The sequence below is a fragment of the Muntiacus reevesi genome, chromosome 21 (assembly GCF_963930625.1).
Source record: "Muntiacus reevesi chromosome 21, mMunRee1.1, whole genome shotgun sequence".
In the NCBI taxonomy this organism is placed as follows: domain Eukaryota; kingdom Metazoa; phylum Chordata; class Mammalia; order Artiodactyla; family Cervidae; genus Muntiacus; species Muntiacus reevesi.
In genome coordinates, this window is record NC_089269.1 from 13,259,942 (window position 1) to 13,404,120 (window position 144,179).

Genomic DNA, 144,179 nt, shown 5'->3' on the forward strand with positions numbered 1-144,179 from the left:
TGCTCTGCTTCATGGATCACAGCCTTACTGTGGCAAAGAGGCTGTGGAATCTCAATGAAGCTATGAACCATGCCATGTAGGGCCACCCAGGATGGACGGATTATAGCAGAGAGTTCTCATAAAACATGATTCACTGCAGGAGAGACTGGCAAACCACGCCAGATTTCTTGCTACAAGAAACCCATGAACAGTATGAAAAGGAAAAATGATATGATATTTTTTGGGGGTGACAAAGATGACACTTGCCCCAAGCTCAGAAGGTGTTCAATATGCTACTGGGGAAGAGTGGAGGGCAATTACCAATAGCTCCAGAAAGAATGAAGAGACTGGGCCACAGCAGAAATGATGCTCAGTTGTGGATGTGTCTGGTGGTGAAAGTAAAGTCTGATGCTATAAAGAACAGTATTGCATAGGAACCTGGAATATTAGATCCATGAATCAAGGTAAACTGGATGTGGTCAAATAGGAGATGGCAAGAGTTACATCAACATCTTAGGAATCAGTGAACTAAAATGGAAGAGAATGGGCGAATTTAATTAAGATGACCATTATATCTACTACTGTGGGCAAAAACCCCTTAGACAAAAGGGAGTAGCCCTTATAGTCAACAAGAGTCTGAAATGCAGTACTTGGGCAGGCAATCCCAAAGAAGGAATGTCAAAGAATGTTCAAACTATCATGCAATTGCTTTCATTTCACATGTTAGCAAGGTTATGCTCAAAATCCTTCAAGCTATGTGTGAATCCACCAGCAGTATGTGAAGTGAGAAGTTCCAGATATACAAGCTGGGTTTAGAAGAGCAGAGGAACCAGAGGTCAAGTTGCCAACATTTGTTGGATCATAGAGAAAGAAAGGGAATTCCAGAAAAACTTCTGTTTCATTGACTACATTAAAGCCTTTGACTGTGTGGATCACAACAAACTGTGGAAACTTCTTAAAGAGATGGGAACATCAGACCATCTTACATGTCTCCTGAGAAACCTGTATGCAGATCAAGAAGCAGCAGTTAGGACTGGACATGAAACAATGGACTGGTTCCTAATTGGAAAAGGAGTGTGTCAAAGTTGTATACTGTCACCCTGCTTATTTAACTTATATGCGGAGTACATCATGTGACATGCTGGGCTGGATGACTCACGAACTGGAATCAAGAGTGCCAGGGGAAATATCAACAACCTCAGATATGCAGATGATACCACTCTAAGGGCAGAAAGTGCAAAGAGGAACTGAAGAGCCTCTTGATGAGGGTGAAAAAGGTGAAAGAGGAGGCGTGAAGCTCAAGATTAATAAAACTGAGAACATGGCATCCCATCCCATCCCATCATGGAAAATAGAAGGGAAAAAAGTGGAAGCAGTGACAGATTCTATTTTCTTGGGCTTCAGAATCACTGAGAATGTTTACTGCAGCCATGAAATTAAAAGATGCTTACTCCTTGGAAGGAAAGCCATGAGAAACCTAGGCAGCTTATCAAAAAAACAAAGATATCCGTTTGCCAACAAAGGTCCATATAGTCAAAGCTATGGCTTTTCCAGTAGTTATGTACAGATGTGAGAGTTGAACCATAAAGAAGGCTGAGTGCTGAAAAACTGATGCTTTCATATTTTGGTGCTGGAGAAGATTTGAGAGTCCCTGGTACAACAAAGATGTCAAACCAGTCAACCCTAAAGGAGATCAATTCTGAATATTCATTGGAATGACTGATGCTGAAACTGAAGCTCCAGTATTTTGTCCACCTGATACAACGAGCTGACTCGTTGAAATAAACCCTGATGCTGGGAAAAAATTGAAGGCAGTCTTTCCTTCCCTGCCAGAGAAGGAGGTGGCAGAGGATGAGATGGTTGGTTGGCATCACTGACTCAGCAGACATAAATTTGACCAAACTGCAGGAGACAGAGGACAGAGCTGGTGTGCTGCATTCCATGGAGTCGCAAAGAGTGGAACATGACTTCACAATCGAACCGCAACACAACAGCAGTTCACAACTCAGGCTGAGAAATATGGTTCTAGGTTTAGTAGAGTTTGTTTTTACTTAACTTGTGATTGTGTTGATTTTTTGAACACTGTAAAGGATAATGTTGTCAGCAACTTATCAATATCTCAAGGTGTTGTAAAATGAGGAGAAAAAAGTGTTTATCCATGTACATAAGAGAGAGGAGCTATAAATTCTCTAAAATCTCAAGATTAAATAATTGATATATCTTCATAATAAAGAGTATTTCTGTTGTATTGTTTCCAAGTAGTGTTTTCATCTGATATCGTCAGTATTTCAGACAACTGGATGAATGTAGCCTGATAGCTTTTACATCTCACTAACATTAAATAGTACATTTGTCATTTCATAGTTTCTTTTTTTAAAGATATCTGGACAATACTTCTAAAATGTAAGCTTTGTAAGGGTTTATATTTTACATCTTTCCCAACATTCCACTGCAATGACTTATATGATATACAAAATGAAAAAAAAAAACACTTTAACAGAAATAAAAATGGGAACACATCAGTGAAGCGATTTTAGTGAATTTTGGAAGGCATAATTTAGTATGGATTTTTCTGAAACATACATCAGAGCACTAGAATCTATAGATTAGACATATTCAAGAGAAGGCTCCATAGGAAGTCTGACATCTGACAGGCCTCCAGCGCCTATTTCATACCTACCCAACCTAAAGAAGAACTTGGCAGGTGATACATTGTGCTCAACCTTTTCATTCAAACAAAAGGCCAGTTATAGAATCAAACTTTTGTGGTTATCAAAGAAATATACACCAGTTGCCTATATTAGAAATATAGGCTTTGAGTCATAACAGTTTGTGAACCACCAGAAATTTAGATAACCCACAGGAAAAAAATAATCAGAGCAATGAGGATATTATACAGCAACAAAAAATAACAATCCAGGGCAATATGCAATAACATGGATCCTATAGTGAAAAATAATAAAAGTATCTGGACTGTGATTTATTCACTCCATTTCTGAGGCTTAGGGATGTACCCTAGGGAACAAAAACAAGATAAATGACTTGGTCTGATCTTGTGACCTTCACTTTTGGATATATGTAATAATTATATTTTTACTTATACTGTTTAATTGTTAATCCAAACATCTACCTAAAGAGTTTCTCCTAATATCTAGCAGGAGATAATCCTCCTGCTAAGTAGAGCAGGATTAATCACTTTAGGGATGTGATACTTGTAATTGTCATGAAAGAAACCTAAGATTGGTGTGCTGCAGTTCACGGGGTCGCAAAGAGCTGGATACGACTGACCGACTGAACAACAGGAAGGTGACCTGACATTCAGTGACCGTTGTCATCCTAGTAATCTCCATGCGCTCATCACAAGATTGATAATCACCCTTGCAATTTTGCTTCATTTTAAGTATTCATTTCAGTTCTCTCTCGATTATTTATAGACACAAATTCCTGTGACTGTCCTCCATTCACTCAAAAACAATCCTAACTTTACTATAGAATTAAATGTAATGTAAATCTCTAGACTACACAGCGCTTTTGCTATCAAAGACATTATATTCCATTTTCTTCAGTGATTATACCATTGTATTGCTTAATGCATTTATGAAGCCACACTGAGACTATATGTGTGAACTCTGATAATTTCTCTCCTCTTTAATTATTCTAATATTACATGAACACCTGATTAAAATTTATCTATATTCTTGGTTTTGAGTTACATATCCACATATTTTAAGGTGTTTACTAGAAATCCCACCTTAGTGAGTCATTAAAATTCTAGGATAGTTATAAGAGGAACAAACTTATACACAAAACTACAAATAGCAGCATCAGATGTACACAATTATATGACTATTTTAACAAGAGGACAGATATTAATATGAGTTTTAAGCATTTCTCTTCAACATTTTTGCCAGTGAATTTATGACTTTCTTATTTCTGAGGCTGTAGATAATTGGATTTAAGAAAGGAATGATAACAGTGTAAAACAGGGAGTCCATCATATCTTGATCATTTTCTTGTAAAGATCCAGGGAGCACATACATGAAGAGAAGAGGCCCGTAGTACAAACAGACAGACAGGAGGTGGGCTCCACAGGTGGAGAAGGCCTTCCTTATACCTTGAACAGACTTCTTTTTCAAAACTGTACAGAGAACTAATGCATAAGAGGTAAGAACAATGGAAATGGTGAATGCCTGTATTGACCCAGCAAAAATGAATACTATCAGCATGTTAATGGAAGGGTCAGTACAAGAAATCTTTAACAGTGGTATAATGTCACAGTAAAAGTGATGTACTATGTTGGAATTGCAGAAGGTTAATCTGAGTAAAAAAACGTTATGAAGTGTGGCATGAAGGAGGCCACCAAAATATGACAAAACCAACAGCCAAATGCATAGTCTGTTGGTCATGATCATTGGATAAATTAGCGGTTTGCATATGGCCACATAACGATCATATGCCATAGTTGCCAACAGAAAGCACTCTGTAGTTACACAGATTACAAAGGAAAAAAATTGTATCTTGCATTCAGAAAGAGAGATCATTTTGCTCATGGCAAAGAAGTTGAGCAGCATCTTGGGTGTCACTGTGGAGGAGAACCAAGTATCCACAAAGGCCAGATTCCCAAGGAATAAGTACATGGGGATGTGAAGGTGAGGGTCATTGCAGATGAGAGCAATTAGACCAAGGTTTCCCACAATGGTGATGAGGTATATCATCAAGAACAGAAGGAACAGGGGGATCTGCCACTCTGGTTGATGTGTAAGTCCTGTGAGAATGAACTCTGTCAGCTCTGTTGTATTTTTTGTTTCCATATCATTAATAGATTGCATCTGAAATACAATGCAGTAAATGGAGAAAACATTTCTCAAGAATTTTAAAGAGTAAATTTGGTTAGGGTAATGTGAATAAAGCCATATACCAAGCCTGAATGCCCTTTATTTTATTTACTCTTACCAAATACTTGAAAAGTATTTGCAGAAATCATTTTATTGGAATAATATAATTATTTCAGTTCAAAATATGTACAGGTATGAATGGACGTAGAAGAAGAGAAAGAGAAAAAAGGTAAAAAAAAAAAAAAAAAAAAAAGAAGAAAAGAAAGACATTCTGAACATGATCAAATTTATGGGGGATTATTAAATGAGATGGAGGAAACGTGTTTAGGGCATGGATATAGTGTCAAAATTAAGATGTTAGAAGGGCCTGATTATAAAATAAATTGAATACTGATGAAACTTTATTGAATTTTATTCTTTAAGGAATAGACAAACTGAACATTTTTTAAACATGGAGATGCATCCTCAGTTATTTTTAAAGTTAAATAACTGGTTGAATAAAGTAGACTTCAGGGGATGTAGCCTGGTGTCAGAAGTACTAATCTGGAAGCTGTGACTATTGACCAGTGATTCTTACAACAGTTACCCATTAGAAGTACCCATTAGGGAGTGGTACAAAATAGATTCTGAGGTATTATTATCAGAGTTGATTCTCTAGGCCATGAATGTTACCTAGTCATTGTATTAATGTTTCCTAGGTGATGAAAATATATGCAGAAATCTTATTCCATGTGTGCTTTGATATTGGGGTGATGAGGAATTCCAACAGATAGTTCAAAGTAAATCAGGATATAGAACCACTCGCACTTGCAGACATATTGGATGTAAAGGGGTGGTTAATAATAAAAGAGAGAAAATCATAAGAGTCACTTGATTACCAGGTAGAAAGTCATCAAATATTGAGATTGAAAACTCAGATGTGATGGCAAGTGTTTGCAAGGAGCAACCTCTGACCATCCAGGTGATATATACTAAGCATTATGATTCCATAGGAGCATAATAGAAATAATGATTTGGGAATCATTAATGTAGCTAATAATAAAATGGGAAAGACTAGTGATCTCTTCAAGAAAATTAGAGATACCAAGGGAAAATTTCATGCAAGATGGGCTCAATAAAGGACAGAAATGGTATGGACCTAACAGAAGCAGGAGATATTAAGAGTACAAAAAAGATCTTCATGACCCAGATAATCATGATGGTGTGATCACTCACCTAGAGCCAGACCTCCTGGATGAGATGGTTGGATGGCATCACCAACACAATGGACATGGGTTTGGATGGGCTTTGGGAGCTGGTGATGGACAGGGAGACCTGGCGTGTTGCGGTTCATGGGGTCGCAAAGAGTCAGACACAACTGAGCGACTGAACTGAATAGTAATGAGAAGTATTCATATATTTCACAATCATTTGAATCAGATTATGTAGCTAGTTATAAACATGTCAAACCAGAAATATATTAGTTCACTTATTTGACAAGAAAATTTACTTTGTAAATTTCTATTTTTAATAAATATGCTAACTCTACTTAGAGTCTCTGTTGTCACAGAGAGCTGACATTCTCTAGAAATCCTGCTGGATTTAATTGAGAGCATTTATTCCCCTACCAGTTTTATAGAAAAAAAATTTAACCCCCAGCCTGGAATATTAATACAGGCAATGTAAATAAACAGTGGCAACAGCTGCGATTGCTAAATGTATATTTGTTTGAATGCGCTTCCTTCTATAAAATTTTAAACAATTCAACAAACAAAATATTTCAATTTAATGTGTGGGTACTTATGTCATAAATTTGAAAGAGCGCTTAGGAAACACTTTCTGCATGCAGTCTTATATACATATATATACATATACATGCACACAAATATATATATATATATATATATATATATATATATACACATACATACACACACATAACTATAACCTTTGTGAGTGTGTATATATATGTATACAATCAGTTTCATATATATGTATGAAATTATATTTCAATGAAATTATTTTAATTTCCAAAGAAATTGCTGACAGAATTGGGTTAAAGGAGAGAGAGGTTACTATTTCAGTGATTTAACTTAAAAATCAATCAGAGAATGTAGTTAATGGAATATATATTTTGAGCAAAATTATCAGAAGGATTTCTTACAGAGGAAGCATTATGATGTAACTCTGTAAACTCACACCTATTTGTTTAATGTTCTAGTTCACCAAAACATATCCTATGGAATCATTATAATTAATCATATAATTATGTATCATTAAAGAGTACAGTATAGTCTTAGATCTATTTTGCTCATCTAGATTTTACTTATAATAATAAAATAGATTATTCAGTATTTGTTTTCCATTTTCAACTGTCTATGTTGGCATTTTGCAAACCACATCAAATTAGTATAAAATTTAACAGTATTTTGGCATTAGTTTTAAAAATAAATGTTATAGAAATCATTCTGTCTTACCAATAGCTACCAAAGTTGATATCCTTTTAGTGTTTGACTTTTCAAAGTAGAAAATAATGCAAAAGTACTGCATTGACAAGAACACCAGCAGCAATATTTTGCACTTTGATTCATTTTGGAGGTTTCATTATCCAAGCTCAGGAAAATGCTTTTTATTTGAATTTGTTTTGAACACAAGACTCAAGCAGTTTTATAACTGTGTGCTTTTGCCAAAAAGGTGTGATTGAAGAACTGTTAATAAAATTCCCCTGATAGAGCCCATGGACTCCTATCAGGACAAACCTAAGATGTTCTCCTGGGCACTGTGAGCTTGGACATTTATGAAAAATTCAGGTTGTTCCACGGGGCATTACAGACTTTGAAATCATAAGATGCAGTCCTTATAGAGAGTTCAGTTTTTTGTTTTTTGTTTTTTATTGGAGTTGCTTTAGAATGTTGTATTAGCTTCTACTGTACAGCAAAATGAATCAGTCATACATGCACATTTACCCCCTCCCTTCTGGACTTCCTTCCCATTCAGGCACCACAGTGTGTTGAAATTAGTACACTCTCTAACACCATACACACAAATGGACTCAAAATAGATTAACCTGAATGTCAGGTCAGACACAATGGAACTCTTAGAGGAAAACATAGGCAGAACTATGACGTAAATTGCAGCAAGATCGTTTCTGACCCACCTCTTAGAGTCATGAAAATAAAAACAAAAATAAACAAATGGAATCTAATGAAACTCAAAAGCTTTTTCACAGCAAAGTGAACTATAAACAAGTTAAAAAGGCAACCCTCAGAATGGTAGAAAATATTTGCAAGCAAAGCAATGGACAAAGGATTAATCTCCAAAATATACAAGCAGCTTATACAGCTCAATATCAAAAAGCAAGCAACCCAATCAAAAATGGGCAGAGACCTAATTGACATTTATGTCTAAATAGATATTTAGGTGAAGAAGACATACAGATGGCCAACAAACAAGTGAAAAGATGTTCAACATCACTAATTATTAGAGAAATGCAAATCAAAAATATTAATACAATGAGGCATCACTTCACACAGGTCAGAGTGGCCATCATCAAACAATCTACAAAGAATAAATGCTGGGGAGGGTATGGAGAAAAGGGAACCCTCATACCCTATTCTTTTGAGTGTAAAAGTAGGCAACCACTCTGGAAAACAGTATGGATGTTTCTTAAAAAATGAAATATTCAGTTACCATATGCTCCAGCAATCCTACTCCTGGGTGTATACCCAAGAAAATCACAGTTCGAATAATACATGCAGCCCAATGTTCATAGCTGCACTATTTACAGTAGCCAGGACATGGAAGCCATCTAAAACCTGACAGCATCAGAAAGTGAATAGCTGTAGTACTAAAATTCCTCTCTCTGACATCCCTGAAGGACACTGGTAATGGAGAAACAGTCCAGTGAGCAGAACTTTGACCACTGCACCCGATTGTCCACTTTATTCGGGAGAAATGGACAGATGTGTGAATATACACCAGTTCATTGGTTTGGCCAGTGGTTTGGTGGGATGTTCAGAGCCTTTGAAGGAAAATGACTGGAAATTGATGACAAGGAGATCTGTAAAAGAGTTATGTTAATAATTTCTCTGAATGGGCACAAAACATGAAGATATTTGTGTCCCATGTGAATATTCACATCCACACACAAAAGTGATCTCAGCAGAATAGGATATTATCATTAAGTGATGAAGATGACCCAATGACTGGACACTAGTTACTCTTTCTCAAGTAACCTTGTCATCATTCAATTGTTGTTCAGTTGCTCAGCCATGTCCAACGTTTTGCACTCCAAACAGAAACACGCCAAACTCCCCTGTCCTTCACAATCTCCCAGAGCTTGCTTAAACTCATGTCCACTGAGTTGATGATGCCATCCATCCATCTTGTCCTCTGATGTTCCCATCTCCTCCTGTCATCTGTCTTTCCCAGCATCGGGTCTTTTCAATCAGTCAGCTCTTCAAATCAGGTGGCCAAAATATTGGTGATTCCTTCTCAACATAATTTCCTCCAACGAATTTTCAGGATTGATTTTCTTTAGAATTGAATGGTTTGATCTCCTCGCAGTCCAAGGAACGCTCAAGAGTCTTCTCCAACACCACAGTTCAAAAGCATCACTTCTTTGGTGCTCAGCCTTCTTTATGGTCCAACTCTCACATCCATACATGACTACTGGAAAAATCATAGCCTTGCTTAGACGAACCTTTGTTGGCAAAGTAATGTCTCTGCTTTTTAATATGCTGTCTAGGTTTATCTTTTCTTCCAAGGAACAAGTGTCTTTTAATTTCATGACTGCAGTCACCATCTGCAGTGACTTTGGATCCCAAGAAACTAAAGTCTGTCACTGTTTCCATTGTTTCCTCGTCTATTCACCACAAAGTGATGGGATTGGATGCCATGATCCTAGTTTTTTCAATGTTGAGTTTTAAGCCAGCTTTTTCACACTCTTCTTTCACCTTCATCAAGGGGCTTTTTAGTTCTTCTTCCCTCTTTGCCATAAGGGTGTTGTCATCTGCATATCTGAGGTTATTGCTATTTCTCCTGGCAATCTTGATTCCAACTTGTGCTTCATCCACCCTGACATTTCCACGTGATGTAATCTGCATATAAGTTAAATAAACAGGGTGACAATATACAGCCTTTATATATTCCTTCCCCAATTTGGAACCAGTTCATTGTTCCATGTCCAGTTCTAACTGTTGCTTCTTGACCTGCATGCCGGTTTCACAGGAGGTGGGTAAGGTGGTCTGGTATCCCCATCTCTTTATGAATTTTCCAGTTTGTTGTGATTCACACAGCCAGAGACTTCAGCATAGTCCATGAAGCAGAAGTAGGTGTTTTTTCTGGAATTCTCTTATGTTTTCTATGATCCAACAGATGCTAGCAATTTTATCTCTGGTGCCTCTGCTTTTTCCTAATCCAGCTTTAACATCTGGAAGTTGTCAGCTTGGAGAATTTGGGGCATTACTTTGCTAGCATGTGAAATGAATACAGTTGTGTGGTAGTTTGGACATTCTTTGGCACTGCCCTTCTTTGAGATTAGGATGAAAACTGACCTTTTCCAGTCCTGTGACCACTGCTGAGTTTTCTAAATTTGCTGGCATAGTGAGTGTAGCTCTTTAACAGCACCATCTTTTAGGATTTGAAATAGCTCAACTGGAATTCCATCACCTCCACTAGCTTTGTTTTTAGTGATGCTTCCTAAGGCCCACTTGACTTCACATTCCAAGATGTCTGACTGTAGGAGAGTGATCACACCATCATGGTTATCTGTGTCATGAAGATCTTTTTTATATAGTTCTTCTGTGTATTCTTGCCATCTCTTCTTAATATCCTCTGCTTCTGTTAGGTCCATACTGTTTCTGTCCTTTATTATGCTCATGTTTGCATGAAATGTTCCCTTGGTATCTCTAATCTTCTTGAAGAGATTTCTAGTCTTTCCCATTCTATTGCCTTTCTCTATTTCTTTGCATTGTTCACTTAGGAAGGCTTTCTTATCTCTCTTTGCTGTTCTTTGGAACTCTACATTCAAATAGGTATAGCTTTCCTTTTCTTTGCCTTTCACTTCTCTTCTTTTCTCAGCTACTTGTAAGGCCTCCTCAGACAACCATTTTGCCTATTTGCATTTCTTTTTCTTGGGGATGGTCTTGATCACTGTCTCCTGTACAATGTCATAAACTTCTGTCCATAGTTCTTCAGGCACTCTATTAGATCTATTCCCTTGAATCTATTCGTCACTTGGCTATATAATCATATGGGGTTTGATTTAGGCCATACCTGATTGGTCTAGTGGTTTTCCCTACTTTCTTCAATTTAAGTCTAAATTTTGCATTAAGGAGTTCATGTTCTGAGCCACAGTCAGCTCCCAGTGTTGTTTTTGCTGACTGTATAGACCGTCTCCATTTTCGGCTGCAAAGAATATAATCAATCTCACTTCAGGATTAAGCATCTGGTGATGTCCATGTGTAGAGTCATCTTGTGATGTTGGAAGAGGGTGTTTGCTATGATCAGCTCATTCTCTTGAGAAAACTGTGTTAGCCTTTGCCCTGCTTCATTTTGTACTCCAAGGCCAAACTTGCCTGTTACTCCAGGTATCTCTTGACTTCCTACTTTTACATTCCAGTCCCCTATAATGAAAAAGACATGTTTTTTTGGTGTTAGTTGTAGAAGGCCTTGTAGGGGAATCTTAGAAGCTATCCTTAATTCTCCAGGCAAGAATACTGGGGTGGATTGCCACACCCTCCTCCAGAGGATCTTCCTTATCCAGGGATTGAACCCACGTCTCCTGCGGCTCCTGACTTTCAGGCAGATTCTTTACCGCTGAGGCGCCAGGGAAGCCCCATCATTTAATGGGCTCCTAGACAAAGTGGCCTTGGGGGCATGGATTGAGATTATCGATTGGCTCAACGCTATTGACTTTCCCTCCCTAAGTCCCTAAGCTTGACTCTGTCCTCTGCTGGGTGCGCGGCCGCAGCTGAGACCAATATTACATCCTTCATGTGGCACCATCATTCACTAGAGTGATCAGTTGTGTATTTGGTGGCAGCATGATTACATTGGAAGTGGAAGTGGAAAAGGAAATGGAAATGAAAGGGATCTGTTCTACTGGAATAGATACTTACTCTAGACACAGATGTGTCTAGATATGTGACTTTCCTGTAGTCAATGCTTCTGCCAAAATTATCAGCCTATTCTAACAGAATTCCTATTCCAATGTCATAATGTTCTTAACAGTACTGATTATGGTCAAGGAACTCACTTCAGAGCAAAATAAGTGTGGCAGTGTGCCCATGCTTGTGGAATTCATTGGCCTTCCCTGTGCACCATGAAGCATATGGTTTGATAGAATGGTAAATGACCATTGTAAAGCTTCAGTTATAGCAGAACTATCTGGCAATATCTCACAAAGTTAGGACAAGTATCTTCAGAAGGCTGAAATTTCTGAACCAAACACCAGTGTATGATACTGTTCCATGGGTCTAGGAATCAAGGGGCAGAATGGGAGTGGCAGCAGTGACTACTGTCCCTAGTGACCACTGCAAAATATTTATTTCTTGTTCCTATGTTTTTCTGCCCTTCTGGCGTTGCACTCTCACTTCCAAATGGAGGATTCTTTCTACCCAGACACATTGACCTAAAAGTAAACTACCAATCACTACCTTTGAATCTGCATTCCTCTGTGTTATCAAACAAGCGAAGGAGTTACAGTGCTGATTGAGGTGATAGATGGCAACTACCAAGAGGAAACAGGACTACTCCACAAGGAGAGTAAGGAAGAGTAGGTCTGGAATACAAATGATACACTAGGGTGAAGCGTTCAGACTATTTTTATAGTGCTACTTAAGTGGAAACTAGTGGATCTGTAGAAATTCTTTTTGTTCTCTAAATATCTTAATATTGTAAAATGTTTTTCCACTGATTGTTTCAAAATAGTGGGTTTTTTTTTAAGTCACACTGCTATAATCAAATATCATAGATTTTTGGCCTTATAACACAGATGTTAATTTTTTTCATTCTGGAGGTTGGGAAGTCTGAGTCCAAGGGTCCAACAAACACTGTACTGGTGAGAACTTGCTTTCTGGCTGGCAAACAGCTGCCTTCTCATATGGCCTTTCCTAGCTGAGTACCCCTGCAGAGAAAGCTAGCTCGCTTGTCTCTCTCTCTTCTTATAAGGGGACTAATCCTATCATGAAAAGCCTTACCCTTTTGACCTCAGTCAGTCAGTTCAGTCGCTCAGTCCTGTTCGACTCTTTGCAACCCCATGAATTGCAGTGCACCAGGCTCCCTGTCCAGAACTAAATCCCAGAGCTTGCTCAAACTCATGTCCATCAAGTCGGTGATGCCATCAAACCATGTCATTATCTGTCATCCCCTTCTCCTCCTGCCTTCAATCTTTCCCAGCATCAGGTCTTTTCCAATGAATCAGTTCTTCGGATTAGGTGGCCAAAGTATTGGAGTTCAGGTTCAGCATCAGTCCTTCCAATGAATATTCAAGACTGATTTGCTTTAGGATTGACAGGTTGGATCTCCTTGCAGTCCAAGGGACTCTCAAGAGTCTTCTCCAACATCACAGTTCAAAAGCATCCGTTCTTTGATGTTCAGCTTTCTTTATAGTGCAACTGTCACATTCATACATGACTAATGGAAAACCATAGTTTCACTAGATGGACCTTTGTTGGCAAAGTAATATCTCTGCTTTTCAATATGTTGTCTAGATTTGTCATAGTTTTTCTTCCATGGAGCAAGGATCTTTTAATTTCGTGGTTGCACTCACTATCTGCAGTGATTTTGAAGCCCCCCCAAAATAAAGTCTGTCACTGTTTCCACTGTCTCCCCATCTATTTGCCATGAAGTGATGGAACCAGATGCCATAATCTTAGTTTTCTGAATGTTGAGTTTTAAGTCAGCTTTTTCAATCTTCTCTTTCACTTTCATCAAGAAGCTCTTTAGTTCTCCTTCGTTTTCTGCCATAAGGGTGGTGTCATCTGCATATCTAAGGTTATAGATATTTCTTCCAGCAATCTTGATTCCAGCTTGTGCTTCCTCCAGTCCAGCGTTTCTCATGATGTACTCTGCATATAGGCTAAATAAGCAGGGTGACAATATACAGCCTTGACTTACTCCTGGAACCAGCCTGTTGTTCCATGTCCAGTTCTAACTGTTGCTTCTTGACCTGCATGCAGCTTTCTCAGGAGGCAGGTAGGGTGGTCTGGTATTCCCATCTCTTTGAGAATTTTCCACAGTTTGTTGTAATCCATATATAGTCAAAGGCTTCAGCATAGTCAATGAAGCAGAAGTAGATGTTTTTCTGGAATTCGCTTACTTTTTCTGTGATCCAAAAGATGTTGGTAATTTGATCTCTGATTCCTCTGCCTTTTCTAAATCCAGCTTGAACATCTGGAAGTTCATGGTTCATGTACTGTTGAAGCCCAGCTTGGAGAATTTTGAGCATTACTTTCCTAGCATGTGAGATGAGTGTAATTGTACGGTAGTCTGAACAGTTTTTGGCATTGCCCATCTTTGGGATTGGAATGAAATGTAACCTTTTCCAGTCCTGTGGCCACTGCTGAGTTTTCCAAATTTACTGGCATATTGAGTGCAACATTTTAACAGCATCATTGTTTACTATTTGAAGTAGCTTAACTGGAATTCCATCGCCTCCACTAGCTTTGTTCATAGTCTGGGTCGTGAAGATCTTTTTTGTATAGTTCTTCTGTGTATTCTTGCTACCTCTTCTTAATATCTTCTGCTTCTGTTAGGCCCATATCATTTCTGTCCTTTATTGAGCCCATCTTTGCATGAAATATTCCCTTGGTGTTTCTAATTTTCTTGAAGAGATCTGTGGTCTTTCCCATTCTGGTGTTTTCCTCTATTTCTTTCCATTGATCACTGAGGAAGGCTTTCTTATCTCTCCTTGCTTTTCTTTGGAACTCTGCAATCAAATGGGTATATCTTTCCTTTTCTCCTTTGCCTTTCACTTCTCTTCTTTTCTCAGCTATTTGTAAGGCCTCCTCAAACAACCATTTTGCCTTTTTGCATTTCTTTTTCTTGGGGATGGTCTTGATCACTGCTTCCTGTACGATGTAATGAACCTTCGTCCATATTTTTTCACACACTCTGTCTATCAAATCTAACCCCTTGAATCTGTTTCTCACTTCCACTCTATAATCATAAGGGATTTGATTTACGTCATACCTGATTGGTTTAGTGGTTTCCCCTACTTTCTTCAATTTAAGTCTGAATTTTGAAACAAGGAGTTTATGATCTGAGCCTCATGATCTCATGACCTCATCTAAGACTAATTACCTGCCAAAGAGTCTGCTCTAATACCACCATATTAAGGGGTTGGTGCTTCAACATACGAATTTGGGGGAAACTGACATTCAGTCTCTACGGTAGTTTGCACTTGTGTGCTCATGTGCTCATTTTTTCTGATTCTTTGCGACCCTGTGGACTGTTCCACCTGGCTCCTCTGTTCATGGAATTTTCCAGGTAGGGATACTGGAGGGAGTTGCCATTTCCTCCTCTAGGGGATCTCCCGGCCCAGGGATCGAACCCGCATGTCCTGTGCCTCCTGCATTGGCAGGCAGATTCTTTACCACTGTGCCAATTGGCAGATTTCAAAGATTGAGAACATTTCCTTCCTATTCTGCCACTTGTTTCTTCCCCACGCCCATTTCAAATTAGGCCCTCAAGCTAAACTGTTAGCTTTCTGACACAGTGAAGCTTTTCAGACTACCCAACAACAAGCATAGATGGAAGGGGCCTTAGAAAGCATTATGGGCAGTGAGAGGCAACTCACTCCTTTCTGGTCCTCATAGAAGCTGGCTGAGTTAAGAGAATCCTTCAACGGTGAAGGTCAGGTCAAAATCTTTGAGTCCTTTCCCATGCTTTCTTCATTGCTTTCCTATTGTGTTTATTCTTCTGTGTCAAATGAGAGTTGAATACACAAGAAGTGAGCTCACCATGTCCTAAATAAAGTGGAATAGAAGACCTTTTGATGGTCAGCAGCATTCCTAGGATCTGCCTCTGATCTGCCTCTCAAACACAACATGTTTACTATGTGGAGTTATATGTAATATGAGTCTCCAGGCTATATGGCTGATTACGATCAAAGGCCTCATATTTGAGTTCTTTTCAGAGGTACAGCACAATTTTAGTGCATAATATATGTTTAGTAAATGGACTTATAAAACCACAATGAAGAATATACAGGCATGTAAAATATTTTCATTTCTGCTTATTTTAGTATGATATGAATACTTGATTAAAATTTCCTGTGTGTTTAAATAATATATACAAATATTTAAAATCATTTATTAGGTACTAAAATCTTATGTCATTAAAATAATAGAACAGTTATGGATGCAAAAAACTTTGAACATTAAACACAATTAAACATTTAATCTACATAATTGTATGTTGCTTTCATATACAAGAACACATATTAGTATTAAATCTTACTGTTTCTTTTTAATATTTTTAGCAGTGAATTTATGACTTTTTTATTTCTCAGGCTGTAGATAATTGGATTTAGGAAAGGAATTATGACAGTGTAAAACAGAGAGTCCATCATATCCTGATCACCTGCTTGCGTGGATCCGGGACGCACGTACATAAAAAGAAGAGGGCCATAGTATAAAGAGACAGAGAGGAGGTGGGCCCCACAGGTGGAGAAGGCCTTCCTTATGCCTTGTGCAGACTTCTTTTTCAAAATTGTGAAGAGAACTAGCGTATAAGAGATAAGGACAATAAGAATGGTGAACACCTGTATTGAGCCAGAGAAAATAAATATCATCAGAACATTAATAGAAGGGTCAGTGCAAGAAATTTTAAACAACGGCATGATGTCACAATAAAAGTGGTGTATTATGTTGTCATTACAGAAGGTTAATCTGAATAAAAAACCTGTATGAATTAAGGCATGAAAAAGACCACCAACAAATGATGAGACTAACATTCCCATGCATAGTCTATGAGTCATAACCGCTGAATAAAGTAGTGGGTTGCATATGGCTAGATAACGATCATACGACATCATTGCCAGCAGAAAACATTCCGTAGTTGCACTGACTGCAAATGAAAAAAATTGCACCAGGCATTCAGAGAGAGATATCCTCTTATTCTGGGTGATAATGTTGACCAGCATCTTGGGAGTCACTGTGGAGGATAGCCAGATATCCACTAAGGCCAAATTCCCAAGGAATAAGTACATGGGGGTTTGAAGGTGAGGGTCATTCCAGATGAGAGCAATCAGACCAAGGTTTCCCATGATAGTGAGGAGGTATATCATCAAGAACAGCAGGAACAGGGGGACTTGCCATACTGGTTCATATGTAAGTCCTGTGAGAACAAACTCTGTCAACTCTGTTGCATTTTTTGTTTCCATATCCTTAATAGATGGTCTCTGAAATACAGTGCAGTAGATGGAAAAAGGACAGTCATCAGTCATTTAAAAAGAAAATTTCAGGAAGATAATAGAAATAAAAGCATACACTAGAGTGCTCTTTGTTTTATTTACTCTTACTGAAATAAATGAAAAGTATTTTTGGGAAATTATTGTGCTGGAAAAAACCAACTATTATGTTGGCTAAAAATTTTGTTCAGTTTTTCTGTATGGTCTTATGGAAAAACCCAAACAAACTTTTTGACCAACCGCATATTGTATCTCAAAATGTATGTGGGGATGAACAGATGTAGAATAGAGGAAAGATATTCTGAACATGGGCAAATTTATGGGAAAACTACTAAGGTAGAGAAATCCCATGTTTTAGTTATAGATGCAGCATCAGAAGTAAAAATATTACAAGGGCCTGGTTTAACAGATGAATTCACTGCCATGTACGTCATAAATGGCATCTAATAGTATGCACTTTATAAATGCTCCCCAAGTGATGTAAATGTATCTGAAGTTTTTAGTTCATATGTGATATGACATTGGGAGTTTTGAGACCGCAAAGAAACAGATCAAAATAAATCACAATGTAGAGTTACTGGGACTTGGTGACACATGAGATATGAAGAGTGTGTTAGTGAAAGTTGCTCAGTCGTGTCCAACTCTTTGCCACCCCATGGACTATACGGTCCATGGAGTTCTCCAGGCCAGAATACTGGAGTGGGTAGCCTTTCCCTTCTCCAGGGGGATCTTCCCGATCCAGGAATTGAACCAGGGTCACCTGCATTGCAGCAGATTCTTTACAAGCTAAGCCACAAGGGAAGCCCAAGAATACTGGAGTGGGTAGCCTATCCCTTCTCCAGCGGATCTTCCTGACCCAGGAATCAAACCAGGGTCTCCTGCATTGCAGGCAGATTCTTTACCAACTAAGCTATCAGGGAAGCTGGACGAGTGGGTTAGTAAAGATGGAAGTCACTTGGTGTCTTACTAGGTGATCATGGAAAATTAAGGAAAATTCAGATGCAGAGGCCAGTTTTTGCAAGAAACTTCTTCTGAATATCAAAGTGACATATATTTAGCAATAATAATCTATAAGAGCGTAAAAGAAATAATGACTTAGGAGACATTGAGGTGGCTGAAAGCATAGTATGTATGGCCTATCCAGAAGACAGCGGACAGTGTGGATAAGGTAAAAGAAAATACATGTGGAGGTGTTACATTAAAATAGATACTCATCATGTATTAGTTAATAATGTTTGATTCTCTTTTCTGCCATATGACTCTTGGTATTAGACAAAAATTAGCATTCACTCTAGAAGTCAAAATTCTAAAAACTGACCTTCTCTACCCCCTGAACCTAGAGTGAGGGAACCAGATCTACCATTAGCCACTCAAACTCATCTACACTGAATTTGGATATGAAGAAGGGAGAAAGAGGTCAAATGTTGAGAAAAGAGATTTTTCAAGTCAACGAAGTTGCAATATCATGACGCAAAATGCATCCTGCACCCACAACAATGGCATTTTCATTGTGAATTTAGCATTCAAATTCAGCAAATGGCAACAGGTCTCCCTGAGCTAGAGCTGCAGTATGATTTTGGCGGTTAACTGTTCAACTGCTTTTTTGTGTGTGTTCCTGCCCATTTGTCCAGTGGATTTATGTAACTTCCCTAGCATTTTCTTGTTAGAGCCAATTTCCATTGAATTAACTCATTTCACGTTGCAACCAGGAACACTGGCTCACACAAGGAGGGAAAAGAAAAGACCAGAAAAGGCTACTGAACAGTGACTAGAGAAGCAGGAGGGAATTAGAACGGTAGTTTTATGACCCTAAGGAGTGGAAAGCCCAAGAAAGACAAAGGAAAGTACAGTTTATTTGGTAAAAAAAAAGTAAACTGAAATCACTGAGTTGGATTTAAGAGATTTGTAATGGCTTTAGTGAGATGAGTTTCCATTTGTGACAGAACAGATGTCAGATAATAATGAGTAATGAGTGGGAAGCAAGTGGCAGAGCAGTGAGGAATGAGGGAGAGTATCTGAGATGTGGAGACAGATGCAGATTATTTTTTGTCTTGAGAAACCATGTCATTAAATTTTCAAAAGAAAGAGAGGCAGGCATTGAGAAGAAAGAGGATAAAGGGATAGAATGGGAAATTTGGAGGGGGAGATGAAAAGGAAATAAGAAGCAGGAAGAGGAGAAGGGATATAGATGGATAAGTGTAGGACAGACAAGGCATTGAAGAGGGAATGAGGAGGTATCAGAGAAAAGCTTAGATGAAATAAGGAGAGGCTAGAGGTATGGCTCAAATATTTGTCTTAAATTTGATTTTTGTTAAAAGCTACCACTACTATATATCCTTTTTCTTTTATTCAAAACCCTGTTTATTTCCTATGGAAGTTGTATATGGAACAGAGACTTTCATTTTAATTTTACTTTATAAATTTGCATTGTTGGTAAATATTCTACCACTGCACAGTATCTTTGTTATTATTATGATTACAGCTGACTTTCCCTAGAAATCCTGATGGGTTTACCTGACAGATTCTGTTTTTCTACCAGTTTGATAGCAGAAAAAATTGAGGCAAGTACTGGAACTTAATACAGGCAACGTAAATAACCGCTCCAAAAATTTGAATTTGTTAAATGTATATTTGGAATGGGTTTTGTTCCATGCAGTCCCAATAACTAATGAAAATCAAATTTTCAATTCAATGTGTGGGTGATTATTGAGTCATAAGGCTGAAAAGAGCGCTGGGAAACATCTTCTGAATTTTTCCAGATATATATACTTTTTTCAATGAAATTATTGTCAGAAGTTGGTGAAAGGAAAGAGAGGTTATGGTTTAAGCAAATTAACTTAAAATTTAATTTGTTAATGTGGTTAATTAAATGAATCCTCATTGGAAGGGCTGATGCTGAAGCTGAAACTCCAATACTTTGGCCACCTGATGCGAAGAGCGAACTCATTGGAAAAGACCCTGATGCTGGGAAAGATTGAGGGCAAAAAGACAAAGGGGTGGCAAAAGATGAGATGATTAGGTAGCATCACCGACTTAATGGACTTGAATTTGAGCAAACGCCAGAAGATAGTGGAAGACAGGGCAGCCTGGAGTGCTGCAGTCCCTGGCATCGCAAAGAGTTGGACATGACTCAGTGACTGAACAACAATAGCAACAAAATGAAATGAGTGTTTTGAATACAATTATCAGAAGGATTTCTTATACAGGAAACATTATGACTTAAATCCCCAAACTCACTTTCAATTTTTTTGACATTCTACTTCACCAAAACTTATCCTACAGAGTCATTGTAATTATTCTAAGTAAATAATTGTATATCATTAAGGAATACAATGTAGTCTTAGAGCTATTTTGCTCATCCAGATTTTACTCACAATAATAAAAGTTACAGATTATTCACTGTTCACTTTTCATTTTCAGTTGGCTATGCATTGGCTTCAATTGGCTTATGAATGAAATCAAAGTTGTTATAAGTTTAGTAGTATTTTAACTTTGTATAAAAAATAATGAGAATTATAGAAATCATTCACTCTTACCAATATCTCTTAAGAAACTGTGGAGATCCTTTCAGTTTTTTGCTTTCTGAAGTAGAAAATAGTAGAGAAACACTGCAGTGATTCTACATAGGCAGCATCAGTTTGCACACTGGTTCCAAGTTCAGGAAAATGTTGTTTATATGAATTTGTTTTGAACAACATCAACCAATTACATAACTCTGTGCTTTTGCCAGAGGAGGAAGTGAAAAACCCATATTCCCCTGATAGCACCCAAGGATTCTCTTTACAACAGTCCTAAGCATTTCCACTGGGTGTTATTGACATGGACATTTATGAAGAATCCAGGCAATCTGCAGGGCATTACAGACTCTGAAATAAAAATCAAATCAGTTTTGACAGTTCCAGATTTTTTAAAAATTGGAATTGCACTACTTATATCACAGATGACATTTCTAGCATGTTTATAGAAACTCCAGTTTATCTGTGAATTTTGATACTGTGTGTGCTTTTGTCAGTATGGTCTGATTTAACTAGTCACACTTGGTTTTCATGAAGCCAAAGTTTTAAATTCCCATTATGAGCCAACCCCAAGTAAATTGTCCTCTTCATGAAGACTATAACTCATATTCCATGCCTATTTCTAACTTTCCACTTTACAATGAAATTTGATGAGAAATCTTCCTAGGCATGGGTCAGGGAGAGGCGCAAAACAAAAATGAAAAGAAAGAATGCATGGGAAGTAGCCTAGATCAGTACTCCTCGGACTTCAGGTCCTGTGAATCTCCTGGTGAGTTTCTTAAAATGCACATTCTGATTCAATAGGTTAGAACTGGTCCTGAGTGTCTTCATTTCTAACAAGGTTATACCTCTGAACGTTTGCACTCTTCAAGGTCTTCCTTCATTTGCAGGTCTAACTTTTTAGGGAGCTAGACCATTATAGAAAGAAAAAAAATGCAAATGGGGTTGACATTCATAGAGAGCAAAGAGGAGCTTTTTTGGAAGGCCAGCACAGGTGGGATCATGGAAGATCTGGAGTCTGGGTCGGGGACTTTGTTCTTTATCTCAATCGAAAGGGAAACTATTGAGGGATTTTGAACATGAGGGTTACATATTCAGACTTGCCTTTAATTATTAACAGACATTGCTGTTGAACATTTATTTATAAATATAGTGACATTATTTATGTCAAAGTAGTGTAATATGAAAATGATAATATTTAGTTTTGATATCTGAAAAATAGAAAAAATGTTTAACCTCCACTTGGGACCAACTTAGTAGCTAGGAAAAAAAAAAACAAAGGGCGTAGACTTTGGTAGACTCACTAATCAGTTATCCTGTGTTCTCAAAAGTATGCTAGTGAAAGCAGAAAAAGGCATGGGAAAAAAAAAACAAAACATCGTAGACCAAATAGAAGTCAGTATGAAAACAGCGAAGGATGGAGTAAGCAGTATACTGTTCATTAGTAGCTTCAGCGTAACTCAAACGCAACAATTTACTGCCCCTTCAGCTGTGTGTGTGTGCAGTCACAGTCATATCTGACTCTTGGCGGCCCCGTGAACTGTAGTCCGCCAGGCTCCTCTGCCCTTGGGATTTTCCAGGCAAGAATACTGGACTGGGTTCCCATCTACTTCTCCATCAGTTTTGTATAATTATCTTTTAACTCATCTTTTTGTCCATGAATGAGTACAAAGGTCTGCATTGCTGCTCTTAATATGAGTAGTCTTTCCAATTTTAGTCATTTTAATAGGTGAAGGATAAGTTGTTGCATCTGGCACCTCCTACAAAAAAAAAAAAAAAAGGACACAACACCTAGTGGGACCCTGTGGATTTTAGAAACAACACCATCGTCATTTGGGTGTGTTATTCCAGTCCATTCCAGCCAGAGCTGCTAGCTTTGAGTGTGGCTCAGAATGCGAGAACGTTTACAAAAGGTCCAGGCTGCTGTGTAAACTGCTCAGCCAATTGAACCACATGATCTCACAGAAACTGTGGTGCTTGGAGTGGCAGTGGCAGATAAGGATGCAGTTGGGAGTCTTTGGCAGGCCTTTTGGGCATCCCTGGTAGCTCAGATGGTAAAGAATCTGCCTGCAGTGTAGGAGAACCACGTTCGATCCCTGGGTCTGGAAGATCCCCTGGAGAAGGGAATGACTCCCCACTCCAGTATTCTTGCCTGGAGAATTCCATGGACAGAGGAACCTGGCAATCTATAGTCCATGGGATTGCAAAAAACTGGACATGACTGAGTGACTAGCACACACTAGCACACACAAAAAGTAGAGCAGAACCTTGATTCTGGAGCAAAGGCCTGCATCCACTGCAAATAACTACTCTCCTTGTGACAAATAGCTGTTGGCCTGGGTCTAGGCATTTTTAGAGGCTGAATGCTTAAACATTTAAAATGCTGGTTAAAATGCCAGTTTTCCATGAGACCAGAGCAGATTTTCATAAACTTGGTGTTATATAACCCACCAAGCCATAAAATTGGCAGTACACTGCCATAATTTTGTCAAATGGAAGAGAAATGTACCGCCTGAGCAAGCCCTCAGGACACCAGTATCTTTCTTGAAAAAACATGATCCCCATACCTGCTGCAATGACTTCTCTAGTCCAGCCTGCACTATGGCCTTGTGGGTTGGTCTCTATAATCCATGGAAAGAGGAAGAGATTACCTGGAGCTGATTTAACAATGATTCTGTGCCACATGAAGACACCATCTGAGGGTGGACAACTGCATCACTACTGACTCTCTCTGTGACATACCTGTAGGACAGTAGTGATGGAATATCCTCCCATTGGGCAAAACTTTGAGCAGTCTACCTGCTTGGTTTCCTGGAAGGAGAAGTGGCCAGATTTATCATGATATGGGCTTCCCAGGTGGTGCTAGTGGTAAAGAACCCACCTGCCAATGCAGGAGACATAAGAGACACAGGTTCAATTCCTGGTTCAGGAAACTCCCTGGGAGAGGAAATGGCAACTGATTCCAGTATTCTTGCCTAGAGAATCCCATGGATAGAGGAGCCTAGAGGGCTACAGTTCGTAGGGTCTCAAAGAATGAGACATGACTGAAGAAACCTGGCACTCACACACATGATGATATATAATATGTTAGTTCTAATCCCTGAGTTGGAAGATCCCTTGGAGAAGGGAATGGCTACCCATTCCAATATTCTGGCCTGGAGAATTCCGTGGATTATATAATCATGGGGTCGCAAAGAGTTGGACAAGTCTGAGTGACTTTCTCTTTCACATATGAGTTTCAGGTATACAACATAGTGACTCAAAATTCTTATAGATTAGCATATTAAAAAGCAGAGACATTACTTTGCCAACAAAGGTCAATCGAGTCAAGGCTATGGTTTTTCCAGTGGTCATGTATGAATGTGAGAGTTGAACTGTGAAGAAAGCTGAGCGCTGAAGAATTGATGCTTTTAAACTGTGGTGTTGGAGAAGATTCTTGAGAGTCCCTTGGACTGCAAGGAGGTCCAACCAATCCATCCTAAAGGAGATCAGTCCTGGGTGTTCATTGGAAGGACTGATGTTGAAGCTGAAACTCCAATACTTTGGCCACCTGATGTGAAGAGCTGACTCATTGGAAAAGACCCTGATGCTGGGAAAGATTGAAGGCAGGAGGACAAGGGGATGACAGAGGATGTGATGGCTGGATGGCATCACCGACTCAATGGACGTGGATTTGGGTGGACTCCAGGAGTTGGTGATGGACAGGGAGGCCTGGCATGCTGCGGTTCATGAAGTTGCAAAGAGTCAGACGTAAAAAAAAAAAAAAAAAAAGAGTCGGACGTGACTGAGTGACTGAACTGAACTGTCATATGGCACCATCTGATCTGTGTTATTATATGACTGTATTAGTGAAGGAGGACTGATACTAGTATACATTCTAAGCATTTTGCTATTTTTGCCAGTGAGTCTGCAACTCTCTTATTTCTTAGACTGTAGATAACTGGATTTAACAAAGGGATTATGACAATGTAAAACAGAGAGTCCATCATATCCTCGTCATCTGCTTGTGCAGATCCAGGGTGCACATACATGAATAGAAGAGCCCCATAGTATAAAGAGGCAGATAGCAGGTGGGCTGCACAGATGGAGAAGGCCCTCCTTATGCATTGTAAAGACTTCTTTTTCAAAACTGTAAAGAGAACAAGTGTATAAGAGGCAAGAACAATCAGAATAGTTAACACCTGTATAGACCCAGAGAAAATAAATATCACCAGAAATTTAATGGAAGGGTCAGTGCAGGAAATCTTAAACAATAGTATTATATCACAGTGAAATTGATGTAATATGTTGGAATTGCAAAAAGTTAATTTGAACTAAAAAAACATTATGAATTATAGCATGGAAAAGGCCACGTAAAAATGACAAAACTAACAGCCAGATGCATAGTCTATTGGTCATGATCATTGGCTAAATTAATGGTTTGCAAATGACCATATAGTGATCATATGCCATTGTTGCCAGCAGAAAACATTCTGTGGTTACACTGACTGCAAAGGGGGAAAAAATGTATTTTGCATTCAGTGAGAGAGGTCATTTTGCTCTTGCACAGAAGTTGACCAGCATCTTGGGAGTCACTGTGGAGGATATCAAGGCATCCATAAAGGCCAATTTTCCAAAGAATAAGTATATGGGAATGTGAAGGTGAGGGTCATTGCAGCTGAGAGCAGTCAGACCAAGGTTTCCCTCAATGGTGATGAGGCATAGCACCAAGAACAAGAGGGTTTGCCACTGTGGTTGATACTTAAGTCCTGTGAGAACAAACTCTGTCAGCAATGTTGTTGCTCTTCCATGTCATCACTGGATATTTCCTGAAATCATTGGAATAAATATTTATTACTATTTAACATGGATTTTCTTGGGTAAATGGAAATAAATTCTTACTTAAATTCAAAAAATGTGAAGCAATGAACAGATTTAGAAATATGGAAGACATTCTAAACATGTGTGAAATTTGTGGAAGTAGGGTGGAGTGTGATAGGGAATTGTGTCTAGGGCATGGATATAGGGTCTAGGGAAAGGAAGTTCGAAAGACTTAGATAATGAAATAAATTGAATGATTTGCAAAGTATCTTGAACATTACTCATCAGCTAGTAAGTATACACTGAAAATAAGAGATACAAGTGGCACTGTAAGATGTTTTTTAAAATTTGTATGAGGTAGTATAGAAAATAAACTGTAGGGAGTGGAAATTATAGTCAAGAATATTAGCCAGGACGCTGTTACATTGTTCAGTGGTTTCCAAACCAAATTACACATTAAAATTGGCTAAGGAACATTTTGTGCAAAATATAGATCATGAGGTTTAATGTACATATTGATTTAGTGGGTTAATAATAAAGTCTAATAATCTGTATTTTTAAATTGTTCCTGAAGTAATTAAAACAACTCAAGTAATTAAAACTCTTGGCTTAAAACTCAGCATTCAAAAAACTAAGGTCATAGTCCCATCACTTCTTGGCAAATAAATGAGGGGAAAATGGAAACAGTGGCAGATTTCTTTTCTAGGGCTCCAAAATCACTGTGAACCATGAATGCAATCATGAAATTTAAAGGCACTTTCTCCTTGGAAAAAAAGCTATGACAAAACTAGATAGCATATTAAAAGGCAGAGTCATCACTTTGCTGACAAAGGTCTATATAGTCAAAGCTATGGTTTTTCCAGTAGTCATGTACAAATGTGAGAGTTGGACCATAAAGAAAACTGAGCACTGAAGAAGTGATGCTTTCGAGTTGTGGTGCTGGAGAAGACTTTTCAGAGTCCCTTGGACTGCAAGGAGATCAGGCCAGTCAATCCTAAAGGAAATCAAGTCTGAATATTCATTGGAAGGACTGAGGCTGAAGCTAAAGCTCCAATACTTTGGCCACCTGATGTGAAGAGCCAGTTCATTGGAAAAGACCCTGATGCTGGGAAAGATTGAGGGTCTGAAGAAAAGGGGATGACAGAGGATGAGACGGTTGGATGGCATCATCAACTCAATGGACATGAGTTTGAGCAAATGGCAGGAGATAGTAAAGGACAGGGGAACCTGGTGTGCTGCAGTCCATGGAATTGCAAAGAGTCAGACACGACTGAGTAACTGAACAACAACTTTGTACTCCCAGGCCAAACTTGCCTGCTATTCCGGGTATCTCTTGACTTTTTGCTTTTGCATTTCAATCCCTTATGCTGAAAAGAACATCTTTTTTTGCTGTTAGTTCTAGAAAGTCTTGTAGGTCTTCATAGAACCATTTGACATCAGCTTCTTCAGCATTAGTTGCTGGGACATAGACTTGGATGATTCTGATGTTGAATGCTTTGCCTTGGCAATGAACTGAGATCATCCTGCTCTTTTTGAGATTTCACCCAACTTCTGCGTTTCAAACTCTTTTGTTGACCATGAGAGCCACTCCATTTCTTCTAAGGGAGTCTTGCCCACAGTACTAGATATAATGGTCATCTGAATATATATTTTTCATTCTGTTATTCTGGAAAATTATTCTATACTAATATAAAAATGCACTGTTCTTTTAATGAGTTTTTGCTTTATTTTGAAAAACTGAAGGGAGATATGATAGCAGAAGGCAAGCTGCATGCAGTAACCGTCTCAACCCAAGGAATCTTCTTGTGCTTTGTACAAGATTCAAAAAGAGTGATGCACTCTTACTGCATTCTATGTGTTGGTACTGTGATTTTTTTTTAGTTTCATAAATATTTCACAAATACTTGTTTACAAATTCATATGTGCAAGCTATTCTGCCATTCACTGCAAAAAATACAAAGTGTTAAGACTTCTAAGTTGTAATCTAAAAGAGTTTTTAGGCCCAAAATAAGTAATATCCAAGTCCAAGGGTGGTCTAAGAAGAGTAAATAAAAGAGTTTTAAATGAGTGTGCATTGCCATCCTCTTTAGGGCAATCTGAAAGTAGATCATCTACACTCTAAGATACAAGATAGACCTTGAAGAAAGACACCATGGAAATTATGAAGGATCGGTTGCGGGCTGGGGAGGTGGATTCTCTGTGGGGAGACCAGTAAGAGCAAAAGGACATAACTGAGAAGGGAAGTGTATCCAGAGTCTTTCAGTGACTTATTGTTGATATAAAAGAGAGTTCACAGGAGAATTGTGAAAGAAAGGACTTGGAGTTCAACCATAGTATAATTGAAAGGACCTCAACTTATACCACAGTGAACAAATGCAGAGCAAGGAAGATAGAGAAAGAAAAATATATAAATATATATATAGATGTACATATATATAGAAACACCATATAGTCTGAACATCCACATGCATAAATAGATATATGCTAAAGTTTGTGTGTTGTGTGTATACACACACAAACACCACACAAAAAACGGGCTAATGGCAATTCATTATAGATCCTTGAAGAGTAATATGATTTAATCTGAGTTCTTTTTACAAAGAAATATCTGGCAGATATGTTTGGAAAATGAGAGAATGGGCAGAATGAAGTGGATAAGTAACTAGAATTTTGTAAATCACAGAGGTAAGTGGTTATGAAAGTGAGTGTCACAGTGGTATCAGTAAGAATGTGCCTAGTATGAGTGATGAGAGGGAAAGAAGGGGTGGACCTGAAGGTGAATCACTCTTTATTCTTAGAGCATGGAGTGTGATGAAAATGAATATTTAAGGACTTTGGGGCACAAACATGCAAACTCTTGTTCATTTTCATTTCTTTCACAGCCACCCCACAGGCATCAAAATAGCATATCTTAACATTTGAACTTTGATGAGATGCATTTAGATCTCCTCATTGTCCACCACACATCCTGATAAGCTGATATCCTTTACATGTTTCTAGTTTCTCACTAGGTTTACTTTCTAAAAATTCAAAGAATATTAATCCATTTTTTCTAGCCTACCCCTTCATTCTTCTTCTTTTAGGCTATACAGCATAAATCTTCAATATAATCTGCTAGCTTTCTTAGTGAAGCTTTTCAAATTGATCAATAAAATACAGACACAAAAAGGACTGTAGAAGTCATAGACAATGAAAGAAAACATGCCTCTTTGCCTTTTCCTAAGCATCACTCTAAGCTAAGATCATCTCTTGCAGTGTAGTTCTGTTTTCACTGTCTTACTTCCATGCCATTTTTTTCCTCCTTGCTTTTCCTTTCTTTGTGTGATATGACAGGTGATTACCAAAGAAGTTCAGTTCAGTTCAGTTGCTCATTCATGTCCAACTCCTTGCGACCCCATGAACCGTAGCACGGAGTCCACCGAAACCCATGTCCATTGAGTAGGTGATGCCAACCAAACATCACATCCTCTGTCGTCCCCTTCTCCTCTTGCCCTCAATCTTTCCCAGCATCAGGGTCTTTTCCAATGAGTCAGCTCTTCACATCAGGTGGCCAAAGTATTGGAGTTTCAGCTTCAGCATCTGTCCTTCCAATGAACACCCTGGACTGATCTCCTTTAGGATGGATGGGTTGGATCTCCTTACAGTCCAAGGGACTCTCAAGAATCTTCTCCAACACCACAGTTCAAAAGTATCAATTCTTCAGTGCTCAGCTTTCTTTATAGTCCAACTCTCACATCCATACATGACACTGGAAAAACCATAGTCTTGACTAAACAGACCTTTGTTGGCAAAGTAATGTCTCTGCTTTTTAATATGCTGCCTAGGTTGGTCATAGCTTTTCTTTCAAGGAGTAAGCATCTTTTAATTTAATGGCTGCAGTCACCATCTGCAGTGATTTTTGAGCCCCCCAAAATAAAGTCGGTCACTGTTTCCCCATCTATTTGCTGTGAAGTGATGGAACCAGATGCCATGATCTTAGTTTTCTAAATGTTGAGCTTTAAGCCAACTTTTTCACTCTCTTTTTCACTTTCATCAAGAGGCTTTTTAGTTCCTCTTCACTTTCTGCCATAAGGGTGGTGTCATCTGCATATCTGAGGTTATTGATATTTCTCCCAGCAATCTTGATTCCAGCTTGTGCTTCCTCCAGCCCAGCATTTCTCATGATGAAAGTTACCATAGCCTAAATAAAGTGGAATATGGGACCTTTGACAGCAGATGAAATTCCTGGGATTTGCCTCTGTTCAATCAAATTCCAACTTGCCTCCACTGTGGAGTTAAAAGTATTAAGAGTCTCTGTCTCTAGGTCTATGGTTTATAAGAATCAAAGATACCATAAACAATTCCCCCTTAGAGTAACTTCACTATTTTAGTACTTTATGCATTTTTAGTCACGTTCTAGAAAATAAAAGCATATAAAATGATTGTTTGCGTTTGTTTTTTGCTTTATTTTGGTATTCTATAAACAGTTTAATAAAAATTTTGTATTAAGAAGTACGAAGTATTTAGGGAATTTATTACATACTAACATAAGTCCCAAAATTATAGGACATTATAAGTACAAAAAAATTTGAATACTAATCATTACATAGCAAGATCAAAACTATACAATTTAATTAATGCTTTATTGAAAATAGATGTTACTATGAGATCTAAGAATATCTCTTTAACACTTTTGTCAGTGAATCTATGACTTTCTTATTTCTCAGGCTGTAGATAAGTGGATTTAAGAAAGGAATTATGACAGTGTAAAATAGAGAGTCTGTCATATCTTGATCATCTGCTTGTTCAGATCCAGGGTGCACATACATGAAGAGAAGAGGCCCATAGTATAAAGAGACAGACAGAAGGTGGGCTCCACAGGTAGAGAAGGCTTTCCTTATTCCTTGTATAGACTTCTTTTTTAATATTGTAAAGAGAATAAGTATATAAGAGATAAGAACAATGAGAATGGTAAACACCTGAATTGAACCAGAGAAAATAAATACCATCAGAACATTAATAGAGGGATCAGTACAAGAAATTTTAATCAGTGGCATAATGTCACAATAAAAGTGATGTATTATATTAGAGTTACAAAATGTTACTCTGAATAACAAACCTGTATGAATTATGGAATGTATAAGGCCACCTAAAAATGATAAGACAACTAGTTGCATGCATAGCCTATTGGTCATAATCACTGAATAAAGTAATGGTTTGCAAATAGCTACATAGCGATCATATGCCATTGTTGACAGCAGAAAACATTCTGTGGTTACACTGATTACAAAGGAAAAGAATTGTACCATGCATTCAGAGAGAGATATCATCTTACTCTTGCCTAGGAAATTGGCTAGCATTTTGGGGGTCACTGTAGATGATACCCAGGCATCCACAAATGCTAAACTCCCAAGGAATAAGTACATGGGGATGTGAAGGTGAGGGTCATTGCAGATGAGAGCAATCAGACCAAGGTTCCCCATGATGGTGATGAGATATATCATCAAGAACAGAAGGAACAGGGGGATTCGCCACTCTGGTTGATGTGTAAGACCTGTGAGAATGAACTCCGTCAGCTCTGTTGCATTTTTTGTTTCCATATCCTTGATAGATAGCCTCTGTCTGAAACAAGTGCAGTAAATGGGGAAAAAAAGTTATCAAGAATTTTAAAACTAATATTTGTTGAAGGTAATTGAAATAAAACCATATATTATCTAAATGCTCTTTATTAATCTTACTATAGTACATACAATTACTTGTATAAGTTATGTTAAAACAGTTCAATTACAACATTTAAAAATTTGTACAGAAATGAGCAGATTTAGAAGAGAAGAAAGACTTTTGGAGATGAGCAAAATTAGGGGATACTATAGAATGAGGTCAAGAAATTCTATGTGTAGGACATGGATGCAGCATCTAAATACAGATATTAGAAGGACCCAGTTTTTAAAATGAATTGAATGCCATGTGAGTGATCTTGAGCTATATTCTTCAAGAAATAAGCAAGAAATGAAAACATAAAACAGGAAGTGGCAACATCAGTTAGTTTTGAAATTAAATATTTGATTGCAGAAAATAGACTGCAAGGAGAAAAACTTGTGTCATAAATACTAATCAGGAAGTTGTGACTGTTGTCCAGTGACTCCCAAACTAGATTAGACATCAGAATTGTCTGAGGGAAATTTTGTGCAAATTATAGATTCTGAAGTATTACTGTAGACATCAGATCAGTAGATCTTGAATGGAGTCTGATAATATGTATTGTAGAAATATTCCCCAGGTGATTTAAATGTGTGTGAAGTTCTTAATTCATGTGTGATATGACATTAGGAGTGACAAAGAAGACAAAGTGAGAGGTCAAAATATATCAAAATGAAGACTCATTTGTGTTGCTGAATGCAAGTTTGTGTCTCCGATGTACTGTGAGGTCAAACAAACCAAAAGTCTGAGTTTGGAGTAGAGAAAGGTATAATGCAGGGACTAGCAAGGAGAATGGGTGGCTTCAGCTCAAAAAATCCTAACTCACCAACGGTTTTCAAAAACTGATGTTGAAAGCTCAGATGAAACGGCCAGTTTTTGCAAGGAGCATCCTCTGAACACCCAGGTATATAATTCTACAAAAGTTTAATAAAAATAAAAAGTAATGACTTGGGAGTCATAGAAGTGGCTAAAATATAGTATGATCTATCCATTGAAAAATGTATACAAGGTAAAGGGAAATAAAGCATGAAAATAAATTTGAGGAAATTTAAAGAGATTTAAAAGTGGATATGTGTGTGTGTGTGTGTGTGTGTGTGTGTGTGTGTATGTGTATATACATAATTTTAGATACATAGCACCTGATCCTAATTTCTACCTAATAAGTCTAGAAACCAAACTTCTAGAAACTGACTTTTCCTTGAACCTAATGTAAGGGGGCTTGATCTACTGCTAGAAACGCTACTGCACATACACTGAGTTTGGAATATATAGAGAGAATGACAAAGATTTGATGTGTGCAGAAGAGAATTTTGGTTGCCAACTCAAAGAAGGCGACAGTATCATGTCCCCAGAAAATGAATCCTGTGCCAATCACAATGGCATTTTCAGTGTGAATTGTGGTTTTTAAGGTCAGCAACAGTGATAACAGGGCTATTGAGCTAGAGCTAGAACATTTCTCCAGTGGGTTTCTCCAACTTTCCTAGCATTTCTTTGTTGGACTCAGTTTTCATTCAGTTAACTGTTTTCCTCTTGGAACCAAGAGTACTGGCTCACCCAAAAAAGAGAAAAGGAAAGACCAGAAAAGGCTACTGAGCAGACTGATCAGAAAAGAGGGAAGGAGTTGGAAAGCTGAGTGTAGGGAACTTAGAGAGAGGAAAATACTTTAAAAGCACAAAGGAATGTAGAGTGCCAAAAGTGAAATCACTGCTCTTGTTAAGATAAGGAGTGAACAGAGATAATTGAGTGTGGAAATCAAGAGGTTTTTAGTGGCTCTAGTGAGAGCCATTTCCATTTTGTCATAGAACTGAATCAAAGAACACTGGAAAGTGAATGGAAGCAAATGGCGCAGCAGTGAGGAGAATGAAATGGAGTATCTGAGATGTGAAGAACAGATGAGATTTTTTTTTTTTTCCTTGTAGAAAAATGTCACGAGAGTTTTCAAAAGAGATAGAGGCAGGCATAGAGATGAGAGTGGGTAGGGAAGTAGAATGAGGCGTGTAGGTGGGTGGGGAGAAAACATGAAACCACAAAAAGCAGGAAGAAAACATGAAACCACAAAAAGCAGGAAGAGCGTAAGGAATGTAGATGGATAAGTGTAGAAAAGAGAAGGAAATGAAGAGGGAGAGGAAGTATCAGAGAAAGGCTGAAGATGAAATAAGGGGAAAGTCTCAATGGTTTGGGGGCCTTATGTTTATATTAACCCTGGTTTTCCTTGAAATTTTTCAACACTGGGAAGCTTTCCTTTTTCTTTCCTTCAAATATCCAACTTTTTATTCCTATGGAATTTGTGTATGACAGTGTTTAATTTAAATAAATTTACTTCAGAAATGTATATTGTCTATAAATAAACTAACACTGCATCAAACTTCATGTTTGAAAGATCCTTTACCTTTGCTTTTACTGAGATTAGAGCTGACTTTCTCTAGAAATCCTTCTGGTTTTCCGTCACAGCATTTGTTTATCCACAGTTTTTATTAGCAGAATAAAATTGAGCCAAAGACTGGAACTGAATAAAGGTCATATAAATAACCAGTGCCAGTAACTGCAGCTGTTAACTGTGTATTTATTTGAAACACACTTTCCTTCCATTCAATCCCAAATCAGTAAATAATGAAAAATTGTCAATTCAGTGTATGGATACTTATGAAATAATAAAGGTCAAAATGATTGAGGGCCATTTCCAGCACTTTTGCATATATATGTACACAGATATACTCAAAGAAATAATTAAGGAGTGGATGAAAGGATAGAAGGGTTACTATTTAGGTGATATAACTTAAAATTTCATCCACCAGTGTGGTTAATTAAATGGAATAAATATTTTGAACACAATTATCAGAAAGATTACTTACACAGGAAGCATTGTGATCTAAATATTTAAATCAACTTTTAATTTAACGTTCTAGTTTACCAACTCTTATCCTGTGGAGTCTTGTGATTATGTTAAGCAGATAATTAAGTATGATTAAATGGTAAAATGTAGCCTTAGAGCTATTCTGCTTATTCATATTTACTCACAATAGTAAAATAAACAGATTATTCACTATTTACTTTCAATTTTCAAATGCCTGTTCAGGTATCTTGTAAATCAAATCAAAATTATTATAAATTTAAAAGTATTTTAAATTTCTATTAAAAGTGAATATTATTGAGTCATCCTCTCTTACCTATAGCTGTTAAGAAATTGTTGAGATTGAGAGTTTGGCTTTCAGAAGCAAAAAATAATACAAGAGCCCCAGAATGACAGTAACAGGGGTGATAGTTCTTCCCACGGATTAACTTTGAAAGCTTAATTTTCCAGGCTCAGGAAAATGCTGCTTATATACATTTTAACTATGTGCATTTGCCAGAAGAGGAAAGAATAATAAAATAAAATTCCCCTGATAGCACCATTGATTCCCTTAATGACAACCTAATATGATGTTAAAGTGCTACACTCAGTATGTCAGCAAATTTGGAAAACTCAGCAATAATGAGAGTCCATTAAAAATCTTTGAATAGTTATATGATTTATTCTCAGTTCTTTTTACAAAGAAAAATCTGGCAGATATGTTTGGGACATAAGAGAGAATCAGCAGATTGGAGGCAATAAGTAATTAGAGTTTTAGAGGTAGGTGGTTATGAAGGTGAGGGCCACAGTGGTATCAGCAAGAATGTACCTAGAATCAATAGTGAGAGGAAGACAAGGGGTGGACCTGACGGTGAATCACTCATTAGTCTTAGAGTATGGAGTGAAAATGAACATCTGGAGCACACACATCCAAACCCTTGTTCGTGTCTTTCCTAGCCTCTCACTGGGCAGTATGGTATCATATCTTGACATTATTTGAACTTTGTTAGTATGCATGTTAGTATGCAAAGCTTCTCATTGTCATCCACACATTCCAATAACCTTTACATATGACTATTTCTTTTTCTAATTAGTTTCACTTTGAAAAAAGAATTCTAGGAATATTGACCATTATTTTCCTACCCTGCTTCTTCATTCGTACCCATCCTAAACTTTCAGTTTATCTATTAACCTTCTTAGAAAAGTTTTCCAGATTGACCTACAAATACATACACAGCCAGAAAGGACTTTAGAAATCATCATAGATAGTGAGCGATAACTTGCCTTTTGTCTCTCTTGGAGCCCAGGAAGGTAAAAGCATCTCTCATAGTGTAGCTCTTTGTCTTCATTATCTTAGATCCCCTGTTATTTTTTTTTTTTCTCATTGCTTTCCCATTTCTTTCTGTGATATGAGAGTTGATTCCCATGAGAAGTGAAATTTACCATGCACCAAATAAAGTGGAATGTAAGACCTTTTGATGGCCAGCAGAATTCCTAGGGCTTGCCTCTCTTCATTCAAATACCAACACGCCTCCACTTTGAAGTTAAATGTGATTGACTTGTAAGTGTCAAAGACATCATAAACAAGTCTCCTTCAGAGGAACGGCTCTGTTTTAATATTTAATGCATTTTAAAACCACATTGAAGAACATACAGGCATGGAAAATACTTGGGGTTTTTTGCTTTATTTTAGTATTCTATAAAGAGGATTAAAATTTTTATATGTTTTTGAATAAGAACATGAATCTATTTTATGGGACTTATTAGTTACTAATGTCTTAAGTCTTAAGTAATAGAACAATTATACATCCAAAAAAAACTGAACACTATCACATAGCAACATCTAAACTATATAATATTGTTAATATTTAAATGAAAAGAGTACCGATAATACTATGAGATGCAACTATCTCTCTTTAACATTTTTGTCAGGGAATCTATAACTTTCTTATTTCTCAGGCTGTAAATAATTGGATTTAAGAAAGGAATTATGACAGTGTAAAATAAAGAGTCCATCATATCTTGATCATTTGCTCGTGTGGTTCCAGGTCGCACATACATGAAGAGAAGAGGCCCATAGTATAAAGAGACAGACAGGAGGTGGGCCCCACAGGTGGAGAAGGCCTTCCTTATGCCTTGCAAAGATTTCCTTTTTAATATTGTAAAGAGAACAAGTGTGTATGAGACAATAATTATCAGAATGGTGAACACCTGTATTGAGCCAGAGAAAATAGATAACATCAGAACATTAATAGAAGAATCAGTACAAGAAATTTTAATCAGTGGCATGACATCACAGTAAAAATGAAGTATTATGTTAGAGTTACAGAAGGTTAATCTGAATAAAAAACCTGTATGAATTAAGGCATGAAGAAGGCCACCTACAAATGATGAGACTAGCAGCTGCATGCATAGTCTGTTGGTCATAATCACTGGATAAAGTAATGGTTTGCAAATGGCTACATAGCGATCATATGCCATTGTTGCCAGCAAAAAACATTCTGTGGTTACACTGATTGCAAAGGAAAAGAATTGTACCATGCATTCAGAGAGAGATATCATCTTACTCTTGCCTAGGAAGTTGACTAGCATCTTGGGGGTAACTGTGGATGATAACCAAGTATCCACAAAGGCCAAGTTCCCAAGAAAAAAATACATCGGGATATGAAGCTGAGGGTCATTGTAGATGAGTGCAGTCAGACCAGTGTTTCCCATGATGGTGATGAGATATATCATAAAGAACAGCAGAAATAGGGGAATTTGCCACTCTGGTTGATGTCTAAGTCCTGTAAGAATGAACTCTCTCAGCTCTGTTGCATTTTTAGTTTCCATATCCTTAATAGATGGCATCTGAAATGCAATGTAGTAAATGGAAAAAGGACATCATTTATTTTTAAAAGTGAGTATGCTGAGGGCAATTGAAATAAAAGCATATACTAACCTGAATATTTTTTATTTACTCTTACTATGATACATGAAAATTAGTAGTAGAAAAGTTATATTCGAATAATGCAATTACATCACGTAAAATTTTTTTCAGAAGTGAGCAGATTTAGAACACAGAAAAACATTATGTCATTTAAAACTTTGCACAGAAATGAGAAGATTTAGAAAAGAAGAAAGACATTCTGAAAATGAGCAAACTTAGTGAATACTACATAACCTCAGATATACAGATGACACCACCCTTATGGCAGAAAGCAAAGAGAAACTAAAGAACCTCTTGATGAAAGTGAAAGAGGAGAGTGAAAAAGTTGGCTTAAAGCTCAACATTCAGAAAACTAAGATCATGGCATCTGGTCCCATCACTTCATGGCAAATAGATGGGGGAACAATGGAAATAGTGATAGACTTTATTTTTGGGGGCTCCAAAATCACTGCAGATGGTGACTTCAACCATGAAATTAAAAGACACTTGCTCCTTGAAAGAAAAGCCATGACCAACCTAGGCAGCATATTAAAAAGCAGAGACATTATTTTGTCAACAAAGGTCCATCTAGTCAAAGCTATGGTTTTTCCAGTAGTCAAGTGTGGATGTGAGAGTTGGAATATAAAGAAAGCTGAGCGCCGAAGAATTGATGCTTTTGAACTGTGGTGTTGAAGGAGACTCTTGAGAGTCCTTTGGACTGCAAGGAGATCAAACCAGTCAATCCTAAATGAAATCAATCCTGAATATTCATTGGAAGGACTGACATTGAAGCTGAAGCTTCAATACTTTGGCCACCTGATGCAAAGAACTGACTCATTGGAAAAGACCCTGGTGCTGGGAAAGATTGAAGGCAGAAGGAGAAGGGGACAACAGAGGATGAGATAGTCAGATGGCATCACCGACTCAGTGGACATGAGTTTGAACAAGCTCTGGGAGTTGGTGATGGACAGGGAAGCCTGGTGTGCTGCAGTCCATGGGGTCGCAAAGAGTTGGACACGACTAAGCGACTGAATTGACTGATAGAGTAAGGTCAAGAAATTCTTTGTGTAGAACATGGATGTAAGAACAAAGTAACAGTGTTAGAAGGGACCAGTTTATAAAATGAATGAAATGCCATGTGAAGATCTTGAACTCCCTTCTGCAAGCATTCGGCAAGAATCTTAAACTTATTAGACAAGGAGGGAGAACATCACTTATTTTTTGAAGTTAAATATTTGGCTATAGAAAATAGGGTGCAGGGAGAAGAAACTTGCATCATAAACAATAATTAGGAAGCTGTAGCTATTGTCCAATGATTCCTAAACCAGATTACACATCAGAATTGTCTGGGGGAGTTTTGTGCAAAATATTCTGAAGTATAACTGAAGAAATTGATTCAGTAGATCATGAATGGGCTCTGATAAAAGGCATTTTATAAATATTCACCAGGTGACCTAAATGTATGTGAAATTCTTAGTTCATGTGATATAACATTAGGAATGATTAGGGAGACAAAGAGATCAAAATAAAATTGAGAATGAAGATCACTTGTACTGCTGAACTCAAGTTTGTGTCCCCGATGCATAAAGAGACCACTTAAACCAAAAAGTTTGTTTGGGAGTTTGGAACAGAGAAAGGTCTAGTACAGGGCCATGCAAAGGGAATATGTGACTTATATTCTAAAATCCTAACTCATCCTTGGTTTTTGAAGAAGAGTTTTTAAAGGCAAAACTTGGGATGAGGGCTCCAGAATGTATGACTCTCTTCTGATTGGTTTGTGATGGGGTGACAGGGTGTGTTCCAGGAATCTTGTGCTCAGCCTGAAGTTACCATCCTCCACCTGGATAGAGGCCTTAAAGAGAAACTTAAAGTTATGTTGTTATGTATATTCCTTGAGGGAGAACAAGGACCCTGCTTCATCTCTGCAATATTGTTTGCTGACTATTCCTCTCTGCTTCTGTATTCCCCCCTTTTCCTAATTAGGAACTGTTTGAATCTGACCTTAGGAACTCAGGGAAGGTCTAGGAGCTAAAGTTTTTTTCCTACAAAGAAATGGGAAATACTGAAAGTCTTTTCTACTCATGAGGGCCCCCCAGGGTCCTGCTCAGTTTCATTGGAACTTGGTGACATGTAAGATATGAAGGAGTGATTAGTAAAGGAGAGAGCGTAACTAAGTGACTGGGCAGATGGACATCAAAAATTGACATAGAAGACTCAGATGCAGGAGCTAGTTATTGCAAGAACATCCTCTGGATATTCAAGTTAGATAAACTTCACAGTATGATTCTACAAAAGATTGATAGAAATAATGACTTGGGAGTCCTTGAGGTGGCTGAAATACATAGTATGTATGGCCTTTCCATTGGCCAGTGTGAGTAAGGTAAAAAGAGAGAAGGCATGAAAATAAACTTGAGGAAGTTATGTTAGAGAGAAATGGATGTATATCATTTATTAGATGGAAAAATCCTTATCCTCTTTTTTTTACCACACGAATTTTTTGGTGGCAAACAAAAACTGTCATCTACTCTAGAAGCCAAAATTCTAGAAAGTGACTTTGTCCTCCCCCTTGAACCTAGGATGGGGCAGGGAGGGGTGGGGGGGTTTGGTGAGGCATTTGATTTAGGGTTAGACACTCAAACTCTTCCCTTGTGACTCAGCTGGTAAAGAATCTGCCTGCAATGCGGGAGACCTGGGTTCGATCCCTGGTTTGGGAAGATCCCCTGGAGAAAGGAGAGGCTACCCTTCTCCAGTATTCTGGCCTAGAGAATTTCATGGACTATATAATCCACGGGGTCGCAAAGAGTCAGACATGACTCAGCAACTTTCACTTTCACTCAAACTCAGAGCTCCCTGGTAGCTCAGCTGGTAAGGAATCTGCCTGCAATGCAAGAGGCCTGGGTTCAGTCCCTGAGTTGGGAAGACCCCCTGGAGGAAGGCTTGGCAACCCACTCCAGTATTCTTGCCTGGAGAAATCCCCATGAACAGAGGAGCTTGGCGGGCTGCAGTTCATGGGGTTGCAAAGAGTGGGACACAACTGAGCGACTAAGCAAAGCACCCAAACTCACCACACTGCATTTAGAACATATATAAAGACAAAAATCATATGTGCACGAAAGGGATTTTGTTTGCCAGCTCAACCAAGGAATAAGTGTTGTGACCCCAGAAAATGAATCCTCTGTCCACAACAATGGCATTTTCAGTGTGCGTTGTGGCATTTAAGTTCAGTTACAATGATAACAGGTCTTACTGAACCAGAACTGAATCATGATTTGGGTGTCAGCTGTCTGATTTCTTTCTTTGTGTGCCTTCCCGTTTATCCAGTGGATTTCTTCAACTCACCCTAGCGTTTCATTATTGGAGCCAATTTTCGTTCAATTAACTTAATTCTTCTTGCAACCAAGAGCTCTGGGTCACCCAAAAGGAGAAAAAGAAAGACCAAAAAAGAAAAAAAAATGCTCCTGAGCAGAGTGAATAGAAGAAACAGGAGGGAATTGGAAAGCTGTGTTGGGAATTCAAACAGAAGAAAATACTCAAGAAGAACAAAGTCAAATACAGTCCTTAAAGCAAAATGAATATTCTGATAGGACAGAGTGAAAAGAAATCTTTGCATGTGGGAATTAAGCGACTTTTAGTGGCTTTAATGAGAGCAGTTTTCATATTGTAACAGAGTTGAGTTAGAGAACAATCAGAAGTGGCACAACAGTGAGAAGAATGAAAGAAAGTATCTAATATGTTGAGAACAGTTGACATTTCTCTACCACCGGAAGACAGATGTGATTTTTTTTTTCCTGTAGAACAATATCATGTAGTTTTTCAAAAGAGAAAGAGGAGAGTATTGAGATAAGAATGGGTAGAGAAGTGAAGTGGAAACTTTGATTGAGTGAAAAGAAAACAAAAAGGAACAAAAAACAGAAAGAGACTAAGGACCATGGATAAGCATAGGAAAGATCAGGAAATGGAGAGAGAGAGAAGTATTAGAAAGGCTGAAGATGAAATAAACGTCTCAGAGTTTGGGGGCTTAGTGGGGGCAAATATTTGTCTTAACTCTGCTTTCATCAAAAGTTGGCAGTGCTGGGAAACCTTTCTTTCACTTTTCTTCAAAATTCCAAGTTTATTTTTGTATGGAATTTATATATGAAGTAGTATTGCATTTTCAATTCATTTTAAAACTGTTCATAAATATACTAGCATGACCTCAAAGTTCTTTTCATATTTAAAAGATTCTTTATCATTGTTATTACTGTAATCAGAGCTGAATTTATCTAGAAATTCAGCTTTTCTTTATAGCATTTGCTTCTCCACAACTTTTAGTAGCAGAATCAAATTGAGCTAAATACTAAAACTGAATAAAGGCAATGTACCTATAATTGCAGTTCTTCCATGCAATCTCAAATTAATAAATAATCAGAAATTCTTAATTCAGTGTGTGGGTACTTAAGGCCTACCTTTTACTAAAGGTCAGAAGAGACTAGAGGGGTATTTTTACCATTTCAGAAGATACATAAATAGATTGATAGATGATATATTTACATATTCAGTGAAATAACCTAAGAAATACATAGAAAAGTAGTGAATGTAGGTTAACTAAGTAGAATAAATATTTTGAATACAGTTGTCAGGAAGACCTTGCATGGGAAACATTGTGGCCTAAATATTTCAACCCACTTTTAATTTATTTAATGTTCCAGTTTACCAAAGCTTATCTTATGGAATAATTATATAATAGTTGTATTAACCAAATAATTAAATATCACTAAGGATTACAATGTGGCCTTAGCGCTATCTTGCTTGACCATGTTTACTCACAATAATAAAATATACAGATTATTCACTATTTGTTTTTCATTTTCACCAGGCTATTTTGATATCTTGTAAACCAAATCAAAATTATTATAACTTTTATAGTATTTTAAACTTTCAGTTCAGTTCAGTTGCTCAATCATGTCCGACTCTTTGTTTTCAGTAAAAACATAATGTTATTATAGAAATCATTCTCTCTTACCAGTATCTACTAAGAAGTTTTCAAGATCCTTTTAGGGTTCAGCTTTCTGAAGTAGAAAATAATACAAGAGGACTGCAATGACAATAACACAGGCAATAGTTCTTTGTACACTGTTTCATTTTGAAGGCTTCATTTTCCAAGTTCAGGAAACTGTTGTTTATATGAATTTGTCTTTAACACAGAGTAAATAAGTTGTATAGTTGTGTGCTTTTGTCAGAAGAGGAAAGAGCGTAGAACTCAAATTCCCCTGATGATGCCCAAAGATTCCCTTTAGGACAAAGCTAAGCTGGTCTGCTGGGCATTTTAGACTTGGACATGTATGAGAAATCCAGGTTGTCTCATTGGGCATTACAGACTGAAATCATAAATATCAAGTCATCGTAGACAGTTCCAAGGTTTATCAATTGAAATTGCACTTCATACCACTTCTTTCCACCACAGGCACTTTTGAGATGTTATGCAAACTCCAGTTTATCTATAAATTTGATATTCTAAGTTCTTTGATGAGTACAGTATTGTCTGAGCTCATCACTCATGATTTCAGTGAGGCCAAAGTTACAGATTCTCTTTAGAAGTCAACTCCTAAATCTTTCCTTCTTGTGCAAACCGTGGCTCACATTCCACAACTACACCTGACTTCCTACTTTAAGCTGAAAACTAGTGAGAAATCTTACTAGGCAAAATTCACAGGAGGAGAAAAAGAAAAAGAAAACCAAGGAGCCTAAGTTAGTGATTCTCAAAAATTAATCCAGAGGTTTTTTTTTAAATGCAAATTCTGTTTAAGTAGTGATGACTCTGTATCTACATTTCTAATATGGTGTTGTCTCCAGACATTTGCCTTCTTCAGTTTCATCATCTGCAGGGCTACCTTATCAAAGAACTAGATCATTAGAGAAATAAACCAAAAAATTTTGCAAATGTAGCAGAAATATAAAGAGAAGCAAAGAGGAGTCAGAGTGGACAAGGGAAGTCAGCATTAGTGGGGTCACATCAGACTTCACAGTAGGTGAGGTTTTGTTCTATCAGTTCAGTTCAGTTCATTCGCTCAGTTGTGTCCGACTCTTTGCGACCCCATGAATTGCAGCACGCCAGGCCTCCCTGTCCATCACCAACTCCCGGAGTTTACCCAAACTCATGACCATCGAGTCAGTGATGCCATCCAGCCATCTCATCTTCTGTCGTCCCCCTCTCCTCCTGCCCCCAATCCCTCCCAGCATCAGGGTCTTTTCCAATGAGTCAACTCTTCACATGAGGTGGCCAAAGTATTGGAGTTTCAGCTTCAGCATCAGTCCTTCCAATGAACACCCAGGACTGATCTCCTTTAGGATGGACTGGTTGGATCTCCTTGCAGTCCAAGGGACTCTCAAGAGTCTTCCCCAACACCACAGTTCAAAATCATCAATTTTTCAGAGCTCAGCTTTCTTCACAGTCCAACTCTCACATCCATACATGACCACTGGAAAAACCATAGCCTTGACTAGACAGACCTTTGTTGGCAAAGTAATGTCTCTGCTTTTTAATAGCCTATCTAGGTTGGTCATAACTTTCTTCCAAGGAGCAAGTGTCTTTTAATTTCACGGCTGCAGTCACCATCTGCAGTGATTTGGGAGCTAAAAAAATAAAGTCTGACACTGTTTCCACTGTCTCCCCATCTATTTCCCATGAGGTGATGGGACCAGATGCCATGATCTTAGTTTTCTGAATGCTGAGCTTTAAGCCAACTTTTTCACTCTCCTCTTTCACTTTCATCAAGAGGCTTTTTAGTTCCTCTTCACTCTGCAATAAGGGTGGTGTCACCTACGTATCTGAGGTTATTGATATTTCTCCCAGCAATCTTAATTCCAGCTTGTGCTTCCTCCAGCCCAGCATTTCTCATGATGTACTCTGCATATAAGTTCAATAAGCAGGGTGACAATATACAGCCTTGACATACTCCTTTTCCTATTTGGAACCAGTCTGTTGTTCCATGTCCAGTTCTAACTGTTGCTTCCTGACCTGCATACAGATTTGTCAAGAGGCAGGTCAGATGGTCTGGCATTCCCATCTCTTTCAGAATTTTCCACAGTTACTGTGATCCACACAGTCGAAGCCTTTGGTGTAGTCAATAAAGCAGAAATAGATGTTTTTCTGGAACTGTCTTGCTTTTTCAATGATCCAGCAGATATTGACAATTTGATCTATACCCCAACTTAAATGAAAACTGTTGAGGGATTTCGCACATGGTGGGCGCATGTTCAGATTTGCCTTTAAGTATAAACAAAGTTGCCATTGAGCATTCACTGAAGAAAATAATGGTATTATTTACATCAAAATATTATAATATGACAATTGTGATATTGTGTTTTTATATCTGAAGTGTACAATGAATGTTTAACCTCCACTTGGGATTTGATTGGAAGTTAGAGGGAAAGCAAAGGACATATTTTCGGTCATTTTTCAATTCTTCTGTTTACTTAGAATTCTGCTAGTGAAAGATAAAAAGGAGGTGAAAAAGAAAACATAGATAATGAGAAGTCACTGTGGAAACTCAGCAGACAGATGAAGTAAGCAGTATAATGTGCATCAACACATGTAATATGTAGCTTACCTTAAACATACTGCCCACTTCAATATTGTGTAACTATCTTTTCAGTCTTTTTTTTTTTTCAATCTATCAGATTGTTGTTGTTTTTTTTAATCTAACAGGTGTCTACATTGTTGCTTCCAGTATAAGAAGTCTTTCCAATATTATCATTTCAGTAGATGGGTCATGACATCTCACTATGGTCTTAATTTGCATTTCCCCCAATGACAAATTATATTGAGAATGTTTATTCTGTCTATGAAACAAATCCAAAAAGATATTGCTATGATTTATGTCAAATAAAGTTCTAGTATGTTTTCTTATAAGGATTTGTGCGTGCTAAGTCACTTCAGTCGTGTCTGACTCTTTGCAACCCTATAGACGAGGGCCCACCAGGCTCTTCTGTTCATGGGATTCTCCAGGCAAGAATTGTGGAGTGGGTTCCCATTTCCTGCTCCAGGGGATCTTCTCAACCCAGGGATCAAACCTACATCTCTTATGTCTGCTGCATTAGCAGGTGAATTCTTTACCACCAGTGCTACCTGGGAAGCCACTTTAAGGATTTATGGTCTTGCATTTTGGTCTTTAAGCCATTTTGAGTTTATTTTTGTATATGATGTGAGAAAGTGTTCTAGTTTCATTCTTTTATATGTAGCATCCAGTTTTCCCAGCAGTACTTATTTTTTTATTTTTAATTGCTGGATAATTGCAATGTTGTGTTGGTTTCTGCCATACAATAACATGAATCGATCATAGGTATACACTTATCTACTCCCTCTTGAACCTCCCACCCCTCTAGGTCATCACAGAGCATGAGGCTGAGCTCCCCGTGTTATACGGCACTTCCCACTAGCTATCTGTTTTACAGATGATAATGTGTATGTTTCAATGCTGCCCTCTCCGTCTGCCCCACCCTCTTTTCCCTGCTGTGCCCCCAAGTCCACTCTCTATGTCTGCATCTCTATTCCTGCTGTACAAATAGGCTCATCGGTACCATTTTTCTAGATTCCATAAATCTGTGTTAATACATGATATTTGTTTTTCTCATCTTAACTTACTCCCCCCTGTGCAACAGGTTCTAAGTTCATCCACCTCAGTTCAGCTGACTCACATTCATTCCTGTTTATTGCCAGTAGCACTTACTGAAGAGTCTGAATTTTCTCACTGTATGTCATTCCTGTTTTATTGTAGATTAATTAATGATAAGTTTATGGGTTTTTATGTCTGGGCTCTCCTTTGTGTTCCATTAATCTGTACATCCATTTTTGTCTCAGTGCCATATTGTCTTGATTACTTTAATTTGTAGTATATTCTCAAATCAGGGAGTATATACCTCCAGCTCTATTATTTCTTCTCAGGATTGTTTTGGCTCTTTGAATTATTTTGTTTTTCAGTACAAATTTTAGTACTATTTGTTCTATCTTGAAAAATGTCACGACACTTTGACAGGGATTGAACTGAATCTGTAGATTACCCTGGGAAGTATGTCATTATAACAAGATTGATTCTTCCAATCAGAGAACACAGTGTATCTTTTCATCTATTTGTGTTGCCTTCATGTCTATTATCAGTGTCTTATAGTTTTCTTAGTTCTTCTATGTCCTTAGGTAGGTTTATTGCTAGGTAATTTATTTGTTTAATCTAATTATAAATGAGATGTCTGCTTAATATCTATTTCTGATAGTTCATTGTTAATGCATAGAAATGCATCAGATTTCTGTATATTAATTTTGTATCTTGCAACTTTATTAATGTTTAATTTTTTCAAAAGGTTTTTCTGCATGTATGGAAATGATTATATGATTTTTATTCTTCAACTTTTTGCTGTGGTGTATCACATTGATTGACTTGCAGAACTGTCTTTGCATAACTTGGTGTAAAACCCACTTAATCATGTGCGATCTTTTTAACATACTGTTGAAACTGGTTTGCTAATATTCATTTGGAGATTTTTTTTTCCTTGGTGTTCATCATATATATTGGCCTATAATTTTTTGTGAGATATGTATTTCTAGCTTTTATATCAGGGTAATCCTGGAGATGTAAAATGAGTTTGGAAGCTTTCCTCCCTCTGTAATTTTTAGAATATTTTGAGAAGAATGGGTGTTAACTTTTCTCTAAATGTTTGATAGAATTCACCTGTGAAGCTATCTTGTATTGGACTTTTGCTTGTTGGGAGTTTTTGTTATGTTCATTGTTGTTGTCACTTTACTGATTCAATTTCTCTGCTGATAATTGGTCTGTTCATATTTTCTATTTCTTTCTGGTTCTGTCTTGGGAGATTGTACATATCTTGGTATTTATCCTTTTCTTCTAGGTTGTCCATTTTATTGACATAGGGTTTGTTCATAGTAATCTCTTATGATCCTTTGTAATTCTGTAGTGCTGGTTGTCATTTATTCTTTTCCATTTCTTATTTTTTGATCCGTATCCTCTTTCTTTTGATGAGTCTGGCTAAAGGTTTAACAGTTTTGTTTATCTTTCAAAGAACCAGTTCTTAGTTTCATTAATCTTTTATATTTTTTTCTTTTAATCTCTCTCATTTATTTCTGCTTTGACCTGTAGGTTTTATTTCCTTTTTCTTAGGAATTAGATTTTTCTTATTTCTGAGGTAGACTTGTTTTGCTGTAAACTTTTGTCTAATAACTGCCTTTGCAGGATCATTGTGTTTTCATTTTCTTCCCCCTCTAAAAAAATTTCTTCTTTGATTTCTTCATTGATCCCTTGAATTTTAGTAGTGTGTTATTTAGCTTCCATATGTTTGTGTTTTCTGGAGGGATTTTTTTTCTCATTGTTGATTTCTAGTCTTAAAGCAGTGTGGTCAGAATGCTTGATCTGATTTTAATTTTCTTAAATTTCCTAAGGCTTGTTTTTGGGTGCTGCCATTCGTAATGTATCCTGGAGAGTGTTCCATGTGCATTTGAAACAATGTGCTTTTGCTGTTATGGGGTGGAATGTCCCGTATACATATCTATTAAGCCCATTTGATCTAAAGAATCCTTGAAGATCAGTTTCCTTACTGATTTTCTGTGTGGATGATCCGTCCACTGATGGAAGAGGAGTGTTAATGTCCCCTACGATGATTGTGTTATTGTCAATATCTTCGTTTATGTTCATCAATATTTGCTTTCTGTATTGTGTTTCTATGTGGAGTACAAACATATTTACAATGGTTATATCTTCTTGGATGATCCCTTGATCATTACGTAGTGTATTTCTATGTCTCTGTTCCTATCTTTGTTCTAAAGTCTATTTGATTTGATACAAGTATTGCTACCTTGTGGCTCAGCTGGTAAAGAATCTGCCTTCAGTGCCAGAGAAATGGGTTGGGACCCCTGGGTTGGGAAGATTCCCTGGAGAAGGGAAAGGCTACCCACTCCAGTATTCTGGCCTGGAGAATTCCATGGACATTTATATGGAATAACTTTCATCCCTCCATTTTTAGTCTCTGTGTGTCTTTAGATCTGAAGTGAGTATCTGTGGGATAAATATGGGTATTATTTTTGTATCCCTTCAGCCTTTCTGTATGTTTTGATTAAAGCATTTAATCTTTTTACATTTAAAATAATTATTGATAGTATGTACATATTGCCATTTTATTAGTTGTTTTGAGGTTGTTTTGTACTTCTTTTTTATGCTTTCTTCTTCTCTGATTTCTTCCCTTCCGACTTGATAACCTTATGGCTTGTATTTCTTTCTACTCTTTATATGTTGTATCTATTATGATTTTTGGTTTGTGGTTGCCATTAGGTTTATACATAGGAGTCTATATTGGGATATCAGTACAGTTGCTCAGTCGTGTCCAACTCTGCAACCCCATGGGCTGCAGCACACTGGTCTTCCCCATCCATCACCTACTCCCAGAGGTTGCTCAAACTCACATCCATCAAGTGGGTGATGCCATCCAACCATCTCATCCTCTGTCGTTTCATTCTTCTCCTGCCTTCAGTCTTTCCCAGAATCAGGGTCTTTTCTAATGAGTCAGTTCTTTGCATCAGGTGACCAAAGTATCAAAGCTTCCAATGAATATTCAGGATTGATTTTCTTTAGGATAATTGGTTTGATCTCCTTGCAGTCCAAGGAACTCTCAAGAGTCTTCCCCAACACCACAGTTCAGAAGCATCAATTTTTTGGTACTCAGCTTTCTTTATGGTCCAACTCTTACAAATCTACATGACTCCTGGAAAAACCATAGCTTTGACTATACAGACCTTTGTTGGCAGAGTAATGTCTCCTCTTTTTAATATGCTGTCTAATTTTGTCATAACTTTTCTTCCAAGGAGCAAATGTCTTTTAATATCATGGCTGCAATCACCTACTGCAGTGATTTGGGAGCCCAAAAAAATAGTCTGTCACTGTTTCCATTGTTTCCCCATCTCTCTGCCATGAAGTGATGGGACCAATGCCATGATCTTTTTTTTTCTTTTTCAATGTTGAGTTTTAAGCCAGCTTTTTCACTCTTCTCTTTCACTTTCATCAAGAGGCTCCCTAGTTCCTCTTTGCTTTCTGTCATAGGATGGTGTCATCTGCATATCTGAGGTTATTGGTATTTCTCCCGGCAATCTGGATTCCAGCTTGTGCTTCATCCAGCCTGGAATTTCTCATGATGTACTCTGCAAAGAAGTTAAATAAGCAGGGTGACAATATATGGCCTTGATGTACTCCTTTCCCAATTTGGAACCAGTCTGTTGTTCCATGTCCAGTTCTAACTGTTGCTTCCTGACCTGCATACAGGTTTCTCAGGAGGCAGGTCAGGTGGTCTGGCATTCCCATCTCTTTTAGAATTTTCCACAGTTTGCTGTGGGTTGCCATTTTTCCTCCAAGGAATCTTCTTAGTCTGCAGATCATGCCTGTTTCTCTTGCATCTTCTGCACGGGCAGTCGGATTCTTTACCACTATGTGTGGTAACTGAGCTGACAACAGGTGGACTTGTGGTGGTTCATATTTTGTGTTGCGTTGACATGGTCTAGATTGCCCAGATACCCAGCTCTCATTATTTTTGTGTGTGTCTGTGTTTCTAAAAGAGATCAGTATTGACTTAGTAGACTTAGTAAAGTGGATTATAGCACCCTTTGTATGTGAGTGTCATCTCCTCCATTCTGGGCCTGTTTGGAACAGAAAGGCAGAGGGAGGCTGACTGAATCCGATTCATGACAGAATGCGAATCTTATTTTGCCCTCCATGCTATTGGTTCTCACACCTGGGTTTTCACACCTGGGCTGGAATGTATACCATCAGTTCTTCGATTTCAAACCTGATAACTGCCTCAGCTTTCCTGGATCTCTACCAAGAGATAGCAGGTCACAGCTCTTCTCAGACTCCATAAGAAGGTGACCCAAATCTAATAATACATTCTTTAGATATAGATATATGTGTAGATATAGGTTTACAAAGAGAGTGATATAGGTTGAGTTCTATATTTGTCTTCATATATGTGTACCTCCCGTTAGTACTATCTTGAATAATTCTGATTGATATGAAGACTATATAGTGAACCTCTTTCTTTATACTGAAAAATAAATGGAAATATCATGATGCAGTTGTTAACTGTAACCCTCAAATGCGGCTGACTTACGTCCCTTCTCATCATATTATTACAGCATAAGAAATACCTTTTATATGAAATTCCTTTCAGTATTATGGTCCAAAAATCATATAATCCTGAGAACTAATTTTTTTCCAATGATAACCAATGTATCTCTCCTGGAATTTGACCTGGTCTAACTTTGTGAGTACCTCCAGAAATATGTAACAATAAGATTGTAAATATTTTAATCCAAACTTTTAACTTAAGAACTTCTCCTGATATACCCCAGGAAATAATCCTCATGATAAAAAGAAAAAGCTTTAATTCACTTTAGGTGTATGATACTTTTGATTGTCTTGAAAGAAACTTTGAGTGATAAACTGACATGCAGTGGTTATCCCAGGGCAAGTGATCCCCCTGAACTCATTACAAAATTGATATCAAGTAAAGCATTCTTACTTCATTTCAAGTATTTTAAAGACGATGCTGTGAAAGTGCTGCACTCAATATGTCAGCAAATTTGAAAACTCAGCAGTGGCCACAGGAGTGGAAAAGGTCAGTTTTCATTCCAATCCCAAAGAAAGGCAGTGTCAAAGAACGTTCAAACTACCACACAATTGCACTCATCTCACACACTAGTAAAGTAATGTTCAAAATTCTCCAAGCCAGGCTTCAGCAATACGTGAACCGTGAACTTCTAGATGTTCAAGCTGGTTTTAGAAAGGCAGAGGAACAAGAGATCAAATTGCCAACATCCTCTGGATCTTTGAAAAAACAAGACTTCCAGAAAACCATCTATTTCTGCTTTATTGACTATGCCAAAGCCTTTGACTGTGTGGATCACAATAAACTGTGGAAAATTCTGAAAGAGATGGGAATACCAGACCATCTGACCTGCCTCTTGAGAAACCTGTATGCAGGTCAGGAAGCAACAGATAGGACTGGACATGGAACAACAGACTGGTTCCAAATAGGAAAAGGAGTTCTTCAAGGCTGTATATTGTCACCCTACTTATTTAGCTTATAAGTTAAATACTCTATGATATGCAGAGTACATCATGAGAAACGATGGGCTGGATGAAGCACAAGCTGGAATCAAGATTACCGGGAGAAATACCAATAATCTCAGATATGCAGATGACACCACCCTTATGGCAGAAAGTGAAAAGGAACTAAAGAGCCTCTTGATGAAAGTGAAAGAGGAGAGTGAAAAAGTTGGCTTAAAGCTTAACATTCAGAAAACTAAGATCATGGCATCCGGTCCCATCACTGCATGGCAAATAGATGGGGAAACAGTGGAAATAGTGGCTGACTTTATTTTGGGAGGGCTCCAAAATCACTGCAGATGATGACTGCAGCCATGAAATTAAAAGACGCTTACTCCTTGGAAGGAAAGTTATGACCAACCTAGACAGCATATTAAAAAGCAGAGACATTACTTTGTCAACAAAGGTCTGTCTAGTCAAGGCTATGGTTTTTCCAGTGGTCATGTATGGATGTGAGAGTTGGACTATAAAGAAAGCTGAGCACTGAAGAATTGATGCTTTTGAACTGTGGTGTTGGGGAAGATTCTTGAGAGTCCCTTGGACTGCAAGGAGATCCAACCAGTCCATCCTAAAGGAGATCAGTCTTGGTTGTTAATTTTGAAGCTGAAATTCCAATACTTTGGGCACCTGATGTGAAGAGCTGACTCATTTGAAGACCCTGATGCTGGGAAGGATTGAGGGCAGGTGGAGAAGGGGACGACAGAGGATGAGATGGTTGGATGGCATCACCGACTCAATGGACATGGGTTTGGGTGGACTCTGAGAGTTGATGATGGACAGGGAGGCCTGGTGTGCTGAGGTTCTTGGGTCGTAAAGAGTCGGACTCGACTGAGCAACTGAACTGAGCTGAAAGTAATATTTATTTCAATATATTTCTTAAATGCTTATTTAGGACTTCATATATGTAAACAGTTGTGCTAATAAGCACCACAAAAGATTAAAGAATAGTGAGACTTGTAAAGTGTAATCTGAAAAAACATAAGCTAAAAATAAGTATTACACAAGATCATTTGTGGAAACAAAACTGTAGCATTTAAACTTTCAAGAAAGGACCATTTCAATTGGAGATGAAGATAGATACCTAGAGGGAGCATTCTCAGTGGAGAGACCTGTATGAAAAAAAATAATAAAAAACATGTACCAGAGAGAAAGTTTTGTCCAGAGCCTTTCAATAATTAATTTTTGTATAACATATGGTTCATTAGGAAAATTGTGGAAGCAGAGATCTCAGACTTAAGTTTGGAATAAAAGTGCTCAAATAATGTCAGCAAATGCAGAGTAATATGTGTGCATGTGTGTGTTTATTTATCATGGTATCTATACATAGATCTTAACAAATTGAACATATATATTCATATATGAAGTTCTTCATATGTATACCATATATACAAGCATAGTCTGGTGCAATGGCAATCCATCAAAAGTTATTGAAGAGGAATATTATTTAATCAGGATTCTGTTTATAAAGAATAATCTGACAGTAATGTTTGGGAAGTAAGAGAATATCAACATGACATAAAAGAAGTAACAAGACTATTACAAATGACAAATGTGAGTAATTTTAGGTCCTCAGTGGTGTCAGTAGGAATGAGTATGGATTCAGTGGTGAGATTGGAAGGTAAGAGATGGACCTGAAGATAAATCACATATTATCATAGAGTATAAAGTGGGACAAAGGATGACATTTAAGCACTTCAGGGCACAAATCATGCAAGCTTCTGGTTCATTTTATCTTTCCCAGCTACTCACTGAACTCTTTGATATTATATCATCTTACAATTATTTGAACTTTGGTAATATGCATTTGAAGCCTGTGTTACTCAACAACATATTCCAATAACTTTTCCATATTACTTCTTTTTTTTTTTTTATCAGTTTCGTCATTTCTAAACTATAGGAAGGTTGAGCCCATTTCCTTCCTATTCTGCCACTTCACTTTTCTTCTCTATGCCCATCCCAATTAAATCTGAAACCTCATCTCTTAGCTTTCTGAATTAGTGAAGTTTTCAGATTACTGTATAGCACACAAGTAAACTAGACAATGCCTTAAAGGCATCATGGACAATGAGAGGCAGCTCTCCTCTTATTATTCATAGACATCCACTATCCTCTTCTGATTTGTTCTGACTTTCATTTATTTAACTCCTTTCTCATTTTTTTCTTTTTATCTTCTCATCTCTGCTGATTTCTCTGTGTTAATATGAGAATTGAGTCTGCAAAAGAAATAAATTTCACCATGTCCCAGAGAGAATGTATGAAAGTCCTTTTAATAGTTAGCAAAACTCCTGTGATTGGCTAATTTACTCAAACTCAAAGTCGCCTACACTGTGGAGGTAACCATGATATGAGCTTCCAGGCTACACAGCTGTATTACTATCAAAAAATTTACATTCAATTTTTTCAGCGCAATTGTGCTATTATAGTGCATAATGCATTTATGGATCCACATTGAGAACGTATGTGTATAATATGTTGTTTTCCTGTTTCAGTTCAGTTCAGTTGCTCAGTCCTGTCCGACTCTTTGCGACCCCATGAACTGCAGCATGCCAGGCCTCCCTGTCCATCACCAACGCCCGGAGTCCACCCAAACCCATCCCCTCTAGGTTTTTACAGAGCCCCTGATTGAGTTTCCTGAGTCATATAGCAAGTTCCTGTTTACTATATGTCTGTCTATTTCGCATATGATAATGTAGGTTTCCATGTTACTGTCTCCATACATCTCACCCTCTGCTTTCTCCACCACCTCCATCCATAAGTCTGTTCTCTATGTCTGTGTCTCCACTGCTGCCCTGCAAATAATTCCATTAGTACCATCTTTCTAGATTCAATATATATGTGTTAGTACACAATATTTATTTTTATTTCTGACTTACTTCACTCTGTATAATAGGCTCTAGGTTCATCCACCTCATTAGAACTGACTCAGATGAGTTCCTCTTTATGGCTGAGTATCATTCTATTGTATATACGTACCACAGCTTCTTTATCCATTCAACTGTTGATGGACATCTAGGTTGCCTCCATGTTCTAGCTGTTGTAAATAGCGCTGCAGTGAACACTGGGGTACATGTGCTTTTTTCAGTTTTGATTTCCGCAGGGTATGTGCCGAGGAGTGGGATTGCGGTGACCCTGTTCCTGTAAATGTGTCTTTTCCCCTTCTCCCTGCACACTCAGCAGAGGGGATGTTAAAATAAGTGGGTCACATGCACAGAGTTTCAATGTTCTGCCTCTCTAGGGACCTGTGGCTCTGCTAAGAGATCTGGGAGCCCTCGGAGGTGGCACTTCAGTAAATGCCATCAGTGGCCACCACTGTCCCACCCAGGCTCCACCTTGGGACCTGGTGATCTCTAAACCCATGATCAAACTTTTCCCCCAGTTGTGGCCACCCCAAATCTAATCTATTTTCCTTAATTGTCTTGCAGAAAGATTTATCAATTTTAGAGGTATAACTGCTCTATTATACTCCCAACAAATTGGCTGTCATATCCTTTTAAATGTTTTCCAAACCAATAGCTCTTCTTTCCCCTCATACAATAGAAGTAAAATAAATAAAACCAAAAAAAAATTTAATTTCACTTATTTAAATTGAAATGTGAAATATATTTCTTAAGTTTATTAGATTTGCAATTTTTCTGTTAAATGTCCATTGCCCCTTCCTTCCACTCAGATGTTTGCATGTCTTTTATGAATTGTAGTAGTTTCTTATATGTGTGTTAACCAGTTTCTTTCTCTCATAAATGTCTTCAATTTTTTTTGTATTTTATGTGGCTATTAACTCTGCTGTTTTATTATTATGTAAAAGTTTTAAAAAAGTCAAACAGAATAGTAAGGCAGCTCAGATATTACTATTAGTGAGGAGTTTCTACAAGGGTGAGCAGTTAGTTAACATAATCTATGATTTCACATGCGTGAGCAACTTTCCTCCAGTAGGTGGACTCTGTGATTAGATGCAACTTGTGCTTGGAGACACTCCCTTTAGCAATGGGAGAGAGGAGGAACATTATGGGTTTCCCTCCAGTCTTTAGTTACACTGCTCCTCATTGTCCAAATGTAGACAGAGACATTTGAAAGGGAAGGAGTCTGAATTTGACAGTGGTCTTTAATTATAAAGCAAAACACAGGAAAGGAAGTAGGAAAATGGATTGAGGGCGAAAGGAAAATGATCAAAGAATCACTTGCATCAGTTAATCTGGTTATTATTTCTAGATTTGGTCTTTTGGTAATAAACCCTTTTCTTGACTTTTCAAAGTATGAGATTTTTACTGTGGAAAAGCATGAAAAACCTTGTCTAACTATTTAGAGGGTAATATATATGAAAGTTCTAGCTTAGTGCCTAGCAGTTGGTAGGTTCTCAGTAAATTATTTATTTCTTTCATAATTGTACATGTAAAGATCAATACATGTTTTTGTTTATAAATGTAGAATTGTTAATATTTTCTGTCTCAATTATGCTTGATCGACATCTCCAGGTTTTTCTTAATGCTATGCATGTATTAATACTCTTAATTGGAATCGGCCCATGATAGAGGTATTTCTAATAATAAGCAAGTCAAACAATAATATGAGAGGAAGAAATCTTTATTTAATTAGTATATATAGTAATTAGAGTGTCATATATGATGGACTGCCGATCAAAACCAAACAGCATGAAAATATCAAATACATAAGTGTATCAATATAAGTAGCAATGTATTCAACTACAGACTGATAAATCAATAATAACTTAAAATACTCTATTTCAAAAAACTTGATAGAAAATTGACTAACAATAAAGAGGAAAGTGTTGATTAGCAAATAAATATTTTATATGAATTCATATTCAAATATAATATCTTAAACTCAAAATTTATATTCAAATGGAAATATATAGCTTACTTCTGTCACACAGTATTGCCTAAGAAGGAATTAATTTTTGAGAACTTGAGGTATGAGGCATTTGTTAGATTATGGCTTCCAATTGCAGAAATTTGCCAGCAATATTAAATGAAGGCAACTGTGGTATATAACTTCTAGTTCTAAGATGTGTTGAAAATTGTAACTATTATACTCTGAAACTAATAGTAACTGTTGGAACTAACCATGCTGGAACACAGTTTTGACCTCAAGAGTAATTATTTAGTTTATCCCTATTGAAAACTAGTAGCTTATATTTTGGAGTACATTTTAGCAGAAAGTCTCTTTTCTGAACTTGTTTATTCGGCTCAGAAACTAATCATGTGCTAATAATTTAATATTTTATATTGAAAGTTGTCATTTCCCATTTTCTCAATATTCTTTGATTTTGAAAAAAGTTTTCTCAAATTGCAATCAGCAGCCCACATGGCATGGTAATTGTTTCAGAATGTTATGATCCGTTCATAATTTTTTTCATAACGTTTATTACTTCCTTATTTCTTAAACTATAAATAAAAGGGTTTAATAAAGGAATCACTAGAGTATAAAAAATAGCAACAGGTAAATCTTTATCTTCTTCATTAACTGAATTCGGTCGAATGTACGTGAAGAGAAGAGAACCATAGAAAACTGAGACAGAGAGGAAGTGGGATGCACAGGTAGATAAAGCTTTCTTTCTTCCTTCTTTAGATTTCATCTTGAAAATTGTGAAAATGATGTAAAGGTAAGAAATTACTACTATGGTAATAGTGAATACTTGAACTGATCCTCCAAAGATAAATATCATTAATTCATTGATATAAGGGTCCACACAGGAGAGTCTGTATAATGGAAGAACGTCACAAAAAAAGTGATTGATTTGGTGAGAACCACGGAAAGTTAACCTAAACAGAAACCCTATGTGAATCATGGAATGCAGATTTCCAGCCACATATGCCCCTGTGGTCATCTGAATGCAGAGTTTCTGTGGCATCATGATGTGGTACTGCAGTGGTCTGCAGATGGCCACAAAGCGATCATAAGCCATTGCTGCCAGGAGAAAGGAGTCTGCACTTTCAGCAAGACAGAGAAAATAAAATTGTGCCATGCATTCATAGAGAGAAATCATCTTGTCCTTAGAAAAGAAGTTCTCCAACATCTTGGGGGTAATGGCACAGGAACAACAGGAATCCATCAGAGCGAGGTTACCCAGGAAGATGTACATTGGTGTGTGAAGACGATGCTCTGTGACTATCAATGCCACCAGGCCAAGATTCCCCACCATGGTGATCACATAGATGGTGAGGAACACCAGGAACAGAAGAGTCCTCAGCTCCGGGTGATCTGTAAATCCTGTGAGGATAAATTCAGTTGCCAAGGAGCAGTTATCCTCAGCCATCTCTACCGTGTTTGTTAAGATAAGAATTATGGAGATATAAGATTCTAATTTAGAGCATGTATAATTTTACCTTCAAATTTTTCTTTTTACAACAAGGAGAGGAGCTTCTTTTTCAGATTCTCCCACTGTCTCTGTGATACAGGCACACAGACTTCTAAGGGACATTTTTTCCCTTAACATGTCAGCCTCTATGGACCTCAAATCTAAAACTCAAGTTCATGAGACTATTTTGATAATTCCAGGGAGGATGCTTACAGTGGGAAAGGTTTGTCTTTATGAAATTGTACAAGCACAGTGTACAAATTTAGGGTATCCATATTTGGTTCAATGTCCTCAAATAGGTTCAGTGTCAGTATTTAAAAATTTTCAGAATAAGTTTAAAATCAATTTTTCCTTACATATATTTTTTCATTGAGCAAAAGTTTCCATATAATCTCCCAGTGGAGTGCCTGTTTGAAAAAAAATACAGTAGACAGCTTAAAATTTTGCCTTAGGAGTTGCATGAAGATTACTAAGATTAAAGAGAGGGCTATTCCCTATTCAGTTTTAAAAATAGTGATCTTTGGTAGCTAAGGAATTAAATATCCATTCATTGGCATATCTTTTACTCCTTTTCCCAGTGTCATACCTATTTCCATAAATACTGACTCTGTCCATGATTATTTCTGGTGCTTTTGCCCATGTATCTAAATCACTTACTCTTTTCATATAAAGCATAATTTACATGTAAGGCTATTTAAGAAAGTTTTAACTAAATTCCCCAGACCACACTGATCTCCATTTTGCCTGCCCTCAAGCATGTTTTACATATGCAACACAATCTAGAATGCCTTATGTATAATCTACATTTTTATATTTGAAAGCATAATTTCCTTATTAAATTGTAGGCATTTTGAAGTTAACTGTGACTTGTACTGCTTATGACAGCTGTACTGTTCTAGGAGGAGAAAACAGTATTGATCCCAGCCCTACCTCCATCCCAGTGACCTGGAAGGGGTGAAGTTGTTTTCAGAATCCTATCAGTGATCCTTAGTGACCTCTCCTGCAAGGTGAGTCTATTAATTTTGAAGAAGAGTCTACAAAGAAAAATTTTCAAACCTCATCATTCAAAAATTGGGGATTAATATCCAAAATATATAAGGAACTCATACAACTCAATGGTAAAAGTAAATCTGATTTAAAAGTGGGCAGAGGAACTAAAAGGGTATTCTTCCAAAAGACATTCAAATAATCAACAGCACATGAAAGGGTATTTAGTAGCAATAATCATTAGGAAAATGCAAATCAAAAACACAAGCTGTTACCCTATACCTCTCAGAATGCTTGTCATCAAGAAGGCAAGAAATAACAAGTCTTGACAAAGATGTGAAGAAAAGAGAACTCTTATGCACTATTGGCGGGAATGTAAATTGGTTCAGCCATTACAAATAAGATTAATTTTCCTCAAAAAATTAAAAATAAAACCATCATATGATCCCTAAGTTCCACGTCCAGGTGTATAATCAAAAGGAAATGAAAACAAGTTATAAAAGGGTTATCTGCACTGTAATATTTATTGCAACATTATCCACAATAGACATCTAGTGTCCATCATAGGATGGGTGGATAAAGAAGACGAGGTGGATAGTGTGGTGTGTATGTATGTAGACATACATACATATATACATGCACACACACACACACACACACACACACACACACACACAATTGAATATTATTCAGCCATGAGGAAGAATGATACCCTGCCATTTGTGAAAACATGAATGGACCTGGAGGACGTTATGCTAAGTGGTTGAGAAAGACAAGTACTGTATGGTATAATTTATGTGTGGATCTAAAAAAGCAAAACTTATAAAAACAGAGTAAAATGGTATTACTAGGGGATAAGGAGTAAGAGAATAGGAGTAATGTTGTTTAAAGGTACAAACTTGCAACTAGTAGATAAATAAGTCCTGGAATCTAATGAACAGTATAGCTAATATAGACAAAAATATTTACTATAACCATCAAAAGTACTGAGACCAGATCTTAATTATTCTCACCACAGAGAAGAAATGACAATTATGTGACATGATAGACTCTTAAATGTTACAATGGCAATCATATTGCCATATACAAATGTATCAAATCAGCATGTTATATATGTTAAACAATGGTTTTAAGATAAAATACCATATGTATATTTAATTTAAAAATAAGTATCCTTTCATTTGAATCTACTCATCTACTATTTTTCCTACTCTAAAAAGCTATGTAAGACTTTCCAAAGTATATCACAGTGGATTAAAAGCTAACAAATAATAGTAAGCTTGCTTTTATACTTTAGTTTTTGCATAAACTTAGAAGAGAAAACCCTTTAAATCTTCATGCAATTTTTGAGGACAAATTTTGTTTTCTTCTTAAAAAGCTATCATTTAGTGATCCACTAGGACTGTTAACTGTTAGGTTTAATAATATAAATTCTTTGGTCAAAATAGTTTTATTTTTCCATAATCAAAATATCAGAGTAAAAATACCAACTGAAAATTTTGGTTATTTCTTTTAAAGTACTAAAAATAATCCAATTAATTATGCAGCTAAGTTAGAAAATGTTCATTGTAAGTGCCTGAATTATTTAATAGAGTTCCTTTTTGTCTTTACCTGTATATTTTGAAGTTCTACCTTAATCTGAAAAGGCTATTGTGAATAACAGTTTGAATCTCATCCTAATTTTCCACAGTCTTCAGTTTTGAAAAGAGCTAAAAAGATAATGGCATAGTTGAAACCTAGTAACAACCAAAAGATGCTTAATAATTGCAGATAAATATATATTAATGGATGTTAACGCTAAAAGTAAAAATAAATTAGAATATTCCCCTTACCTATATTTCACTGAGAATGTTTTATAGCAACTCATGTTTCCTTTTGGTCTTAGATCTTACAGAATTTCAGAATATAAACTTTTGTCTCTAAAACATTTGGGATTAAAAGAATGAAAATCTGGGAGACTGCAAATAGGTCAGAGTCAATAATTATGTTCCTTACGATGCAAAGTTAAAAATTTCCATCAAATCCTAAGGGATTTCCTTGCACAGGCATGAGAGTATTTCTGTGGGGAGATTCAATCCCCTACACATAAAAACATGCCTTGTAAGACTAAGGTTGATGATCACCTTGCTAATTATTATATATGTTCTTATTAAATGCTGTTTATTATCTGCATAAATTTTAAATGAGCAGAAAACAGTCTCATATTAATTTTACCTTTTACTGGAACAATTAATATGCCTTATGAAAGATTATTAGAATTTTGAAAGGAGACTAAAAGATGTGATAGGTTTAACCGGGGTCATTAACTTTACTCTGTGATTTACATTTGTCCCAATATCTTTTAAAAACCTCATTGGAAACTGTCATATCATTATTTATTCCTACATATGAATTACTGAAATGTTTCTCCTACCTTTGCAGTTTCCCTCAGCTACCATTATCTTTTTTACCTTATTTTTTCCCCTTCCTTCCACTCTACTGTTCAGTAACTGAATTGTGTCCGACTCTGCAACCCCATGGACTGCAGCATACCAGTCTTCCCTGTCCTTAACTATTTTCCAGAGTTTGCTCAAACTCATGTCCATTGAGTCGATGATGCCATCCAGCCATCTCATCCTCTCTCATCCCCTTCTCCTCCTGCCTTCAGTTTTTCTGGACATCAGGGTCTTTTCCAGTGAGTTGGTTCTTCACATCCGGTGGCCAAAGTATTGGAGCTTCAGCTTCAGCAGCAGTTCTACCAATGAGTATTCAGGGTTGATTCCCTTTAGGATTGACTTGTGTGACCTCCTTGCAGTCCAAGGGACCCTCAAGAACCTTCATTCCGTTAGTCACCTTCGATATGCTACGTATTTATTTGTTATTGTATCACAAGGAGTCAGTCGGTCACTCCTTTCACCCAATCACCATTAGCATATAGACTTAAGAGGAAAGGGATTTCTCTGTTATGTTCACCCCTGTATATTCCTACCACCTTAAACAATATGGGACATTTTGTAGTGCTCAACAAATATTTGTCCGATGAATGAAAAAATTATCCTCTCCTACTCAAGAGTTTGCAAGATCTTTCATTGGTTTTCCACACAAGTCCATTTTTTTTTTTATTTTGGTCTTTTCAGATGCTGCACAGTCTGTCTGAATTTTGCCTCCCACCTTTCTTTATTCCTCTCACCTAAGGGCACTTGGCCACGTGCATCCCGTCACTGTTCTTCTCTGCACCTGTTTAATTAATGTGCTTATGTTTCCCTCATCTAAAACACTGTCCTCCTCTCTTTACTCCAAGAACTACTCCATCCTCACCTCAAATCAGATCTCCTCCTTAAGGACTTTCCTAGGTTCTTCAATTTATGTTTTCATTTCCTAATATAAAAAAACTGTTGCTCTTCAGTCGCTCACTCATTTCCACTCTTTGCCACCCCATGGAGTGCAGCACGCCAGGCTTTCCTGTCTTTTGCCATCTCCCAGAGCTTGCTCAAACTGATGTCCACTGAGTTGGTGATGCCATCCAACCATCTCATCCTCTGTCACCTGCTTCTCTTCCTGCCTTCAGTCTTTCCCAGCATCCGAGTCTTTTCTAATGAGTTGGCTCTTCACATCAGGTGACCAAAGTATACATGATACTTGTTTTTATATTGCATTTGCTACTTGATGAAGTATGACTTTTGTGTGTCTTGATTTTAAGTCTTGATTATATATGCTTAAGTCAACAAGTCACTGACACTATCATATGTATTTGGAACCTGTGTTCACAAATGGAACGAGATCCTCAGTACGTGCTTTTTTTATTTTAAAAATTTCAGTTCAGTTTAACCTAAATCAAGTGCTTGCAATAGACATGGTGTTGGAAAAGACGGTGGGTAAAGTGCACACAGAATGTGAGCATGTGGGGATAAGACTTTCTCAAGTTTCACAAATACTTCTGAAAGGAATCTCCTAGTGAAGACAGAGACACTTACATTGCTAACTAGCAAGCAATTTAGGCTGTGATATAAAAAAGTATAACTAAGCTGTATTAAAATATAGTGAACAAAGTTAATTGTGACCTGGACGAATTAAAAAAAAAAGATTTCTAAGTGAAATTGTAATTCCTGATGAATCTTGAAGATAAATTAGGATTTTATAAGCAAAGCACATGAGGAAAGAATTAGCATGAGGGAATCATGTGATAAAAGCCTAGAAACTTGAAAGAGCAAGACCTAGTTAAAAGATTAATAGCAACCTAGGGTGGTAGAAGTTTACTTATACATAATGTAAAGAGAACAGGTAATATAAAGGGAATGGAGAATTAGATTGGAAGTTGTTCTGTGGGTTCCTTTCCATTGATTTTTTTCTGTCCTTCCCAATTTATCAAACCCTGTTTCTCAGTAAAGTCACAACTAACTCTGAATGCCTGCTCCAAAGAACATCTAATTATCTTTCTAACCAAACTGTAGGCTTTGACTCTATTGAAAATCTTTACTTTTGGCTTCTGTGATAACACTCACTGCTTCTATCTTCCTGATTGCTCCATCTGAGTCTTTTATGCTGAGTTGTGTTTCTTTCTTCTTCCTTAATTATACTAATGTTCCCCTGAGTTCTATACTTGATCTCATTCTTCTTTCATTCTAGAATTTCCCCCAGATTGTCTCATCTCCTTATGTATTTCACCTGTCTTCTGACTGCTGGTTGCTTCACAATATGAGAGATTCCAAACCATTTTTGGTGTACATTTGTGTCAGTAAAGTCATTTGGTATATTTCTAAATCTACACATTTTATTTATAAATTAGATAGATGTACCATAATGCTAAAATATTATGCATATTATAAAACATAAAAATGGAAATTAAAACAATAAGACTAAATGATAGAAATGATACTAGATTTTAAGATTTTAAGATTTTAGATTATATTAGATTATATTTAGATTATATTTAAAATTTCTTTTTAAATTATTATTGATCTTATAAAAAATTTTATAGCACCTCTCTTAGAGGTTCTTCCCTATGATTAAGGTCAGTGGCAAGCTTTAACAAACCAGTTGGACACTTTGGGTCATTAGATTTGTGTCACCCCAGCAGATAAATAGCAATAATTAGCTTCAGTACTTCCTGAAGTCAATGGGAATATGACTGGTAGTGGGAGAATGTAAAAATGTGTAAGGTTTTAAATGCCATGTCATCAGTTGCAGACGTGAAGACAATAACACTGCTGTATGTATTTTCTTCCTGTTTTGGTAAGAATACATTGTGTGTGTGTGTGTGTGTGTGTGTGTGTGTGTGTGTGTGTTTATAATATACAGATAATATATTTGTTTTCTTTCCACTATTATTCCCTATCTTTTGTCACATAACATAAGATGTATTGACTATATATCATTGTAATTAAGCATTGTTAATTATACCTCATAGTATTAAGCTCCCCGATATTGAGGAGAAGAGTAAATATCACTGAAGGATTTTACCTTCTCATCTGGGGAAAGGATTGGTGCATTTTCAGTTGTACACAGCATAGTCGTATCATGTTAGGCAAAATTATGACTTTGTTGTCTTTATTTGAAGATTAAATATGGTAAGGAATTATGTATAGGTGCCAAATTGATAACAGGTAAAGTTGTGATGGTTCACTTTATGTACCAGCTTCTCTGGGCCATGGGATATCCAGATATCTTGAAAAATATTACCTATGGATGTGTGTCTGTGTGGGTGGTTCCAGACCTGATTAGTTTGAAATTAGTAGACTGAGTAAAGCAAATGCCTCTCCCTAATTTAACAACAAAGAAAAAAGCAATGGATCACTGAATTGTCTCTCTGCTTGTCTCAGACATTGCTCTTCTCATGTCTTTGATGGTTTTGGTTCTTAAGATTTCAGACTCAGACAGAAATGTATACCATTGATTCTACTGTCTCAGGCCTTTGAACTATGAGCATCTATTACCTTGGGTCTCCTGCTTGCAGAGGGCGGATTCTCAGTCTCTATAATTCTATGTGCCAATATCTTATAATAAAGCTCTTTATATGATATACATTTAGATAGATATCTATATGTATATATAGATTATATATTTATATCATATTGGTTCTGTTAACCAGAAAAACCTATGTTAACATAAATACAGTACATTTAGCAAGTTTCTTGCTTTATATTTAAAAGTAGAAGGAAATATGACAATACTGTCAGTCATTTCATTCAAATAAGTGTCATTTAAATGGTATTAATATCTTCTCAAAAGTACAAAAGAATCATATTCTGACAGCATTTATAATGTCTAATATATTATTTGCTCTGAGTTCTTCATACAAAGAATAATTTGGTAGCTGTGTTTGGGAAGTAAGAGAGGATCCACAGAATGGGAGGAAAAGTAACTTGAGTTTTGTAAATCAAAAAGATATGCAGTTATGAAGGTGAGGCTCTCAGTGGTATCAGAAAGAATATATATAGAATCAGTGGTGAGATAAAGAGAAAGGTGGAGTTGAAGATGAATCACTTATTATTCTTAGAGTATGTAGTGTGACAAAATGGACATTTAAGGACTTGAAGTCACAAACATCCAAATTCTTGTTTATTTTCATGTCCTTCCTATCCACCCACTGAGCTATATAACCTTGTATCATCTCAAAGTTATTTGATCTTGGACATTCGTTGGATCATAGAGAAAGCAAGGAAATTCCAGAAAAAAACATCTACTTCTGCTTCATTGACTACATGAAAGGCTTTGACTGTGTGGATCACAACAAACTGTGGAAAATTCTTAAAGAGATGGGAATACCAAACCATCTTACCTGTATCCTGAGAAACCTGTATGCATGTCAAAAAGCAACGGTTAGAACCTTACATGGGACAACTGACTGATTGACAATTGGGGAAGAAGGGCAACAAGACCACATATTGTCACCCTGTTTATTTAACCTATACACAGAGTGTGTGTTAATTGCTCAGTCATGTCCAGCTGTTTGCGACCCTGCAGACTGTAGCCCACCAGGCTCCTCTGTCCATGGAATTCTGCAGGCAAGAATACTGGAGCCAGTAGCCATCTGCTTCTCCAGGGGATCTTCCCAACCCAGGGATAGAACATGGGTCTCCTGCACTGCAGGCAGTTTCTTTACCATCTGAGCCATGAGAGAAACCAGAGTACATCATGCAAAATGCGGGGCTGGATGACTCTTGATCTGGGATCAAGATTGCTGGGAGAAATATCAACAGCCTCAGATATGTAGATGATACCACTCTAATGGCAGCAACTAAAAGGGGACTAAAGAGACTCTTGATGAGGCTAAAAGAAAAGAGTGAAAAGCTGGCTTAAAACTCAAAATTCTGAAAACTAAGATAATTGCATCTGATACAATCACTTCATGGCAAATAGAAGGGAAGAAGTAAAAGCAGTGACAAATTTGATTTTCTTGGGCTAAAATCACTGCACGTGATTACTGAAGCCATGAAATTAAAAGATGCTCCTTGGAAGGAAAGCTATGACAAACCTGGACAGCATATTTAAAAGCAGAGACATCACTTTGCCGACAGAGGTCTATATAACCAAAGCTATGGTTTTTCCATAGTCATGTCTGGATGTGAGAGTTGGGCCATAAAGAAGCTGAGCACCAAAGAATTGATGCTTTTGAATTGTGGTGCTGGAGAAGACTCTTGAGAGTCCCTTGGACTGCATGGAGATCAAAGCAGTCAATCCGAAAGGAAATCAATCCTGAATATTCATTGGAAGGACTAATTCTGAAGCTGAAGTTCCAGTGTTTTGGCCAGTTGATGCGAAGACCCGACTCATCAGAAAAGATCCTGATGCTGGGAAAGATTGAAGGCAAAAGGAGAAGAGGGCAGCAGAGGATGAGATGATGTGATAGCATCACCAACTCAGTGAACGTGCCTGGGAGATAGTGAAGGACAGGGAAGCCTGGCGTGCTTCAGTCCATGGGGTCACGAAGATTCGGACACGACTTAGCGACTGAACAATGACAACAACAAATATACATTTAAAGCTCCTCATTGTCAACAACACACTCCCATAACAATTGCTGTTATTGTTAAATGTTAACAATATATTACTGTTTTTAAAATCTTAATATTTTGGCCTGTTTTTAATTCTATAAAAATTGACCATTTTCTTTCTATTCTGCAATTTCTTCTACTTTTCTGTGCCTATCCAACTTAAATCATCATTGTAATCTGTTAGTTTTCTAAATTAGTGAAGTTTTTCAGATTGACCTTCAAATACAAACAGAGCTAGAACAGTCCTTAGAAAGCATCATAGACAGTGAGCGACAACTTGCCTCTTTGCCTTTCTCTAAAAGGCATACTCGCTAAGGGCATCTTTTACACTGTAGCTCTGACTTAATTTCTTACCTCTAGTGCCATTTTTCCCCATTATTTTCTAATTTCTGTGTATTTCTCAATGTGATATGAGAGTTCATCCCTACTAAAGATTTATAATGAGTCAGATAAAGTAGAAAGTAATACCTTTTGATGGCAGGCAGAATTCTGGGAACACTTCTGTTCATTCAAACACAAACCTGCCTCCTTGTGGAGTTACATGTGATACAGGGCTCTACAGTTGTGTGAGTATCAAACATGTGATAAACTATTCAGAGGAACTCCACTACTTTTGTACTTAATGCATTTATAAAGTCACACATTGAAGAACATGCAAACATATGAAATATTTCCATTTGTTTTCAAGTTTAATTACTTTTCTATGACATTAACATTTGATTAAATACCTTATGTATTTTTAGAATAAGATAAGCAAATATTTTAAAGAATTTGTTAGGCACTAACATCTTAAGTCATTAAAATAATAGGATAATTAAAAATATAAAAAACTTTGGACACTAATCAGCATGTCGCAACATCTCACCTGTAAAATTTTGTGTTGTTTTAATGAAAAAAGGACATTTATTAGTATTATATCTACTCATTTCTTTTTAACATTTTTGTCAGTGAATCTATGACTTTTTTACTTCTCAAGCTGTAGATAATTGGATTTAACAAAGGAATTATGACAATGTAAAATAGAGAGTCCATCATATCCTGATCATCTGCTTGTGCAGATCCACGGCACACATACATGAAAAAAAGAGGCACATAATATAAAGAGACAGATAGCAGGTGGGCACCACAGGTGGAGGTCTTCCTCACACCTTCTACAGACTTCTTTTTTAAAATTGTAAAGAGAACAAGCGAATAAGACACAAGAACAATGAGAAAGGTGAACACCTGTATTGATCCAGAGAAAATAAATACTATCAGAAAATTAATGGAAGGGTCAGTACAGGGCATCTTAAACAATGGTAGAATATCACAGTATAAGTGCTATACTGTGATGGAATCACAAAAGGTTAATTTGAGTTAAAAAATGTTATGAAGTGTGGCATGGGAAAGGCCACCTAAAAATGACAAAGCTAGTAGCCAGATGCACAGTCTATCTGTCATAATCACTGGGTAATATAATGGTTTGCCTTATGGCTACATAGCGATCATATGCCATTGTTGCCAGCAAAAAGCATTCTGTGGTTACTCTGATTGCAAAGGGGAAAAAGTGTAACTTGAATTCACTGAGAGAGATGATTTTGCTCTTGGCACAGAAGCTGACACAGCATCTTTGGAGTCAGTATGGAGAATAGCCAGGCATCCACAAAGGCCAAGTTTCCAAGCTTTAAGTACATGCGAATGTGAAGGTGAGGGTCATTGCAGATGAGAACAATCAGACCAAGGTTTCCCACAATGGTGATGAGGTGTATCACCAAGAACCACAAGAACAAGGGGATTTGCCCCTGTGGTTGATACTTAAGTCCTATGAGGAAAAAAACTGTCAGCAATGTTGCATTTTTCTTTTTTTTCCATTTATTTTTATTAGTTGGAGGCTAATTACTTTACAATATTGTAGTGGTTTTTGCCATACATTGACATGAATCAGCCATGGATTTACATGTGTTCCCCATCCTGAACCTCACCCCCCACCTCCCTCCCAATCCCATCCCTCTGGGTCTTCCCAGTGCACCAGGCCCGAGCACTTGTCTCATGCATCCAACCTCGACTGGCGACAGTTCAGGGATCTTCTATTTCAGTGAAATTTATAGGTGTCCAGTGATATAGAGCTTGTCAAAAAAAAAAAAAAAAAAAAACTCTTCTAAGGTTAAGGATAAGTTGTTACATCTGGCCCTTGCTGAAAAAGAGAGGCACAACACATAATGTGCCTCTGTGAATTGTGCAGGCAGTATTATCCTTATTTGGGTGTGGTATTCCAGCCGATTACCAAGTGGTAGTCTTGAGAGGAGCTCAGAGCAGCAGAAGGCTTTGTACCATGTGCAGGCTGTGGTGCATGCTGTCCTGCCTCTCGGGCCACATCCAGCAGATCCAGTGGAGCCTGAATCAGCAGTGGCAACTGCTTGGAGCCTTTATTCAGCCTCTGCAGGTGGATCGAAATGCAAGCCCTTAGAACTTTGAGCAAAGCGCTGCCATCCTCCGTGGATAACTACTCTGCTGCAGAGAAGCAGCTGTAGGCCTGATAGTCAACCTTGGTAAAGAAAACTGAATGCTTCACCGTGGACCACCGATTTGCCATGATACTGGAGCTGCCCTTGACAAACTGGATCTTATCTAACCCCCTAACCTTAAATTTCGGTGTGCACAGAAACATTCCTTTATCAAATAGAAACAGCATATACTTAATCAAGCAGGAAAGGCCCTGAAGGCACAAATAAGTTACTTGAAGAAGTGGTTCCAATGCTGCTGCTGCTAAGTCGCTTCAGTCGTGTCCGACTCTGTGTGACCCCATAGACGGCAGCCCACCAGGCTCCCCCGTCCCTGGGATTCTCCAGGCAAGAACGCTGGAGTGGGTTGCCCTTTCCTTCTCCAATGCATGAAAGTGAAAAGTGAAAGTGAAGTCGCTCAGTCGTGTCCGACTCTTAGCGACCCCATGGACTGCAGCCTACCAGGCTCCTTGATCCATGGGATTTTCCAGGCAAGAGTACTGGAGTGGGCTGCCATCGCCTTCTCCAGGTTCCAATGCTACTGGCCTCCAATCCTGCCGCAAAGGCTTCTGTGTCGCAGCTGGGGCCTGTGCCCTTATAATTAGTTGACCGAGAAGTCTGGGGCTTGACTTACAGATGGTTCTGCATGGTTTGTGGGCACCATCAGAAAGTGGACAGCTGCTGCATACAGCTCCTCTCTGTGACATTCAGGAAGGACAATGGTGAAGGGAAAACCTTCTAGCGAGACAACCTGCTTCCACCAAGACAGACGACAATTCTTCCATTGACCTGAAAGTAGACCACCACTCAGTCCCTTTGACTTTACATTTCTTTGAATCATGAGACAAAGAAGTGAGTTGCTATGTTGGGTGAGGTGATTGATGGCAAGTAACAAGAGGAAACTGGACTCCTCCATGAAAAGGTAATAAACAGTTTGTCTGGAATACACAACACCCTCTAGGGTATATCTTAGCATTGTTATTCCCATGGTTAAGGTCAATGAAAAACTTCGAGGTCAAACCATACAATAGTTCTAATGGCCCAGACTCTTTAGAAATTTGCGTCATTCCACCAAGAGAAGAACAGTGACCACCTGAGTCAGGTGCTTGCTGAAGGCAAAGAGAACACAGAATGGGTAGTAAAAGAAGTTAGTTAAAATGCCAACAGCAATCACATGTCCGGTTACAGATATGAGGATTGTAATTGCCAAGAGATTTCCTTCTTAGTTTGATATGAATACATTTTGTGTCTGTATAGCACTTGTCTTTGTTTTCTTTCCATTCTTATTCCCTTATCATGAGACCTAAGATGTACAGACTTTATATTATCATAATTAAGTGTTGTTAATTTGACATTGTATTACCCAATATCAAAGAAAATGAATAGCAAACTTCACTCAAAGATTTTACCTCCACTCTTGGGAAGAGGTAATACATTTTTGGTTGTACACAGCAGAGTTGTATCATGTTAGGTGGAATTATTCCTTGCTATTATCATGATTTAGAAATAGAATATAATTTTTAAGATATGTGTATGAGCACTAAGTTGACAGCAAGTGAACTTGTAATTGTTAATTTTATGTGTCAACTAATCCATGGGCTGTCCAGATAGCTACTTAAACATTATTTGGGGGTGTTTTTGTGAGGGTGTTCCTGATTAGGTTGGAATTGATGAAATTGGTGAATTGGTCCCCACAAGATGTGAGATTCAGTGGGGTAAAAGACTTTTTGATGGCAGGCAGAATTCCTGGGATTTGCCACTGTTCACTCAAACACAAACCCACCTCTACTGTGGAGTTAAATGTGATATGTGTCTCCAGGCTATACAGCTATATTTTGTATATATCGGGCTTCCCTGGTGGCTCAGACGGTAGAGAATCCACCTGCAATGTGGGAAACTGGGTTCGATCCCTGGGTTGGGAAGATCCCCTGGAGAAGGGAAGACGGGAATGACTACCCACTCCAGTGTTCTTGTCTGGAGAATTCCATGGACAGAGGAGCCTGACAGGCTGCATTCCTTGGGGTTGCAAAGAGTCGGACACAACTGAGCAACTGACTTTCACTTTCATATATCTATATTGTATCAAAGACATCATGCTCAAGTAATTTTCAGAGGTACAACACTATTTTAGTGCTTAAAATATACTTAATAAATTCACTTATAAAACCATACTGAAGAATATACAAGCATGTAAATTGTTTTCATGTGTTTTCTGCTTTAGTTATTTTAGTATGATATGAACACTTAATTAAAATTCTTTTGTGTTTTTGAAAAAGATATAGACATTTTAAGGGATTTGCTAGAAACTAACATCTTAGGTCATTAAAATAATGACAGTTATAACTACAAAAAAATTGAACACTTGTCAACACAACAAAATCTGATCTGCAGTTTTATGACTGTTTTAATGGAAAGAGAACAGATATTATGAGACCTAAATATTCCTCTTTACCATTTTCATCAGTGAGTCTATGACGTTCTTATTTCTCAGGCTATAGATAATTGGATTTAACAAAGGGATTATGACAGTGTAAAAGAGAGAGTCCATCATATCGTGATCATCTGATTGTGTGGATTCAGGACGAATATACATGAAGAGAAGAGGCCCATAGTATAAACAGACAGAGAGGAGGTGGGCCCCACAGGTGGAGAAGGCCTTCCTTATGCCTTGTGCAGACTTCTTTTTTAAAATTGTAAAGAGAACTAGTGTATAAGAAATAAGCACAATCAGAATGGTGAACACCTGTATTGAACCAGAGAAAATAAAAACCATCAAAATATTAATAAAAGGGTCAGTACAAGAAATTTTGAACAGTGGCATAATATCACAGTAAAAGTTATGTATCGTGTTGTAACTGCAGAAGGTTAATCTAAATAAAAAACCTATATGAATAAAGGCATGAAGAACACCACCTACAAATGATGAGACCAACAGTCGCATGCATAGTCTATTTGTCATAATTACTGGATAAAGTAAAGGGTTGCATATGGCCACATAGCGATCGTATGCCATACTTGCCAAGAGAAAGCATTCTGTGGTTGCACTGACTGTAAAGGAAAAAAATTGTACCATGCATTCAGAGAGAGAGATCGTCTTGCTTTTGATGAAGAAGTTGACCAGCATCTTGGGGGTCACTGTGGATGATATGGAAGTATCCACAAATGCCAAACTCCCGAGGAATAAGTACATGGGGATGTGAAGTTGAGAGTCATTCCAGATGAGAGCAATGAGACCAAGGTTCCCCACAATGGTGATGAGGAATATCACCAAGAATACCAGGAACAAGGGGATTTGCCACTGTGGTTGATACTTAAGTCCTGTGAGGACAAACTCTGTCAGCAATGTTATATTTTCTGTTTCCATATCTTCACTGGAAGTCCCCTTAAATAAAATATAAAAAATGTAGAAAGAACATTTACTATGGTTTTATGAATTGAACACTTGGAAAGTGGAGTCAAAATAAATCATACTTCTTTTAATTTCATAAAATATTACTATAATAAACTATTTGGGGGATCTGGAAGAGATGTCAATCAGTATAATAATTTCAGTTCAAATAATGTGCTGAAATTAATAGATTTACATAAAAGAAACATTCTAACCTTTTGCTAAATTTGTGGGAACTTGATAGATTGTGGTAGGGAAATTCTGAGTCTGGGACATGGATTATCAGTCAAGGGAATAGATGTTTAAAAAAAATTTGAAGCAGTTATAAAATGAATTGAATACCATGTGAAGGATCTTGAACTCTTTGCCTCAGGTAATATGTACATACTGAAAGTTTTTAAGACAGGGAGAGACACTGGAGAGTACTTTAATTTAGTTTTTCATTAGTGCAGAAAACAGATATCATGGAGGAGAAGCTGGGGTCAGGGATACTCTTCAGGAAATGTTGCTGTTGTCCAGGGGATTTCTAACCAGATTATCCATCAGAATTGTTTGTGGAGCTTTTTATGCAGGCTATATATTGTGAGATATTACTGTAGTAATTAATTCAGTGGATCAAGATAGAGTTCTAACAATCTGTACTTTAAAAATGCTCCACAAGTGATACAAATGCATGTATAGTGCCTAGTCCATTGGCAATATAACTTTGGTAGTTACGAGAGAGACAGAGATAGATGCAAAAGAATTCAAAGTGCAGTCCCTAGGACCTGATGACATTAGATATGAAAGGGTGGGTTAGTGAAGGAGAGAGGAGGTAAGCAGTGACTGACTAGATAATCATCAAAAGTTGAAATCAAGGTCTCAGCTACAGTGGCCAGTTTGTGGAGCGAGCATCCTCTGAACATTAAGAGGAGATGTACTTAGTAATATGAGTCTACTATACCTTCATATAAGTAATGTCTTAGGAGTTTGGGGAGTAGCTGAAGGCATATTTATTAATAACCTATCAATTGAAGAGTGTGCATAAAGAAGGACATGGAAAGAAACTGGAGGAAGTTGTATTAAAGAGGTTGCACAGTGGATACACAGCATATATTTGATAGCCAACATCTAATCACTTTTCCTGCCACATAGCCTTGGTGGCCGGTAGAGGTATCACCCATTCAAGAAGCCAAAAGATGATGGCCATAATGACCTATATGGGAACTAGGTATATGCATATGTATATGTATAACTGATTCATTTTGCTGTACAGGAGAAACTAACACAACATTGTAAATCAACTATATACCAATAAAAATTAATTTTAAAAAAGAAGCCAACAGAGCTAGAATCTGACTTTTCCATTCCTGTTGCACACAGAGTGAGGGAACTTGATCTAGATTTGGCAAACCAAATCCACAAACCTCCATTTAGAAAATGGAAATAAAAAGAAAAGGTACAGGGACAAAAGAGAAGATTGGTTGCAACGACCGCGATATCAAGACTCCAGCAAATGCATCCCGCATCCATGGCCATGGCATTGTGTCAGCTGGACTTCCAAATTCAACAGTAGGGACAGCAGGTCTTATTGAGCTGGTGTTGGGACATGGTTTTGGCCGTCGATTGGCTCCTTTGCTTCCTTCCTTCTGTTCCAGATCGTTTTTTCACTCAATTTCTCCATTCTCTCATTCTATGTTAGAGCCATTTCCATTCAATTAACTCATTTCCTGTGGTAACCAAGAGTCCTAGTTCACAACAGAGAAAGACTAGGGAGAGACCAGAAAAGAATTCTTAGCCAAAAAGCAGGAAGGAAACTGGAACGCTGAGTGCTGTGAACTTACAGACAGAAAAGATACTCAAAAAGAACTACAAGAAGCACAGAAGGACATGTCAAATGCCAAAATAAATGGTCTAATAGGACAAAGGATGATCAGGTTTCATTGAGTGTGAAAATTAAGGGATTTTTAGTGGCTTTAGTGAGAGCAGTTTGCATTCTGTGATTGAGTTGAGGCCAGACCGTAGTTAAGAAGTGAATGAGAAACGAGTGGGTGGAAGAGTATGGAGTACCCCCAAGAAAGGTAGAGAACCATTGGCATTTCTCTACTTCTCCTAGACACTTACAGGGTTTTCTTTTTTCTCTAGAACACTTTGATGAAAGTTTTCAAAAAATGAGAGAGGAAGGAGTTGAGAGGAGAAAGGAAACAGGAAAAGTGGGAAGGCAGTATATATTGATGAAAGGAAAACAGCAGAGAGGTGGTAATAGATGGAAAGTATCAGAGACATATATGGATACATATAGGAAAGACAACCCGAAGAAGAGCTGACAAGGAAGTTGGCTTTACTGCCACTTTTCTTGTGTGAAAAAACTATATTAATAACCGAGTGAGATCTGAAGAGGAATTTTGCTATTGCCAATAAAAAGGGCAAAAGCAGTGCTCAGCATTTCTTTTGCAGCAAGCAATTATAGAGATAACACATACCCCCAGCAGCCACAGTGACGCCACCAAGCTCCTTCCTCAGGGAACTATAGTTATCTTTTCAACATCAAGTCATCATTGCTCTGAATTGTGTTTGTGAACATCTGTACTTTATCTTGATTTATTTTGTCCATCTGTTAGGAAGATAGGTCCTAAGGTAATAGCTTCTTCTATTTATGCCATTTCAGCTTTTAAAGGGTTTCATAGAAATGTTCAACTTTTGGATAATGGGGGAAGCTGTAAAGAGAAAGGCTCAGAGACTCAGGAGTGAGTGTTTTAACTGGTGTGCCCTGAGGTTATCTGTCCTGAAAAAAATTATTTATTCAAAGTTTATTTTCCTATAGACTTTGTGTATGAAAAAGAGAATTCAATTTAAAATTTTATTTTATAAATTTTGTATTGATCATACATATATTGGTACTGTCAGAAAATTCCATATTCAAAATTGCTTTCTCTTTGTTATTAGGATGTTTAGAACTGACTTTATCTAGAAATCCTGCTCATTTAACTTGAGAGCACTTTACTCTCTACCAATTGCGGGATATTTAGTTTTGAGAGGGAATCAAAAACAGTCAAAAAACTGGATCTTGAATCCAGGCAATATAATGATCATCAATAATTTCAGTTAAATAGATTTTCATATGAAATTGCCTTCCTTGTTCAATCCTAATCAATAAGTAATTGAGAATCATCAAATTTAATACATGGGTGGGAACTTTGCATGCGTGCTCAGCCTCACAGTCGTGTCTAACTCTGCAACCCCGTGGACTGCAGCCCGCCAGGCTCCTCTGTCCATGGGATTCTCCAGGCAAGAATACAGGAGCGGGCTGCCATTTTCTACTCCAGGGGATCTTCCCGACCCAGGGATTGAACCCGTGTCTCCTGCATTGCAGGCAGATTTTCTACCATTGAATCATCCCACAAGTACTTATTAATTCATAAATACTAGAAAACACAATGGAGAAACTTTGTCTATATATTTTCTAACATACATATATATATGGTTTACATATATTTTTTCATATGAAAACATGTTTTTACATATGCTTCCATATGTAAAAAGATATTTTACATATATTTATGTATATTTCATAGCATACATATCTATTTTTTCATTTGTATTTGAATATATATATATTTCTATACTATATATATTAAAATTATTCTCATAAGTAGGTGAAGGAATAGAGGAATTAATATTTAAGTGATTTACCTTAAAATCTTTAATCAGCATTTAATTAATCAGAGTGATTCTTTTTGTCGGAATCATTAAAATGATTTCTTAAAAGAAACATATGACCTGAAACATTAAACCTAATTTTAAATTATTTAACTTTCTGGCTCACCAAAATTTATCTTATAAAATCTTTATAGTTAAAAAATAATAAAACACTTAATTTAAAGGAAACAATTCTTATAGCTATTTTACATATCTAACTTTTAGTCACAAAAATGCACGATTAATTCACTAATTTTTTCTTCTCTACCTGGCTATTTGGACATCTTTTGAACCCAATCTAAAATTATTATAAATTAAACAGTATTTTAAATTTTTATACAAAGAATAGCTACTATTATACAAATCATTTCTCTCTTACCCATAACTTACGAGAAATTGTGGATATCCTTTCAATACTTTAGGCTTTCTAGAGTAGAAAAATCTACAACAACACAGAAATGACAATAACACAGACAGCAATTCTTTGCACACTGATTCGTTTTGAAGACTTCACTTCCCAAACTCAAGAAATTGTAGTTTATATTAATTTCTCTGAACAGAACAGTCAACTAGTTACACAGGTGTATGTTTTTGCCAGAAGAAGGTGGAATGAAGGACTAAAATTCCCCTGATACCACCCAAGGATTTCCTTTAGGACAAAGCTGAGTGTTTACAGCTTATGGTGGACATGGACATGTATGAGAAATACAGTTGTCCCATGGAGCATTGTAGGCCCTACAATTATAAACATCAATCATTGTAGATAGCTCCAGTTTTAACAATAAAAATCATACTTTATGCCATTACCTTCCAGCACAGGTGACACTTCTGATATGTTTATGAAAGTTTCAATTTATCTATAAATGTTGATGCTCTGCTTAGTATCCTGTTGTCTGAGCTAATCAGACATGATTTTAATGATTCTAAGTTCTAGATTCCATTAAGGGGTGAACCCCAAATTGTCCTCCTTGTGTTAATTGTAGCTCACATTCCAGAATCACACCTAACCTCTAGCTTTAAGCTGAAATTTGATGAGAAATCTTACAAAGCAATGGTCAGAGGAGAAGCAAAAGAAAAACAAAACCAAAAACCACAGTGGGAGGAGACCTAGACAGTACTTTTCAAACTTTATTGCCTGTGGATCTCCTGGAAATCCTGTTAAAATGCAGATTTTGTTTCAGTAAGTTGGTGTGTGGCCTAGGGATATTCATTTGTAGCAAGGTGATTATTGCTTGTAGACAGGTCTCATCCACAGTGCCTTCATCATTGCAGGGACTGTCAGATTATCAAAGAGCCTAGATAATTGGACAATCACAACATGGTAAATGAGGTTTACAAAAAGAGAAGCAAGGAGGAGCCACATGGGGTCAGAGAGACCGGTACATGTAGGTAACATGTGGCCTTGGAGGGCAGATGAGGGACTTTGTTCTTTATCCCCACCTTAAAGGGTGACTCTTGAAGGAGTTTGAACAAGGTGGTAACAAGTTCAGATTTTCTTTGTGTGCATTAACAGAATTATCCATGAACATTTATATATTGCATAATAAACCTTAATTTGCTTACTTGTGACATCTTGGTTTTATATTTAAAAGGTTAAAAAAAACTGAAATGTGGCTGGCAACATAGGAGGGAAAAAAGGCATATTGTTTGATAGACTCATTAACCCATGTTCTGCTTTCTTAGAATTTTGCTAGTGAAAGGCAAAGAAGTAAAGAAAAACCATCTGTTTAAAATATATTTATTTCTTCTTCTCCAATCTGGGTGCTATGAAGAAAAGATAATTTAGTGACACTTGCTGAAGCTGATAAGGAAGACCTTATTCAAGGGGAGAGTATTTCAGTAGATATGTGGGTGGCTGGGAGGCTCAGCAGTAAAGAATCCGCGTGCCAATGCAGGAGACATAGGTTCAATCCTTGGGTTGGGAAGATGCACTAGAGAAGGAAATGGCAACCCACTCCAGTATTCTTGCCTGGGGAATCCCATGGGCAGAAGAGCCTGGCAGGCTACAGTCCATAGGGTTGCAAAGAGTTGGACATGACTTAGTGACTAAGCAACAACATTTTAATAGGTACAGGGACCACTTCAATGGGATCCTGCAATGGGGGAGAGATGTTGAGCTCATCTCTGAATATAGCATAAACAAGTGAGTACTTACAGTCAAGGAGAGGGGAGGGAGGCAGTGGGTGAAAAATTACCAAGAGGAAACATCAGGAATAAGGGGAATTTTGGCTGAAGCTATTTCACAGCATTGCTGAAGGCAGGTTTAGGGTGATCAGACATCATCTGGGGGATGGTGGAGGATAAGGAGCCTAACTATGTATCAAGGATGATATCAAGGGTAAGGGTGGTACTGGTCAAACTGACTTAGCAGGATTCTTGCTAAAACTGGACAATTCAGGGATGAATATGAAAGTTCCAAAATCAAGCCTGGTTGAAAAAGAACTCAAGGGAAACTGAATAGAGTTTAGTCAATGACAGACTCGTTGTCGGTACCTTTCATTCACTCTGAAATTATTTTATTTCACAAATGCAGCTGTCCATTGCAGAAATATTTGAAAATATTGATAAATATAGGAAAATAAAATATTTTATAATCATCTATAAATATACTTGGCTTCCCTGGTGGCTCAGACAGTAAAGAATCCGCCTGCAATGCGGGAGACCTGGGTTCCATCCCTGGGTTGGGAAAATCCCCTGGAGGAGGGTGGGGCAACCCACTCCAGTATTCTTACCTGAAAAATCCCCATGGACAGAGGAGCCTGGCGGGCTGCAGGCCATGGGTCGCAAAGAGTCAGACACGACCTCAGCGCCTAAGGACAGCACAGCACAAAAATATATACTACTAGTATTTTAGTATTAATCTTTAAAATTTGTGTATCATATATTATACAAATATACATACATCTGCATGTTAGCAGATAAGAAAATTATGCAGTTTTGCAACCTGCTATTCCTGTTTAATATGTTTGGAGTAATAACTCTAGAGAAAGGAGTTTAAATTCCTACTCTGATTCCCTTTTCATTTACCTTTGTCCTTCTCCCAAAGTAAGGAGATGTTAATGTGACGTATGATATGACAAGATTCTGATGGGACCACAAGCGTGGGCTTAAGGGGTATCTAAACGTCAGACTTTGATTTACCACAGTCTGATTTGCCTCTCTCTTTTTTTTTAATAGCAATGCTAAGTAGTCCTTGCTCCCTTAGAAAAAGTCTAGTCATCTTTTCTTCCTGGCCAGAGAAATAAGCTCACCCTGGATTTTCTTTCCAAACATGGCCAGCTCCACTTCACTCTCATTTCCAAACTGGCCTCCAGGCTTTGGTCTGGCCAGTGCAGGTCAGCTTTGTGCACCAAGGGTTAAATTTTGCACACCTCTGACTCCATCTCTTCCAGTACTGGAAATCAGTATTCATATTAAGCTTAATGGAGAAAAATTCCTGGGACCTCTAGTGGAAGCCACCATATTGTCTTATTTTGACCAAAGCTCAGGTGGCAATATATTTTACTTTGCTGTCTTTTCCCTACACTTATCTTTCCCTAGAATGTCGAAAAAAATATTTGGGTACTTCTCTCAAAAAATTCCTAGATGATGATTTAGCTATTTCTGCTTATTTGTTTTATATAAAATATATGTACTTGAATTTTTTTCCTGAAAACTTTTAACTTAAAATCCAAATTTTAAAAAAGTGTACAAATATTCAGGCTATTTATTCTTATTCTGGCTTACCAGGTGGCTCAGTGGTAAAGAATCACCTGCCAACGTCAGACCCACAGGAGATTCAGGCCAATCCTTCTATTCTCTGTTCTTTTCTATCATCTATTCTTCTGTTCTTTCCCTGTTTGCTTTTGAAGTATAGAAACTTTATTACTCTATTTTATATCTATATTTGGCTTATTTATACATGTCTATTTTTGTGATTCTCTTAGGATATACAATATATTACTTTAATCACATCTATCTTCAAATATTTTTATGCCACTATATTTGTAGGGTAATAATCTAACAAGAATATACTTGCAAATTCTCCCTCCAATCTTTTTGCTATATTGTCATATATTTTATCTGTAAAAGTATGATATATTGCTACTCTTTTTTGGCATTCGGTTACATCTTAGACTAATCCAAAATAAGAAAGATCCTTTTATATGAACGTTTTAACTATTTTCAGTAATATTTGTTTGTGTACCACCAAGATTCTCTTTGGTATCATATTCCTTCTGCCTAAAGAACTTCCCTTAATGTTTTCTTTTCCTCTAGGACTTCAGATAACGATTTTTTTTCCCATTTTTGTCACAAACATTTTTATTTTATATTCTATTTTTTTTATTGTGTCCCAGGTTTCTTTGTTTAAGAACAAAACAATGGTTGACATGGGGTTTTAAATGAAGAGTGTCAGTGAATTTTACCCTTCTTCCAGCCACTTTCCTCAAAACTCTCTGCCTCCATTCTGCTGCTGCTGCTGCTGCTGCTAAGTCGCTTCAGTCGTGTCCGACTCTGTGCGACCCCACAGACGTCAGCCCACCAGGCTCCCCCATCCCTGGGATTCTCCAGGCAAAAACACTGGAGTGGGTTGCCGTTTCCTTCTCCAATACATGAAAGTGAAAAGTGAAAGGGAAGTCACTCAGTCGTGGCCGACTCTTTGCGACCCCATGGACTGCAGCCTACCAGGCTCCTCCGTCCATGGGATTTTCCAGGCAAGAGTACTGGAGTGGGGTGCCATTGCCTTCTCCAGCCTCCATTCTTCCTGTCCGCAATTTACGGTTTCCTATGTATTGAATGACAAACCTAACTCCAAAAGAAAGAAAGTGAAGTCGCTCAGTCATGTCCGACTCTTTGCCACCCCATGGACAGTAGCCTGCACCAGACTCCTCCATCCATAGGATTTTCTCAGCAAGAGCACTGGAGGGGGTTGCCATGTCCTTTCCAAAAGCCCTGGCACAAATCCCAGGGTCTTGTTCCCTCAGTCTCTGCCTTTCTTCTTTCCCCGCCTCAGTTTGAAAGCATGGGAAAGCCCAGAGTGGTGACCTGGACAAAGGGGGACACTTCACACTCAAAGGTCAAAGTGACCGACTCCTCTTTGCCTGCCCCTGAAGAGCCTCCTTGTTGTCAGCCTCCCCCGCCTACTTCTGCAGCAGGGGACACAGCTATACACATACTGACACTGAGATGCAAAGTGTCAAGACAGTAGATCCTAAAACACCTTCCCACCGGGTGATCCTCTTCTGCTTCGGAGCTTCTGTAAAGTTCTGATGTCCAGGAACCCCTCTGGGTTTCGCCTCAGCTTCGCCTTGTCCTGTTTCCTGTACCAGGAAGACGGCCTAAGGCTTGGGGAGGCTCTTCAGAGTCACTCTCACCCTGGCCCCAGACTAGCCCTCTGGCTGAGAAGTCCAGCTGCCTTGAGGTTCCAGCTTCATTGCACCCTAAAGGACCCACCACGCCATTCCTCTGCAGAACTCACATGGCACTGAGTTCCCAGGAACCCAGAAACTTCAGCCACTGTCCTCCACTGCCCCATTCCTGTTTTGTTTTGAAGGAGACACACAAGAGGGGTGTTGGAGGTCCACCAGGTAAGAGGGTCAACCCACCCAGCTCCAAGCTTCCTGGCCCATCCTCTAAACCTGCCCCTATATCTGTGGGAGTAAAGAGCCAGATCTCAAAAGCAGGTGCGTGTCCCTCAGCGGGGAGGAAATGCCCCCAAACTAGGGACTGGGACCATGTTCATTTTTGAAAGTTATTTTTTGTTAGGTAGAATTCTGAGTTGGCAGGTCTTTTCCCCCCATAATTTGAAATATGTCACTCAATACTCAGTTATCTTCTGACTGTATACCTTTTCTTCCCCTCTAGCTACCTTCAAACTTTTCTTTTTATCTCTAGTTTTTAGATGCTTTAAGATAATGTGTCCAGTTGTTCTGCGTTTTTATTTTGTTGTGATTTGGTTTCTGTTTGTTTTGGTTATTCTGCCTCAGGTTCTGTGTGCTTCTTGAATCTTTGGTTTGATGACTTTCACTATCTTTGAAAAATTCTTGCCAATTATGTTTATTATTCTTTTCTTCTCAATTTCCAGTTACACACATATTAGATAACCTGATGGTCTTTCATAGTATGTGAATGTCTTGGTTTTTTTTTTTTACTCTTATTTATATTTAATTTTTATAATATTCATTGATGTATATTCAAGTTCACGGATTTGTCCATGTCTTATTTACTGATGAGCTCACCAAAAATACGCTTACCTTTGTTCTCATGTTTTAAAAAATACGTATTTCTAGCACTTTCACTTGACTTTTAAAAAATGCTCTCTCTCTCCCTCTGGAATTCTCTCTAAAATCTCTTCACGCATAGAAACTTTAACATAGTAATCGTGGCCATTTTAAATTTCCTGATTGATAATCCCAACTTCTGAGTCATATCTGACACAAGTTCTTTTTAGTGTTTTCTATTTTGATATTGGGTTGTTTCTTTCTTGGTTTGTTGTTGTTAGCTTGTTTGTCTCACAAGTTTTAACTGAAGTCTGGTATTCATTTGTAGGACAGTAAAAATGGAAATGTTGTTGTTTAGTTGCCCAGTCGTGTCTGACTCTTTGCGACCTTATGGACTGCAGCACACCTCTGTCCCTCACCATCTCCCGGAGTTGCCCAAGTTCATGTTCGTTGCATCGGTGATGATGTTCAGCCATCTCATCCTCTGATGCCTTCTTCTCCTTCTGCCCTCAATCTTTCCCGGCATCAGTGACTTTTCCAATGAGTTGTCTGTTTGCATCAGATGGCCAAAATACTAGAGCTTCAGCTTCAGAATCCGTCCTTCCAGTGAATATTCAGGATTAATCTCCCTTAAGATTGACTGGTTTGACCTCTTTGCTGCCCAAGGGACTTTCAGGAGTCTTCTCCAGCACCACAGTTTGAAAGCATCAATTCTTCAGCATACTGCCTTCTTTGTGGTCCAGCTTTCACAACCATACATGACCGCTGGGAAGACTAGACAGTCTTGAATACACATGCCTTTGTCGTCAGGGTAATGTCTCTGTTTTTCAACACACTGTCTAGGTTTGTCATTGCTTTCCTGCCAAGAAGCAGTCATCTGATTTCATGGCTTCTGTCACCATCCGCAGTGATTTTGGAGTCCAAGAAGAGGAAATCTGTCACTATTTCCACATTGTCTCCTTCTATTTGCCGTGCAGTATTGGGGCCATATGCCACGATCTTAGTTTTTTCAATACTGTCTTAAGCCAGTTCTTTCACTCTCCTCCTTCATCCTCAACAAGAGGCTCTTTAGTTCCTCTTCACTCTCTTCCAGTGGAGTGGTATCATCCACATATCTGAGGTTGTTGATTCTCCCACCTGTCTTCATTCCAGCTTGTCACTCATCCAGCCAGGCATTTCTCACAATGAGCTCAGCGTATAGGTTAAACAAACAGGGTGACAGCAGACAGCCCTAATCGTACTCCTCTCTCGATCTTGAATCAGTGAGTTGTTCCATACTGGGTTCTAACTGTTGCTTCTTGACCCGCACACAGGTTTCTCAGGAGACCAGTAAGATGGTCTGGTATTCCCATCTCTCTAAGAGCATTCCACAGTTTGTCATGATCCACATAGTCAAAGGCTTTAGCATAGTTGATGAAACAGAGATAAATGTTTTTCTGAATTTCCCTTGCTTTCTCTATAATCCAGCGAATATTGGCAATTTGATCTTTAGCTCCTCTTCCTTTTCTAAATCCAGCTTGGACATCTGGAAGTTCTTAGTTCACATAATTCTGAGGCCTAGCATGCAAGATTTTACGCATGACCTTACTAGCATAGGAGATGAGTGTGATTGTCCGATGGTTAGCATATTCTTTAGTACTTCTTGGGAATTGGGATGAGGATTGATCTTTTCCAGTCCTGTGGCCACTTCTGGGTCTTCCAGATTTCCTGACATAATGAATGCAAAACCTTGATGGCAAAAACGGAAATAGATGGTACTTGAAGGACAAATGAAACATCCTTAATTATAAAATTTAAGATTCTTTTTAATAACTAAAGTGTTTATTTAGTTATTGGGAAGATGGTCTTCCCAAGTGGTGCTAGTGATAAAGAACCCACCTGCCAATGCAGGAGACATAAGAGATGTGGATTCAATCCCTGGGTTGGGAAGATAACCTGGAGGAGGAAATGGCAACCTACCCCAGTATTCTTGCCTGGAGAAACCCATGGACAGAGGAGCATGGTGGGCTACAGTACATAGGGTCGCAAAGAGTAGAATATGACTGAAGCAACTTAGCATGCACACACATATTTCAGATGCCAAATTAAAATGGACATTCACCATCAACTTTGGTAGAGTATATTGTATATGTGTGTGGTAGGGCACAGGCTCTTAAAGGTATGAGGTAAAAGAAAAACTCGCTTTAATATTCTTCTTAGATCTGAATAAAATCTGGATAGATGGGGCATATTCAAAGTAGTGGGAGGACCCACAACCATTGAGATTTCTGTAGAAGTAATAATTTCATCACATTGAAATAGGGTAGTACAGGTATGTCTCGTTCCTGCATAAAACCCTAGGGCAAAAGTGGTACCTGGTTTGTGTTCTGCCAGAGATAGAAGGGGTACAGGGTGTCTTAGGTTGTATCTAAGAGACTGAGACATTATTTGAATGCAGTAATTTGACTGTGAATAGTTGATGACTGAGAAAATGATGAAGTGAAATAGGAAAAGAAATGCAGCTGATAAAGAGTAACTTACCAAACAGGTTACAGCTGTGGGCAATCAAGCTTAATCATTTTTTCAAAACACCCTAAGCCAGTATAGAACATAAATGTCAAATTTATATCAACTAAAGGGCAAACGTCTGAGGTATTTGTTCACTGACTCCTGTCAGTCATTGGTTAATAAATGGTCTAAGGGAGATTCTGTGAATAGTAGTCATTTCCCAGTTCTTACAGTTTGCCTTAAATGAGGGTTAAAATGGCTCTGGCCATCATACAAAGCCCTCAGATGAAGATGTATAAAAAAGACATGGGCAGACACCAAGTGTCTGTGACAGGGAATATATATGAATCAATGGACAGTGTGATCTATAACTCATGCTGAATGAGTCACTCAACACTAGCTATTATAGTGAGTCAGGCTACCCCTCAAGCATTGCATTCTCAAGAACCTTAAATTGAGGTTTGTCTACAAATAGAAAAGAAATGACAAAAATTGCTCTTATAGACCTCAATGTTAGTCACTCAAGTCAATTCTGACTCTTTGTGTCCCCGTGGACTGTAGCCCACCAGGCTCCTCTGTCCATGGGATTCTCCAGGCAATACTGGGGTAGGCTGCCATTCCCTTCTCCAGGGGATCTTCTCAAGCCAGAGATCAAACCCAAGTCTCCCATATTGCAGGCGGATTCTTTACCATCTGAGCAACCAGAGAAGCCAAGTAGAAAACAGTGTTTCAAAGTGAGTCATGGCATACAGTTTATACTACATAACACATAACATGGGCTCTTAATTGGAATAAAGTCTCCTCTGATATTTGCCAAAATTCACCTAAAAGAGTGATGAAATGCTGTTTGTTTTATAGTCTTCAAAATCTAACTACTTAAAATATCGTTCCCAACCACACCATCATTATCTATTGTATCATTGCGTATGGTGTCTCAAACACAGGGCAGCCAGCAACACAGTATTGTTTTGTGACTGGTGCTCCTGAGTTAAGCCGAGCACACAGTTTGCACGATCATTCACAATCCCTTTGCACAACACTACTCATGAACCCATTATTTTTCTCTCAGTAGTTTATAAATGTTGTTCCATTGTCTCTATTTTCAGTGCAAAAAATGAGACATCAAATATTACTGTACTTATCTTTACTTTGTTAGTCATCCAGTCTCTCTATCTAGAAAGTTGTAGATCTTCTTTTACCCCAAAATCTGGGACTATTTGTCAGGAACACAGTCTGCTTGTGGTTGCTATACTTTCAATGTTATCCACTGCAGGTTATTTAACTTAGGAAACCAAGATTTCCTGTGTTCCTAGGAAATGGCTTGATGAGCTATATTTTAGAATGAGGGAGCCTAAACTTGCCAATTCTAGAATCACCAACTTAAAGGATGTAAATACCCCATTGACTCCATCCAGCGGTCAGTTCTCTCCAAAATTACTCTCAAAAAATAAATGCTTCAATATGTGAGATTTTTTTCTAGTGAGTTTGGATATTATATGGCTTCACAGTACTTGTGCTTTGAAATATTTGTAATTGTGTCCTTTTTCACAAATCTAAACCCTTTCCCCCAACTGGTTGAAGAGAGGACAGGACACCTGGTAGAAGCATGGATGGATTAGGAACTTCAATCTCTATCAGCACCAGAGATGCTCCTATTAAGTTCTTCCATTTATATGACAAGGATCATTTTCTCCCAGTACTGATTTGATTTGTAGAACTTTCTAATTCATTTGGCTTCAGTGTGTTCATTTTTCTTGTCACTGCCTGTTTAGATGGCTGACTACATTCATATAATCATTTTAAGTTCACTTATTAAGAGTAAGTGAAAGTGAAGGTGCCCTGGGAAAGATTGAAGATGGTCTAAGACAGGGAAGAAGAGCTGCATCACTTCAGTTCTCAGCCTTGCATCCTCCTACCTGCATACCTGTTGTGTCCATACATCAGATTTGCTTTCTATATATTTCTTCCTCTTAATTCTCCCTTACTGATCAGCAATGCCAGGTCATCACCTGAGGATTCTGCAACAGCAATGGGTAGCTAGCAATATTATTATAAGTGCAAACAAATTTTACATTTACTACTTTAGAATTCCTTTAAATTTAGAATATAGCCAATAGAGAAAGTCACTCCACATTCCATACAGAGCCATCAATGAAAGAACAATAAATATTATGTTGCAGGTTTTTATAATCATTTTGGAAATGCGACTCATTCCAGGGTGGCACTTACACAAGTTAAGAAATGTTGCATCGTGTAGTTGCATCATATTTTTTTTTCCATTTATTTTTATTAATTGGAGGCTAATCACTTTACAATATTGTAGTAGTTTTTGTCATACATTTACATGAATCAAATAGTAAACATGCAAGAGTATAAGAAGTTTGAAAATTATATGAATTTATATTTATACTTTATTAAACATGTAAAGATTAATATAGTAGACTACTAATATCTGAGGAAATGCATTCTGAAATCTTTTAATATCTGCAAATTCTTGAATATCACTATTGCCTATAATTTCCCAGTAAAATGCACTATGTACCTGCATATATTGAGCCAAATTCAATAGTCCATTTTTAATTTTATCCCAACTTTCATTATTCTCCAGTAAAATGCACCAATCTCTGTATTTTGTGCTTTTTAAACCTTTTCTTCATTCAAAGAAATTTTCCTCCTCAGGGACAATCTCCTACAAGAAGTCATTTCATCTGAGTCTCTGAACAGTTGAGAAACAGCAAGAATTTTGATATTCAAGCTTAGAGAATTAGCTTCACTCACTCACTCCAGTCTCAAACAAAGAAACATGCAAATGTCTGCCACAGTAAAACTGCATACTACTGTATCTAATTTAGGTGGAATTTACAGAGTGAAACACTGCAAACCCTAAATCCTTAGTTTTAGAAAGGATTTCTATTTTTCATTAAAATTCAGTTTTCTGTGATATGAACACCTCTTGCCATTGAAGCTGACTTTCATCATACAATACTTAGAAACTGCCCTATACACTACCCTCTGTTTAAATGATAAAGCCAAGGCCAATTTGCTTAAGTGCAGACCGCTTGATTTTGCAAAGTTTGAAAAGAACAGTTCAAATTTTGCCTTAAAGTCTGTTTATTTATTTATTATTCTCTTTAAGGCACCTATAACTTCTTTGTTCCTCAGACTGTAAATAAAAGGATTTAGCAGAGGAATTATGATTGTGTAGAATAAAGAATATAGTTTATCCTGATTTTCAGCTGATCGAGACCCAGGACGCACATACATGAAGAAGAGAGTGCCGTAGAACAAGAAAACAGAGACCAGGTGGGCACTGCAGGTGGAGAAGGCTTTGTTCCTGCCCTTTTCAGACTCCTTTTTTAGGATGGCAAAGAGAACATGGGTGTAAGAGATAATGATACTCATAAAAGTGAAAGACTGTATAAAGACTGAAAATACAAAGATCAGGAGCATATTAACTCTAGGGTCAGTACAAGAAATCTTAAATAGTTGTAAAATTTCACAGTAGAAATAATGTATTACATTGGACTTGCAGAAAGTTAATCTAAATAATAAACCCACATGCATCATGGGATGAAGAAACCCAATAATATACGAAACACCTATTAATTGGATGCAGAAGATATTATACATCACCACTGGGTAAAGCAAGGGATTGCATATGGCCACATAGCGGTCATAGGCCATCACCACCAGGAGGAAACATTCTGTGTTTGCACTGGAAGCAAAAATATAAAATTGGGAGATGCACTCAACCAGGGATATCGTGTGATTCACAGATAAGAAATTCATTAGCATTTTGGGAGTCACAGAAGAGGAAGAACAAGCATCTGCAAAGGCTAAACTGCCCAGGAATGAATACATGGGGGTGTGAAGATGGGGGTCCTTCCAGATGAGAAAAATCAGTCCAAGGTTGCCCGCCATGGTGGTGAGGTAGATGACCAGGAACACCAGGAATAGGGGGACCTGCAGGCCTGGGAGATCTGTGAGTCCTGTGAGAACAAACTTCGTCACCAAAGTCTTGTTTGCCTCCATCATATTTACTCAGACTATCACTGCAGTGAAAAGAATAGGTGAAGAACATAATCATAAAAGACCACGAAAGTGTCCTATTTTGTTTTTAAAAATATGCATCTTCCTTGTTTATGTATCCCTTTTATCAGGACACTTGTAAAAATATATCTTCAGTTCAGTAACTTTTTTGGATTATGTAGATACGCTTTTCAATATTTTCAGTGATATTTGACTTCAACCATTGAGAGTGATTTCTCTTTCTCTCTCTTTTGTAATACTCAAAAATATTTTCTAAATGAATAGAGTTAGGTATAAAGTAGAGTAAGTTTCTCATTTGTTTTTATAACTAAGTACTTTTCTTTTTGGATATACTGACAAATGTTTTATTTTTTGTCAATAATGCAAATGAAATATTTGAGGTGATCTTTAAATAACTATACTTTCTTCTGTGACATATAAATTTTTCCTAAAAGTAAATCCAAAAGAAGAGATCCTAAGATATTTGGAAGTGAGCGTAGAGATTCTCAGATTACCTTTAAGGGGAAAGTCCACCTATAATTTAGTGTGAAAATTCAGCTGTTTCTCAAAATAAAATAAATAACACAATATATATACATATTTTTGTTGATAAAGATACATACAAAAATTTACCTATTTACCAAAATTGTATTATTTTATTCTTAATATAGATCTTAGTTATTTTCCATCTTCACTTACATGAACAAAAATTAGTTTTAAGAATATTTCTTTTAAAGCATATACCTGTAAAGAGACATGGAAACACAAAACAAATAGCAAGAAGACTGAATGATATATCTCCACTGAAAACTGGCCATATGGACGATGAGTACAGAGTCAGATTGTTTCATTTCCAAAGTGGACATTTTGTCCTGACTAACCCTATCTATCCTTCTTGCCAACTCTCAATCTATAACTGATATTTCCAAACTTTATAATTAGGTCAAAAGTTATTAAGAATTTTGGATCTTTCACCTTAAGATATAGATGATAGATGGATGAATGGATAGATAGATAATCCTCATACATTTGTAATTAAAGACCCTAATAAAGATACAACTGGTGATTTTATCTCATCTTATCATGATTCCATGAATAACTTTTAACAAGTTTGAGCAGCATAATTGTCCAATTGTTGTCCAAGGTATGTCCAAGTTGTCCATACCTTGACTAGAAAATTTTCTATAGATTATGAAATAATATCTGAAACTTTGAGTCATTATAATTATTTTCCCATTGGTTTTATTCTTCTATTTCTTCAAATTTACTGTTAAAAATAAATATTCTTATGCTTATTTTCTCAACAGTAGAACATCTAATATTTATTACAGGGATATGGAATTATTTGTCCTGAAGAGAAATAGAAAATCTCATAGGATTGCCAGGATTTTTATCACTTACCTGGGTGTTCATTTATCAGATAGACAAATTGAAAACTACAAATAATTAAAATTAGACAGATCCTGGTGTCCTCATTCAGTTTCTGTAAGACTTGGGGAGAATGAGAAAATGATGGTTTTCTTGAAGAAAAAAATGGTGATTTTTCAAATAAAATTTTGAAAGGTATATTTCCCTCTACCATACTTTGTGTTAGGGCCAGAGTCATCTTTATGAATGCCAAATTGATTAGGCCACCACTGTTCTCACATGTGGGCTTCCCATTGGTGAAGAATCTGCCTGCCAATGCAGGAGACACAGGAGATATGGGTTTGATCCCTGGAGAAGGAAATGGCTACCCACTCTAGTAGTCTTGCCTGGAGAATCCATGGACAGAAGAGCCTGGTGGACTACAGTCCATAGGCTTGCAAAAAGTAGGACATGACTAAAGTGACTTTGCATGACAAATATATTTCAGATACCAAGTTAAAATTCCTTGGACAGAGAAGTCTGGTGGGCTACAGTCTGTGGGCTCACAAAGAGTCAGATGCAACTGAGCACACGTTATCCCATGTATGGCTTCATCTCTTCTTAAGGAAGGAAAGTAGAAGGTATAGAATGAAGCAGCATTCATTCTATACCTTGTGCAAAGATTTTCCTTGGAAGCCTTACTTGCAGGAACATATTTATTTGTACTCTTTCAAATCTATTCCTAACAAAGCAAAAAGAATCTTGGGATTCACTCAGTGAAAGTTATCAATGGATTCCCTGTGGGATGAAGGCAAAGTCATTCTGCTGGGCATTATGAGCTAATCCATGAGCAAATCACCCCAGACATACCGAAGTGTAACAATTAGAACCATGCTTTGTGTCATTAGGCAGCTAATTGCTTCTGAGTCATTTTTAGGACATACTAATTACTATTGATGTTGCCACATTCCAGTGACCTGATAATTTCATCAAATATCTCAAAGACCCAACAAACTCAACATGTCCAAATCCAAATTTAGTATCCTATCACTAAACATGGACCTCATCCAGCCTACTCATTCTCAATTAATGGCATTACCACCTACCCCATTGGTAAAGAAACAAACCTCAGAAAGCATAGGCAAAACACTCTCCAACATAAACCACAGCAGTATCCTCTATGACCCACCTCCCAGAATATTGGAAATAAAAGCAAAAATAAACAAATGGGACCTAATTAAAATTAAAAGCACAACAGAGGAAACTATAAGCAAGGTGAAAAGACAGCCTTCAGAATGGGAGAAAATAATAGCAAATGAAGCAATAGACAAAGAATTAATCTCAAAAATATACAAACAACTCCTGCAGCTCAATTCCAGAAAAATAAATGACCCAATCAAAAAGTGGACCAAAGAACTAAACAGACATTTCTTCAAAGAAGACATACAGATGGCTAACAAACACATGAAAAGATGCTTAACATCACTCATTATCAGAGAAATGCAAATCAAAACCTCAATGAGGTATCATTACATGTCAGTCAGGATGGCTTCTATCCAAAAGTCTATAAGCAATAAATGCTGGAGAGGGTGTGGAGAAAAGGGAACACTCTTACACTGTTGGTGGGAATGCAAACTAGTACAACCACTATGGAAAACAGTGTGGAGATTCCTTAAAAAACTGGAAATAGAACTGCCATATGACCCAGTAATCCCACTGCTGGGCATACACACTGAGGAAACCAGATCTGAGAGAGACACGTGCACCCCAATGTTCATCGCAGCACTGTTTATAATAGCCAGGACATGGAAGCAACCTAGATGCCCATCAGCAGATAAATGGATAAGGAAGCTGTGGTACATTTACACCATGGAATATTACTCAGCCATTAAAAAGAATTCATTTGAATCAGTTCTAATGAGGTGGATGAAACTGGAGCCCATTATACAGAGTGAAGTAAGTCAGAAAGATAAACACCAATACAGTGTACTAACGCATATATATGGAATTTAGAAAGATGGTAATGATAACCCTATATGTGAAACAGCAAGAGAGACACAGATGTACAGAACAGACTTGTGGACTCTGTGGGAGAGGGCGAGGGTGGGATGATGTGGGAGAATGGCATTGAAACATGTATATTATCATGTGTGAAATGAATCGCCAGTTCAGGTTCGATGCATGAGACAGGGGGCTTGGGGCTGGTGCACTGGGATGACCCAGAGGGATGGGATGGGGAGGGAGGTGGAAGGGGGGTTCAGGATGGGGAACACATGTACACCCATGGCTGATTCATGTCAATGTATGGCAAAACCCATACAATGTTGTAAAGTAAAATGAATAAATAAATTAATTTTTAAAAATAAATAAAATAAAATAAAATAAAATGATGGCATTGGGCACACACACACACACACACACAGAATACTACTGCCCATTTATGTCAGAGAGTGTTCTGCCTGTGTATTCTTCTGAGAATGGTTTTATGGTTTCTGGTCTTACGTTTAGGCTTTTAATTAATTTTTAGTTTATTTCTATATATGGTATTAGAAAATGTTCTAACTTTTCTTTTACATGTAGTTTTCCCAGCACTTCTTCTTTTTTTTTTTTTTTTCATTTATTTTTATTAGTTGGAGGCTAGTTACTTTACAATATTGTAGTGGTTTTTGTCATACATTGACATGAATCAGCCATGGAGTTACATGTATTCCCCATCCCGATCCCTCTGGGTCCCTCTGGGTCTTCCCAGTGCACCAGGCCCGAGCGCTTGTCTCATGCATCCCACCTGGGCTGGTAATCTGTTTCACCCTAGATAATGTACATGTTTTGATGCTGTTCTCTCGAAACATCCCACCCTTGCCTTCTCCCACAGAGTCCAAAAGTCTGTTCTGTACATCTGTGTCTCTTTTTGTTTTGCATATAGAGTCATCATTACCATCTTTCTAAATTCCATATATATGTGTTAGTATGCTGTAATGTTCTTTATCTTTCTGGCTTACTTCACTCTGTATAATGGGCTCCAGTTCCACCCATCTCATTAGAACTGATTCAAATGAATTCTTTTTAACGGCTGAGTAATATTCCATGGTGTATATGTACCACAGCTTCCTTATCCATTCGTCTGCTGATGGGCATCTAGGTTGCTTCCATGTCCTGGCTATTATAAACAGTGCTGCGATGAACATTGGGGTGCACGTGTCTCTCTCAGATCTGGTTTCCTCAGTGTGTATGCCCAGCAGTGGGATTACTGGGTCATATGGCAGTTCTATTTCCAGTTTTTTAAGAAATCTCCACACTGTTCTCCACAGCAGCTGTACTAGTTTGCATTCCCACCAACAGTGTAAGAGTGTTCCCTTTTCTCCACACCCTCTCCAGCATTTATTGCTTGTAGACTTTTGGATAGCAGCCATCCTGACTGGCGTGTAATGGTACCTTCTCTAGACAGGAAACACAGAAAGGTTGTATAAACATGAACCCAAAACAACAAAGTAAATGGCAACGGGACCATTCCTATCAGTAATTACCTTAAATGTAAATGGGTTGAATGCCCCAACCAAAAGACAAAGACTGGCTGAATGGATACAAAAACAAGACCCTTATATATGCTGTCTACAAGAGACCCACCTCAAAACAAGGGACACATACAGACTAAAAGTGAAGGGCTGGAAAAAAATATTTCACACAAACGGAGCCCAGCACTTCTTAATGAAGAGACTTTCTTTTGTCCATTGTATCTTCTTGCCCTTTTTGTCAGATTAATTTATGATAAGTGCATGAATTTATTTATGGGCTCTCTATTCTTTCCCATTGATCTATGTTTCTGTTTTTGTACCAGTACCATGTTGTTCTGATTATTGTGGCTTTGAAATATAGTCTGATGTCAGGAAGAGTTACTCTTCCTTTGTTCTTTTTTCTCAAGATTGCTTTGGTTATTTGGAGTATATTGTGGCTCTATGAAAAGTTTCATTTTTGAAACTTTAGAGGAAATAATATTGGTGATTCAAAGGACCAAGAAAGTTTCTGAAGTCAATAATAAGTGTTCAATAGCATGTGCATATTAAAAGTTGAGAACAGCTTGTTTCCAAATATATTTTGGGAATAAGCCAGCTATTGCCACCAATTCATACTATTAGTGAAGTTTAAAGAGTCAGGCATCCTGGCATTGATGGAGCTTGGAAAGGAAGAAGCAATGAGAATCCATAGCTGACAAGGCCCTGATTTGAATCAGATTTAATAAGGGATTAATTAATTAGTACCCTATATAATTTGAATCTTTAAGTCTCTCATTATTAACCTAGCACTCCTTTAGAGGAGATGTTTTAGGGACTGATGGAAATGTCTACTCATAATGCATTCCTCCTCACATGAGAATTGAAAAGTCACTTAGTGAAATTGTCATGTAATTTCCTGTCTATGAACCAAACTTTTGCTAATATCCCTTGGGCAGTTTCTCATTATCTCAAGTAATTACCATTCTCATGACACCTTGTTAGGCTTTTGTTTTGTTTTGGTTTGTTTTCCCCCAGAAGAGCAAAGATGATCACAACCAAGTCGAGCGTAACACAGGACTTGATATAGGGCATATTTCAGTCATCGTAGTTGGCTCGATCCTTGCTTTCTAAAAGCCCTAAATGAGTTTACGCTGAAAGGAAAACCCCCTTGTGCCACATCTCCTCAGTTAAGTGTGAAGAGACCAGTCCCTTCTCACTTAATTACTCACCTTGGATATTGAGCTAAAACTGCCTCTTAAGAGGAGAGATGTGCGGTGTGGTGCTTAGTTGCTCAGTCACATCCCACTATTTGCGACCCCATGGACTGTAGCCCGCCAGTCTCCTCTATCCATGGAGATTCTCCAGGCAGTAATACTGGAGTGGGTTGCCATTCCCTCCTCCAGGGGGTCTTCTAACTATCCCAAAAGGCTTGCTCCAGAATTCTCAGAGTCATTTAAAAACAAGCTTAAAGCTCCACCTGTATAACCCACTAAACTAGGAGACAGAAAGTTTTTATCTTCTTTATCCCCAGTTTATTTCAATTCCCCTTATTGGAAACATGATAATTTACAGTCTTCAATACTTCAAGAATGCATTAACAAAACTAAAGTCACATACAACTAAACAGGTAACTGTAATCTGGTAGTAGTTAATTTGTCCTAAAGAAGTATTTACAGTTGCAAATTTTCAGTATTCCATCTGTCCTTCTTGCCTTTGTTTAACACCCTCTTCAGGTTATCCTAAATAGATGTGGTGGCTTTTTATTCTCTCTGTGATTGCCCAAGCAGTAACCAGCACAAAAATGCTGGCAAGCAAGTGCTACCCCTATGTTTGTTCAATGTGAATAAATATTTTAAAAATTTATAGGTGACATGGATCAACCTTGCTGTAGAATCCAAGTATTATACTGTTTGAAATTTCAACATTTATGGTAATAGAGATTAGCACGCTTGACTTCTTTGTCCTTAGCTTGGACTTTGTCACACTGACACCAAGTTCTATCTACTATTATCCACTTCAATAAGAGGATAATCACCATATTGATTTAGTTCTATGGTGCTTGATTAACAGTGCCTGGGGTATTTAACGTGACATTGCATAAACTTTATTACTGTGGATTTTTAAGCTAGATTCAGAAATAGTTGACAAGTGTTAAAAACTTTCTCACATAGCAACATAATTTCAACATCTCCTTAATCGAGCTTCAATTGATAAGAGAAACATTCTATAAAGGGTAAAGTAAATCCTGGTCATGGCCTTTGTGAATGGAAGATCATAGTTGACACAGATATGAGAAATAATAAACCCAGAGCTTAACATAATTTCTGTTCAGATAATCAAGGATACAAAGAAGTCCTTAAATTGGTGTAAAGAATATATATTAAACTATGGAGATCTGCAAAGGTCAAAATGTCCTAACCATCTTTATCTTTCAGAAGAATATAGTGATTTCTATCCTGATATCTTAAAGCAGATCTGACTCACTTCCATAGTATCCTACTTATCTAGAGAATCCTGAAACATAGCAGAGGCTATGAAGTGCTGAAAGGGACCGGGAAGTATGCAGAGTGAAATAAGCAGTCTCAGTGAAAGCATCACCTCTAGGGAAGGAGGGACATGGGAAAAAAGGAGCTCCTAGAAGCTTGTTGTAAAAAGAAAGGAAAGACATTAAAGAGAAGGAAGTTAGGGCCTTACAGAAACAAAAGAGGGACTTCCCCAGTGGACCAGTGGCTAAGACTCTGTGCTCCCAAGGCAGGGGGCCCGGGTTTGATCCCTGTTCAGGGAACTGTTAAGAGATCCCATGTGCTACAACTAAAAGATCCCACCTGTTAAGACCCAGCACAGCTTAATAGATAAAAATAAGTAAGTAAATAGTAAAAAAAAGAAACAGAATCACAAAATCAGAATATACTTCAAATGCTCCTCCAATGAAAGTTCTAGAAATTTGAAACTTTCATTGCACTATAGACTAACAAGGACAAAATGAACCAATATACATATATATATATATATATATACCTCCTTCTTGTCTGTCTATAACTGTAATTGAGGGTCCTGGAAAATTTTAAATTTCAAATGACCAGAAAGCAATTGCAAACATCCATAGTAAGCTATGATACGAATAAAACAAAATGAAAACCAACGCATTTCTACATTTTCCCCATAAAAACAATCAGAGAACAGGATATCATTGTAACAGTATCATAGGACACCAACTCAAATGTTTAAACAAGCACATATATATTAAAATTTTTTAAATTCTAAGACAAAAAGAACAAATATGGACTGAAATTAAGGTACAAGACAAGAGTTAACCAAACTCAGGAAAGAATCAATGAAGACAAAATATTCTTAGAAAGAGATTTAACTATTCGTATTTGGGGCTTCCCTGATGGCTCAGTGGTAAAGAATCCCCCTGAAATGCAGGAGATGCAAGTTTAATCCTTGGGTCAGGAAGATGCCCTGGAAGAGGAAATGGCAACCTGCTCCAGTACTCTTTTCTGGAAAATGCCATGAACAGAGGAACCTGGTCAGCTACAACCCACGGGGCCACAGAGAGTCAGACACAACTGAGCAACTGAGCACCCACATAGAGATTTACAATATTGTGTTAGTTTTATGTGTACAGCGAAGTGACTCAGTGAAATAGTCTTTTTTATTATTATCCTTTTCCATTGTCTTGTTATTGTTCAGTCGCTAAGTTCTGTCCAGCTCTTCAACCCAGTGGACTGTAGCACACCAGACTCCTTTGTCCTCCATCATCTCCCAGAGTTTGCTCAAACTCATATCCAGTGAATCAGTGATATTTGTCCTTTATACTTTATTACAAAATATTGAATATAGTTCCCTGGAACTAAGGAGCCTCTTGATGAGGGTGAAGGAGGAGAGTGAAAAAGCCGGCTTAAGATGATTAAAAAAAACTAAGATCATGGCATCCGGCCCCATTACTGCATGGCAAATAGAAGGGGAAAGGTGGAAGCAGTGACAGATTTCCTCTTCTTGGGCTCCAAAATCACAGCAGACTGTGACTGCAGCCATGAAATAAGACAACTGTTTCTTGGCAGGAAATCAATGACAAACCTAGACAGTGTGTTGACAAACAGAGACATTACTCTGCCGACAAGGGTCCATATGGTCAAGGCTGTGGTCTTCCCAGTGGTCACATACAATTGCGAGAGTTGGACCATAAAGAAGGCAGAATGCCAAAGAATTGATGCCTTCAAACTGTGGTGCTGGAGAAGACTCCTGAAAGTCGCTTGGAAAGCAAGGAGATCAAGCCAGTCAATATTAAAGGAGATCAACTCTGAATATTCACTGGAAGGACTGATGCTGAAGCTGAAGTTCCAATATTCTGGTCATCTGATGTACACAGATGACTCATTGGAAAAGTCCCTGATGCTGGGAAATATTGAGGGCAGAAGGAGAAGAGGGCATAAGAGGATGAGATGACTGGACGGTATCATCAATGCAATGAACATGAACTTGGGCAAAATCTGGGAGATGATAAAGGACAGGGAGGCCTGGTGTGCTGCAGTCTATGGGGTCACAAAGAGTGGGACACAAGTGGGCAACTGAACAATAACGACAACAGTTTTATACAGTAAAGGCTTCCTAGGTGGTGGTAGGGTTAAAGAACCCGCCTGCCAATGCAGGAGACATAAGAGATACGGGTTCAAGTCCTGGGTCGGGAAGATCTTCTGGAGGAGGAAATGACAACCCACTCTGGTATCTGCCTGGGGAATCCCATGGACAGAGGAGCCTGGCAGGCTACTCTCCATGGGGTCACAAAGAGTCAGACATGATCGAAGTGACTTAGCACTATTATACAGTAAATCTTTGTTGGTTATCTATTTTATAACCATTTTATTTATTGACTATCATTTTTATAACCATTTTATTTTATTGAAGTATAGTTGATTTACACTGTTTTGTTAATTTTGTCTATACAGCCAAGTGGTTCAGTTATACATAGTATATATATTTTTTCATATTCCTTTCCATTATGGTTTATCACAGGATACTGACTGTAATTCTCTGTACTATATAATAGGACCTTGTTGTTTACTCGTCCTATATATACAAGTTTGCATATGCTAATCCCAAACTCCCGATCCTTCCCACCACCAACCCCCTCCCCCCCCCAGCCCCCGGCAATCACAAGTCTGTTCTTAATGTCTGTTAATCTATTTCACAGGTATGTTCATTTGTATTACATTTAGATTCCACATTTAAGGTATGTCTTCTACTCTTTGTCTTCTCTTTCTGGTTTACTTTGCTTAGTACGATCATCTCTAAGTCCATCCATGTTGCTACAGATGGCACTATTTTATTGTTTTTTAATGGCTGAGTCATATCCCACTGTGCACATATACCACATCTTTTTTTCCCATTCATCTGTTGATGGACATTAAGGTTGTTTTCATGCCTTGACTATTGTCAACAGTGCTGCTGTGAAGATAGGTGAAGGACAGGGAAGCCTGGCGTGCATGACTGAGCAACTGAACAACGTGAACATAGGGCGCATGTATCTTTTTGAATTATAGTTTTGTCTGGACATGTGCCAAGGAGGGGGATTGCTGACTCACATGATAACTGACTCTAGTTTTAGTTTTTTGAGGAACCTCCATACTGTTTTCCATAGCAGCTGTGCCAATTTACATTCTTACCAACAATGTAAGAGGGCTCCCTTTTGGTCCCCTTTTCTCCATACCCTCTCTAACATTTATTATTTGTGGGCTTTTTAATGATGTCCATTCTGACTAGTGTGAGGTAGTACCTCATTGTATTTTTGATTTGCATTTCTCTAATAATTAGCCTAATGGGCATCTTTTCATGTGTTCATTGGCCATCTGTTTGCCTTCTTTAAAGAAATGTCTATTTAGATCTTCCCTCCATTTTTCAATTGGGTTATTTGGTTTTTTTTGTTATTGAGTTGTATGAACTGTTTGTATATTTTGAAAGTTAAGCCCTTGTTGGTTGCATAATATGCAATTTTCTCCAAGTCTATGTGTTGTCTTTTAATTTTGTTTATGGTTTCCTTTGCTGTGAAAAAAATGTATATTCCCTTCATGGATCACAGCCTTGTTGTGACAAAAGGGCTTGCATAACTTAATGAAGCTATGAGTCATGCCATGCAGGGCCACCCAAGACGGATAGATCGTAGTGAAGAGTTCTGACAAAATGTGGTCCGCTGAAGGAGAGAATGGCAAATCACGCCAGTATTCTTGCTGTAAGAACCCAAGAACAGTATGAAAAGACAAAAAAATATGACACTGGAAGATGAGACCCCAGGTCAGAAAGTGTCCAGTATGCTAATGAGGAAGAGCAGAGGGCAAATACTAATAGCTCCAGAAAGAATGAAGCAGCTGGGCCAAAGTGGAAATGACAGTCAGTTATGGATATCTCTGGTGATGAAAATAAAATCCAATGCTATAAAGAACAGTATTGCATAGGAACCTGGAATGTTAGGTCCATGAATCAAGGTAAATTAGGTATGGTCAAGCAGGAGATGGCAAGAGTGAACGTCAACAGCTTAAGAATCGGTGAACTAAGGTGAACTGGAATGGGTGAATTTAATTCAGATGACCATTATATCTACTACTGTGGGCAAGAATCCCTTTGAAGAAATAGAGTAGCCCTCGTAATCAATAAAGGAGTCCGAAATGCAGTACTTGGGTACAATCTAAAAAACAACAGAATGATCTAGGTTGTTTCCACAACAAACCATTCAACATCACAGTAATCCAAGTCTTTTCCCCAGCCACATGCTGAAGAAGCTGAAGTTGAACTGTGCTATGAAGATCTACAAGAACTTCTAGAAATAACACCCCCCCAAAAAATTTTAAAAGATATGCTTTTCATCATAGGGGACTGGAATGCAAAAGTAGGAAGTAAAGAGACCCCTGGCATAACAGGCAAGCTTAGCCTTAGAGTAGAGAATGAAGCAGGGCAATGAGAGCACATTGGTCATAGTAAACACCCTTTTCCAAACAACCCAAGACACAACTCTACACATGGACATCACCAGATGGTCAATACAGAAATCAGACTGATTATATTCTTTGCAGCTGAAGATAGAGAAACTCTATACAGTCAGCAAAAACAAGACCTGGAGCTGACTATGGCTCAGAAGTGAAGTGTGTGTGTGTGCTTAGATGTTCAACCATGTGCAGCTCTTTGCGACCCCGTGAACTGTAGCCCACCAGGCACCCATATCCATGGAATTCTCCAGGCAGGAATACTGGGATGGGTAGACATTTCCTTATCTGGGGATCTACCCAACCCAGGGATCGAACCTGGGTCTCCTGCATTGCAGGCGGATTCTTTACCATCTGAGCCACCAGGGAAGCCCTATAAGTCAATTGTGTATGCATGCTAAGTTACTTCACTTGTGTCTCACTCTGCAACACTATGGACTGTAGCCCACCAGGCTCCTCTGGCCATGCATTTTTCCAGGCAAGAATACTGAAGTGGGTTACCATGCCCTCCTCCAGGGGATCTTCCCAACCCAGGGTTCAAGCCCACATCTCCCGCGTCTCCTGCATTGCAGGTGGATTCTTCACCGCTTAGCCAGGAGGGAAGCCTCTATGTAAGTTGGTGGTGGTGGTGTAGTGGTGGTGTTAGTCACTCAGTAGTGACCGACTCTTTGAGATCCCATGGAGTTATATCTCAATTAAAAAGAAGACAGGCCTCAAGTTACTTTTTTTTAAGTACAGAAATCTCCACTCCCTCACTACCATCTCTGTATCTGAAAATTGTGGCAGAGGTATCCCCACTTTACTAAGCTTCTTATTCAGATGGAAATACTTATATAGTCAAGCCAGCTAATCCTCTATACCGTTATTACTGTTTATTTTTAATATCAGGTGTTTAAATAGTCTGTTCCAGTTCTTAATTAAACTGCGGCTTTCTGGGTGATGAGTAATGTAAGTCCACATGGTGTTAAGCTTCTTAGCCAAAGTTGTTAACATTAGCTTCAGCTTCTGATCAGAGTTTTGATATACATTGTTGCTGTTGTTCAGTCACCTGTTCGTGTCCAACTGTTTGCAACCCAGTGGACTACAGCACACTAGGTCTCCCTGTCCCTCCCATCTCCTGAAGTTCGCCCAAGTTCATTTCCATTGCGTCAATGATGCCATCCAGCCATCTCATCCTCTGATGCCCTCTTCTCCTTTGTCCTCAGTCTTTCCCAACATCAGGGGCTTTTCCAATGAGTCGGCTATTCTCATCAGATGACCAGAATACTGGAACTTCAGCTTCAGCATCAGTCCTTCCAACAAGTATTCAGGGTTGATTTCCCTTAAGATTGACTGTTTTGATCTCCTTGCTGTCCAAGGGGATATATGACCATTGATTTACTGCTCTATGACCTCAGCCACAGGGTAAATGAAGCCCAAAGTGCAACACATAATTATTACTGTCAAAACTCATTTCAAGCCACCCAATAAGACTGATGAGGATCCTATATACTATCCTTTCCCTGACGTTGGGAATATTTACTCTTGCCTCCTTCAGTTAAGACTTTATCCTTCATCTGCAAGGTAAATGGCTACAGATTTCCAAAAGACATCTTGTCTCAGTTCTGGACCTTCTGTTAATGAATCAGGTAGTTTGCTTTGCTTTTTCAGGGAAAGAATCAAAAGGTTCAGACTATTCTCCTAGCTCACTAGGAGCTAGGAGATGGTAGCTCCTTGGGGTGTCCTATATTCAGTCTCAGTGCCAGAGTTATAGTTTGGTCATGAATTCAAAAATAGGAGATACTTCCTCCAGAGCCACCACCAGTGAATACTCCAGTATATACTCTTCATTTATTCAATGACCTCTGCTGTGTTATCTCATTTTCTGGAACATTTCTCTGGCATTCTTTACATGCAATGGTCATCTCAAGGTTTAAAATTATCTGCTTTTTCCCTGAGGGAAATTATTTCTATCAGAGCCTAATAACAGACCTGCATTTGGCTTTCAAAGGGTTCTTCTTTGCTGCACACCAAGTGATTTACAAGCCTAAAATCCTCAATGAATGCCATTGTGTGATAGTGTTAATGTTTGCCAAAGACTGCAGTCTTTCTGCAACTGTACAGAAGACACATTTGAAGTCATTTGTGGTTTGGAATGATACAGTTCCAAAGAGACTGAGTTCAGTTTATAAGTCTCTAGGATTATTTTTCTTAACCCCAGTAAAATTCAGATTTCTTTTGGGTAACAGTATAAGGTTTAATAAAATGCTCAAGTGCAGTAAATACACTCATTAATGTGCAGATAGCCCTCTTCTTATCTAGAGAGTCTACAAAGATAGTAATTCATTCCATACTATTTGTAGAGTGTCTGCTGGGGTCCAGTCCAAGTTATTTCCCCAACTTTTATGTATCAGAAAAGGCACTATATTTTAACTGAATGAGTTAACCATTTTGGATTAGTCATATATGCCACCACAATTCCTAATTCCTAGGTGTCTTCCTTCTCTAAAAGATAAAGTAGCATAGTATTTTCAATGTATCAATAATAAACCTGTGTCCTCTTTATAGGGATCAAATCTCTTATTCTAATGAAGATGTATGGCTACACAGGAGTGATTAACTATTCAAACATGTATTGGAGCCTTCATCAAATGAAAGTGTTTGAACTTTCTTCTGAAATTAGAATAAAAATGTAATTCCTTGACCAAATCTATGTTAGTATACCAGCCACCTTTAGTTCACTCTACTTCTTAAACTGTTTTCACCATGCCTAGCACAGAGAAGGTGATCAGTAGAATCAGTTCACACAATTCTAAATCTTCTCATTTGTATGTCAAAGTAGAAATGAGTGGAGGCTGACTAGACTAATACCTGATAGATACTAGCAAGCAATGGCAAAGCCCTCCATTCTCACAACATATCGAATCCAGTAAAACATTCAGATAGAAGTGACATTTCTACAGGCTGTCCTTACTTTCTTCTATTCCAATTTGCAATTTAATATAATTTTACTACTTACTGACTGATGCTGCAGCTGAAACTCCAATACTTGGACCATCTGATGCAAATAGTTGACTCATTTGAAAAGACCCTGATGCTGAGAAAGATTGAGGGCAGGAGGAGAAGGGGATGACAGAGGATGAGATGGTTGGATGGCATCACCGACTCAATGGACATGTGTTTGGGTGGACTCCGGGAGTTGGTGATGGACAGGGAAGCCTGGCGTGCTGTGACTCATGGGGTCACAAAGAGTCAGACATGACTGAGTGACTGAACTGAACTGAACTTGCTAACACCACATCACATTATCTTCAAAGTATTATCTTTTAGTCCTTTAATGTTGCCCTGTCTGTCTCTAACTCATATCACTATATATTATGTTTCCATTTCTGGTAATCCCAGAAAATTGTGCACTACCCCAAAGCCGTTTAACTTAGACCAGTCATACATGTTTGGGTTTTCCTGTTGAAACTTTGAACGCATATCTCAACCATCTTTTTATTCTTTTGCCTTAACAAAAGGAGTATCCCTTGTTACTCCAAAAGGTAATAAATACCCTTTGACAAACCCCAAATAGAAGTAAATAGAACAAATTTGTTCAGACTTCTTTGGCAAGGCAAATACAGTTGCCCTAACTACCAGTTTTCTACCTCCCAGCTGGTAATAGTTCACCACCAAATTTTATGTTGCACACTCACTAATTCGTTTCTCTTGCTGATATCACCATCTTCTGTTCTGCATATTTTATTTTACATGTTTGTTGCATCACTCAGTCTATTTCTTTTTTAATATTTAATTAGTTACTTATTTGAGTCTTAGTTGCAGCCTGTGGGATCTTTCAGTTGCAGCATGTGAACCCTTAGTTGTGGCATGTGGGACCTAGTTACCTGATCAGGGATTGAACCTAGGCCCCCTGCATTGGGAGCTCAGAGTCTTAGCCACTGGACCACCAGGGAAGCCCCTCATTCAGTCTGCTTCTTTGTGTTCTGACATAGTTTCCATTTTGTCAATGCTTTTTTTTTTTTCTTTTTTTTTTTTTTCATTTATTTTTATTAGTTGGAGGCTAATTACTTTACAATATTGTAGTTGTTTTGGTCATACACTGACATGAATCAGCCATGGATTTACATGTATTCCCCATCCCGACCCCCCCTCCCACCTCCCTCTCTACCTGCTCCCTCTGGGTCTTCCCAGTGCACCAGGCCCGAACACTTGTCTCATGCATCCAACCTGGGCTGGTGATCTGTTTCAACCTATATAATACATATGGTTCGATGCTGTTCTCTTGAAACATCCCACCCTTGCCTTCTCCCACAGAGTCCAAAAGTCTGTTCTGTACATCTGTGTCTCTTTTTCTGTTTTGCATATAGGGTTATTATTACCATCTTTCTAAATTCCATATATATGCGTTAGTATACTGTATTGGTCTTTATCTTTCTGGCTTACCTCACTCTGTATAATGGGCTCCAGTTTCATCCATCTCATTAGAACTGATTCAAATGAATTCTTTTTAATGGTTGGGTAATATTCCATGGTATATATGTACCACAGCTTCCTTATCCATTCGTCTGCTGATGGGCATCTAGGTTGCTTCCATGTCTTGGCTATTATAAACAGTGCTGCGATGAACATTGGGGTGCACGTGTCTCTTTCAGATCTGGTTCCTCGGTGTGTATGCCCAGAAGTGGGATTGCTGGGTCATATGGCAGTTCTATTTCCAGTTTTTTAAGAAATCTCCACACTGTTCTCCATAGTGGCTGTACAAGTTTGCATTCCCACCATGTCAATGCTTTTAAAAGTAAACAAGCCAAGTATCTAGATATTTTCCCTTTTTTGCCTTTATTAACACATTCTGCTAAATCACAGAAATTTGAAGCTATATCATCTAAATTCCATTGATAAGATGTGTCTCCCATGTATGCATGCATGCTAAGTTACTTCAGTCATGTCCAAGTCTAGGCGACCTTCTGGGCTGTAGCCCGCCAGGCTCCTCTGTCTAATGGGTTTCTCCAGGCAGGAATACTGGAGTGAGTTGCCATGCCCTTCTCCCGTGTCTCCCATAACTTGCCTCAAAAAACTTCCACTGTCTCAAACCAAAGATTAGTTTTCAGTTACCTTAGCACCAAAACCTCAAAAGATCCTCCTGACCCATCCTTCTGCACAAGGGTCATTTAATAAGACCACTGTAGATTTCAAATGTAGAATGATAACCAAATTCTTAAGATGAAGTGGACTTACCCATTGTTTATTTACTCAAATTATTACCCAAGTTCACCAAAATTTAAGCAAAAAATACCAAACAAGTGAAGTATCAGCATACATAACAGCAACATGCCAGAGGTCTTAGATATCCAGGTACAGCTTCCAAAGTCATTCTCTGAATGCAGATTGTTGCTGTGTGGCTTTTTAGTGGAGATTACTCTCTTTTGCAGTGTACAAATTTCTCATTGTGATGGCTTCTCTTGTTGCAGAGCAGGGACCCTAGGGCACCTGAGCTTTAGTAGTTGTGGCACATGGGCTTATTAGGCATGTGGGATCTTCCTGGACCAGGGATCGAACCTGTGTCTCCTGCGTAGTCCGGTGGATTATTTACCACTGCGCCACCCAGGGAAACCCTCACATCCACTTTTTAGTGCAGCTGCATTCTACAAAACACAGACTCTACCATAAACAATTTTGAGATACTTGACATACAATATATTTAGGAACATTTCAGATCAGCAGTCAGTTCGTACCAACCCTGCCTAGAACCTAATTTATCCCAAGTTGATGCATCTCTTGAGTTGACATGACAAGGCTATATAAATGTCAGTCCCTCGGGGGGGGGGCATCAAACAGGAGGAAAATGCTGAAGTTTAACTTAAACTTTATTTCCAAGGTAATGTGTGGATTTTGTTGAAAACAACCCTGATAAAACCATGTATTTCTTGTGCAATTGTGAAGATATTAAAAGATATCATAATATATACAGCAGTTACCCTTATCACAGTTTCCATTACTTAAAGACGATGATGGTCCCCAAATATTAAATGATTCCAGAAATAAACAATTCATAAGTTCTAAACTGTACACATTCTAAGTAGCATGATGAAATTTCACACCATCCTACTCCATCCTTCCAGGATGTGAACCACCCCTTTGCCTAGCATAGACACTATCATACATGCTGTATACGTATACACTTCCCATCCCTAGTCACCTAGGAGCTGTCTGGATTATCAGATTGGCTGTTGCAGTGCTTGTGTTCAAGTAACCCTCATTTGACTTAATGTTGTCCCTCGAACCCAAGAGTAGTGATGTTGGCAAGTAGGATTTGACAATGAAAAGCCATAAAGTGCTTCCTTTAAGTGAAAATATGAAAGTTCTCATAGGAAAAAATCATATGCTGAGGTTGTTAAAATTTATGGTAAGAACGTTCATGAAAGTGTAAAGAAAGAAAAAGAAACTCTTGTTGATTTTGCTGTTGCACCTCAAACTGCATAAGTTACAGACACAGTGTATGATAAGAACTCAGTTAAGACTGGAAAGGCATTAAAGTTGTGGTAGAGAACAGGAAACAGAGTTCAGAACTAATAGCAGTTTCAGACATCCACAGGGGATCTTGGAATGGGTTCCCCACAGACGAGGGGTGACTATTGTAGTTGTTTTTGCAAATACCTCAAATAAAACATGTTGTACCATGCACATTAAGAGATAAATGTATTTACCTGTACATAAATAATGAAAAGTATTTAAGATTTACTTTTAAAAGACCAATAATAAATTATAGAAAAAAATTTTATTCAGAAAGAAAATTAAAATGTTAAGGAAATCAATTTAGGTTATAAGATGAGTTTCAAAGACTGACATTGCTAAAAGTCACCTACAAAAACAGATCCTTTTGAAAGTTTTTAGTCACGTGGGGTGTTTTTTAAAAAAGTTTTATTATTAGGGGCCAATTTGAAATAATCTTGAGACTATACAAACAAGTTGACTTTTTCTAATAATATTTATATAATGAATTTAAATTATAAAAAATTTACCACGTACCTATATTTTAGATAATATTTTTGTATATTTATTGGAACTAAAGTGTTTTTAAAATTGAGATCTAAAGTGTTTTTAAAATACTAGAACAGCAAGCATATTTTTTCTTAAACAACTTAAACTTCATTCTCATTTTGCGTAACTATTTTTCCTAAATGAATGTGCTAAGAAAAAGCAGATTGTTCAAGGAACATTGTTTTGCTAACAGAGGATTTGAATTATTTATGTCTATTTAATACTTTTGAAATAAACTGGAATATATATATTCCCCCCTTATCTGTGGGGAATTCATTCCAAGACCCCCTGTATGTGCTTGAATACATATATGAACACATTCCAAATCAAAGTACATTAGTGGTAAGGAATTCACTGACACAAGTTTTCACCCATATCTTTACGTACTAAACTAGGTTCTTATCTCTGATCTTGGTTCCTTGCCTTCCTCCTAGTTGGCTTTACTAAACTGATAACCCTTATGGCAAAAAGTGAAGACGAACTAAAAAGCCTCTTGATGAAAGTGAAAGAAGAGAGTGAAAAAATTGGCTTAAAGCTCAACATTCAGAAAACTAAGATCATGGCATCCGGTCCCATTACTTCATGGCAAATAGATGAGGAAACAAACAGTGAAAACAGTTGCTGACTTTATTTGGGGGGACTCCAAAATCACTGCAGATGGTGACTGCAGCCATGAAAAGACACTTACTCCTTGGAAGGACCAACCTAGAGAGCATATTAAAAAGCAGAGACATTACTTTGCCAACAAAGGTCTGTCTAGTCAAGGCTATGGTTTTTCCAGTGGTCATGTATGGATGTGAGAGTTGGACTATAAAGAAAGCTGAGTGCCAAAGAATTGATGCTTTTGAACTGTGGTGTTAGAGAAGACTCTTGAGAGTCCCTTGGACTGCAAGGAGATCCAAGTAGTCAATCCTAAAGGAGATCAGTCCTGGGTGTTCACTGGAAAGACTGATGTTGAAGCTGAAACTCCAATACTTTGGCCATCTCATGCAAAGAGTTGACTCATTGGAAAAGACCCTGATGCTGGAAGGGATTGGGGGCAGGAGGAAAAGGGGACAACAGAAGATGTGATGGCTGGATGGCATCACTGACTCGATGGACATGAGTTTGAGTAAACTCTGGGAACTGGTGATGGACAGGGAGGCCTGGCGTGCTGCAATTCATGGGGTCGCAAAGAGTCGGACACGACTGAGTGACTGAACTGAACTGAACCAAAACTGATAAAAACTGATAGGAATAGTAATGCAGCCAAGGCTGATCTCTGAGATTGCTTTTTATTACACTGAAATATTCCTAAACTTATAAGTTATTGAATATCATGCTATATTATGCTACTGGCAGTATTCCTGATGAAAATAGTATGTGGAGTTACAAGTAGGAGCTGTGGTTAATTTTGATCCTCCACTCTTTAATTCATGCCTGTTTCCATTTTTCTTTTTTTTTTTTTTCATATATTTTTATTAGTTGGAGGCTAATTACTTTACAATATTGTAATGGTTTTTGTTATACATTGACATGAATCAGTCATGGATTTACAAGATTTCCCATCCCGATCCCCCCTCCCACTTCCCTCTCCACCTGATTCCTCTGGGTCTTCCCAGTGTCCATTTTTTTTTTCTAAGATCGACCACATTTTTAGAACCTTTTACTTTTTCCTAACTTTTATCACTAAACAATACGTTTCTCCTCAGGAATGCATTCTGTCAAGAAATAGATTTTTATCCATCTACTGTAGTTATTGTGTATGGAAGAGAACAGTGACGCTTTATTACCTGGCAGGGCCAGAGCAGTGAACTGGGTAAGGAACTGAGTGACTAACCCTATATGCCAGTCTCAGAGCTGTTTCTTGTAAACTGTCAAATACTATCTGGAATTTTTTAAGTCTCAGGAAAATGGCTAATTTGTGAAAGCTTAGTGTCTAGATAAAGATGGAGCACAGTGTTTCTAAATGAGCTAATTATAGGTAAGTTACCAAACTTTCACTGGTCTCATACCCAAGGAAAAAATAGTCAGAAGTTCACAGACCATGCTGACCTCTAGTTCTCTGATGAAATGGCAGAGCCATGGCAAATCTTTAGGAAAGGGGGCATTTTTAGAAGACAGTAAAAAAGAAACAGTTTGAAAACTGTCTAGCAACTATTCATTTCTTCATTATTCTTCTCAAAGCACTTATAACCTCTTTGTTTCTCAGGCTGTAAATAAAAGGATTTAGTAGAGGAATTATTATTGTATAAAATAAAGAATATGTTTTGCTGTGATCTTCAGAGGGGCCAGACCCAGGACGCACATACATGAAGAAAAGAGTACCATAGAACAAGGAAACAGAGAGAAGGTGGGCGCTGCATGTGGAGAAGGCTTTTCTCCTGCCCTTTTCAGACTTCTTTCTCAGGATGGCAAAGAGGACACAGGTGTAAGAGACCATGATGGTCATAAAAGTAGAAGCTTGTATAAAAGCTGAAAAGATAAACACCAGAAGTGTGTTAAGTGTAGAATCAGTGCAAGAAATTTTGAACAGTTGTAAAATTTCACAGTAGAAATAATGTATTACATTGGTCCTACAGAAAGTTAATCTGAATAACAAACCTACGTGAATGGCTGAATGTAGAAAACCAATGAAATATGAAACACCTATAAACTGAATACAGAGTCTGTTGGACATGACTACTGAATAAAGCAAAGGGTTGCATATGGCTGCATAGCGGTCATAGGCCATCACCACCAGGAGGAAACATTCTGTGGTGGCACTAGACCCCAAAAAATAAAATTGGGTCAGACAGTCAAAGAGAGATATTACATGATTCTTTGATAAAAAATTTATAAACATCTTCGGAGTCACAGAAGATGAAGAACAAGAATCTGCAAAGGCTAAACTGCCCAAGAATGAGTACATGGGGGTGTGAAGATGGGGGTCCTTCCAGATGAGAAGAATCAGCCCAAGGTTGCCCGCCATGGTGGTGAGGTAGATGACCAGGAACACCAGGAACAGGGGGACCTGCAGGCCTGGGAGATCTGTGAGTCCTGTGAGAACAAACCCCGTCACCAGGGTCTTGTTTTCTTCTGCCATATCTGACCAGCTAATCACTAAAATGAAAGAATACGTGAGGGAATATTCACAAAAGAGTCATAATTGTTATGTTACTGACATATAAGACATGCTTCTCATTTAATTAGTGGTTCTTAATTTGTACCTTCACTTATCTACTTTATATATATATATATATATATATATATATATATACTTCAAAATTATCTGTAATAAAATATTTTAAAATTAGATTCACTTAAATTGACAGATAAATTTGCATTTACCAAATTTAAGTGCAAATCCTTTTCAATCTAACATGGGTAACTTACAGTTTTTAGAATTGCTTGAACTCATTAAAATTCATATGGAAGAAAATAGCTTCTCATTCTGCCCAAGAAAAATATAACCATTGAGTAGTCAAAAATACCTTAGTTGATGTTGAACAATAATGTAGAGACATAGTAATAAAAACATTAAGATAGTGGCATAAGAAGAAGACAGAGGATCAGTGAAACAGAATAGAGAACTCAGAAGTAGTCCCAGTATAAATGGGAACGTAGCATGAAACAAATACAATATTTCAGTTCAGTAGGAAAAGGACAGCTGATTTAATGGGTTATGCTGACACTCTTTGCTATCTGTATGGAAGGATTAGTAAATAAGGTTAGTCTCCTACCCCACACCACAGGTATTGTCTAAGTAGTGAGAAGACAATGATGTAACATAGGGAATAGAGAAATTGTTGTCCAAGAGAAGGAAGTCAGTAAAATAGATAGCTTGAATGCATAGCAAAACAATAGAGTCAAAGGGTATATAATTAGTTTGGAAATATATCCTCCATGTATATGAGAGACATAGATTTATGTCTATAATATAAAATAACTTAAGAATAGATTTAATGAGGTAAACAATCTAATAGAAGAATGAGTAAATGAGAAGAATAAGCAAGTTTACAGATGAAGAAATCAAAATAACCAATAAATAAAATGAAAAGATGCCAAAATTTCTCTGTCACATATACACACATGTGAATAAGAACAGAAACACAAAAATAGAAGGACATTTCCTTTCTCATATATCAGAATAGCAGAAATTAAAATGAATAAAAATACTCAATGTTAACTCAAGTGAGAAAAGTGGTACTTTCATATGTTATTTGTGGAACTATGAATTGCAACAGCCTTTTTGAAAAAAAAAATTTATGCAATCCCATTTAGGTTTTTAAAATACCTATATCTTTCCATCTATCATTTATATATATATATATCCTAGAAATAAAAGCACTGCTATGCAAATGTAAATATACAAAGAATATTTACTTCATTATTATTCAGAGTAGCAAAGACCATGCTGTTCATGGGGTTCTCAAAATTGGAAAAGGAGTACATCAAGGCTATATATTGTCACCTTGCTTATTTAACTTATATGCAAAGTACACCATGTGAAATGCTGGGCTGGATGACTCACAGCTGGAATCAAGATTGCTGAAGAAATATCAACAACCTCAAATATGCAGATGATACCACCCTAATGGCAGAAACTGAAGAGGAACTAAAGAGCCTTTTAAGGAGGGTGAAAGACAAGAGTGAAAAACCTGGCTTAAAACTCAGCATTCAAAAATGTAAGATCATGGCATCCAGTCCCATCACTTCATGGGAAGTAGATGGGGGAAAAAGTGGAAACAGTGACAGATTTTATTTTCTTGATATTGAAAATCACTGTAGATGGTGACTGCAGTCACAAAATTAAAAGACATTTCCTTCTTGGAAAAAGAGCTATAACAAACCTAGACAGCAAAGTAAAGATATCACTATGCTAACAAAGGTTCATCTTGTCGAAGCTATGGTCTTTCCAATAGTCGTTCACGGATTTGTGAGTTGGCATAAAGAAGGCTGAACAGCAAAGAACTGATGCTTTCTAACTGCAGTGATGGAGAAGACTCTTGAGAGTCCCTTGGACTTCAAGGAGATCAAACAAGTCAATCCTAAAGGAAATCACTCCTTAATATCCATTGGAAGGACTGATGCTGAAGCTGAAGCTTCAATACGTTGGCCACCTGATGAGAATAGCTGACTCATTGGAAAAGACCCTGATGCTGGGAAAGATTGAGAGCAAGAAGAGAAGGGGTTGACAGAGGATGAGATGGTTGAATGGCATCACCAACTCAATGGTCATGAGTTTGACCAAATTCTGGGAGACAGTGAAGGACAAGGAATGCTGGCATGCTGCAGTCCATGGGATAGCAAAGAGTTGGACACGACAGCAACGACAAGATGCGTCAACAGGGAAATGGTTAAATAAACCAGAGTGTGTTCATATTATGGAATATAATTCAATCATGAAAAAAGAGCTATTCTACCTAATTTTAATTTTGGAATTTCCACAATGTATAATGATCTCAGAAAAGCAAGATCCAAAGAAGTGCAAAATCTATGGTCTCATCATTGTAAAACAAGCAATGTATTTTTTAACTCTCTCTTTTGCATTGAGAAACGTGAATAGACACTAAGTTTATAGCACTGGTTTTTCTGGAGTGAGAGTAGAGATGGTAATAATTGAAGTAGAGGAGAGTAAAAGTCAGAATAACAGTTCCATGAGAAAAGCAGCAAATATATATGTATATATATATATATATATATATATACACACACACACACACACACACACACACACACACACACACACATATCTCAGAAATTTTAACTGGAAATTAAGAAACTTAAGAAATACTTATCCTGCATAAATTGGCCCAACTCTTTTTAGAATCTCAAATAACTAAATCATTGCTATCCTTACTCTTAGTTCCTATAATGTATTAATATAATTTAGACAAAAATAGTAACTTTTGTGAATTTTTTTTCAAGAGTTAGATAGCATAGAGCCTTTTAAAGTTACCTTTAGTGACTTTAGTGTATATATTCATGATTCCATGAAATTAAAGAATTTTTATTATATATAAGCCAGAATTCCCATTCTGAAAATTACAAGTAAGTTAACTTTAGGGTTCATAGCTTATGTCTCAATTTTTAAAACTTCATATTTATAAAATAAACCTTGATTTTTTTCTTATTGTTACTATTTTTCTATTTTTAATTCTTCTATTAAACAAAGTTTCTTATTAAGAAATATCTCAACAAATGTGTTATCTACACAGCAAAAATTCTAACAGAAATATTCATGTTTAGACAAACATTTACTTGCTTGCCCAGATTTTGTTTGCTGGCTTAAAAAAGGAAAAGGCCCATCTAGGGTTTTAATATCTTACTTAGATATTTTCTTATCATACAGACAAATTACAAAGCTATAATAATGAAAATATGAAAATGTCTGCATCCTCACCCAACTCCTGTAAAATATGAGAAATTGAAAATGTGCTGGTTTTCTCAAAGTAACATAAAAGGTACAGAAATGAAGCACAATTATGTATGCATTGCTTTTTCTTGGAAACACAAAACTGGAAGAATGTAACATTTCTTTCTCCTATTTGCAAACCCATTCTTAAAAAGTTCTGAAATTCCATAATGCTTCCAAGGTTTTCCCAGTAGGTAAGATGAAATCAAAGTTGTTCTGCTGGGCATTGTGAGCTAATCATCAAATCATCATACCCTTATAGTTATAACAATTAAAAGTACTCATTGTGCCCTCAAGGTTCACTCTGGGACATGTTTTAAAATATCACTGAACAGAATTTAGAATAAGCTTGCTTTCCTTCCTCTTTTTTTTTTTTTTTTTTTTAATGCTGCTGCTCCCCAACTACCTACCTGACTTGCTCACTTGAAACTCCCAAAGGTACCTCAATTAACGTGTCCACATCGGAAAGTGTGGTCATCCTCTATTCCACCATCAAATCTGGTATTCCTCCAGGGTTTCCTGTCACAGAAAATAGGGTCACAAACTCAGAGTTGATCTACCAATGATGTCTTAAAGCCAATATTTCTTTTTATGCAGTCAGTACTAAAATCTAAAATACATTCATCTCTTGCCTGGCTTATTAAATAACCTCCTAGCTCTACTATCTGCATCTCCTAACACAGTCATCCGATCTATTTTCCACACTGACACAGGATTGATTTTTATAAAATGCATACTGTTTCACTACCACACTATAACACGTGCTTGCCCCCATTTAAATGTTATTGATAATTTCTCATAGCACATAAAATGATAACGGAAATTCTTTTCTTAGCTTTTTATTTTATATTGGAGTATTGTTGATTAACAATGTTGTGTTAGTTTCAGGGGTACGGAAAATTGATTCAGTTATACATGTACACGTATCTATTCTGCGGACTCTGGGGTTGCATAACTACACCCTGTAACTGCTGTCTCTGAAGTTGTGGTGCATGGACTCTGTAGTTGCCGCACAGGGCTCGGCTGCTCCCCAGCATGTGGGACCCCTGTTCCCTGCCCAGGGATCAAACCCATGTGCCCCCATACTCCAAGGCAGACTCTCAATCACTGCACCACCAGGGAAGCTCCATCACCCATTTTCAATATAGCAGTGTGTACATATCAATCCCAGACTCCCGATCTAGCCCTCTCCCTGACCCCTAACCCTCTGGTCACCATAAGTTCGCTGTCTAAGTCTGTAGGACTGTTTCTGTTAACAGCTGAAATCCTTAAGCCTCATATTCATGTCCCTGTACTGAGGAATAGGCCTAATAATTAAGTGTGTGCAGTTAAGGAATTTTATTGCATCATATGTGTGTATTTTTTTACAGTAACGTTAACTGAACTTACAGATATTTTTCAATATCTAAGTAAACTGACAAAATAGAAGTTAATTTCTCATTCATGATAAATATAAATCACATGTTCCTAATTGATAGACTCTTCTACCCCAACTGATGATTCAAAGTTCTAGACTCCATCTTATCATTCAGGCATTTTGCACACATAAGTTTCAGTATTGCTTCTGCTTTAGGCCTTGGCATTTTGGCCACGAGGTGTGTGAGATCCTAGCTCTCCAGCCAGGGATTGAACCTGCATCCACTGCAGTGGAAGGTGAAGTCTTAACCACTAGACTGCCAGCGACGTCCCCACACATAACTTTCTTCAGTCCCCACACATAACTTTCTTCATTGATCCAGTTCTCATCTGGATCAAGCTGGAAGGGGAAAATTCACAGGGGATTCTGACTGGGACAGGCTTATGAACTAGAAATGTAAGTGATGTATATCACTTTCAATCCTAAAATCAATCATCATACTGCAGTGTACTGAAAAGGGAGACAGTGTATCTAGGAAGAGAAGAACATGGATTTGGTTATAGGCTAATTATTTCTTCAACTTTACTGCTTTTGATTATCATTTACCTTTCTTACCCTCCTTCTTGAGGCTCCCTCCATGGTTTAGTGAGTAAAGAATCTGCCTACAATGCAGGACACACAGGAAATCCAAGTTGGATCCCTGGCTCCGAAAGATCCCCTGAAGGAGGAAATGGCAACCCATTCCAGTCTTCTTGCCTGAAAAGTCCCATGGACAGAGGAGGCTGGTGGGCCACAGTCCATGGGGTCACAAATGTTGGACACAGCTGAGTGACTAAGCGCAATCACTGGGAAGTACTACATGGCACTCCTGAAGGGAGGTACCTAGTCCTGCGTATGGACTCCACTAGGTTAGACTAGTCTAGACCCTCCTCCTTATGTATAGAATACTCTTAGCCTTTCTTCAAGGCAATCAAACCCAATTCTTACTTCATCCCTAACTCAATAAAAAGCTAGGGTTTCAAGGTGATACTTTGTTCTCTCCATCAAACTAGCTATGGCACTTCCACGCATTCAGTTCAGCTCAGATGCTCAGTCCTGTCCAACAATTCACGACCCCATGGACCACAGCATGCCAGAGCTCCCTGTCCATCACCAACCCTGTGGCTTACTCTAACTCATCTCCATTGAGTTGGTGATGCCATGTAACCATCTCATCCTCTGTCATCCCCTTCTCCTCCTGCCCTCAATCTTTCCCAGCAACAGGGTCTTTTCCAGTGAGTCAGCTCTTGGCATCAGGTGGCCAAAGTATTGGAGTTTCAGCTTCAGCCTCAGTCCTTCCAATGAACACTCAGGACTGATTTCCTTTTGGATGGACTGGTTGGATCTCCTTGCAGTCCAAGGGACTCTCAAGAGTCTTCTCCAACACCACAGTTCAAAAGCATCAGTTCTTCGGTGCTCAGCTTTCTTTATAGTCCAACTCTCACATCCATACATGACCACTGAAAAAATCATAGCCTTGACTAGACAAACCTTTGTTGACCAAGTAATGTCTCTGCTTTTTAATATGCTGTCTAGGTTAGTCATAACTTTCCTTCCAAGGAGCAAGAGTCTTTTAATTTCATGGTTGCAGTCACCATCTGCAGTGATTTTGGAGTCCAAAAAGATAGTCTGTCACTGTTTCCCCATCTATTTGCCATAAAGTTATGGGACCAGATGCCATGATCTTAGTTTTCCAAATGTTGAACTTTAAGCCAACTTTTTCACTCTCCTCTTTCACTTTCATTAAGAGGCTTTTTAGTTTCTCTTCACTTTCTGCCATAAGAGTGGTGTCATCTGCATATCTGAGGTTATTGATTTCTCCTGGCAACCTTGACTCCAGCTTGTGCTTCATCCAGCCCAGCGTTTCACATGATGTACTCTGCATATAAGTTAAATAAGCAGGGTGACAATATACAGCCTTGACGTACTCCTTTTCCTATTTGGAACCAGTCTGTTTCATGTCCAGTTCTAACTGTTGCTTCCTGACCTGCATACAGGTTTCTCAAGAGGCAGGACAGGTGCTCTGGTATTCCCATCTCTTTCAGAATTTTCCACAGTTTATTGTGATCCACACAGTCAGAAGACTTTGGCGTAGTCAATAAAGCAGAAATAGATGTTTTTCTGGAACTCTCTTGCTTTTTTGATGATCCAGCGGATGTTGGCAATTTCATCTCTGGTTCCTCTGCCTTTTCTAAAGCCAGTTTGAACATCTGGAAGTTCACAGTTCACCTATTGCTGAAGCCTGGCTTGGAGAATTTTGAGCATTACTTTACTAGCGTGTGAGATGAGTGCAATTGTGTGGTAATTTGAACACTCTTTGGCATTGCTTTTCTTAGAGATTGGAATGAAAACTGACCTTTTCTAGTCCTGTGGCCACTGCTGAGTTTTCCAAATTTGCTGGCCTGTTGAGCGTGGCACTTTCACAGCATCATCTTTTAGGACTTGAAATAGCTGCACTGGAATTCCATCACCTCCACTAGCTTTGTTCATAGAGATGCTTCCTAAGGCCCCCTTGACTTCACATTCCAGGATGTTTGGTTCTAAGTGAGTGATTACATCTTCGTGATTATCTGGGTCATGAAGATCTTTTTTGTACAGTTCTTCTGTGTATTCTGGCCACCTCTTCTTAATGTCTTCTGCTTCTGTTAGGTCTATACCATTTCTGTCCTTTATTGAGTCCATCTTTGCATGAAATATTCCCATGGTATCTCTAATTTTCTTGAAGAGATCTCTAGTCTTTCCCATTCTATTGTTTTCCTCTATTTCTTTGCACTGATCACTGAGGAAGGCTTTCTTATCTTCCTTGCTATTCTTTGGAACTCTGAATTCAAATGAGTGTATCTTTCCTTTTCTCCTTTGCCTTTCACTTCTCTTCTCTTCACAGCTATTTGCTAAGGCCTCTTCAGACAGCTATGTTGCTTTTTTGCATTTCTTTTTCTTGGGGATGGTATTGATCCCTGTCTCCTGTACAGTAGTTTGTATCAATTAATCCTATACTCCTACTCCTCCTCTACTTTCCCATATGGTAACCATAAATTTATTTTCTATGAGTCTGTTTCTGTTTTGTATATAGATTCATTTGTATTATGTTTTAGATTCCACTTATAAGTGATATATTTGCCCTTGTCTGACCCACTTTACTTAGTATAATATACTCTAGGTCCATTTTTTGCTGCAAATGGCAAATTTTATTCTTTTTTATGGTTGAGTTATCTTCCTAAAATATGTTAAGTCAATCATATATTGATGGGCACTTTGGCAGTTATTTCCATGTCTGGACTATTGTAAAGAGTGCTGCTATGAACACCTTACCTACCTCCTGAAAATCTGTATGCAGGTCAAGAAGCAACAGATAAAATTGGACATGGAACAACAGACTGGTTCCAAATAGGAAAAGGAGTATGTCAAGGCTGTATATTGTCACCTTACTTATTTAATTTATATTCAGAATACATCATGCAGAATGCCAGGCTGGATAAAGCGCAAGCTGGAATCAATATTGCTGAGAGAAATATCAATAACCTCAGATACACAGATGACACCACCATCATGGCAGAAAGTGAAGAAGAACTAAAGAGTTTCTTGATGAAAGTGAAAGAAGAGAGTGAAAAAGTTGGCTTAAAGCTCAACATTCAGAAAACTAAGATCATGGCATCTAGTCCTATCACTTCATGGCAAATAGATGGGGAAACAGTGGAAACAGTGACAGACTATCTTTTTGGACTCCAAAATCACTGCAGATGGTGACTGCAGCCATGAAATTAAAAGACTCTTGTTCCTTGGAAGGAAAGTTATGACCAACCTAGACAGCATATTAAAAAGCAGAGAGATTACCTTGTCAGTAAAGGTTCGTCTAGTCAAGGCTATGGTTTTTCCAGTGGTCATGTATGGATGTGAGAGTTGGACTATAAAGAAAGCTGAGCACCAAAGAATTGATGCTTTTGAACTGTGGTGTTGGAGAAGACTCTTGAGAGTCCCTTGGACTGCAAGGAAATCCAATCAGTCAATCCTAAAGGAGATCAGTCCTGAATAGTCATTGGAAGGACTGATGCTAAAGCTGAAACTCCAGTACTTTGGCCACCTCATGCGAAGAACTGACTCATATGAAAAGACCCTGATGCTGAGAAAGATTGAGGGCAGGAGGAGAAGGGGATGACAGAGGATGAGATGGTTGGATGGCATCACCGACTCAATGGACATGAGTTTGAATAAGCTCTGGGAGTTGGTGATGGACAGGATGGCCTGCAGTGCTGCAGTCTATGGGGTCACAAAGAGTCAGACACAACCAAGTTACTAAACTGAACTGAACTGATGAACACTGGGATTCACGTATGTTTTTTAATTGGAGTTTTCATTTTAAGCAGATATATCCAGGCGTGGGATTGCTGGATCATATGGTACCTGTAGTTTTAGTTTTTTAAGGAAACTCCGTACTCTTTTTCATAGTTGCTGCACCAGTTTACATTCCCTTCAACAGTGTACACAGGATTCCTTTTCTGTATATCCTCCCTAGCATTTACTGTTTGTACACTTTCTGATGATAACCATTTTGACCAGCATGAGGTAATATTGCATTGTGGTTTTGATTTGCATTTCTCTAATAATTAGTAATATTGTGCATCTTTTTATGTGCCTGTTGACCATTCTCTTTGGAGAAGTGTCTATTCAAGAATTCTGTCCATTTTTTGATTGGTTTTTTTTTTTCCAATATTGAATGTTTGAATTATTTGTATATTTTGGATAGTAACCCCTTGTTAGTCACATCATTTGCAAGTATTTTCTCCCATTCTGTAGATTGTATTTTTATTTTGTTAATGGTTTCCTTGTTATTTAAAAGCTTTGAAGTTGAATTAGGTCCCACTTGCTTATTTTTCCTTTCATTTCTTTTGCCTTGCATAAGTGATCTAAGAAAATATTGCTATGATTTATATCAGAGAAGGTTTTGCCTATGTTCTCTTCTAGATTTTTTGTGGCTTCATGTCTTTTTTAAAAAATTTTTGATGAAGTCCCATTTGGCTATTTTTTCTTTAATTTATTTATTTTGGCTGTTGCATCTCTGTTGCTGTGCTAGCTTTTCTCTAGTTGCGGGGAGCACGGATGACTCTTTAGTCATGGTGTGCAGGCCTCTCATTGTGGTGACTTCTCTTGTTTCAGCCCGTGGGCCCTGGAATGAAACTAATGGGCTTCATTGGTTTTGGCACATGGGCTACGTGGTTGCAGTTCCTGGGCTCTAGAGCAGAAGCTCAATAGCTGTGGTTCACTGGCTTCATTTCTTTGTGGTATGTGGGATCTTCCCAGACCAGAGATCGAACCTGTGATTCCTGCACTGGCAGGGGGATTCTTCACCATTAGGGAAGCTGGTTTCATGTCTCACTGTTAGGTCTTTAAACCATTTTGAGTTTATTTTTGTATATGGTGTGAGGCAGAGTTCTAATTTCATGATTCACATGTAGCTGTCCAACTTTCCCAACACTACTTCTTGAAGAGACTATCTTTTCTCTGTTGTATACTTTTGTCTCCTTTATCAAAGATTAATTGACTGTAGGTGTGTGATTCTGTACCATTTATCTTTATGTCTATTTTTGTGCCAATACTATGCTGATTTGTAGATTTGTAGTATAGCGTGAAGACTGGAGAGTTATGTCTCTACCTTTGTTCTTTTTTCTCAGACTTGCTTTGGCAGTTCTGGGTCTTTTGTGGTTCTATATAAACTTTAGGATTATTTGTTCTAGTTCTGTGAAAATGTCATGAGTATTTTGATAGGGATCACATTAAATCTGTAGATTGCTTTTGGTGGTATGGTCATTTTCACAATATTCTTCCAACATAAGAGCATGGGATATCTTTCCATTTCTTTGAAAATCTTCAATTTCATTTATCAATGTTTTATGATTTTCAGCATATGTGTCTTTCACCCCCTTGGTTAAGTTTATTCCTAAGGTGTTTTGCTGATGCTTTTTAATGGGATTTTTTCACTCTTTCTTTCTGATATATATATATATATTTTTTTTTTCTCTGTTTCTGATATTTCATTGTTAGTGTAAAGAAATGCAAGCATTTATGTGTTTTAATCTTGTATCCTACTTCTTTGCTGAATTCATTATTAGTTCTAATAATGTTTGTGTGGAGATGTTAGGGTTCTCTACATAGCTTATCATGTCACCAAAAATGGTGACAATTTTGACTTTTCCCTTCCAATTTGGATACCTTTTATTTCTTTTTCTTATTTGATTACTGTGGCTAGGACCTCTAATATTTTGTTGAATAGAAGCAGAAAAGGAAGGATCAGAGCCAGACATGCTTCCTTTTCAGGCCCTAAACTGGAATTTAGGTATAAGTAGCTCTTTTCTAAAACTTTTTGGGATGAACAAAATAATGCCTCCACAAAGATGTGATCCTGCAAAAATGTTATGTTGCATAGCAAAAAGGGAGTTAGTGTTGCAGCAGACCTTAAAATAGGGAGATTATCTCTGTTTATCTGGGTGGGTCCAGTGCAATCACAAGGGTGCTTAAAGTGGAAGAGGGAAACAAGGATCAGGGTCAAAAGAAAATGTAACTACAAAAGTCAGGCACAGAGAGATGCAACAGTGCTGGCTTTGATGGTAGAAGAAGAGGCCTCTGAGCCAAAGAATGTGGACAGTCTCTAGAAGCTGGAAAAGGAAAGGAAACAATTGTTTCCCACAGAATATGGAAAGGAATTCAGCCCTACTGATACCTTGATTTTACTCCAGTGAGATCTATGTCAGATTTCTGCACTACGTGCGACACTATTTACAATAGCTAGGTCATGGAAGCAACCTGGATACCCATTGACAGATGAATGGGTAAAGAAGCTGTGGTCCATATATACAATGGAATATTACTCAGCCATATAAAGGGACACATTTGAATCAACTCCAATGAGATGGATGAATACAGAGCCTATTATGCAGAGGGAATTCAGTCAGAAAGAGAAAAATGCTGTATATAAATGCATATACATGGAATCTAGAAAGATGGTACTGATGAACCTGTTTGCAAGGCAGCAGTGGTGATGTGGACATAGAGAACAGACGTGTGGACACAGTGGGGGACGGAGAGGGAGGGACGAGTTGAGAGAGTAGCATGGAAACATATACATTACCACATGTAAAATGGATAGCCAGTGGGAATCTGCTGCATAACACAGGGAGCCCAAACCAATGGTCTGTGACAACCTAGAGGGGTGGGACGGGGTGGGAGGTGAAGGGGCGGTTCAAAGGGAGGGGGCGTATGTATACTTGTGGCTGATTCATGTGGATGTATGGCAGAAACCAACACAGTATTGTAAAGCAATTATCCTCCAATTTACAATAACTAAATTTTTTAAAAGACTTCTGCACTACAGAAAGGTAATATAATAAATTAGTATTGTTTTAAGCCACTAAGCTTTCTGCGGCTTAATTTTTTTAAGCCACAATGCTAATTTGTTAAAATGGCAATAGATAACACACTACTCATACCTATCTAATTTTCCTCTTTACTTTCCAAATCCCCAGCCTCTCCAGATGGGGGGTTAAAACCTGCATGTCTGAGTCCTCCCCTACCGTTGCATCTTCTGTTTTTCCTTCATCATCTCCTAGGGCCAGATGAGGTAGACTTTCCCCCCTTTTATGAAATGTCTTCCTTTTAACAGAGTACCAAGGTTAAATCCTCTAGTTATATACAGAAAAACAGGAAAGGTAAATTCACCAAATCTGGCATATCAACATATACCAAAGAAGGAAATAAATGAATTTAGAAACTCTACCCTTAAGAATTGCTGAAAAGCAATTGCTAGCTTTTTCCACCATGAAAAAAAAATGCTAAAAATGAGAAATTAAAATTTTATTGTTTAATTTACAAAAATATCATCCTATTGACTTCCCTGATGGCTCAGATGGTGAAGCATCTGCCTACAATGCAGGAGACCCAGATTCGATCCCTGGGTTGGGAAGATCCTCTGGAGAAGGAAATAGCAACCCACTCCAGTACTCTTGCCTGGAAAGTCCCGTGGACGGAGGAGCGTGGTAGGCTACAGTCCACGGGGTCACAAATAGCTGGACACGACTGCTTGACTTCACTTTCTTTATCCTATTGACTTTGGAACTTCCTGTGACTGGTTTTCACCAGAGGGACTGGACTGTAAGATGGCAGTCTTGACATGTAGATGGGATGATGGCAGATCCTGACATGTATCTTCATGTGCTGACAGAAGGGTTAAAAAGTAATCATCTGCCTCTAGATTGTACCCCAAATTAGTATCAGTATTTCAGAAGTGATAAAGGTATAAAGTAACAGAGAAAGTGTATATATTAACATATAGCCACCGCATGTATATGGTGGTACTAGTGGTAAAGAACCTGTCTGCCAATGGAGCAGACATAAGAAACGCAGGTTCAATCCCTGGGTTGGGAAGAGCCCCAGGAGAAGGACATGGCAACCCACTCCATTATTCTTGCCTGAGGAATCCCGTGGACAGAGGAGCCTGGCAGGCTACAGCCCTTAGGATCTAAAAGAGTCGGACACAACTGAAGTGATTGAGCATGGTATAGCTAAGCCCAGTGTACAGCACATTAAAAAGAGAGGGAGAAAACTTTGCCACTGGCCTTTGTTGGTCCTTTAATGGACCGGAACCTGGTGGCCCGGAGTCGACAATAAGAAAGTGAGAGAGAGAAAGAGGCTGATATCCCCTGGTTTATGCGGAAAGCCAATAGAGTCCTGTTCTTGGGGCTCGCGCTGCTGCACGGAGGCACCGGGCGCCCTCTCGAGGGGGTGAAGGCGCAGGGCGCCTTCTCGAGAGGGTCTTAGAAACCCAGACAAGAAAGTGAGCTCCGTGGGCCTCCGCGCTCCAAGGAATTAGCCAGAAAAAGAGAGAGAGAGAGAGAGAGAGAGAGAGAGAGAGAGAGAGAGAGAGAGACATGGGGGCCCAAGCTCTGATGGAGCAAAGGTGTTTTAATCAACATGGCATGGGCATATATACTGTCTTACAAGGTGGTTATTCTCAGCAAAGATAAAGATTAAAATTCCAGACTTACAAAACGTAAGAGGATCCCTATCAAAAAGAGAGTTGCAAACAATCACCTTTTACTGTATGGTTCATAAAAAGGAAGAGGGCCCCGGGAAAGGCGTGCCTCTCCTCTTAATTCCTGAGTATTCAGGAATTAATAAGGACCAGAGGGTTCCTGACAGATCCAAAACAGCACACAGGGAGCCTCTTGTTAAATGCTTCCTGACAGCCTTGACTGCAGAGAGATGGGGATAGGAATTCCTAAGAAAATTAGCAAACAGAGAACAACTTGCTTAAAATGAGCCCACACAGCAGAAGGCAGAGCTCAGATGCAGGAAGATGAAAGGTCTGTGGACATCCTAAAGTCAGCCTTACTGACCTTGGGGCTTTTGTGTGGTATGATTCAACAGTTTATTTCTTTAAATAAAAACATAGACCAGGGATGAGGAAAACATGTCATGTATATAGAAACATCTTTTCCTTTATTGTTCACTAGGATATTGACAAGGTCATATACAGTAACACCAGGGAAAAAAAAGTTATGTAACTGTGAGTTGAACAACAACTGTGCTATTTCAGGTTGTTGTCAATTCTAGGGTGGAGAACTGTATGCAGCTGGTGTATGTACACCCGGAACAAGGTACTGAATAAGATTACTTAATATATTAAAAAAAATTTTTTTTAAGACTAAACATTTTATTATCTTGCAGGAAAATTCATTGTTTTAACTATTTGCTAATTTAATATCTCCCATTAAATGCAAGGGAAATCTCAGGTAATTTTCAAAACTTTTAAATCTAGAAATATTCAAGTCCCTCAAGAGGAATATATATTGCCAAATCAAACAGTATTTGACGTGCGTATAAGTTTTCAAAACATTACTTGTTCAAGAATTATTTTGGAGAGCATGAGTACATTTTCAAAGGAGCATTTACACAGACCATCTTCCTCTAAAAGAATATAAGTTCGAGAGTTTTAAATATGTGTATCTGGAAACACACGAGCGTTTTCATGCTACAAAGGCCTAATAATTTGGGGAATTCAGTGTCAGTTTCATCCTTGAAGATGAATTTAAAACAACACGAAAAAGTCAGTGATGACTGTTCTTGTTCATTAATTATTTTGATGATTACATTAACTTATAACTAAGACAAGTATAGCTAGTGTAAATATTATTATTAATGCATTTAACAACCATTCATTCAATCCCTACTATGTGAAAATCCACAGCCAATCATTATGCTTTATTTAGAAAGAGGAAAAAGTAAAGGATAATAAATGATTTCCTAATAAATATTTATTTCTTTATCATTTTTCTACATGCAAGTAAAACTTCCTTGTTTCTTAGGCTATAAATAAAGGGGTTTAGCAGGGGAATTATAATCGTGTAGAACAGTGAATACATTTTGTCCTGATACTGATCAGGGCCAGACCCAGGACGCACATAATGAAGAAGAGAGTACCATAGAACAAGAAAACAGAAAGAAGGTGGGCACTGCATGTGGAGAAGGCTTTGCTCCTGCCCTTTTCTGACTTCTTTCTCAGGATGGCAAAGAGGACAAAGGTGTAAGAAACTATGATAGTCATAAAAGTAGAAGCTTGTATAAAAGAGGCAGAAATAAAAAGCACTAATGCATTAATAGATGGATCAGTGCAAGAAATTGTAAAAAGTGGCAAGATTTCACAGTAGAAATGATGTATTATATTGGACCTGCAGAAAGTTAATCTAAGTAATAATCCTATATGAATTATAGGATGCAGAAAACCAATTGCATATGATGCACTTATCAGCCACGTACAGAGTCTGTTGGACATCATCACTGAATAAAGCAAGGGGTTGCATATGACTGCATAGCGGTCATAGGCCATCACTACCAGGAGGAAACTTTCTGTGGTGGCACTGAAAGCAAAAACATAGAATTGGGTGATACATTCAATGAAGGATATGTGATCCTTGGAGAAAAAATTCATAAGCATCTTGGGAGTCACGGAAGATGAAGAGCAAGCATCTGCAAAGGCCAAGCTGCCCAGGAATGAATACATGGGGGTGTGAAGATGGGGGTCCTTCCAGATGAGAAAAATCAGTCCAAGGTTGCCCACCATGGTGGTGATGTAGATGACCAGGAACACCAGGAACAGGGGAACCTGCAGCCCTGGGAGGTCTGTGAGTCCTGTGAGAACAAACTCCGTCACGAGAGTCATATTTTCTTCTGCCATATCTGACCAGCTAATCTCTAAAATGAAACAATAATTTAGGGAAAATTCACAGAGTCACAAAAACAGTGAATTTTTATGTTACTGGCATATACGACGTGCTTCTCATTTAATTAGTTCTTAATTTGTACCTTCACTTATCTGCTTTTATAAACATTCAAAATCATCTGTGATAAAATGTTTTAAAATTATATTCACCTAAATTGACAAGTAAATTTCATGCAAATCCTTTTCCATCTAACATGGGTAACTTACAGTTTTTAGAATCAAAATTCATATGGAAGAAGTAACTTCTCATTCTGCACAAGAAAAATATAAACATGGTCCAGAATGCCTTAATTGATGTTGAACAATAATGTAGAGATGTAATAATCAAAACATCAAGATAGTGGCATAAGAAAAAGTCAGAGGATCAGGGCAACAGAATATAGAGCTCGAAAGTAGGTTCCAATATACATGGGAATGTGTCATTAAACAAATATGATATTTCAGTTCAGCAGGAAAAGGACATTTGATTTAATGGGTTATGCTGACACTGTCTGCTATCTGTCTGGAAGGATTGGCAAATAAGGGTAGTCTCCTACCCCACACTATAGATATTGTCTAAGTAATTGAGAATGTAACATAGGGAACAGAGAAATTATCATCCAAGAGAAGAAAGTCAGTAAAATAGATAGCTTGAATGCATAGCAAAACAATATCCAACAGAGTCAAAGCATATAGAATTAGTTTGGAAAGATATCTTGTATGTTTATGAAAGACATAGATTTATGTCCATAATATACAACAACTTAAGTATAGATAAAAACTGGAGAAGGGAATGGCAACCCACTCCAGTGTTCTTGCCTGGAGAATCCCATGGACAGGGGAGCCTGGTGGGCTATAGCCCATGGGGTTGCAAAGAATCAGACATGACTGAGTGACTAAGTACACAGCACATAGATTTAAAAAAAGGCAAATAATCTAATAGAAGTATGAATAAAGGATAAAAATAAGCAAGTTTACAGATGAAGAAATCAAAATAACCAATAAAAAAGATGAAAATATGCTCAAATTTCTATGTCACAAATACACACATGTGCACGTGAACCGACACATACAAACAGGTGGATACCTCCTTTCTCATGTATCAGAATAGCGGGAATTAAAATGAATGAAAATACTCAATGTTGACTGAAGTGAGAAAAGTGGTACTTTCATATGTTACCTGTGCAACTATGAATTACAACAGCCTTTTTGAAAAGCAATTTTATACGATCTCATGTAATTTTAAAATACATATATCCTTTCACCTATTATTCATATATATATGTATATATATATATATTCTAGAAATAAAGGCACTGCTATGCAAAGATACATATGCAAAGAATAGTCCATGCATTATTATTCAGAGTAGCAAAGACCATGCTGTTCATGGGGTTCTCAAAATTGGGAAAGGAGTATGTCAAGGCCGTATACTGTCAATCTGCTCATTTAACTTATATGCAAAGTGTATCATGCAAAATACTGGGCTGGATGACTCACAGCTGGTATCAAGATTGCCAGGGAAATAACAACAACTTCAAATATGCAGATGATACCATCCTAATGGCAGAAAATGAGAGGATCTAAAGATCCTCTTGATGAGGGTGAAAGAGGAAAGTGAAAAAAAGCTGGCTTAAAACTCAGTGTTCAAAAAAGTAAGACCATGGCATCCGGTCCATCCCTTCATGGCAAATAGATGGGGAAAATGTAGAAACAGTGACAGATTTTATTTTCCTGGGTTCCAAAATCACTGTAGATGGTGATTGCAGCCATGAGTTAAAAGACTCTTGCTCTTTGGAAGAAAAGCTGTGACAAAACTAGGCAGCTTATTGAAAAGCAAAGACATCACTTTGCCAACAAAGGTCCATCTAGTCAAAGCTATGGTTTTTCCAGTAGTCATGTATGGATGTGAGAGTTGAACCATAAAATAGACTGAATGCCAAAGATCTGATGCTTTCAAATCATGGTGCTGGAGAGGACTCTTGAGAGTCCTTTGGACATCAAGGAGATCAAACCAGTCAATCATAAAGGAAATCAACCCTAATATTCATTGGAAGGACAGATACTGAAGCTGAAGCTCCAATACTTTGGCCACCTGATGTGAAGAGCTGTCTCATTGGGAAGGACCCCAATGCTGGGAAAGATTGAGGGCAAGAGGAGAAGGAGGGCAACAGAGGGCAAGATGGTTGGATGGTATCACCGACTCAATGGGCATGAGTTTGAGCAAACTCAGAGAGATAGTGAAGGTCAAGGAAGCCTGGCGTGCTGCAGTTGCCTGGGATTGCAAAGAGTCACACATGACTTAGCAACTGGATGACAACAAAGACCAGACACATCAATAATGGAATGGTTAAATAGACCGAGTACATTCATATTAAGAAATATAACTCAGTCATGAGAAAAGAGCCATTCTACCTAATTTTAATTTTGGAATTTCCACAATATATAGTTATCTCTGAAGTGCAAGATCCAAAGAAGTATAAAATCTATGGTCTCATCATTGTAAAACAAGCAATGTGTTTTTTCAATCTCTCTTTTATATGGAGAAACATGTGAATAATAGACACTAAGTTTATAGCAGTGGTTTTCCTGGAGAGAGAATAGAGATAGTAAATATAGAAATAGAGGAGAGTGAAAGAATAACAGTTCCATGAGAAAAGCAGCATATATATATATATATATATATATATGTGTGTGTGTGTGTGTGTGTATATATATATATATATATATCAGAAATACTAATTGGAAATTAAGAAGCTTAAGAAATATTTGCCCTGCATATATTGATCCAAGTCCTTTTGGAACTTCAAATAACCAAGTCACTGCTATCTTTGCTTTAGTTCCTATAGTGTATTAATATAATTTGGACAAAAAAAGTAACTTTATGAAATTTTTTTCTCAAGTGTTAGATAGCACAAAGAGTCTTTTGATTTATCTTTAGTGACTTTAGCATACATACTCGTGATTCCATGAAAGTAAAGAATTTTTGTTATATATAATAAACCTGAAGCCAGAATTCCCATTCTGAAAAATTACAAATAAGTTAACTTTGGGCTGCATAGCTTATCTCAATTTTTAAAACTTCATATTATAAAATACACTCTGATTTTTTCTTATCACTGCTATTTTTTCTATTTGTCATTCTTCTATTAATCAAAGTTTATTATTTAAAAATGCCTCAGCGAATGTGTTATCTATATAGCAAAAATTCTAACAAATATTCATGTTTAAACAAACATTTACTTGCTTGCTCAGGTTTTGTTTGCTGACATAAAAAAAGGAAAAGGCCTGTCTAGGATTTTACTGTCTTATTTAGATTTTTTTTTTTATCATTAAGACAAATTGCAAATCTATAATAGTGAAAATTATGAAAACATCTGCATCCTCACCCAGCTCCTGTAAAATATGGGAAACTGAAAATGTGCTGGTTTTCTCAAAGTAGCATAAATGGTACAGAAATAAAGCACAATTATTTAAGCATTGCTTTTCATTGGAACAAAAAACTGGAAGGATATAACATTTCTGTGTCCTATTTGCAAACATATTCTTAAAAAGTTTTTAAATTCCCTTAATGCTTCCAGAATATTCCCAGTAGGTAGGATGAAGTCAAAGTTGTTCTACTGGGCATTGTAAGCTAATTATGAAGTCATCGTACACTTCTAGTTATAACAATTAAAACTACACATAATGTCCTCAAAGTTCACTATAGGGACATGTTTAAAAAATATCACTGAACAGAATTTAGAATAAGCTATTTTCTTTCCTCTTATTTTTTTCTAATGCTGCTGCTCCCCAGCTATCTACCTGCCTTGCTCTCTTGAAACTCCCAAAGGTACCTTGGAATTAACACGTCCACATCGGAAAGTGTGGTCATCTTCTATTCCGCCCTCAAACCTGGTATTTTTCCACTGTTTCCTGTCACAGAAAATAGGATCACAAACCAAGAATTCATGTACCAAAGATGTCTTAAATCCAATATTTCTTTTTATGCAGTCAGCACTAAAATCTAAAATACATTCGTCTCTTGCCTGGCTTATTAAATAACCTCCTAACTATACTATCTACAACTCCTAACACAATCATCCAATCTATTTTCCACACTGACACCAGACTGATTTTTATAAAATGTATACTGCATACTGCGATTCATGGGGTCGCAAAGAGTCGGACACGACTGAGCGACTGAACTGAACTGAACTGAACCACACCGTAACACGTTTGCCCCCATTTAAATGTTATTAATAACTTCTCATTGCACATAAAATAATAACTGAAATTCTTTTTTAGCTTTTTATTTTATATTGGAGTGTTGTTGATTAACAATGTTGTGTTAGTTTCAGGCGTACAGAAAAGTGACTCAGTTATACATGTGAACACGTATCTATTCTTTTGCAAATTCTTTCCCCATTTAATTTGTTATACAGTACTGAGCAGAGTTTCCTGTGCTACATGGTAGGTCATTGCTGATTATCTGTTTAAAAAGTTTTTTTTAATTTATTTATATGACTGTGTCAGGTCTTAGGGTGGCACGCAGGATCCTCCTGTGTCATGGGGGATCCTTTGTTGGGACACAAGGACTCTGCAGTCGTGGTCCACAAACCCTGTAGTAGTGGCGCACGGACCCTGAGGTTGTGGCTCACGGACTCTGCAGTTGTGATGCAGGGACTCTAGTGATGCAGGGACTCTAGTGATGCAGGGACTCTGCAGTTGTGATGCAGGGACTCTAGTGATGCAGGGACTCTAGTGATGCAGGGACTCTGCGGTTGTGATGCAGGGACTCTAGTGATGCAGGGACTCTAGTGATGCAGGGACTCTGCGGTTGTGATGCAGGGACTCTAGTGATGCAGGGACTCTGCGGTTGTGATGCGGGGACTCTAGTGATGCAGGGACTCTAGTGATGCAGGGACTCTGCGGTTGTGATGCAGGGACTCTAGTGATGCAGGGACTCTGCGGTTGTGATGCGGGGACTCTAGTGATGCAGGGACTCTAGTGATGCAGGGACTCTCGTGATGCAGGGACTCTGCGGTTGTGATGCAGGGACTCTAGTGATGCAGGGACTCTAGTGATGCAGGGACTCTCGTGATGCAGGGACTCTGCGGTTGTGATGCAGGGACTCTAGTGATGCAGGGAACTCTTCGGTTGTGATGCGGGGACTCTAGTGATGCAGGGACTCTGCGGTTGTGATGCAGGGACTCTAGTGATGCAGGGACTCTAGTGATGCAGGGACTCTGCGGTTGTGATGCAGGGACTCTAGTGATGCAGGGACTCTGCGGTTGTGATGCGGGGACTCTAGTGATGCAGGGACTCTAGTGATGCAGGGACTCTCGTGATGCAGGGACTCTGCGGTTGTGATGCAGGGACTCTAGTGATGCAGGGACTCTAGTGATGCAGGGACTCTCGTGATGCAGGGACTCTGCGGTTGTGATGCAGGGACTCTAGTGATGCAGGGAACTCTTCGGTTGTGATGCGGGGACTCTAGTGATGCAGGGACTCTGCGGTTGTGATGCAGGGACTCTAGTGATGCAGGGACTCTAGTGATGCAGGGACTCTGCGGTTGTGATGCAGGGACTCTAGTGATGCAGGGACTCTAGTGATGCAGGGACTCTCGTGATGCAGGGACTCTGCGGTTGTGATGCAGGGACTCTAGTGATGCAGGGACTCTAGTGATGCAGGGACTCTCGTGATGCAGGGACTCTGCGGTTGTGATGCAGGGACTCTAGTGATGCAGGGAACTCTTCGGTTGTGATGCGGGGACTCTAGTGATGCAGGGACTCTGCGGTTGTGATGCAGGGACTCTAGTGATGCAGGGACTCTAGTGATGCAGGGACTCTGCGGTTGTGATGCAGGGACTCTAGTGATGCAGGGACTCTGCGGTTGTGATGCGGGGACTCTAGTGATGCAGGGACTCTAGTGATGCAGGGACTCTCGTGATGCAGGGACTCTGCGGTTGTGATGCAGGGACTCTAGTGATGCAGGGACTCTAGTGATGCAGGGACTCTCGTGATGCAGGGACTCTGCGGTTGTGATGCAGGGACTCTAGTGATGCAGGGAACTCTTCGGTTGTGATGCGGGGACTCTAGTGATGCAGGGACTCTGCGGTTGTGATGCAGGGACTCTAGTGATGCAGGGACTCTAGTGATGCAGGGACTCTGCGGTTGTGATGCAGGGACTCTAGTGATGCAGGGACTCTAGTGATGCAGGGACTCTAGTGATGCAGGGACTCTGCGGTTGTGATGCGGGGACTCTAGTGATGCAGGGACTCTGCGGTTGTGATGCAGGGACTCTAGTGATGCAGGGACTCTGCGGTTGTGATGCAGGGACTCTAGTGATGCAGGGACTCTGCGGTTGTGATGCAGGGACTCTAGTGATGCAGGGACTCTAGTGATGCAGGGACTCTAGTGATGCAGGGACTCTGCGGTTGTGATGCAGGGACTCTAGTGATGCAGGGACTCTGCGGTTGTGATGCACGGACTCTGCACTTGCGGTGCACAGGCTCAGTTGCTCCCCAGCATGTGGGGTCCCTGTTTCCTGACCAGGGATGAAACCCGTGTCCCCCGCACCACAAGGCGGACTCTCAACCACTGCACCACCAGGGAAGCTCCGTCACCCATTTTAAATATAGCAGTGTGTACATATCAATCCCAGACTCCCTAACTATCCCTCCCCTCCACCCTACCCACTGGTAACCATAAGTTCGCTAAGTCTGTACATCTGTTTCCCTTAACAACTGAAATCCTTAAGCCTCATATACATGTCTCTGTACTGGGAAATACGCCAATAATTAACTATGCAGTTAAGGAATTTTATTGCATTGTATGTGTGTATCATTTATAGTAACATTAATTGAACTTATAGATAATTTTTAGTATCTAAGTAACTTGACAAAATAGAAGTTAATTTCCCATTCATGGTGAGTATAAAGCACATGTTCCTAACTGATAGACTATTCTACCCCACTGATGATGCAGAGTCCTAGGCTCCATCTTATCATTCAGGCATTTTCCACACATAACATTCAGTATTGCCTCTGCTTTAAGCCTTAGCGTTTTGGCCACGAGGAGTGTGGGATACTTGCTCTCCAGCCAGAGATTGAACCTGCACCCCCTGCAGTGGAAGGTGAAGTCTTAACCACTAGACTGCCAGGGGAGTCCCCACCCATAACTTTCTTCAGTGATTGTGTTCTCATCTGGATCAAGCTGGAAGGGGGAAATTCACAGGGGCTTCCAGCTGTGAAGTGTTTATGAGCAAGTGTATCACTTGCAATCCTAACCTCAATCATGATACTGCAGTCAATTGAAAAGTGAGGCCATGTATCTAGGAGGAGAAGAAAATGGTTATCTGGATTTGCTTATCAGCTAATGATTTCTTCTTCTGTACCTCTGTTTTATGATTTACCTGTTTTATCCTCCTTTCCTCTTGTAGAACACTCTCAGCCTTTCCCAACCAGAGTCAAACTAATTTAAAATTAGTCAAACCCAAATCCTATCTAGTCCCTAGCTCAATAAAAAGCTATGATTTCAAAGTAATACTTTGTTATTTCCAGCAAACCCAACTGTGACTCTTCTTTGTGTAGATACCAACAACTTTTAATACATCTTTTCTTGCCACAGATTCCAATTACACACTCCCAAAATACAATTTTTAACTTATTTGTTTTTAATTGAAGGATAATTACAAAATTGTGTTGGTTTCTGCCATACATCAACATGTCTCAGCCATACATATACATATGTCTTCTTCCTCCTGAGACTCCCTCCTGCCTCCTGCCCCATCCCACCCTGCTAGGTTGTCACAGAGGCCCATTTTGAGGTCCCTGAAGCACACGGCAAATTCCCACTGGCTATCGGTTTAACATATGTTAGCATATATATTTCCATGCTACTCTCTTCGTTTGTCCCACCCTCTTCTTACCCCGCTTTGTGTCCATGAGGCTCTTCTCTATGTCTGCATCTCCATGGCTGCCCCGAAAATAGATTTATCAGTGCCATCTTTCTAGATTCCATAAATATGCATAAATATATATATCTGTTTTTTCTCTTTCTGACTTACTTCATTCTGTATAATAGGCTCTAGGTTCATCCATCTCATTACTACTGACTCAAATGTGTTCCTTTTTATGCTGAGTAATACTCCATTGTATATCGGTACCACAGCTTCTTTATCCATTCATCTGTCAATGGACATCTATATTGCTTCCATGTCCTAGCAATTTTAAATAGTGCTGCAACAAACACTGGGATACATGTATCTTTTTCAGTTATGATTTTCTAAGGATACATGCCCAGTATTGGGATTGTTGGGTCATGTGATAGTTTTATTCCTAGTTTTTAAGGAATCTCCATACTGTCTTCCATACTGGCTGTATCAATTTGTATTCCTACCAACAGTGCAGGACAGTTCCCTTTTCTCCACCCAAAATGCAATTCTTAGGATTTTTCTGGCATTCTGTGGAGCACATGAACTTTATAAAGGTACCCACAGTACTTGTCAGGTTCAATTAACATATTGTCATCAATATAATGAACCAATCTGCTGTTCAAAAAATTTTCTGGAAATAAAGTTTTCTTCATATATCCCTGGGGCAAGACCTTCAGTTTATACTGTTACCCTTCCCAGATGAATATAAAATACTTCTAATCCTCATTCATGATTGGTATTGGCAGAAAACATTTTCCATATATCAGTAGCATATATCTCATACCAGATATTGTATTGAAAGTTTCTACAGGGTTATTTCTGGTTTCTACCATTAGCTATGCCCTATACAGTTTTTGCAAAGATTAGGATAGTAAAACAAATAAGGATGTAATGAGGATCATCACCATTGAAGACTTTGAGTTTCTGAGAATCACACTAGTTACACCAAAAATACCTGATACACTGCTCTGAGATGCGAACTTTTCCATTGAATGAAGCTGCAGACCCCACCATTTGCATGGGGAAGCCTCTAAAGAACTAGTTGAACTGCTTGTTCTGAGGAAGTCTGTTCTAAAGAAGGTCACAGGCAATTGCAAATCCTTTAAATGCTAGAGGAAACCATGGTCTAGCACTGTGTTTATCTGAGGTGCTTTGAAAACCTGCAAGAATTGAATTATTTAAAACATGTTAAATCGTAGAATCACCAGAAATAAATGTATATATTTATGCAACAACCCTCTCGAGTTGCTAAGATTTCCTCTGACAAACATTTAGGTTGTAGAAATCTTGCATGAGGTGGCCTCAGGAAAGGGGCAAGTGCCATTCTCTCTAAATTATGGTTTATTCACTTCTTTTCATGCCAAAAGATGTTCCTGCCCCTTAGCATAGCAATAACTTGAAAATCACCTCCAAAGATACCGCCTATGAGTATGGAGGAAATTTTCTATAGTGTTATATTTGCTTTGTAATAGTGAAACCCACAACTAGGGTTTTTCTTTTACTGAAGTATATTTGATTTACATTATAGGTATATAGCAGATTGACTCAATTATTTTTACTGATTATTTTCCATTATAAATTATTAGAAGATATTGAATACAGTTAGTTCCCAGTGCTACACAGTAAATCCTCTGTGTATCTGTGTATCTATTTAATGTGTAGTAGCTTGTATCTAGGCTTCCCTGGTGGTTCAGATGGTAAAGAATCTGCAGGCAATGCAGGAGACCTGGGCTTGATCCCTGGGTCTGGAATATCCCCTGGATATTCCACACCTCTAACTTTCCTCTTCCCCCTTTACTTTCTCTATCTGGTAACCATAAATAGATTTTTTATGTCCATGAATCTGTTTCTGTTTTGTACACAGATTCATTTGTCCTGGGCTTCCATGGTGGCTCAGATGGTAAAGAATCTGCCTGCAGTACAGGAGACTCAGGTTCGATCCCTGGGTGGAGAAGATCCCCCGTAGGGAATGGCTACCTACTCCAGTATTCTTGCCTGGAGGATTCCAAAGACAAAGGAGCCTGGTGGGCTACAGTCTATGTGGCAAAGATTTGAACATGACTCAGCAAATAGGGCTTCCCTGGTGGCTTGGATGTTAAAGAATCTGCCTGCAATGTGGGAGACCTGGGTTGGATCCCTGGGTTGGAAAGATCCCCTGGAGAAGAGATTGGCAACTCACTCTAGTATTCTTGCCTGGAGAATTCTATGGATAAAGGAGCCTGGTGGGCTACAGTCCATAGAGTCGCAAAGAGTTGGACATAACCGAGTGACTAACGCATGCATAAATATCATTTGTATTATGTTTTAGATTCCACATATAATTGATATGTAATATTTGTCCCTCTCTGTCTATAGTATAATGTTCTCTAGGTCCACTCATGTTTCTGCAAATGGAAATATTTCATTCTTTATTATGACTGATTAATATCTACATATAAAGATTTTCTTAAGCCAATCATATATTGAAGGGCACTTGGGTTGTTGTTTCCATGTCTTGGCTATTGCAAATAATGCTGCTATAAACGTTGGGATGCATCTGTCTTTTCTAGTTAGTTTTTATCTTTTGGACAGATATACCCAGGAGCAGGGTTGCTGGATCATAAAGTACCTCTACTTTAGTTCTATAAGGAAACCTCATACTGTTTTTCATAATGGCTGCACAAATTTACATTCCCTAATTAACAGTATTCAAGGGATTTCTTTTCTCTGCACCCTGTCTAATATTTGCTATTTGTAGATTTTTCGATGATACCCTTCTGACCAGCGTGAGGTGATATCCCATGTGGCTTTCATTTACATTTCTCTAATGATTAGTGATATTGTGTGTCTGTTCATGTGCCTGTTGGCCTGGGTGTTTTCTTTGGAGAAATGTCTATTCAGGAGTTCTGCCTATTTTTGATTAAATTATTGTTTTAATATTGAATTGCGCGAGCTGTTTGTACATTTTTTATTTTAACCCCTTGTGTCATTCACAAATATTTTCTCCCATTCTGTAGATTGTCATTTCATTTTCTTGATGGTTTCTGTTGCAGTGCAAAAGCTTTAAAGTTTAATCAAGTCCTATTTGTGTATTTTTACTTTACTTTATTTTGCATTGGGAGACTGATTTATGTCAGAGAAGTTTTCGCCTATGTTCTCTTCTAGGAATCTTACGGTCTTGTGTCTTATATTTAGGTCTTTAAATCATTTTGAGTTAGTTTTTGTATATGGTATGAGAGCCTGATCTAATTTCATGATTTACATATAACTGTCCTGCTTTCTCAACACTACTTCTTGAAGAGACTGTCCTTTCTCTCTTGTATACTTTCGCCTCCTTTGTCAAAGATTAATTAACATAAAGCATACAAAGCTCTTGTAAGAAAAATTTAATTTAAGTTAAATAATTATGAGTTGAACAAAAGCACCTGATTATCAGGTTGTTGTCAATTCTGGGGTGAAAAAATGTATTCACTTGTTATATGCATGCTGGGAACAAGGTACTCAGTAAGACTACTTACTAAACTGAAAAGGAAAACATTTTAAAGACTCAACATTTTATTGTATTGCCAGAAAGTTCATTGTATTAACAACTATTTGCTTAATTAATCTTTCAATGAATGCAACACAGATATGTTAAGTTTCAAAATACTTTTAAATCTAGAAATATTCATTTCAAAGCCCTAAGAAGGAATGTATGTTGTTATATTTAGTATAACAATATTAATTTGATGTTCATGTTTGGCTCATTTATAATTAGCCACTAAAGATAAGATTTTGAAAAGCTACTTGCCCAAGAATTATTTTGGAGGGCACGAGTACCTTTTCAACAGAGTATTACACAGACTGAATCTTCCTCTAAAAAAATATAAGTTCAGAAGAGTTTTAAATCTGTGTATCTGGAAACACAAGAGTTCATATTGCAAAGTTTTAGCAATTTGGGGATTCATTTTTCATCTTCTTTCTTGACAGTTAAAACAACAAAAAAGTCAATGATGATTGTTCTTACTGTATTCATTATTTTGATGATCACGTTAACTTATAACTAAGACAAGCATATCTAGACTAAATATTATTATTCATTCATTAAACAGCTATTCATGAAGCCGCTACTATGTGAAAACCCAGAGACAGTCATTACACTTTATTTAAAAGGAGTAAAATGTAAAGAAAATGAAAGATTTCCTGAAAAATATTTATTTCTTTATCATTTTTCTAAATGCAGGTAAAACTTCTTTGTTTCTTAGGCTATAAATAAAGGGGTTTAGCAGAGGAATTATAATCGTGTAGAACAGTGAATACATTTTATCCTGATACTGATCAGGGCCAGACCCAGGACGCACATACATGAAGAAGAGCGTACCATAGAACAAGGAAACAGAGAGCAGGTGGGCGCTGCACGTGGAGAAGGCCTTGCTCCTGCCCTTTTCAGACTTCTTTCTCAGGATGGCAAAGAGGACACAGGTGTAAGAGACCATGATGGTCATAAAAGTAAAAGCCTGTATAAAAGAGGCAGAAATAAAAAGCACTAATGCATTAATAGATGGATCAGTGCAAGAAATTGTAAAAAGTGGCAAGATTTCACAGTAGAAATGATGTATTATGTTGGACCTGCAGAAAGTTAATCTAAACAATAATCCTACATGTATCATAGGATGCAGAAAACCAATCGCATATGATGCACTTATCAACCAAGTGCAGAGTCTGTCAGACATCACCACTGGGTAAAGCAAGGGGTTGCATATGGCTGCATAGCGGTCATAGGCCATCACCACCAGGAGGAAACATTCTGTGGTGGCACTGAAAGCAAAAGTGTAAAATTGGGTGATGCATTCAATGAGGGATATATGATCCTTAGATAAAAAATTCATTAGCATCTTGGGAGTCACAGAAGATGAAGAGCAGGCATCTGCAAAGGCCAAGCTGCCCAGGAGTGAGTACATGGGGGTGTGAAGACGGGGGTCCTTCCAGATGAGAAGAATCAGCCCAAGGTTGCCCGCCATGGTGGTGAGGTAGACGACCAGGAACACCAGGAACAGGGGGACCTGCAGCCCTGGGAGATCTGTGAGTCCTGTGAGAACAAACCCCGTCACCAGAGTCTGGTTTGCCTCCATCATATTCACTCAGGCTGATCACTGCAATGGAGAATTGAAATGAAAAATAAGGGTCATGAAAATATATTGGATGGTAATGTCTTATTTATCTGTGTCAGATACCCTAGCTGAAGGTACAGAGTCTCTCTTTTGTAAAGCACACTGAAGAGTATTAAAGGTATATTATAAATATTATAAATGATTTTCAGAAGTCAGTGTATATATATGTGTGTGTGTATATATATGTGTGTATATATATAATTACTTAAAGGGTTATGGAGGAGGTTCTAGATGTCTACCAGTTAACTTAGTCCATATCTTGTCACTCATAAATACCTTAAAACTGTATGTATTGTATTAACCCTGAAAGTTTTCACAGAATTGAGTTAAAAAATGCATACTGCATTTTATACTAAAATCTCTAAATGTGAGACTCTTGTTCACTGTTTCATAGAAACTCTTTCATATATTTCCTATTGAACCAAGAAATAGACTATACCTTTATATTACTGAAAAATACATGTAATTTTTTATTTCTAAGACATGAGTTTAGACATGATTTAACATAAGTTAAAATCCCGTTTCTGCTGATTTCTATCCGTTATCATTACGTTGTTTGATTATATACAACTTACCCCATATTCCTAATAGACTCTTTTGATTTTATATTCATCAAAAACACTCCAAATTTCAAATAGATTCTTGTTATTTAATAATTTTATCCAACAAACTCTCATTTATGATCATAATCATTCATTCTGTCATCAAACATTTTTTTGTTTGATATCCTAAGCTGGAACACTGTTATTCCTGGCTCAGTCAAATATAGAACCTCTAACTCAGGTGTTATACTGAGATGCTAAAATAACCCCTCTTTTAAGAAGAAAAATAACTGACACTAACCAGTTCATCTGCAGATTTGGGGAAGATCTAAGAGATGTTGTTAAACATGCCAAGTAAACAATTATCATTCAATTAACCAGGAATGTTTTAGATATATCAAAGGCAAATAATACTAAAAAAAAACTGTAACATTTTTTTCCTGCTATGTTTGAAATTAGAACTGGGACTTTCAAAATCAGAGTGGATTAAAATCTTACAAAAGTCACAGCAGTCAAAAAGATTAGCCACTGTTTTGGAGCTGTTTCAATTTAAATAGTAAAAATTAGTAAAAAATAGTTTTTTTTAAAAATGGTTGTTTATATCCAAATCAAATAATGAAAAAGATGAACTACATTGATAGGAAATAACTAATATAAAGATTTCTGTGGTGGGAATTAAATTGATACAGACACTAAGAACAGTATGGAGATTCCTTAAAAATCTAGGAGTAAAACTACCATGTGATCTAGCAGTCCCACTACTGGGCATATACCCTGAGAAAACCATAATTTAAAAAGACACATGTACCCCAATGTTCATTACAGCACTATTTACAATAGCCATGACTTGGAAGCTATCTAACTGTCCATTGACAGATCATGGTAAAGAAGATGTGGTACATATGCACAATGGAATATTACTCAGCCATAAAAAGGAATAAATCTGAGTCAGTTGAACTGAGGTGGATGAACTTAGAGCCTTTTATACAGAGTGTTATATATAGGCTGTTACACAGCCTATACTTACAGAGTGAAGTAAATCAGAAAGAGGAAAATAAACCTATATTAATGCATATAATGGAATCTAGAAAAATGGTACTGATGAACTTAATTGCAGAGCAGAAAGACAGTCACAGACATAGCAAACAGCCTTGCAGACACAGTGGGGGAAAAGAAAGGGTGGGATGAATTGAGAGAGTAGCACTGAAATGTACACATTATCATGTGTAAGACGGATAGGCAGTGAGAAGTTGTTGTATAACATAGGGAGCTCAGCCTGGGGCTCTGTGACAATCTAGAAGGATAGGATGGGGACAGGATGAGGGGGAAGCTCATGAGGGAGGTGATGTATGTATGCTATAGCTGATTCATGCTGATATGTGGCAGAAACCACTATAATATTATAAAGCAAATATTCTTCAAATAAAAAATAAATTTTAAGATATCTGTGAAGCAAGTGGTCCTGGAAAGCATGTAAGAAGGCTAGATCCTGTGGAAACCCAGGGGGTAAACCTAAGTCCACATCATCACAATGCATTTCATCAATGAAAAATTGTGCAGAATTCTAAACATAAAAGTTGTTTTGTATATCCAAGTCCCTGCCTGGTTTATAAAAAGGAGAGTATGGCCATTTAGAAACAGCTGATCTAAGAACATAACCCTGCAAGGGAGTACTCACAATTGTTTGATTCACAGCTCCCTGCTTTCATGATATGTCCAGCTAAGTGGGAGTCATTCCAATGCAGATTTTTATTTCTATAACCTAGTCACCAATTCTGTACAACGTTGTTGAAGATTTCACTGCCAAGTCTCTCCTGGCCTGAAATATTTTCTCCAAGTGCCTACTTTATAATTCAAAAAGAGGACACCATGTGGAAAATTTAAGGAATATAGAGTTTGTGAAAAATTCAGTTCTGACAAGATTAACCTCTGAACAGTAAGTCTATAGAAGAATTAGAATATTTTCTACAAGAGAGGCTATGTTGAGAAAAAGTTCTTCTGCATCTTCATATAGAATAGGAAAAGAGATAATTTGAGATTAATATTAGGCTTTTAAAAGTACAGAGAGTTGGTTAACTTGGCAGTGATTATTAAGTAAGCACACTGCTGTCAAATCCCTGAAAGGAGCACATTATCCTGTTTTACACTCTGCCTAGAATATAAGGTGTGACTCCGGGCAGATGTGGTCAACTCCATCTTTCTGCCTATTTTCAGAGAAGTACAAGGTAAACAAGAACCAGGATGAAGGCAAAGACAAACTGCCCTAACAGCTCCATAACCCTATGATTCTTCACTGTTGGAAAACCTTGCAGATTCTGTGAAAGCACAATAAAGGCCCGAATGAATTCCACTTTTACAGATAAAAATATTAAATAGCTTAGCTCTATAACATATGTATTCTAGCAAAGAAAATTTTCACAAAAATGTAACCAATTTTCTGAAGCGAATTTTACCTCTAAATTATTAAGTGATTATACCTAAAACAATGTATGGCCTCGTTTTAAGATTCTTATCTGTAGCACCCTGGATTTTCTAAGGAACATCTGCCTCGAGCCTGTGAGACTGAGCCCTCTTTACTATTTAGTCAGTAGCATAGCATTGTGGTTAAGCACACAAACTCTGCATGTAACAGCATGGATTCAAGTCTTCATTCTCCAAGTATATAGCTTTGTATCCATAAGAGTTCAGAGAACACGTGTGTGTGTGCTTAGTCGCTCAGTCATGTTCGACTCTTTGAGAACCCATGGATTGTAGCCCACCAGGCTTCTCTGTCCATGGGGATTCTCCAGGCAAGAATACTAGAGTGGTTGCCATGCCCTCCTCCAGGGAATCTTCCCAACCCAGGGTTCAAGACCAGGTGTCCTGCATTGAAGGCGGATTCTTTACCGTCTGAGCCACCAAGCAAGCTGCACAGAAACCAATATATATTTAACTATTCGGTTTAGGATTGCTTTCTGTTCTGTTTTGTAGATAAATCATCTGAAAAATAATTCAAATATTTTGACAGCTGATGAGAGATTCTAGGTACTAAAAGTAAGCATGTTCTATCACTTTTTATGAAAAGAATAATGACAATAAAATAAATCATTGCATTCTCACCTAATTCCTATAAGCAGATGCAGATGCCATAAAATACAGACTTTCATGAAGAGCCCAGGGTATAAGAACAAAAATGTCAACAAAGATTCATCTCGAATTAATTTTCTTGGAAAATGCACTCTGAAGAAAAAGGTATTATTTATATCATCCCATCTTCAAGTCTATTTGTGCAGGTAATATTAAAATTCCCCCAATGCCATCAAAAGATTCCCTATAGAATAAAGTCAACCTACTGGGCATTATACACTAATCAACAAATCTTTTCAAACATATTGTTTTACAACTATTACTTTTATAGCCTGCTTCTTTCTTTTAAAAACAGAAGAATAAATGTTTAATTGTACAAAAAAATGGAAAATGTAGGAAGTATGAAGGAAACAAATTCTTCTAATTTCACTAATCACTGATCATTGCAGCTAACTTTTGGGGTTTTATGTATAATAATACACAGACATTATATATGCATTTATATTCACATAATTTATATAAACATTTATACATATAAATAATATTATAGTATGCTATACATAGTTTTTCAAAAATAACCTCAGTTGAATAATATATTACTCACATTTTCTTATGTTATTAGTTTGAAACCTTTTGAATTGTTTCCTTGGCTACATCATTATGATAAATAGCTATAATTATGTCTATGCATATAACCACATAATCATATTTATTTATATTAAGCTTGGAAAGATATATGCCTGACCTATATATATTTGGAAAAAATATAAAATTACTGAGAGCTATAAAAATTTGTACTGTAGCTCTGTAGCATAAAGTCAGGAAGGCTGATTCCTCCAGCTCTTTTTCTTTCTCAAGATTGTTTTGGCTATTTGGATCTTCTGTCTCCATACAAATTTTAAGATTTTTTGTTCTAGTTCTGTGAAAAATGCCATTGGTAGTTTGATAGAGATTGCACTGAATCTGTAGATTGCTTTGGGTAGTATAGTCATTTTCACAATATTGATTCTTCCAGTCCAAGAGCATGGTGTATCTCTCCTTTTCTGTCATCTTTGAT

The 144,179-nt window shown here is 37.9% G+C and overlaps 10 protein-coding genes and 2 pseudogenes across 10 annotated transcripts; all 12 read right to left on the reverse strand.

Moving 5' to 3' along the window:
• Positions 1–3,860: 3,860 nt before the first annotated feature.
• LOC136152414 (olfactory receptor 5H19-like) lies at positions 3,861–4,790 on the reverse strand. The gene has a single exon (XM_065913705.1). It carries the CDS (start codon positions 4,788–4,790, stop codon positions 3,861–3,863), a length of 930 nt encoding a protein of 309 aa, XP_065769777.1.
• An 11,447-nt stretch (positions 4,791–16,237) lies between these two features.
• On the reverse strand, positions 16,238–20,833 carry LOC136152401 (olfactory receptor 5H8-like). Its single transcript, XM_065913691.1, has 2 exons — positions 20,745–20,833; positions 16,238–17,199 (listed from the first exon to the last, which is right to left on the reverse strand). Exon 2 carries the CDS (start codon positions 17,179–17,181, stop codon positions 16,246–16,248), a length of 936 nt encoding a protein of 311 aa, XP_065769763.1. The 5' UTR covers positions 17,182–17,199; positions 20,745–20,833; the 3' UTR covers positions 16,238–16,245.
• A 3,735-nt stretch (positions 20,834–24,568) lies between these two features.
• LOC136152525 (olfactory receptor 5H8-like) lies at positions 24,569–27,373 on the reverse strand (annotated as a pseudogene).
• Positions 27,374–30,172: 2,799 nt separating this feature from the next.
• On the reverse strand, positions 30,173–31,111 carry LOC136152411 (olfactory receptor 5H8-like). Its single transcript, XM_065913699.1, has one exon. It carries the CDS (start codon positions 31,100–31,102, stop codon positions 30,173–30,175), a length of 930 nt encoding a protein of 309 aa, XP_065769771.1. The 5' UTR covers positions 31,103–31,111.
• Positions 31,112–35,925: 4,814 nt separating this feature from the next.
• On the reverse strand, positions 35,926–36,864 carry LOC136152526 (olfactory receptor 5H2-like). The gene has a single exon (XM_065913841.1). It carries the CDS (start codon positions 36,862–36,864, stop codon positions 35,926–35,928), a length of 939 nt encoding a protein of 312 aa, XP_065769913.1.
• A 16,487-nt stretch (positions 36,865–53,351) lies between these two features.
• LOC136152461 (olfactory receptor 5K1-like) lies at positions 53,352–57,349 on the reverse strand. The gene is made up of 2 exons (XM_065913763.1): positions 56,434–57,349; positions 53,352–53,371 (listed from the first exon to the last, which is right to left on the reverse strand). The coding sequence occupies exons 1-2, from the start codon at positions 57,347–57,349 to the stop codon at positions 53,352–53,354; spliced, it is 936 nt and encodes a 311-aa protein (XP_065769835.1).
• A 9,920-nt stretch (positions 57,350–67,269) lies between these two features.
• On the reverse strand, positions 67,270–69,672 carry LOC136152527 (olfactory receptor 5H8-like; annotated as a pseudogene).
• Positions 69,673–71,265: 1,593 nt separating this feature from the next.
• Positions 71,266–72,216, reverse strand: LOC136152398 (olfactory receptor 5H2-like). The gene has a single exon (XM_065913688.1). The coding sequence runs from the start codon at positions 72,193–72,195 to the stop codon at positions 71,266–71,268; it is 930 nt and encodes a 309-aa protein (XP_065769760.1). The 5' UTR covers positions 72,196–72,216.
• A 15,479-nt stretch (positions 72,217–87,695) lies between these two features.
• On the reverse strand, positions 87,696–88,619 carry LOC136152399 (olfactory receptor 5AC1-like). The gene has a single exon (XM_065913689.1). It carries the CDS (start codon positions 88,617–88,619, stop codon positions 87,696–87,698), a length of 924 nt encoding a protein of 307 aa, XP_065769761.1.
• A 20,969-nt stretch (positions 88,620–109,588) lies between these two features.
• LOC136152402 (olfactory receptor 5AC1-like) lies at positions 109,589–110,521 on the reverse strand. Its single transcript, XM_065913692.1, has one exon. The coding sequence runs from the start codon at positions 110,510–110,512 to the stop codon at positions 109,589–109,591; it is 924 nt and encodes a 307-aa protein (XP_065769764.1). The 5' UTR covers positions 110,513–110,521.
• Positions 110,522–125,524: 15,003 nt separating this feature from the next.
• On the reverse strand, positions 125,525–126,453 carry LOC136152432 (olfactory receptor 5AC1-like). The gene is given in 2 exon segments (XM_065913733.1): positions 125,525–125,676; positions 125,679–126,453. Coding segments are annotated over 2 exon segments (918 nt in total). The 5' UTR covers positions 126,445–126,453.
• Positions 126,454–138,557: 12,104 nt separating this feature from the next.
• On the reverse strand, positions 138,558–139,478 carry LOC136152433 (olfactory receptor 5AC1-like). The gene has a single exon (XM_065913734.1). The coding sequence runs from the start codon at positions 139,476–139,478 to the stop codon at positions 138,558–138,560; it is 921 nt and encodes a 306-aa protein (XP_065769806.1).
• Positions 139,479–144,179: the final 4,701 nt, after the last annotated feature.

Coding starts and splice junctions, on each gene's coding strand:
- LOC136152414 (XM_065913705.1), bottom strand. CDS start 4,790: ATGGAAACAAAAAATACAACAGAGCTGACAGAGTTCATTCTCACAGGA.
- LOC136152401 (XM_065913691.1), bottom strand. CDS start 17,181: ATGGAAACAAAAAATGCAACAGAGTTGACAGAGTTTGTTCTCACAGGA.
- LOC136152411 (XM_065913699.1), bottom strand. CDS start 31,102: ATGGAAACAAAAAATGCAACAGAGCTGACGGAGTTCATTCTCACAGGT.
- LOC136152526 (XM_065913841.1), bottom strand. CDS start 36,864: ATGGAAACTAAAAATGCAACAGAGCTGAGAGAGTTCATTCTTACAGGA.
- LOC136152461 (XM_065913763.1), bottom strand. CDS start 57,349: ATGGCTGAGGATAACTGCTCCTTGGCAACTGAATTTATCCTCACAGGA. Junction 53,372..56,433: donor CGTTATGAAAAAAATTATGA/ACGGATCATAAC, acceptor AGTAAATTAGCC/AATCACAGGAGTTTTGCTAA.
- LOC136152398 (XM_065913688.1), bottom strand. CDS start 72,195: ATGGAAACAGAAAATATAACATTGCTGACAGAGTTTGTCCTCACAGGA.
- LOC136152399 (XM_065913689.1), bottom strand. CDS start 88,619: ATGATGGAGGCAAACAAGACTTTGGTGACGAAGTTTGTTCTCACAGGA.
- LOC136152402 (XM_065913692.1), bottom strand. CDS start 110,512: ATGGCAGAAGAAAACAAGACCCTGGTGACGGGGTTTGTTCTCACAGGA.
- LOC136152433 (XM_065913734.1), bottom strand. CDS start 139,478: ATGATGGAGGCAAACCAGACTCTGGTGACGGGGTTTGTTCTCACAGGA.